At 37.4% G+C, this 123,258-nt stretch overlaps 10 protein-coding genes across 15 annotated transcripts; 4 read left to right on the top strand and 6 right to left on the bottom strand.

The window, feature by feature from the left end:
* Nucleotides 1-3,219: 3,219 nt before the first annotated feature.
* Nucleotides 3,220-5,602, top strand: b9d1 (B9 protein domain 1). The gene is made up of 7 exons (XM_059558300.1): nucleotides 3,220-3,442; nucleotides 3,548-3,616; nucleotides 3,790-3,898; nucleotides 4,270-4,366; nucleotides 4,437-4,499; nucleotides 4,967-5,034; nucleotides 5,168-5,602. Exons 1-7 carry the CDS (start codon nucleotides 3,380-3,382, stop codon nucleotides 5,302-5,304), a joined length of 606 nt encoding a protein of 201 aa, XP_059414283.1. The 5' UTR covers nucleotides 3,220-3,379; the 3' UTR covers nucleotides 5,305-5,602.
* A 2,220-nt stretch (nucleotides 5,603-7,822) lies between these two features.
* On the bottom strand, nucleotides 7,823-37,573 carry epn2 (epsin 2). The gene is made up of 9 exons (XM_059558285.1): nucleotides 37,325-37,573; nucleotides 31,268-32,032; nucleotides 17,770-17,882; nucleotides 14,794-14,895; nucleotides 11,615-11,741; nucleotides 10,118-10,285; nucleotides 9,946-10,035; nucleotides 9,673-9,861; nucleotides 7,823-8,896 (listed from the first exon to the last, which is right to left on the bottom strand). The coding sequence occupies exons 2-9, from the start codon at nucleotides 31,860-31,862 to the stop codon at nucleotides 8,544-8,546; spliced, it is 1,737 nt and encodes a 578-aa protein (XP_059414268.1). The 5' UTR covers nucleotides 31,863-32,032; nucleotides 37,325-37,573; the 3' UTR covers nucleotides 7,823-8,543.
* Nucleotides 37,574-42,964: 5,391 nt separating this feature from the next.
* grapa (GRB2 related adaptor protein a) lies at nucleotides 42,965-50,666 on the top strand. Its single transcript, XM_059558271.1, has 5 exons — nucleotides 42,965-43,293; nucleotides 43,367-43,464; nucleotides 44,751-44,870; nucleotides 49,410-49,569; nucleotides 49,998-50,666. The coding sequence occupies exons 1-5, from the start codon at nucleotides 43,216-43,218 to the stop codon at nucleotides 50,187-50,189; spliced, it is 648 nt and encodes a 215-aa protein (XP_059414254.1). The 5' UTR covers nucleotides 42,965-43,215; the 3' UTR covers nucleotides 50,190-50,666.
* A 1,256-nt stretch (nucleotides 50,667-51,922) lies between these two features.
* On the top strand, nucleotides 51,923-57,762 carry LOC132140828 (protein FAM83G-like). The gene is made up of 5 exons (XM_059549882.1): nucleotides 51,923-52,435; nucleotides 54,215-54,382; nucleotides 55,130-55,254; nucleotides 55,379-57,659; nucleotides 57,757-57,762. The coding sequence occupies exons 1-5, from the start codon at nucleotides 51,974-51,976 to the stop codon at nucleotides 57,760-57,762; spliced, it is 3,042 nt and encodes a 1,013-aa protein (XP_059405865.1). The 5' UTR covers nucleotides 51,923-51,973.
* Nucleotides 57,648-59,318, top strand: LOC132121353 (uncharacterized). Its single transcript, XM_059530698.1, has 2 exons — nucleotides 57,648-58,406; nucleotides 58,501-59,318. The coding sequence occupies exons 1-2, from the start codon at nucleotides 57,762-57,764 to the stop codon at nucleotides 58,951-58,953; spliced, it is 1,098 nt and encodes a 365-aa protein (XP_059386681.1). The 5' UTR covers nucleotides 57,648-57,761; the 3' UTR covers nucleotides 58,954-59,318.
* Nucleotides 59,319-65,938: 6,620 nt separating this feature from the next.
* Nucleotides 65,939-74,749, bottom strand: prpsap2 (phosphoribosyl pyrophosphate synthetase-associated protein 2). 5 transcript variants are annotated; one of them, XM_059558250.1, is made up of 12 exons: nucleotides 74,303-74,749; nucleotides 73,022-73,179; nucleotides 72,448-72,500; nucleotides 71,859-71,925; nucleotides 69,995-70,167; nucleotides 69,755-69,870; nucleotides 69,307-69,362; nucleotides 67,914-68,062; nucleotides 67,754-67,824; nucleotides 67,044-67,190; nucleotides 66,773-66,957; nucleotides 65,939-66,726 (listed from the first exon to the last, which is right to left on the bottom strand). In XM_059558250.1, the coding sequence occupies exons 2-11, from the start codon at nucleotides 73,102-73,104 to the stop codon at nucleotides 66,799-66,801; spliced, it is 1,074 nt and encodes a 357-aa protein (XP_059414233.1). In that variant the 5' UTR covers nucleotides 73,105-73,179; nucleotides 74,303-74,749; the 3' UTR covers nucleotides 65,939-66,726; nucleotides 66,773-66,798. The 5 variants fall into 5 exon arrangements, with proteins under 5 accessions (XP_059414233.1, XP_059414225.1, XP_059414208.1 ...); XM_059558242.1 differs by having other exon boundaries at nucleotides 73,022-73,227; nucleotides 74,303-74,748; XM_059558225.1 differs by lacking the exon at nucleotides 74,303-74,749 and adding an exon at nucleotides 73,641-73,902 and having other exon boundaries at nucleotides 73,022-73,227.
* A 191-nt stretch (nucleotides 74,750-74,940) lies between these two features.
* On the bottom strand, nucleotides 74,941-83,039 carry cln3 (CLN3 lysosomal/endosomal transmembrane protein, battenin). Its single transcript, XM_059558212.1, has 15 exons — nucleotides 82,728-83,039; nucleotides 82,606-82,639; nucleotides 82,427-82,523; nucleotides 81,908-81,982; nucleotides 81,701-81,780; nucleotides 81,332-81,417; nucleotides 81,178-81,250; nucleotides 80,312-80,455; nucleotides 80,061-80,221; nucleotides 79,700-79,752; nucleotides 78,530-78,598; nucleotides 78,356-78,411; nucleotides 75,787-75,880; nucleotides 75,330-75,470; nucleotides 74,941-75,229 (listed from the first exon to the last, which is right to left on the bottom strand). Exons 1-15 carry the CDS (start codon nucleotides 82,771-82,773, stop codon nucleotides 75,113-75,115), a joined length of 1,326 nt encoding a protein of 441 aa, XP_059414195.1. The 5' UTR covers nucleotides 82,774-83,039; the 3' UTR covers nucleotides 74,941-75,112.
* Nucleotides 83,040-86,857: 3,818 nt separating this feature from the next.
* LOC132149187 (fructose-bisphosphate aldolase A-like) lies at nucleotides 86,858-91,585 on the bottom strand. 2 transcript variants are annotated; one of them, XM_059558191.1, is made up of 7 exons: nucleotides 91,436-91,585; nucleotides 89,827-89,945; nucleotides 89,474-89,740; nucleotides 89,148-89,308; nucleotides 88,188-88,446; nucleotides 87,848-88,047; nucleotides 86,858-87,378 (listed from the first exon to the last, which is right to left on the bottom strand). In XM_059558191.1, exons 2-7 carry the CDS (start codon nucleotides 89,936-89,938, stop codon nucleotides 87,283-87,285), a joined length of 1,095 nt encoding a protein of 364 aa, XP_059414174.1. In that variant the 5' UTR covers nucleotides 89,939-89,945; nucleotides 91,436-91,585; the 3' UTR covers nucleotides 86,858-87,282. The 2 variants fall into 2 exon arrangements, with proteins under 2 accessions (XP_059414174.1, XP_059414183.1); XM_059558200.1 differs by lacking the exon at nucleotides 91,436-91,585 and adding an exon at nucleotides 90,365-90,517.
* Nucleotides 91,586-93,559: 1,974 nt separating this feature from the next.
* On the bottom strand, nucleotides 93,560-96,289 carry si:ch211-198p11.6 (uncharacterized). The gene is made up of 4 exons (XM_059530579.1): nucleotides 96,112-96,289; nucleotides 95,348-95,458; nucleotides 94,967-95,104; nucleotides 93,560-93,900 (listed from the first exon to the last, which is right to left on the bottom strand). The coding sequence occupies exons 1-4, from the start codon at nucleotides 96,112-96,114 to the stop codon at nucleotides 93,814-93,816; spliced, it is 339 nt and encodes a 112-aa protein (XP_059386562.1). The 5' UTR covers nucleotides 96,115-96,289; the 3' UTR covers nucleotides 93,560-93,813.
* A 6,643-nt stretch (nucleotides 96,290-102,932) lies between these two features.
* On the bottom strand, nucleotides 102,933-106,420 carry zgc:165423 (uncharacterized protein LOC100101646 homolog). Its single transcript, XM_059558178.1, has 10 exons — nucleotides 106,299-106,420; nucleotides 105,853-105,873; nucleotides 105,587-105,749; nucleotides 105,233-105,501; nucleotides 104,752-104,891; nucleotides 104,436-104,658; nucleotides 104,177-104,306; nucleotides 103,839-104,083; nucleotides 103,635-103,732; nucleotides 102,933-103,466 (listed from the first exon to the last, which is right to left on the bottom strand). The coding sequence occupies exons 1-10, from the start codon at nucleotides 106,351-106,353 to the stop codon at nucleotides 103,206-103,208; spliced, it is 1,605 nt and encodes a 534-aa protein (XP_059414161.1). The 5' UTR covers nucleotides 106,354-106,420; the 3' UTR covers nucleotides 102,933-103,205.
* Nucleotides 106,421-123,258: the final 16,838 nt, after the last annotated feature.

The following is a 123,258-nucleotide window of genomic DNA, read 5'->3' as shown; positions in this document are numbered from 1 at the left end:
ACACACAGGTTAGTTTCATAGTCACTCCACTTTTCTCACTGCAGACAGTTTCTACAAAGAAAACTCTCTGATTAAATAATTCAGTCAAAGTCAGTCCAACTGTGGTCCACAAAAGATTTCCAAATGATTTGTAAATTGATTGGTCGTTTTAAACAAAATAATACTTATAAAAATCTGCAAAAAATAACTGATGTTAATAATATAACTGACAGCGTGCACAAGTTTTTAATCAAAAGTAGCTAGATAACAGTAGGCTTATTAATTAAACTAGTTGAAATAGCACAAAACACTCCTTTTTTCTGTTCAAATGGTCCTCAACCTCAAATGGCTTCAAAACCACTGTCTGAAGCAAACATAGCTTACACCAGGGCTACATCTATAAACAGTAATAATGTGAAATATTATTACAATTCAAAACATCTGTTCTATTTTTAAATATTTTACAATCGTATTTATTCCTGTGATGTCAAAGCTTCATTTTCAGCATCACTGCTCCAGTCTTCAGTGTCACATGATCCTCAGAAATCATACTAATATGCTGATTTGCTGCTCAAGAAACAATTCTTATTATCAATGTTAAAACAGTTTAATATTTTTGAACTTAATGTTTTATGGAAACAAAATTTTTGGCGATTAAAATCAATTTTGATTTTGAACTTCTGATCAATTTAATGCACCTGTGTTGTATAAAACTATTAATTCAATAATAATAATAATAATAATTTATTGAGCGTCAGACAGTGTTAAGTTCACACCCTTCCTATGCTATCATTTCCTGTCCAGCTTCAGATCAATCCGGGAAAATCAGTAAACATCAGTTACGGTAATGTCCGAGACAAAACCATTTTAGAGCTCCCAAAAGAAAATTCATTCCTTTATTATTTATCAAATGGAACATTTCTAAAAGCATGGGTGGGAAAGATTTATCTTTCATGCAAACTTAAGGAGTGGTCGAATTGAAAGCCGCTGTAATTTGACACGTGTAGATCCACGGTGACCCTCTCATCTGTCTGACACAGGCCATTATACTGTCACAGAGCTGCACTCCAGCTAATGGAGAGGCAATATTAATGATTAGCCCTCATAATAAATGGCACTCTGCTTTTGACCATGATTGGAGTTTGGAGGGAAGGACATAAATCGATAACAATTTTGCATGACATACATTCAGGTTGTGTCTCAGCTTAGCTTTCCAGTGAAGTCGGGGAAACAGTGACCTGGTATTTTCAGATGCAGGTCAGGGACTGACTATTACACAGGATAGCAAGTTCAGTACATAAAAATCTAAAAGTCATTCTATTAAACAATATTATATATTTATGAGCTTTTAGGCTTTTATAAGACAGAGTCATAATGGCATTAAGTGGATGTTTCTTCCACTCCATTATGGTCAGAACCTAACGTCTTCTCTTTACATATTGAGTGAATAAACAGGAACTTTAATAAAAACAAAGTTCAAATCTATGTGTACCAGGGTTATTATAGTTAACAAAAACCAAAACCGTAAAAAGAAACATTTAAGTTGCATATATGAATTAAACGTACATGTAAAATAAAATTACATAACAATAATAGTATCGCAGTGCTACTATTTTTAAGAAAGATGTCAAATGCATTTGTAAAGGTAAAACGTTAACAAAATGTTTTACCAATATAATTAATTATTTCTTTAAAAATTTAATTTCTGGGAATCAAAAAACATAACAAACCTTGACTTGTCATTAAATTCACTTTTTTGTATTTTTATATTTCTCAACACTGGCGCACAGTCATGAGGGTCTGCAGTGTTCCTTTCTATCTTATCACTGCATAACAAAGTTAAATATAATACAGATATTAAAAACATGCTCATTGTATAGGAGATTAATTAAGTCACTGTATGTGTGAACTGCATTTTAATGTTATGGTGTTTTTTTTTTTACAAAATTAAAGAGCACCATGTCACTGACCCATAAATTGTGTCTGAATAAAGCCAAGCTATTATAAGCTCCTTTTTATCTTCAAGACTAAACAATGAAGAACACTTGTCTTTAAGAAAACACAGGATCGTCTTTCAGACCACCAACCAGACCCTCCAAACCACAGCCCAGGGCACATGACCTTTCCGTGACATTTGCCATGGTGTGGACAGTTGCTGCATGTTTTGGTGACACTGGCAAATGTCAACCAAACAGAAAAAATGTCAATCAGATGGACACAGCTATTCACAAACTGTCCAGATCAGAACTTCAGAAATAGATTAAATGGATTTCACAACTAAAGAGTTGTGCTATGAGATTAATGGAGGACAAGAACAATACAGTCAACCTAAACGCCACATGGGTTGGGTATGAAGACAAAAAAAAACATGCCCCACGGAAATGACTGAATGAGTCTTTATTTCAGGCCTAAAAAGGGAGACACAGGTCCCGTAGAGGACTTGTAAGTAGTACAGACGTCTATTGCTATAAATAGTGACTGTAAGTCAAAGACCTGGTCCCAGAGAGGGAAAATTGGCAACAGATGAGGACAGCTCAAACTGGGACATCGTTGGGCCAAAAAGTGACAGGCAGGTCTTCATCTAGGTTTAAAAAAGCTTCGATTTGAGTTTACTCAGTCCTAAATTCAATTTGTGGATTTATATATTGATTGGCTACAGCATATCATCTCTCAGGGGGGTTTACATTTTTGCTTTGTTTCATGGATATCTCACACTTTTTCTTTTCTTTTCCATTTTTCAGTTTCACGGTCTTGGTATCTGTTTCAAGGACTCACTTAGCTTCCCTCAAGGTTGTCCTTTCTGCTCAGGTGAAACAACAGGTTGTTAGTTTGTTATTTTAGCTGCTGTTGGAATTTATACTGACACCTATTGGCGTGGGTGTGGATGTTGGCCTTTTTTCATAATAACATAACATAACTTAATATTTTGAAAGAGGGGGAAAACAGCAGATAAGCAGACCGTGGCAAACCTCGTAAACAAAAGCAGCTGTACATCTGCACAGGAAATGAGGTGAAAACAAAACTCTGGACCTCATGCCATAATAATAAACATATTAAATAGTTACGTTCATCCCTGCTTTACGAACCACAAAGAGTTTATTTTAACATCCAATATGGCCATACATGTCAGATCCGTAAGTCTTCAACCACTAATCCGGAATACCAAATAAATTCCAATTTCATGTCCACGACAACCACCTAGCGGAGTAGCATTTTAAAACGCATTTTTATTTCCGACATTTTGGACCGTATTGCCTTCCGTACTGAAAGCGTCCATAGCAGCCATAGGGATGTTAACAACGAGCATGCATTAACTTAACTTCACATCGAAACTGATTTCAGTGCAGCGAGGGTGGTTTGGTGGGATTTAAATGTTTTTCAGGGTGTTAATGGTGTGGAAATGACCTCAGAAAACCCAGCTGTTTTTCTTCTCATGGTTAATGGGCAAATCGAAGCAGCCGATGTAAGCATTGATTTTTAGAAGATTCGTTTAATGTAGCAAACTGTGTGCAAAGCCTGTTATTAAAGTGAGTTAATAGAATAACTTACATGTCGTATTTGCCTAAAGTTCCCAGAATATGACGATCTTTACTGCAAGTATTGCTTCGTTTATGGACACGACTGGGCGCCCACATCAGTGAGTGACGTCAACCTGCTGCACTATATAATATATATAATATTAAAAGTATATTTAATTATGTTTAACGTTTAGTTGTCCCTGCTCTCCACTGTTAATATATAGGCTACAAACTTTAGTATTCTTATATATTCCACAGTAGTAAGTTTGTATCTTTTTCCCACAACCTGAAGGGCTTGGAAGAGGGAATTTCTCAAATAACTTCTAAAGGTAGAGGATCTCAGAGTTTGGTGTGGAACTTCCCACTGGACATCTCGTTCAAAAGCACGAACCCATTTGGCTGTAAGTGAACCACGTGTGATTGAGATTCTGTGGGTCTTAAAGGTCATTTAAGTCCTTAAAAGTGTCTTTAAAAAAAAAAAGAGCAGAAAATCTTAAATTCATGAAGTTAAGGAATTAAATAAGGCATATATATATATATATATATATATATATATATATTCCTCAGTACGTTTGTCTTGTTTACCAACATACATTTACATTCAGAGAACATTGACATACTGTGGTCCCTTTAATTTATTCCTTAAATTAATTTACCTGCAGAAACCCTGATCTGATGAATGAAAATTATTCTGAAGATTGTAATGCAGCTTAATAGTTGTGCCCACTATTTCTAGGTATCCATTTACCTTTTTATTTTATTTTTTCTTCAGGGCCCCAGATTGTGGTCAGTGTGTACGGCCCTGACACTTTTGGAAATGATGTTGTGAGAGGTTATGGAGCCATACACATCCCGTTTACACCTGGAAAGTGAGTTACTCTAAGATTGTGTTGTCATAATGCAAGCTTAAACAATTACATGTGAACGCTCTCTGTCCAGACACACCAAGACCATCCCTATGTTTGTTCCTGAGTCTACATCAAGACTTCAGAAGTTCACAAGGTTGTTAATCATTTCTCATAATTAATCCAATGTCACCTCATTCATTTGCAGTCACATGTAGACATAGAGCAGAACATTAAAGTTACCCGATTTATAATGCAGCAGCTTTGGGATATGATCTGAATATAATTTGCTGTTGCCCTTCCCTTTTGTTCTCAAGACTTAAGGTACACTGTAACTTAACATTTATTTTTTATCAGACTCTATCCCCCCGTTTCATAGACAGGGTTTAAGATAGTCCCAGACTTAAATACATGTTTGAGCCATCTCAACTGAAAGTATCTTGCTCTGAGATGTCTTCAAATATGTCAGTCATTGTTCTGTGTCAAGATGCACACCTGTAATGTTTTGTTCTAAGGCATTTTATCTCTTAAATCTCTTAATTTAACTCAAGCCTTATTCTGGCTTAAGATAAGTCCCATTCGTGAAACCGGGCCTATATCTAACATGTTATATCTTGTACTCAGCTGGCTGATGGGACGGCGTCCAGAATTCACAGATCCCAAGGTTGTTGCCCAAGGAGATGGAAGAGAAGGTAAGATTTTTTTCTAAAACCCTTGAATCAAAATGAAATATGACATTTCAGTGAATGTAGGGCCTCAGAAATTGTTCTTCTGCAGTCAAGTGTATTTATAAGCCATAACTGATGCAATGGTGTCTGTTTGCAGTGACGAGGGTGCGCTCACAAGGTTTTGTTACACTACAGTTCAACATTGTGACCAAAGACATGAAGAAACTGGGTTATGAAACAACATCAGAGCATTCAGCTGCTACAGGACTGACAAAAACATCTCAAAAGCTCTAATAACCACTTTCAGGATATTCCTGTAATCTTAATCTGCTTTCAAGTCACTTTCATAGTCACTTTATAGCTATACAAATGTGATATTGCTTTATCAGCTTTTTATGTTTTTAACTAAACTGATCTTGTGCATTTATACAAGTTTTTTTTTGCATTTTTGATTCGCATAATCTGAATTCCATCTTTGCCTATTTTAAACCTAGACACTAAATATGATAAACCTTTGCCCAGGGTATTTATATTGAATTAAAACCACAAGAACATTAAAGTTAACTGAAATAAACAAACAACTGAAATGAAATGTGAAAAAGCTTATTTTATTTCAGCTAATTGCCATAGCAACATTTTTTACTTTAACTTGATACTAAAATAAAAAGAAACATTTTACTAAAACTAACGAAAATCATGAAACCACAACAAAATTACTAAAACTATGAAGTGGGAAAACCGAATTCAAAATATCAATAAAAACTATGGCTGCAAAAATCCCATTTGAAATAAGTTAATGTTTGTTTGTGTGTGTGTGTACGGTGTATACTTACGAATATATAAATACACATGTATATAATAAGGGAAAATCTTAGGTAAAATATTTATATATAAATTATATACAAGTATAAATATGTATACACACATATATAACATGTTATTTATATACACACACAATAAATATACACAGCACACACATATATAGTATGTGAACAAACTTTTATTTTGAATGCGATTCAGGATTAATCGTTTCGCAGCCCTAATAAAAACAGTATCATAATGATGCTAAAATAACACTGGCTCTGGCGCCACAATAAGATGTGATGTCTGTGTTTACTGACAGCATGAATAGATGGATCAAAAGTGATTGATACGATTTATTTGTTTTACCGCTGCAGCTACAGGTCCTTTATCACTTGCTGCTGTTTAGATGGCAATAAAACATCTCACTCCTCCTGTGACTTTCCTACAAAACCATTACACGACAATATGTTACAATAGAACAGATGATAAATTATATTATACAGTCATAATGCCAACAAGTTGAGCACATATCCATAAAAGCAGCCTGCTCCCAGTAATATGAGACAGTTTGGTAAATACACAGACACTATAACATGGAAAAATAAAATGTCGTTATGCATGTTCACATGGTTAGTCCTCCACAATAAATGCATAATGAGTACATAATAACAAGAACAGGTGATACATGGTAACAGCCAAACAAAATGGTCGAGAGGAAATGAGTTAGATATCATATGGATTCAAAAGTAAAACTAGTCTGCATAATCAAATACAGTGATGTTCACTAGCAGGGAGTCTTGTTTAGCAGAATCAGTGCCTGCCTTAACCATCACGGCCATCAAAAACGCATTACATACATCTTAAAGCTGTCTTAGCCACCCCCACCCCCCAAAATGCCTGAGTATGCCTGCAGATTATTGACCATAACACCCAGGCTCTGCTACAAGACTGAACAATAGCAGTACTACTGAAATATTTCCAGCAGAGGTCACTAGCTCACAGATGAGAGAAACCGTATAGTCAATTTTCTAACCCTAATCAAAAAAATAGGCAGGAATAATAATGATAATAACTGGGGAAAAACTGAAGAGAGAGAGAGAGAGAGAGAGAGAGAGAGAGAGAGAGAGAGAGAGAGAGAAATGTGTAGTCAGTTAAAAAATGGCCGCAGCTCTGCATTTAAAAAGCGATGTCACTTTGGTAACTACTATTGGTGGCAAACACTGCCATCTTGTGCTTAACTGGTTGAATTAAAAAGTGTAGACACAGCAAGCCACACCAAACACCAAAGTCTAGGCGTTCTCGCTTTAAATGGACTGCTAATTGATCGACTATTCATAGTCTAGTCTAAGTCTCATTTAATGATAAAACCGTGGCCAAAATCAATTTATGTATACAGACCAATGCAAATCAACCACAGGTTTCTAGCTGTAGAAAGATGCATATGACCCCTAACATGTATACCACATATTCAACAAACAAATAAAGGACTCCTCCGACACTATAACTTGTCTTAGCATGTCCACTCATTCTTGTAACACTATAAGCCAGTTAGCCTCGAATACAGAACTGAAGATTTTGTTAACGGCAAGCTCTGATACACGCTTGGCTTTTTTCCCCCGACGTACATGAACAGATTGCATTAGGAAGCAGGGATTAGTGATACACCTGTCAGTAAGATGCATTAGGACCTGATGAAGATATACACTCATTTCCTCCTGTTTCCCTTTGCTCCTTCCATACGCGCGTAGACATATATTAAAAATAAAAACGTTACTGAAACGATCACATTTCAGATTGTTGGATACTCCGAGAGAAACGGATGAAAACTAATCATTAGTATGGATTAGCTGTCGAAAATGGCGCTGTGCAAATAGTGAGCCGTACTGAGTCGAAAGAACCCATTCACCCAATAAACATCGTCTCGGGATTTGTTAAGCTCTATTATGATATGCAAACCAACTCCCTGTCATGCATTACAAAAGAAGAGGAAGAAAGAACAACTCTCCACTTCAGTATGAAGTTCAACTTTTAATGCATCAGGTTTGAAACCATTCACACATGCAGTTCGCAGACTCCCTCCTAGTCCTCGGCTTTGCTCGCGTCTTAGTGAATGGTTTCCCATTGCTTCTCGCACTAAGGAATAACGGTAGGCCGACAGTCAAAAGCAGATAAACCAGAGCATGTGCAAAATCCCTGCTTAGAACATCAAAATCATTTCCATGTAAACTGATAGAGAGTCCTCTAAACGGTCTACTTAAGCGTACTGTAAATACACATAGTGTATATGCACTGCGTAGAACATACAGGCTGCTTCGATTAAAAGGGGTTAGTTTTATCTAGCAAGCTGCTTTCAAAGACTAGAAATGTGAAAAATTAAGAGGAACCAGTACTCCTAGTTTCAAGCCTCTGATAAGAAAAGTTAGCCATCAAAAAAAGAAAGTAAAAAACAGGAAGGTTGCTCCCGGGAAGAAAATCTCCTAGACGCTGTATCGCTTATGGGTTCTTTTTAGGAAATTTAGAAAAGAATACCAAATCGTCGTATGGTACCAATTTCTTACAGGAGAGGAAGGGAATCTCCTGCCATTTGTAAAACCTGTAAACACCACTGCTACTCCCAAAAGTCTCAAAATAGCACACAGGTTTGGCGGAACACAATAGACTACGATGTCTATGCCATAGGAACAGGGATGAGAGAGATTTGTGTGTTTCGGGGAGGCAAATGTTGTTCCTCACAATAAGAAGGGGTTGGTTGTGCTGCCGGCTTGTGTTGCTGCGCCTGTGGGCGGCAGCCCTACGCTCATGAGCGGCTGGGGCAGGGACATGGAGGCTGGGATCCCCATGTTTGGAATCTGGCCCACCGGCCCGAGAGGAGCCATACCGGCCATGGGTACGACTGAGACGGAGCCGGCTGGGGGCAATGAGGACAGAGGCAAGGGCTCGTTGCTTCTCTGGACCATGCTGAAGCTCTGTCCACTCAGGCCCATCATGGGACTGACTCTCATCTGGTTGAGGGTGGGTGGCTGTGGCTGGTTCACCTGGAAGGGGTTGACCTGAGCTGCAGGAGCTGAAGCTGCTCCTGGGACTGAAACGAGACCAAAGGGAGGTACAGGTGAGTGCCCTGCTTAATGAGAACAATCAGGCTATCTGCAGGGTTTTTCAAATCTAACTTGAGGCTTTGTAATTAAACTGATACTCTATATTCAGAAAAAACCAACAGTCTCAAAAGCTGCACATTTTAAAATGCTCTAAATATGTTTTTAATAAAAATGTAATGAAATCCGTACCAACATATCAATGCATACAAACAGGTTGAGCAACATCAGATTTTGCCGAGACAGTAATAATGTCTTTAAAGAAAGACAGAATACACTTTGAGCTGATACTAGTAAAATCTATCTACTGATTGTAGATAGTGTATATATTTACAGCATATTACAATATGAAGAACTTAAACATTGTCGTATTATTTAATACAGCACAATTACGAGCAGAGGTACTCTCGATAATGGCAGAAGATGTGATTTGAAAGAAGAATTATTGCATCAAGTCATTATTTTTGTTTTCTTTGAGCACAAAATGTATTCTCATAGCTTTGTAAAACTGCAGTTGAATCACTGATAAAGGGATGAGGGACAGAAAGCTCTGGGATTTCATCAAAAATATCTTAATTTGTGTCGATAAACAAAGGTCTTACAGGTTTGGAACGACATGAGGGTGAGTTATTAAATGACAATTTTCATTTTTGGGTGAACGATCCCTTTAAAACGATAAAAGACCTTGAATTTTATAAAATTGAATTTCGGGACCCCAGTAAATGTACAAGTGATCTCCTAGAAATATGTAATTGGTTAAGGTTACCTCCACCGAGGAAGGGGTTGGAGACTGGAGCCTGCTGGGGAGGTTTGGTGACCAGAGAGTCTAGGTTGACAAGTGCGGCATTGGGACCAAGGAAAGACTCTGGAGTTTTTCTGGTTGGTACGTCAAACAGATCAGAGCCTACAGACAAACTGGTCTGCGATGGCAAGGCGGAGCTTCCTCTACCATCACCTGTAAAATAAACATCACATTCTCATGTCATTCCCAAACAACAGACTTTCTTTTAACTAGTAAACTGTAGTAGTCAGCATTTACCCGTCACTGCTGAGGAGCGAAGACGGTCAAACTCGGAGAGGTCCTCCCTGGAAGTACCATTTGGTGTGGAGAAAAGATCAAAGCTACCCACTGAGGGATGACCTTTGGGATTAAAATGTAAAAGAACAGGCTTATTTCTCAGTGTAACAAATACATTTTAACGCGAATTTACCTGTGGCAGTGGCTTTAGGGCGGGTGGCAGGTATTGGGCTCCAGGGATCAGCAGCTGCAGGAGCCGGGGTCGACCCCCAGGGGTCACTGCTTTTCAGAGGAGCAACTGATGAAGAGGCACTGGGAAGACCCCAGGGATCCACAGGAGCAGCTGGCTTAGGGGCTGCACCTGGAAGTTACACACACCTGTGTTAAGTAACACCACAGGTAACACTACAATGAAAAACCACTGCCACTCCCCTCACTCCGACTCTTATCAATACCTGAAAAATGCCTTTTTTTAGAGCTAATCAAAAAAAAATCAAACCCCAATGAGTTGCAATATAATGGAACTAGCAGCATAATATGAAAGCAGAATGAAACAGAAAAAAAAACTTGTTTCTATCCATTGCTTTTTGACTGAATGGAAGCAGATTTGAATGAGAGCCTTAGTCTGCCATTATGACATTTTGATTTAAAATGACAAAGTTATATTAAAAAAATGCACAGATGAATCACATGATGCACTGAACTAAGCACAACACAATTAAGAGCATACTAATATAAATGAGAAGGCCGCAGAACTACTATCATCTCATCAGTAATATATCTTCACCTTTAATAATTAACTTCCTTAGAACAGAAGCCAAACGGATCAAACCTGTGCAAACTACGATATGACAGGAAGAGAAAAATAACTATTTGGAGATGCTCAAAAAGTTTAAGATCAATTACATATACCACAAAAAATCTGAAATCAATCCATTTTAAATATACTGGCAATCCTAAAATTATATTAAAAACAGTAGCAACAAGAGAAACTATTTTACAAATGAGTGTGACAGGCAAGTACAAGTAAAATAAGGGTGAAGGTTATTGAAGATACAGTGAAACTTTTGTTCGAATTGGCAGTATTTGCTGTTTCCACTTCAAGAGGACATACACTTTGTTTTTTTGGGATAAAATTTGATTCAAATCTGCCTTTAGTTGTAACAATGAAGCTAATATCTATTATGCAAATGGTCCTGGTGGGATACGTGCTCTTTTTTTTTTTTTTGTTCAAAGCCTAATGTAATCAGCACAGCAGGGAGCTGATACAAACTGTTGTCAATGTGCTTTTATTAGCCACTGCCAAATGTGATCTTGTATGTGGGTGTTTACTTCAGAAATTAGCTAGTGTCTGTGAGTGTGTCTTCCTTCAAGATAATAAAACTAAACAGTGTCTGTTTTTAGAGATATATTGCTCATCCATTTGACAGAATTTATTACACACAATATTTACGCGTTTTCTCCAAAATGGTATAAAAGGGTTATTTTTTTTTCCCCCTCTTGACGAATCATTAGATTCATTTCACTGCTGCAAAGATGTTTAAATGTAAAAATGTAAATTAACACAACACAAAGATGGACGAGTCTATCGACACACTACATAATTGCCAACCAAAGGTGCTTTATAATCATCATGATATTTATAATCTAACTGATATAGTCAAACCCAAGTTTGAGTGTGTCGGTTTACCATAGGACTGCCAGGGGTCTGAGGCGGGGCCTGCTGCTGCAGCACCTGCTCCCCAAGGGTCGGAGGTTTGATCGGCAGGTCCCTCCAGAACAGAGTCCATCAAATCCATCAGAGAAGACTGTGGAGGCTACACACACACACACACCACATATGAGATTAGCGCCCACAGATATATCTCACCATCCATAGCTATCACATCAGCTTTAATGAATAAGAACTTGGAAGCTGATCTGAACATAAATACTCACATTACGAGTAAACAAGTCTACATGCAAAGAAAGGGAAAAAGAAGTTCATTTTAAGAGATTAATGAAATGCTTTCTGGTGACATTATTTAGCTTACAGCAGTATAAACAAAAACTAGTAATATAGTTTAGGAGTACAAAGTAATTTAGGTAACTGAACGTTTTCAGGTAATTTACATTTGGAAAGTGGACATTGCGGAGTGACAGGTTATAGCCCATCTGAACTTAATTAGCTCATTAATTTAAGTACTACATGGAATATTTGAACTTAATATATTTGTCACACCATAGGACCAGCTAATAAAAACAAGATGGTGACAATTTCACAGCCTCTAAATATACACTAATGGTCAAATATATGGGGTCAGTGATACTCTTTTATAGAAGTTAATACTTTTACTCAACAAGGAAGTATTAAATTGATCAAATGTGATCTGAAGTTACAAACGTTTTATATTTCAAATAAATGCTTTTTTAAACTTTCTATTCAAGTGCATCAAAGTTAAGCAGATCATTTGTTTTCAACATTGATAATATTAAATATGACTTAAGCATTGAAACATCATACGAGAATGATTTCTGAATGAAGACTGGACTCATGGCTAATGAATATTCAGCTTTGCATCACAGGAATAAATAGCATTTTAAAATAGATTTAAATAGAAAATATTATTAATTTAATGTACATGCACATAAATTGTAATATTTCACAATATTACTGTTCTTACTGTATTTCTGATCAAATAAATTGAGCATAAGAGAAAAATGGCTAAACTTTTGGGCAGTGGTGTATTTGCATATTCAATTTTAACCTAATAAAGTCAAAATATTTACTGAAAAAACAAGTCTGCTCTACTTCTGTACAAAAGAGTTTTTCTCTCTTACGTTAGCTAGAATCATTAAATAAGCAATTTGGCTCTTGAAGACTTTCAATATGAAGCACGATATGTACAGTTCCTATACTGTACATTCACATGGCTGTGAAACTTGACAGTCGCCAATCATCCTGTGCTTTGATATTTGAAAGAGCGCAGAATTATTACAATTTATGGAAAAAAGCACCAGGCCCAGATTGTGTTACACCAGCCTGTCTGAAATCCTGTGCTGACCAGCTGGCCCCCATCTTCACAAAGATCTTCAACAGATCGCTGGAGCTGTGCGAAGTCCCTTCATGCTTCAAACGCTCCACCATCATCCCCATCCCAAAGAAACCCAAAATTACAGGACTAAATGACTACAGGCCTGTGGCTTTAACATCCGTAGTCATGAAGTCATTTGAAAAACTGGTGCTGGCTCACCTGAAGGACATCACTGGACCCTTGCTGGATCCTTTTCAGTTTGCCTACAGAGCAAACAGGTCTGTGGACGATGCAGTAAACATTGGACTACATTATGTTCTGCAACACCTAGACAGACTGGGAACCTATGTGAGGATCCGGTTTGTGGACTTCAGCTCGGCTTTTAACACGATCATGCCAAACCTCCTCCTGCCCAAGCTAACTCAGATCTCCGTGCCCACCTCCGTCTGTCAGTGGATCAACAGCTTCCTGACAGACAGGCAGCAGCTAGTGAGGCTGGGAAAATACACATCCAGCACCCGTACAATCAGCACCGGAGCTCCCCAGGGCTGCATTCTCTCCCCACTGCTCTTCTCCCTGTACACTAATGATTGCACATCTAGGGACCCCTCTGTCAAGCTCCTGAAGTTTGCAGATGACACCACACTCATCGGCCTCATTCAGGACAGTGACGAGTCTGCTTACAGGCAGGAGGTTAAAGAGCTGGCTGTCTGGTGCACTCTCAACAACCTGGAGCTTAACACGCTCAAAACAGTGGAGATGACTGTGGACTTCAGGAGAAACCCCCCTGCACTCCCCCCACTCACCATCATGAACAGCACTGTGACTGCAGTGGAGTCATTCAGGTTCCTGGGCACCACTATCTCTCAGGACCTGAAGTGGGACATTCACATTGACTCCATTGTGAAAAAGGCCCAGCAGAGGTTGTACTTCCTTCGCCAGCTGAGGAAGTTTAACCTGCCACAGGATCTGCTGAAACAGTTCTACTCCACCATCATCGAATCCATCCTCTGCACTTCAGTAACTGTCTGGTTCAGCTCAGCTTCTAAATCTGACCTCAGAAGACTACAGAGGGTAGTCCGGACTGCTGAGCGAATCCCATCTATTCAAGAACTGTACTTATCCAGAGTGAGCAAAAAGGCTGTTAAAATCACTCTGAACTCCTCACATCCAGCACACTCCCTCTTTGAACTGTTGCCATCTGGTCAACGCTACAGAGCACTGAGCACCAGAACGACCAGACACAGGAACAGTTTCTTCCCTCAGGCAATCCATCTTATGAACAGCTGATACACACTGAACACACTACACTTTATATTTATATACACATACACTTAATTTATCTAACACACATACTTAGTATACACTTAAATTTTGCACATAATATACATGTACATACATAACTGCATTTTTGGAATATACCTGCCTACAATTGTCAATTTGTATATTGTCATTTCTTATCTACTTATTTGTATTTTTTGTATTTTTATATTCTTTTATTATGTGTTTTATGTTCTGTCGCTGTCATTCTGTTGTACTGCGGAGCTTCTGTCACGAAAACAAATTCCTCGTATGTGTAAACATACCTGGCAATAAAGCTCATTCTGATTCTGATTCTGATTCATTCTGATTCTGATTCTGAATGAACATTCAGGTAAAATGTCTTTGTTCTACAGAAAAATGAATATCAAACAAGTTTGGAATGACAAAAGGATGATCAAATGATGACCATTTTCATCTCTGGGTGTACTGTCCCTTTATTAAATGAACCTGCAGGAGGTAAGGGATGTGTAAACCTTCTGCAGAGTTTTGTGTGGCCTGCTGGTGAGTTGAAGCGCTCGGAGGCTACACCTACCTCTTTCTTCTTCTTGGCTATTTTCCCTGTGCTGGAGTCTTTGCGGCTTTCTTCCAGAGCCAACTGCAGTCGTAGGTCATCTCCACGACGCATCCTCTCCTCCTGAACAACCACACACAGACACACAAAAGAATCCATGTTATATCACACACATTATGGCCTACGTGCCGTCTGCTGAATCACAGCATGAACCTCCGCCCTGCGTCCTGTGATGATACAGCCCTGTTGTTGTGATTCATGGTGATTCAGCATCAAAATTCAGTTACTGAGGCACGTAAAAATCTGCAGATTACACAATACACATTAAAGCCAAGACTCAGAATTCAGTTAGCAAACCAAGAGACACACCCGACACTTTGTTTCCTCAGCGAGTCGATTTCAAAGGGCAGAGGAGACAGGAAGGAAGCTAGAAATGTAAAATATGTCAGTGGGAAGTAACAGAGGATAGGCTGTAATTTAATCCCTATGTTAATTTGGTGGAAGTAACTTTATATTTGGTTAGCCATATGTGAATATTCATAACAATTAAAGCTTACAAGCGGAAAGGGGAGCAAGAACAGATCAACCTGCAAATCAACATTTGAGCAATTATTTTAATAAAATATTGTTTCAATAAACACTCCAAGTGATCATCTTCCAAAACCCGGAAATTATCAGCAATCAAACACGGGTTAAATGAGGCTGTAGTGCAAGCAAAGCCCCTTTAAAGAGAGCCATTTCACTTAATCAGTGATCATTTCATTTCTAATGTTGCTACATGCAGGACATTTTAGTGTAGGGCTGAAACATGACAGATTTATGCAAAAGCCAAAGAACACAGAGAAAGCAGAAAAAGCTGAGATAAGTGATCTACTTTCACCATTTCACCACAAGCCTCATTATATCAACAGTTAGAATACTACGGTTCCCATATCCTCATAATGATCCCAAATCTGGGACATCTGACGGACATCTCATACAATTGTCCATTTTTTAAATGACCCCTAGTTAAGATCAAGATCTGACAGGGAAGGAGCTCACAGAATGAATCACAATCCCTATAATAGACACCTGTCAGTTATACACTGAGAGGCAGGTCTAATAGGGCCAATAGTGATACACAGAAATGTAGTAAGTCTCTACTGTGTGCACCTCCCTATCAGACAAGCCCCTCCTCAACAGCACTAACATGCCTGCTTTTTTCATTTGTAAATTCATCCCAGATGTCCAAGCGCACACACAGTTCCTTCACATTAATTTTAGAGCACCAAGCATATTCAGAGACTTCAGGAACATTATATTTCCTACTGTATCATCTGCCCCACTTCATCACTTTTATAAGACATGTAAGATGCGGTTTTAAATCCCACTGAGACAGTTGTGTGGTTGTATGGCATCCACACTAATTTGTAAGCTTCCCAAACAATATCCTGTTGCTGGTCTGGCCCCATGTTGCAAGAAAAGGACAACCAGGTATATCGGTGTAAAATGTAAGCCAGCAGAAGGTCATATTTCCTTTTTCTTGATACCATGCCAATTTGAAATATAAGTACAGTGAGAGTGGCTTTCATGTGATGCAAATAGCCCTCAGCTTGCAATTAGAAAAGAAACATTTTCCTAGAAATGGAGTAACCGTATCACCATAGACTAAATATACAGTGACCCGGTTAGTATATGTAAAAGAGAGGCACAGTAAGGTAAACCTGTCCACATGTTCAAAGCTGTAAATAGAAATAATAGGGATGCACCAATAGGCCAATACAGAGTTTATCATTCTTAAAAATTATTTAAAAAAAGAAATAAAAAAAAGATTGGTTCACTCTAAACAGAATCACTATTTGAACATTTCTGTTCCTGCATTCCTCTGTAAAATTGGTTTGAGTAGAAAACATATCGGTAAATAACATTACTTTTAAAACTTTTTCTTTGGCAATAATAATAACAATAACAATAATAATAATAAAGTACAGTGTTTAATTTACTCAAAAAGAAAAATGTATGATCTCTCCAAGTCATAGCCAATGCATCATCTTTTCTAGATTAACCAAAGACCAAATGTATTAAAATAAAAAAATGGTCAACAATTAAAACATTAAATAATTTTTCTTCAAGATATTAAAAAATGTTTCAGAAGGATAAAAAAAGAAAAAAAGGCTACTCCTATAAGCGTTAATTTTGAAATGGGAGATTAGTAGGCTGTATGTTGCATTTTATTATTACATTCAGAAATAATAGGCTAAAATAATGGTAAATAAAAGCAAAATTACAAACACAATTATGCTATTTTAGGTCCCTTCTCTTCACAACAAATCCTCTGCAGTTGTATTTTAGTTTAATATAAGCGTCAAGCCATACCTGTCAGGTGTCTGAAGCCTACCTCTCATTTTGGAATCCAAATGTTTCCATATTCCATACAAGTATTTGGATACTAACCTATTAATTATTATGTAACATAGGTTCTGTTCTTCACTCACATTATCGACGTAAAACTTCATCCTTAATAGGATATATGAGCAGTGAGGCGCTGGTCATACTGAACAGCACAGACTGTACTACAGACTATTTAAATTGAGCAGTGTAACGGTTTCTTTACCTGCATTTTATTTGAAATGTTAATGTCAAATTAGCAAAAAATGGTTATGTGTGTGTGTGTGTGAGGCACCAATGCTCACTGCATTGTTTCCCCAACTGTTACTCTGTAATTTATGTTCATACCAAGGCTGATTTGTTATATAGACAGAAGCAAAACATATTTAAAATCTGTAAAGCTTTTGTATTAATGTTTTCATCAAAAACCTTAATTTCTTTTCGAAAGAAAAACACGAACATCTTGGAAGAAATGGGGGTGAGTAAATTATCTGGATATTTTAATTTAAATCTTTTTCATAAACGTACACCAAGCATCACAGTATTAAATCATATAATTAGCTGTAGATGCATCACATCAGGCAGCAGTTCTAGAGTGGCATTAAGTGACATGATGTACACATGATGTACCTGCTCGGCGGCCTCTCGGCTCATGGCAAGAGCCAGTTGCAACTGTAGCTCCTCTTCTCCACTCGTCTGAGGTCTGGCTTGCTCCAACTCTGAAGATGCATTGGGAGATGTGGCTAAAAACAAACAACACATTATCATTCAAGCACTGCACTGCTACTACACCCGGCTGAGTTATCTTAAGGCAGGGCACGGGTGAGCCAACAGGCACACATTAAAATTACTATTGAGTGGCTTTTATCAGTCATATCACATCTGTCACCCAATGACTAAGTTGTTGTTTAAAGAGGCCAAAGTGAATACTGAATGAACAGCCATGAGAGTGTTGCACGTGCCAGGCCAGAACGAAGGAGCCAAACTGGGTAAATCACAACAGCCTACTGATAATAAGCTTGCTGCTAAACCAGCGGACAAGAGTACATCAATACTAATTGGATTAGGCCAAGCCATGCGTTTAGAAAACACAAGTATCTCTAGCCATTTCGGAGCACATTGATCAGTCGCAGGCCATTGAGAGCCAAAATACCTTAGAAAGAACAGGTCACAAGGCCAGAATTAACACTACGCTTAAAACAACCACAACTGCTCAAATTATAAGCACGACACACGCGACAAAATAAGCTGCAAGTTTGTGTTAAGGTTTTGATGTTTTAAGTCACCATCATTAGTCTAGGCATTTTTGTTGTAAGCAGCATCAATCAATAAACTGCTTGTCTGTAATCCATAAAATCTCTTACAGCCATTAGGCCTAGTCTTGATGTATCACTTCAGTAACGATCAGAAACACTGGACGTGGAGAATCTCAGTGCCTTTTGAAACACAAGCTTCCCGGTTTCTAAACCCTGAGGGACTAGAAATTACAACCAAAGGGCTTGAGTCTGTGGGAAAAGCAGTAGAGGCGAAGAGGGGAAATGAGGTAGTGTGGGCGTGGAGTTTCAGTGAGATCTCAGATGATATCACAAGTGCTTCCAGTCCACACCATGCCACCCTTACAGGGCTAAAATGGAAATATGACTCATATGCCAACTTGCATGGTTCAAAATCAATTTCTCAGAATCATTATTTAAAAAGCAAGTTGGTTTTTCAATTCATAGTCACAGAGATATTTTTTATTATTGGCATAAAGAGTAGTCTACTTTTTTTAAGCTTATTTGGGCTGATAGTAGTGCTGGGCAGTAAACCAGTTCATACCGAAAAACCGGTGTATATTTTTGTTACAATGTTAATTTTGAATATACCGCCATACCGTTGTATTTAATAACTCAGCGTTCGGAAAAACGTTATGCTGCGCCGCGGCCGCGAGACACTGTTTCAGACGGACCCTTTACGATCTTGCACTTCTAAGCAGCAACTGCGAGGCGTGGTGAGGGTAAACACAGTAGTAGAGATCGACCGATATGGTTTTTTATATAGCCAATGACGATGTTTAGAGGTCAGGGTCAGCAGATAGCCGATATGTGCTGCCGATTTTTAGGGCCGATATCTTGAAGTTTTCCCCTTCATTTGCATGCTAAAATGAAACACTAATAATAAGTGGATGCACAACATTTCTAAACTTATCATTTATTGAGCACTGACTTGAACCATCTCTCGAATCTTAATTTTGTGCACTGCACGGTATTAAAATAAAAAATTTATCCAAAGTTAACCAAACAAAATCAATAAACTGACCAAGTATTAAATATTTAAAACAGGTAATATATATATATATATATAAAAAAAAGTCAATCATTTGCATTAAAGTTTTAGAGCATTTATCAAGTAGAATTTTTCAAGTTTGTTGGAACATAAATGTAAACTTAAATATACATTTAAATAAATACAATTTTAGAAATAAAAATCAATTAAACTAAAAAATATAAAAAAATATATATATAAAAAATAAATAACAGTAGTGCTGCAAACACACTAGCAACCAGCAACATTTGTGTTTGGTATAAATGACATGTCTAGTTTACATTAAATAAATAAAAAATATTATAGTTTAACATTCAGATACATTGCGAATATGGAAACATTTGGATATGTGCAGAACGAGACGTGAGCAATAACCTCCAAATACATCTAGTCAAACCCGCACTCGTTGTCCTCGTATGGATCGGATCATTTTTCGGATGAGCAAAAAAAAAAAAAAGGCCAAGACAAATAAACATACGTTTTGTCTTTTTTTTATTAACATTAAATTATTAAATTAAAATATATGAAATCAACTTAAAGTGCACATAATATCTTCTTTTTAACATAATAGCCCCACTTCTCATTTTCCAGTGTGCTGTGATGAAGTGAGCAGTTATCGTCACAGAGCTCTCCGTCCCCCTGGACGTCCACCCGTCTGTCGTGAGCGCAACAGAGGATGCTCGGGATAGTTCATCCACAACTGTTTTCTTCTCCTGTTCATAAAGATCTGGCACAATATTTTCACTCTAACCTCTTTCCTCATCATTATATCTGACAGGGAATACAAAATGCGCGGGCCGTTCAAGCTCCTCCGTTCCTCCGCTCGCCATTACCACTGAGTGTGGACTGAACATGCGCAACTTTTTTTTTTTTTCATAAATCAATCCGGGGGTCAAGTGTGTGCCGAACCGAAGATATTGATCAATGATGATCCGTTGCACCACTACTATAGTGTCATTTGAAAACATTGCAGTTGCGTTTTAAAATACAACAACGAGCGCATTCAGCGGTCTTCCTTGACGGGAATCAGTCAACAAACTAAAATGATCTCCAACGTATGGCGCACTCTCTTCATTTTATAAAATGATCATAATAATATCTATTCATTTTATAGTCCTGCTACTAGCATTTTATTCAGACTAAAACCCCTTTAATTCGGGTGAGAAAGCTTTTTTTCCAAGTAGCTTTTGCACATAATAATAATACCGCTGCAGACGCATTTTGCAGCATTGAGGTAATTAATTGACCATTAATTTAAACGACGATCGATCATGGAAATTATCGAATATTGACATCCCTAAATACAAATGAGTTGGATGGAAAACTGGTTATTGTCTGCATCAAACCATGCTTCTGAAAAAATGTCATTCACCGTTCAGGGAAGCTCCAGCACAGCTGTCTCTCCGAGCACGCTGCTGTCTGTGAGCGGGGCGGAGTAACGTCAGAGACAGTTTACTTTGGTAACGTCACGCTACAGTGTTTGTTAGAGCGGTCAACTTCTCCACCCCATTTACAGAGTGAAATTCTCTGACTACCTTTATCTCCCAGGACTGTTGTTGAATCTTCCAAAACTTTTGGCTTGGGGTGCTTCACATGCAGCAGCAGCACTTTCCACCGCACCAATAACACGGGGCTGCCCGCCGACGTGCCCGACTTTAAATCGGCGCTAAACACGGATATCGGCCGATGCCGATATATTAAAAAATGACATATATCGGCCCGATATATCGGTCGACCTCTACACAGTAGTGCTCTGGTGTTACGTTATAACGCCTGTTTCACACAGTCCGTCTGCTGTGCGTATTAACGGATTTCAGCTGCACGAGGTGGCGGTCAGGGTGTTCAAGGAGCGGTGCTCTGCAGCAGTGCAGTGATTGTTAAGTCTATTTTTGCTGTGCTGCAGGCGCTGAATTAAAGTGAAAGCGCATTGTTCACGGGAAAAATGAACATGGATTGACATGGAAACGCAGTCACATGGGTTTTTGGCTAGGTTTAAAACAAGAAAAAGAGCACTTTTAGATAAACAAGGAAAACAATATGTTAACTTATGGAAGCAGAAAAACAAAGTTCATCAAGACCCGTGGGATTGCTTGTGATAAAGATTTAAATGCAAAATGCACGAGACTGTTTCTGTCTGTGGTGTTTTAATTTTAGATATTTTAACAAGTAGGCTAATTACTGTTTAAATGTTTTGCCGCTTGCTTGAGCAGCTTATTATACAAACCTAGAAGTAAAATGCATGAATAATGCGTTGTTTATATTTATTGACTTTAAACTAATGTCTATATGAAAGATTGTTCTGTGATAAAAGACTTACGATGCTAAAAAAAAAAAAAAAAAAAAAAAAAAAAAAAAAAAAATTGTATTGTTTGTGGACTAAACCGACGTGGATCAGTAGCGGACTGCAAACGCGTCCTGTGTGAAAGCACAATGAGTCCGTGCTGCGGACTGCATATGCACTGCAGGCAGATTATGCATATATAATATCCATTTTATGCAAGTGCTGTCAGGCTTAAACACGAGCAATTTGCTCCAGGACCTTAGCCGCAAGCACGTCTTGGAATATCAACCAGCAGAAAATGCATTGTACACCTGATTATTCATAAAAATACAAAAACGTCATAAACCGGAAAACCGGTATAATTTTGAAAAAAAAAATTATGGTCTCAAATAGTCTCAGCAGGCACAACCAATGGACTCCTTATCCATCATTTTGGGGCTGAGACCAAGACAATTCTATTAAAAGGGGTCATATGATGCAATTTACATTTTTCCTTTCTCTTTTGAGTGTTACAAGCTCTTGGTTCATGAAGAAGATCTGTAAAGTTGCAAAAACTAAAGTCTCAAATCCAAAGAGATATTCTTCAGAGTTAAAACTCTGCCACGTCCTCCTAAAACGCCTCATTCAAACAAGCCCTCACATGTCTACGTCACTATGTGGAACTATTTGAATAATGCCACCCAAATGTCCACGCAAAGACGGCGTGGTTTCAGTAACCGCAGTTAGCATTAAAGCAACTGTGTCAGGGAGATGATGTGTGTACCTAGGTGAAGGCAAAAGCACTTTATTTGGCCTTAGATGCATTTAGGAATCTTTAAGATTACTTACAACAGAACAGCAACGCATTTTATGGACGACCGTTTCGTGAACCTAGAAGTGGAGGTAATTCTGACTTTGCTACAACAATCTGGCGCTTCTGAATCATCTACTGTATGTATGTTTTGTTATTAGTTTAAGTATTTGCTATTGAATGTTCAAATGCTGAGTTTTGCGCATAGTGTGTGTTTGTATGAGTGCTCTTGTTTTTGTGACATATCAGGACACAACTCTGTATAATGACATGGGTATGACACAGGTATTACAAGGAGAGGGTGACTTATGAGGACATAACCCATGTCCCCATTTTTCAAAACACTTATAAATCATACAGAATTAGATTTTTTGAGAAAGTAAAAATGCACAAAGTTTCCTGTGAGGGTTAGGGTTAGGTGTAGGATTGGTGTAGGGCCATAGAATATACAGTTTGTACAGTATAAAACCATTACGCCTATGGGCACTTTTCCAATAGGCGTAACTTATCCAGGGTTTTTCCTGGGTCAAAATTGGTCTTCGGTGGTGGCTGACCGACATGGTCATCCACACACAGCAATGAGTACCCTAGTACCCAAATGATCCACAAGCCCAATATTGACAATAAATGTTACATTTAAAATAAATACAAAGAAACAGTTTGTGATTTTTTTGTTATCCTATTTATTCATGAAAAAAGATCACTGTCATCCTTTCTTGCCCTCTTTGCAAAAAAAGCTGTGAAGTTTAGAAAGATAAAAATCCTTTTTTGATGGACCTGATAATTATTTTAGTATAATCATATCATTTAAAATGTAGCATTAAAAACAGTGTTAAAAGGTGTAATAGTGTAATTTTTTACCATATAAAATGTGATAAAATTTGCAGCTAGCTAGCATCAGCTTGCTTTGTGCTTTGATCTAGTTTATCACTCCAGTCTAACTTTAAACTAAATGATTTTATAGGTAATTTACTACACATTGTCATAGGCCTATACATAATTATTAATGCTAAATTTTACTAAACACTCTTGCTAAATGGGGTAAGCACACCTACTTTCTCATTTCAGATGTGTATGTTCTTCTAAGAAGTAATGATTTGTTATGCACCGATATAGACACTGACGGGCAGACCAATTGGCTCAAAGGAGTCATTAGGTTGCGAATCGGACATTAGCGGACGTGTTGTGTGGGAATCCAGGCTATAAGGACACCGCGAAAGATTTGTCAACACACACACACACACACACACACACAAAACACTTCATAACTGGATAGATTTATTTTTGCGTTTATTTAAAGTTATGTCAGCTGCATGTGCGGATTGCTTGTCAGAAGTTCTAAGAGAAGATAAGGCAACTTTTTTTTGACTGCAATTCACACCCAGCGGTGATTCAGCAAAAATATTTTCCGAATGCGCCACGTGAAACATGGATTCGGTCTTCCAACCTTTAGCATCAGTTGATTTTGATGCGAGGGAGAGAGCAAAGAGAGAACTGAAGACGGAGAGTGCATGCGCGGGGGGAAGGCGCTGTGCTTGTTCTCTCCGTCACTCCCTCAGTAGCCTGCTTCACTCACAAAACCCAATTACAGATCAAATAAGGCTTTGGCGGGACAAAAAATCGTTTTGGCAGCCTCCAAAAAATTTTCAATGTAGGAAAAACCCTGTTATCCCCACTTTTCACAAAAACAAATGTGTGTGTGTGTGCGTGTGAGAAAGAGAGAGAGGGTCACACAGTGGAGTCAGCTGTATTAACGCAAGTGGCTTGTGTATTGCAAACACATACGAGCTTCATCCCTGTGTCCGTCACGCGACTCCGTTCCCCTTTCAGCTTGAACTGATGGTAAAACTAAGGACATTATTAACTGTCTTTACATTTATTTTGAAAGATGAAGCTTGTGATTATTGAAAGGGGCGTTACATTTCTGACCAGTGCTTGTGGTGTTCAGCCAATCACAGTGCACTGGCTCCATTGGCCAATCAGAGCAGACTGCCTTTGTCGGAAGGAGGGACTTTGTAGAAAACTACACATTTGAGAGAGGATGGGCATAGAAGACCTACAATAATGTACAATATCTGAAAATGTTTTTTTTAAACATTAAAGCATGTCAACATATTCTGTTACACCAAATACACAAAAATGATCTTTAAAAAAAGCATTATATGACCCCTTTAATAAATCCGGGTTGTTTTGATTTATTTTGTGTGTTTTTTTTATTGCAAACTAGCATTTGGTAATTTTCGTTACTGTCTGAAACAAAGCAGGGTGTTTAAAGGTGGTGTATGCAGGACTGACACCGAGTGGTTGAACTAGGTATTGCAGACCAAATTCTAAATAGCGTTTTTTTTTTTCACCTAGCCCCTCCTCTTGAGGAGGTTGCCAGATTAACAACACAAACAGGAACAAGCGCACTTGATGAATTAAATGAGCTGTGTTTTCCACCAACTGGCAACCCGGGGTGCTGAAATACAATTGGGTAAACTGGCAGGGGGCGGGTTATACAAACCAAAACAAAGACCGACATTCCGCCCCGAAACTCACATTTTCAAAGGAGAATAACTGACTGTTGCATTAATGCGTTAACTTAGCATGTTTCTTAAATAGCGGCAAACATATTATGGTATTTTGATGCTTTGGTAGAGCCAAAAACTTACATAAAGCCCCTTTAACTAATAGTCAAGTGTTTAACTACATAGTCCAATAGTTATATCGGTTATATCTGAAATTTATATTCAGTTGTATTTGAAATGTTTCAAAATGTGGCCAAAATTATTTTCAAAGAAAATAACTGGTGTCACATTGTTTGTCAAATTCATTTAACAAATTGTAACCATGGTTTAAGCATAAACAAAAGTATTAAAAAAAAGCACCAATGTTTTTGCAGTTTGGAGACATGAGCAAAGTTTGGCTGCATTATGTTGGTTGACAAAGGCATCCAGAATCTATTAAAACCTGTTAACCGTCACCCGTCCCCTCTGTGGGACTCTAAATCTAATCTTGACAAACTATATATTGTTGGAAAGGTCTAAGACTCCCAAATATATATTTTACCAATATTTTTTGTTAAAAATTATGTAGGAAAAGTAATCGATTAATTTACGACAAGAGTGCACCCACAAAAATCTAAATTATAACTGGAGTTTTGACCTTTGTTTAAAAAAAAAGACTTTGTTGCCTTTTTCTCTATCACATCTTAGAAATCATCAGAAATTATATATCGACTGAAAACTTAATCTCAAAATTCATCCTTTAAAACCCATTTTAAAATCAGACATTGCATTTCCATGTTAATGGTACATCAATATGTTACAAAATATTTTCATTCATGAATTATAAAACTTTGGTTTGGATCGTGCACTACAAAGTCAACGTTCAAAAATGTGAGTGACAGTTATGGGGTTAAACAAGGTCAAGATCTTTCCTGAGCTATTGGTTTATTGTGTTGTCCTTTGGCCAAGAGGGTGCCATCCACTGCTCTGAAAACAAAACCTAGGATCTAAGAAAAATGGTAAACAGCTTGACATTTCACAGTTATGCAGCTTTAAATACCCTGTCTTGGATATGTGCACCTGTGAATGTCTTACACACAGTTTACCAACACAATGAGCTTTTTAATGTACATGAAACTGATAATGGGGGAGTCTTCAGTGTAAGCAAAAGCTTAAAACGACAAAAGGTGTGCACAAGGGGAAAAATGCTTGTTTTGACATCTGATGATGACTTCATATGAAGCAGTTTCTAATTAAGAAACTAAAAAGGTTTCAGAGGTTTTCCGTCAGCAGTTTTATAAGCAGTACATTCACATGACTACAGAACTAATACACAGCATTAGGGCTGGGAAAATAAATCGGTGCATCACGAATAAAGGAATTATTCAACACCGATTTTGAGATTTTCTGAATGCATCGCGATTCTTTCATAGAAAAGGGTCTATAATTTTTAGCATATATTTTTAGGATTTGGCTGGACAGCCAAAATTTTTAAGCTAATGTTTATTTGACAAGATCTATGCATGCGTGTTGGTTTATACACAAAAGCATACATTTGATCTGCTCATATAAAGTGACAATCTCTTCAGAAGACTTGGTTTAAACTGCTCGATTCATATGGATTACTTTTACAACGTCCTTTTAGTGCTTTAAGCTTGAAAATAGTGATTACATAGACAAACAAATTAATTAACAAAAATGACAGGTAATAGTGTCTTCATTTGTGCCCGGAGGCCAAATATAGGTTTGGAACTACATCAGTGTATGTAAATAATTATAATTACAATTTTTGGATGAACTATTGCTTTAACTTACATGATCAGTGAAAGACAGACCAAAGAATGATCGGTGGTTCTAGATCAAGAAAACTATATGCCAGAATATCATTATAAATAAAAAGTTTCTATCATATAACACTGAATTAATTTTATAAACCAACAAAATCACATCTTAAGGTTTTGCACTCATATCCTAATTTTCCTCAGTCTGATGAAGTGTGAATTACATGTGACTGGCAGCCCATTTACACTTTCTGGAGAAACAATACCAGGAAACTAGCAGAGGAATGCAAATTGTTCCTTTTTGTTACTGACTCAGCCGTTTACACCCTCTTTCATGGAATAAAGCTCGCCATACACTTTTTCCATCTTCTCCTTAATCCAACACATTAATGCATTTGATTACACTAGGAGAAGGTCACAAATGACACTTTACTTTCAACGGCTTGAAAATTTTTTGAGCTTGAAATTTTGGATTATGATTAAATAATTGGCTGACTTCGAGCATATTATCAAATTCTTTTTTTAACACTGTATAAAAGATGCAGGGGGTAATAGCAAAAAAGGAGAGAGAAATATTGAACTTCCTCCGTGAAGCACAGGGCAGAGCAAAATACCTCTGGGAGTTCAGGAATTCTGTCTTCCTGTAAGGAGCTGAGGGAATGGGGAGCAGCTGAGGGAATGTCCAGGGCAGACGTACAGCCACGGAGTGCTGCAGGGAGGCACAAGAGAGGATGTGTCTCATGCAGGGTAACAGCAGACAATCAGTTTCCTGGTCTGCAGCGTAAAGAATCTGCACCATGCAGTTTGAGCTCCAGGTGTGCAGCGTTTCTCAAAATGAATACGACAAAGTTGACTCTTTTACAACCACACCAGCCCAGATTTAGTTGTTGGCATTAACAACAACATTTCAGAGATAATAGGAAAAGATCAGCAGGCTACCAACCTTTTATTGTCGGTAAAGGGCTTAATGTGGTCCTCAAGAATTACAATAGCCTGTAACATTAAAAAAAGCTTCAGTCCAAGAGCTACAGCGAATGACCCTGCTAACCTACCACACAAAACAAAAAAACTGACCCTTAAACTAGTCTTAATGGTATAGTTCACCCAAAAATTTTATTCTGTCATCATGTGATGCACAGGAGCCGGCGTTCTGATTAGGGCTGCATGATATTTAATTTCAGCATCGATATCGTGTCGCAATGTGCGCATACTGACCGTTTTCTTTGCTCACACATAGACACAGTGTCACAGGACGAGACATCTGCCGTGGTGCGCCGCAGCTGAAGTCTGTCTACACTGGAGTCGACAAAGCAACCATTAAAATCATATGAACTTTGTGTCAGTACGTCATAAATAGAACACGGTATCAGTTTAATGTCGTGTCACGCCCCATCCAGTGTAGACAGCATTAATGATATTAATGGGTAGGCCATTTCCTTTCATCGCACTGCACCACTCACATCCAGTGCTAGACACACAGTGAGAGCCAAGCAGATGCATGTGAACTCTGAATTCAGTTCACTTTCGCTTCTATTAATGACACATATGCGCAAAATTGTCAAAATGCATGTCTCTGCCAGTATCCTTGTAAACACAGTTACTTGTGGGTTATCTGAAGGTAAACAATTGAGAAAGATAATGGATGTGAGAATTTTTTAACTTTAACAGATTTATTAGGTTTAATTTATACAGTGAAGGCTTTGCAGTGTTATTTTACATTCGATTTTTCAATTTCTGTACCTGAATACTGTTAGACTTGCCTAATAAATGTAAAGCACTGTTCATTTCGTATCTTTGTTCTTTATCTATGCTTGTAATTTGTTTATTTTCTATACTCATTTACTCACCTACAAAATCACCCCATCATTTATTTTTTTCCCCAAATAGAACCATTCAAGTCATCTGGTGATTTTCTTTTTCATATCACAATATATAAAATCACAGAAAAACAAAATATCGCAATGTGTGTTTTTTTTCCAATATCATGCAGCCCTAATTCTGATGTATAACCCGAAGGCGCTGCACCTTGTTCGCAAGCAAAGGAACGCACATACAAGTCATGGTACTGTCATGAATGTGCATCAAAGACTGACAAGCGATACAGGAACTTGTTAAATAATTGCTGCACACAAAAGTATTCTCATAGCTTCAAAACATTACGGTCGAACCACTGATGTCACACTGACTATTTTGATGAAGTCCTCACTACCTTTCCGGGCCTTGAACATGGTAGCTGCTTTGCGGTCTATTCAGTTTCAAAAAGCTCTCAGATTTCATCAAAACCATCTTAATTTGTGTTCCGAAGATGAACAAACATCTTAAGTCTGAAATACACTACACAACTTTTAAAATCTGAACAGATTTTTAAAACGCTAGGCATCATACACTTACCGACTGAGGGTCACACAACAGCAGACTTTGAATTCATTCCAATCATAAACTCACGAAGAAAAATGTGCCTTGTTACTAGGAGACACATTACAAATTAAAACAATGTGTTGTAAAATCAGCTGAAAATATCAAACATGTTTGATATACTCCTACTGGATGGAATCAAAACCTGAAACTAAAAAAAAAAAATCTGTAAGTCAGCGGACAATTGGTGCAAAAAAGACTCCTAATTTGGCACTAGATACATGGTGTGTTCAAGTCCTCCAGGGAAAGTTAGTATTTAAAAGTTTAGAAGTCAAAACTTCAGGTCCATTCAAGTCACAATAGTCAGAGTGCAAAAATTCAGCAAGATTTATTAACTCTTATAGAAAATTATGTATAATGAAAGTGCATTAGGTGTGTTTTTGCTTGTTTTATATTTGCATTTAATTTATTAAATGCATTGTAAATGGAATAGTTACATATTATTAGGGGTGCACCGAAATTTCGGCCGCCGAAAATTTTCGGCCGAAATGGCATTATCGGTTTCGGGCCGAAATAAAAAAAACAGCCGAAAACGTAAACCGAAAATGAATGTCACCCGCCCCTCCCATCCGTGAGCAAGCGCTTAGGTTTCACTCACGGTAGAGCTGTTATCACGCGTCTGCCTATCAAAGATTAAGCATGTCAAAGGGCTGTCACAATCAAAAAAAGCTTGTCACAAAAGCTGCACAATCGATCGGACCAACCAACACAAGTTTCGAAAACGAAAACAGGGAATCGATTTTAACGGCCTTCTCTCGGAGCGTGTCCAGCTCGTCACTATACACTCGCAGCGAACGCGCGTCACACAGCAACTGCAGGTTCTGACACACACACACACGCACACACAGAGCCTATTAGTGCATAATATCAATGTAGCCTTCAGTAATGTTTTTCATTGATGTTATGGCAGTCCACATTGCTGACTTGTGCGCGTCTCAAACGCCCTCTTTACGTTCGCCCTAATGCCTGTTTAGTTGTCGGTGGATTTGCCTATATTTGGCGTTGAAAAATGGATCAACGCCAAATATAGGCAATTTACTAACGATTCAATGAACACTTTGCCTATGTCTCAAAAATCGAACAGGATTTTTTTTTCACAAAAGTGACAGCCCTATACGAGAGGACACCAAAGTTGCAATATGTAACATTTGTTCTGCAAAAATCTCCAAAATTGTGGATTTTTTTGCACAATTTTTAAAAAAACTATTTTATTTGATGGAACATAAAACTTGAAGAATAACTATTATATATATTTATTGTAAAAAATATTTTATGTTTTGTTATGTAACTGTTAATAAAAGTTTGATTATTATACTGTGATTTTTCAATTCAGATCCATTAAATCCAAGCAATATATATATACGTTTTTAAAAGAAGCCATTTTCGGCTTCAGTTTCGGTTTTCGGCCAAGTGCATCCTAAATTTTCGGTTTCGGCGCAGAATTTTCATTTCGGTGCATCACTACATATTATGTCATGTTTGTACAATACCAGCTACTGGAAACTGGGGGTTTAAATAAAGTTAAGAGCTTTCCACGCATAATGATGACTGCGTTCAACATGTAAATATGATCTTTCCAACATGACTTCATCGCACCAAAAGTACCCATCAGCCGATGGCAAATTTTTGTGGGTGTTATAGGGATCCTACAGTGACAAGATGACACTAACCTCTTGCATGTTTGTTCATTAAATGTGCCCCGTACCACAAAACCAGTCATAATGGTCCATTTTTTTAAATTAGGATTTATACAACATCTGAAAGCTAAATAAATAAGATTTCTATTAATGTATGGTTTGTTAAGACAGGACAATATTTGGCTGAGATGCACCAATTTGAAAATCTGGAATCTGAGAAATAAGAGAAAAATCGCCTTTATCGCTGTCCAAATTAAGTTCTTAGCAATGCATATTACTCATCAAAAATTAAGATGATATATTTACAGTAGGCAATTTACATAATATCTTCATAGAACATGATCTTTACATCCTAATGATCTTTGGCATAAAAGAAAAATTGATCAGCTAATCTAACTTGGCTAGCAAGTTAACAAGCTAAAGAAACTTACATCCATGATATGATGCAGGTGAGCCCTCAGACTTGCCATACTCCTCTGAGTAGCTGGTGGACAGGTTGGGCTGGCTGGAGCCACGGCCGAAGCTGATCTGATTGTTGCTGCCCACACTGGTGGCCACCTGCGCCATGCGCTCCTTAGTCTTCAGGGCCTGAGAGCGTTCACCCTTCAGACGGTCATCATCCTTCAGTAGCACAACCAGCTGCTTCGACTTCTCCCTGACGTTGATGCCCTGGTCTTTGCCGTCCCGATCGATATATTGGAAATCTTTGAGCGTCTGTATGGCAAAGATGTTCTCTTTGCACTGCAGGGCCACTCGCTCGGAGCCCGTTTTGATCAGGTAGTCCAGCAGTGTCAGGGCCTTGTACACATGCCGCCAGTTCTTTCCGTGGTCATTCAGCCTCTTCCAAATCATGCTCATTATCTCTGAAAATGCCACCACATTGTAAGTGAGGTCAGCGATCTCTGACATCAGAGAACTGGAAGGGCCCCATGGGTCATTGGAAGTCGCTTCCCTGACCTTCTTCTCTGGCTCTGAATAGTTATTTACCACATTTTTCATCTGTCTCCGAATAGTTGAGCTTGGCATGGTGGCGTGTAGTGTTCAAATCCTTGAGAGTTAAAAAAAAAAAAAAAAAAAGAAGTCTTGTGTAATAGTTAGAACACAATCTCGGTTTCAACGGTTTCTCTGTTACTCTGTGCCTGTTAAAACCATTTCCACAGACTGAAGGAAGCCAGCTCGATGAATTCCTCCATTACCTGAAACACAAAACCAAAATGTCATACAGAAACGGAAAAGGTTCAAACCAGAAGCTAGTAACAGATGCAAAACAATTAGACTGTATACAATCTAGTGCACATGAAAAACAGTAAAAGCAATTATCCTGTTCGTTTTTCTTTCCACAAACATTACACAAAAAGAAAGTGATGTGCTGATAACCATGATGAATTACACAAGGTGCATACAGAAGTTTAATGGTCCATTACCAAACTACACTTGCAGCTCCTTCAGTTAATACCACAATTCAGATATAGATAAATTTATCTCGGCTGTTCACAACACATCATTACCACCCAGGTACACGTGGAGTAAAACATTACTGTGTACACACAGAGGGGCGGCTTAGTGTGTGAAGCGCTTCCTATTACTCATCTTTTACGGTAACACAGCACTCATGTGGGAAGACATCTTATTTCACAAAAGTAATTGCACCATACCATACTCTCCATTACAATATGGCATGTAAAGTCAGTCTATGCTTGAACTCAGCACAAATGAAGCATCAAAGTCATACTAAATATAAGTTTCCTGTCCTGAGAACACCATGACACTTCAATCGCCAAGAAACCATCTCAACCCATCCCAGAAATTCATTAAAAGCTACTGATATGTGACTCCTGCTCTCCTGCGGAGGGGCCAATAGATCGCTCGCTGCCTTACGAGCAACCCCCACTGCCGCTCCCCCAAGCCTGCATTCACATGAATACAGCCATGGCCTAATGAAACATCTGCTGCTTTAATGACCAGTTCAAGCCCAGCACATCAGAGGAAGAGAGGGGCAACTGTATCACTACCGGAACAAAGCTCCAGTAGCTCTCACTGTGACGGGGGCCCAGGAAGCCAGCACACAGGCCCGGGTCTGTGTAATGATGGCCTCCTCTACACTAAAAGAACAGGTCTGGCAATGTCCTGCCAATATCAAGGAGTCTCAGTGATCGGTCTTGAAGCAGCACCAGAGACTGAGCATAGCAAGTCTTATGAGCAGCACTGGCTCTCTTTTTTCTACTTCAAGAAGACATGAAACCGGTCCAGGAAATCAGCTGAAGTAATACTAGGACACTTTAAAAGATGTAAATGCTTCAAAAGGACCCGATCTGCTTCTATAAAATAGTTTTGATAACACTACTCTTGCACTACATGGAAATGCTGCTATAAAATGTATTTTTGGGAACAGGCAGTGTTTTATCAACACCAGATCACTACAGAACTTCCTTATTCTGAGAACTGTTGATTACCTCCTCGAAATCTCCTTCAGTATTTGGTTAACAATATGTTGCTACTTAGCAGCAACACACTTTTTATCACTAAAAATAAAACCAATGCCATTCTTTATACTTATTTACAATTGTGTTTAAAGTTTTTCTACAAGTAATATAATTATGAAAAACAGTAAGTTTAAAACTTAAACAAGTTTAACCCAAATTTAATTTGTCTTAATGAAATTTAAACATTTTATTTTTTGGTAAATATGGAGATTTGATTCGATTAATTTATGTTAACTTTGACAAAATCCGTGACCATATTAAAATGTAAGTTTCATTTTCATGACTGGATTTTGAGATTCCGTCCACATTTTCTGCTTCGCAGAAATCATAGCGCTGTATTCGTCAAGAACCAAGTACTCGGTACCACCGGTACATGGCTGGCAGCCATATCACCCTGGAGCCCAAGACCGGTTTCCCACTGAAGCTAAGCAGGGCTGAGCCTGGTCAGTACCTGGATGGGAGACCTCCTGAGAAAACTAGGTTGCTGCTGGAAGAGGTGCTAGAGAGGCCAGCAGGTGGCGCTCACCCTGTGGTCTGTGTGGGTCCTAGTGCCCCAGTGTAGTGATGGGGACACTATACTGTCAACAAGCACCGTCCTTCGGATGAGACGTTAAACCGAGGTCCTGACTCTCTGTGGTCAGTAAAAATCCCAGGATGTCTTTCGAAAAGAGTAGAGGTGTGACCTCGGCATCCTGGCTAAATCTGCCCATTGGCCTCTGACCATCATGGCCTCCTAACAATCCCCATATCTGCTGATTGGCTTCATCACTCTGTCTCCTCTCCACCAGTAAGCTGGTGTGTGGTGGGCGTTCTGGCGCACTATGGCTGCCGTCGCATCATCCAGGTGGATGCTGCACACTGGTGGTGGATGAGGAGATACCCCCTGTCTATGTAAGCGCTTTGAGTGTCTAGAAAAAGCGCTATATAAATGTAATGAATTATTATTATTATTATTATAAAGAAACCTGGTACCGTGACATTTTCATTTTTTTAGTACCGACTTGGTACAGAAGTATTAGGTCTTTTGACAACACACACACACACACACATATATATATATATATATATATATATAGTAAGTTTAGTTTGAATAATTAGCAGCAACACACACAATGCATACTCACATTGTAAAATAAATATGCGTTGATTGGAAATAGTGTAAGGTCTTGCAATGTGTTTAAAAAAAATACTACTATTACCAATAATAATTCTGATAACTTATCTGAATGTCCCTTTTTTAATGTTTCATGTGCAAGGTTCTAACATGAGAAAACTATTAAAAAGTTGAATAAAGGTGTTCTATATGTCCATTTATTTAGACTGTGTAAATATAGTGCACTCAAAAATAAAATTACTTATTTGGAGACTTCTTAATATCATCAGCAAAAAAGTTAATTTATTAATATAGTGAAAGTGGTGACATTTGCCAAGTATGGTAACCCATACTCGGAATTGGTGCTCTGCATTTAACCCATCCAAGTGCACAGACTGCAGTGAGAAGTGAACACACACCCGGAGCAGTGGGCAGCTATGCACCCTGTGGTTCAGTGCCTTGCTCAAGGGAAACTTCAGCCATGGGTATTGAGTGTGGAAGAGAGCGCCGTTTATTCACTCCCTCTCACCTACAACTCCTGCCAGCACTGAGACTCGAAACTGCAACCTTCTAGTAACTAGTCCAAGTCTCTAACCATCAGTTGGGGTTTTGGTGCCTTGCTCAAGGGCACCTCAGTCGTGGTATTGCCGGCCCGAGACTCGAACCCACAACCCTAGGGTTAGGAGTCAAACTCTCTAACCACTAGGCCACAACTTCCCCACAAAATAAAAATAAATACAAAATCCGAAGACCCCATTAGATGGTTTGACTGACAGTTGTCTTTTCTGTGTTGATGCATTTTGTATTGAAACATGTGGTTTGGGTACAACGTACTCTATTTTTTTAATTATGACACATCTTTGAGTATTCATTCACTATTTGGCTACTCAAATACAGGGGGAGGGGAATTCTCATTCTAGACCACATCTGATTGGAAAACAATATGAGCAGCACAGAAAAGGTCTTCAATATTTTTGTCTCATTTTCCCAGAAGAGAAAGAGAACAAAAAACAACCCTAATGCAAAGTGCACACAGGCACCAAAACGAAAATTAGCCCACACAACATAGGCCATACAATAATTGCAAAAAAAAAAAAAAAAAAACAATCACGGTGACCTTGCTGCACACAGCAACTGCTTTGACCTATTCCTCCCAACATTTGCCATGCGCATGACACCCATGCAATGAATACTAATCCGGCATTAGAATCACCAACAACAAGTTCTGCAGAGCTGTGAAGGGACAGGTAACCCTGATAAGACTAAATCCAAACAAAAGACGAGCATGGCAAGTGCCAGCATGTCTCATGTTTTTAAGGATCAATTGTGGAAGCACCAAGGAAGGGTGTGAGGTGACAGAGCGAATCCAGCAGCGAAGAAAAAGCAGGCGTTAAGATTCTGCATGCTTAAACACTACAAGAATTAAGAGGGAGAATTAGGGGGTAAATGCACACATCTCTTGAATTACTCCATAGAAATCAGCCCTGCAGGGCGAACTGAAAAAGGTGGATGTTATATAAGCCAGCACTTGTGAGAATGGGCTTCTCCTCACAGGTAAACCAGCCAGTTCTGTCACTTCCTATACATAATGCTACAGAAAGCTCTCGACATCTAATGTATCGAATATTCTAGCAATAAATCAGAAAGAAAAGACGTGACCAAAGGTAAACTCCACTTTGGTGGCTAAATAAAGGCAGATGATCGGCTCTTGTTGTGCTGTCCTCCAGAGACACAGTTTGTCTAATTACAGGAAGCAAAACATTAAAAGATGAAGATGCATATGCAGCAGAAATTGAAAACTGAAAAACTGTAGAAATCACAGACACGGCTCCCCTCAATCACGGGTGTGTCCAGCAAGAGATCAGAGGAGGAACTGTGAGAAATCTCCGTGTTATGGGGACAAAACCGCTTTGGTCACACTGTCCACAATCTTTGTAGTGTTGACAAAACAAACGCGTCAAACCACAAATCCATCTTTACCAAAATTTAAGCAGCGGGTTTTTGAATAGACCGTAATCTCACAGAGAAACTGTCGACAAACTAATCTGAGAACACCATAAATGTAAACAGAGCAGAAAGTGTTTGGTGAACATCTCAGGAACGGATTGAATAAACCAAAGTTAAGTCGTGGTGAAATATTTATTTAAGACACTATAGCTAGACGAAATAGACTTACAGTTTATGCACCGAATGGAGCAAGATTACGGAAAGGAATAGAAAATCTTGAGTTTACAAAAACATAACCGTTACACAAACACAAATAGTATTGTTTTTGTTAACAGCAGTTTAACCAAACAAGGCCGGTTACAAATGTACTGAAGTAACTTATCGAGCCAACTTTAGCACAACCAAACTAATAAAAATGTACAGCTAGGGACCAAAATACAAAACAAACCTGGGTTTAACGGTCCTTGTATATTTTTAAATGTATAAAGTAACATTAACGACTTTAGAACGTTTCCGTTTAATTGCTAACTACGTTAGCAAGCTACAGAAACCACGACGAAAGTTTTCGTTAACTATGATAACTTTTTAAAAACTAAACTAATTTATGTCATTAATATAATGTTGCCGAATATGCTGTAAGCCTCAGCGCATCCAGACTGTGGTGGATTGGCGTTTTATTTTTAATATCACCGACTCTTTAAACGCTATAAAGTGAGTTTAAATATTAACGATAGCCGTTTAGGCTAGCTAACTGTGGCTATGCGCCGACTAACTTGCTAATTTAATTAAATATCACTCGTATTCCTTTCAGACCGTGAAGGAAATCGAGCTTTATCATAGCATTTCACTTTAAATAAAGTGTTTAATGCAGAATTACTTAAAGCTCAAGCCGAAATGTGTGCAGTGCTCGGCGGAGATATCGCCACACTGAGAGATAAGACTAGAAAACAAAACCAGTAACTTACCAAACCTCCTGTGCCGATGATGACCGGAGGTAACACCCGGCATAAGTACACACTACTCGTGTGAGAGAGATAGAAACTTTATTTTCTGAGACACGGTGTAGTCGAGGTGTGTGTTGATGTGACGGTAGTGTTAAGAGTGCTGGGCTTGTGTGTGTTCAACATGGCGCTCTGGCTGCACATTCATCCTCCTCCGAGGCCGAGGGGCGAGACAAATCAAAGGGTGTGACCAAACTCACTGGGCTTCATTCGGAAAACTCGTTATTTCCCAAATATCCCCAATGCGAGCCTCTTTAACGCCACGGAAGTCGAGCAAGACACCTATAAAGCGATGTTCTTCTGAAATGAGTGTACACTTACCGTCATCGTAAGATAAGCGTGCTCTTGAGTTACCGAAACCGATAAACTCTGCGGAATGTGGCCCCCAAGTGGGCTTATATTAGAAACATCTGACTGTGATCCTGAGGAGGGGGGAATGTTTCTAGGAAAAAAGAAACTTCACGTTCTCATCGTGTTTAAAATAGCTATGTCTCAGAGGAAGATGTACAGCGTGGACGACTCATAACAGTACAACAATACTCAATAACGTTTCCCTCGGTTGTGCAAAAAATGTAAAATAGACTAATTTCCACCAAAACACCACGGTTATGGTTGATCAGGTAAAGCAAAAAAAAAAAAAAAACCCCACTAAAATAAGCATTAACAGAATTTAAACAGACTTAGGATACCAGAATTTTAGGATTACCAGAATTTTATTTTATTACATTACATTACAGTAATGGCAACTACCATGCTACCACAGTTTAAATTTAGTAACTGTTTAACTGTTAGTAAAAAGTGGTATTTTAGAGAAAACTAAAATAGATATGGTTACTATGTTTTTCAGATTAAAAAAACAGACAGATGATGTGGAAGTTATCATTAATATTTATGTAGGTAATATATTTGAAACTGTTATTTTGGTGAAAGAAATAACAGTAAGTAAGCCAGTGAATGAGTAAATAAATGATAATAATATTTATTATTAAATATAATTAATATCAAATGGTTTAAAAAGTGAAAGTGACGTGACATACAGCCAAGTATAGTGACCCATACTCAGAATTTGTGCTCTGCATTTAACACATCCAAAATGCACACACACACACCCAGAGCAGTGGGCAACCATTTATGCTGCGGCGCCCGGGGAGCAGTTGGGGATTTGGTGCCTTGCTCAAGGGCACCTCAGTCGTGTGATTGCTGGCCCGAGACTCAAACCCACAACCTTTGGGTAAGGAGTCATACTCTCTAACCACTAGGCCATAACTTCCCAAAATTAATACAAAATACAATAAATTAATACAATTTAGATTATTCTTTGACTAGACAGACTTTAAACATATAGAATCTGTTTTCCGTCAAACCAGATGATTACCAAATACAGACAAAAGACACTTAAGGTTTATGAACTTACTTGGACCCAGATGTAACATTAGAAACATTAGAATGAACGTAATTTGATGCTTTTAGTAACTATGATACCATTTTACTACTTCCAAACATAATATATGTGTTACAGTGTGAATCTTTTATTTGAAAATAATAAAACATTGGACACAGTTCAACTCATCAAAGAAAAATTCTTAGTGAAATGTGACGCATACCTTGACGTATTATGGTCGGTTAGACTAGATTGAGTATTAACATGAGTTCACCAGTAAGGGGCAGCATGGTGTAGGTTTTCCTTCTCATGGTACTGAACTAGACGTGTTCAGTGATGAATCCTCTTTGGGGAAAGTGAAGTGAAACGACTTCTTAATCGTACAATAATTCAAACTTTTACTCCAGTTTATTACATCTCAGTTTTTATCATCTCACTAATTACAATATGTGGTAAACAATAACATTGTTTTCCTCTAAAAGTGTTCAAATCCTGTCTTTGACCTTAAAAGAGCAGTGTGGTGAAGCATTGTGGTCCCTTTCATGATGCATGCATTTATTTCTGCATACAATCTGCAAGTGACATCCTACAGTGAGGTAAAACAGAAGTTTCCATTTAGCAATGTTGAAATGTTTCCCAATCTGCATAGTTTCCTTCGCATGACTTCTTGACAATGTATGGCGTTCATCTTGTTTCTTTTGTCGAGTAAGTGTGATTTTCATTATCTAATGGTACTATGCACAAGGTCTGAATAATAATGAGCAATGAAACTCGGATTTACAGTCGAACATGAATATTTGTATTATCATAGCCTATAAATGTGGACCATAATACAACCCGAATTCCGGAAAAGTTGGGACGTTTTTTAAATTTTAACAAAATGAAAACTAAAGGAATTTCAAATAACATGAGCCAATATTTTATTCACAATAGAACATAGATAACGTAGCAAATGTTTAAACTGAGAAATGTTACACTTTTATCCATTTAATTAGCTCATTTAAAATTTAATGCCTGCTACAGGTCTCAAAAAAGTTGGCACGGGGGCAACAAATGGCTAAAAAAGCAAGCAGTTTTGAAAAGATTCAGCTGGGAGAACATCTAGTGATTAATTAAGTTAATTGATATCAGGTCTGTAACATGATTAGCTATAAAAGCTTTGTCTTAGAGAAGCAGAGTCTCTCAGAAGTAAAGATGGGCAGAGGCTCTCCAATCTGTGAAAGACTGCGTAAAAAAATTGTGGAAAACTTTAAAAACAATGTTCCTCAACATCAAATTGCAAAGGCTTTGCAAATCTCATCATCTACAGTGCATAACATCATCAAAAGATTCAGAGAAACTGGAGAAATCTCTGTGCGTAAGGGACAAGGCCGGAGACCTTTATTGGATGCCCGTGGTCTTCGGGCTCTCAGACGACACTGCATCACTCATCGGCATGATTGTGTCAATGACATTACTAAATGGGCCCAGGAATACTTTCAGAAACCACTGTCGGTAAACACAATCCGCCGTGCCATCAGCAGATGCCAACTAAAGCTCTATCATGCAAAAAGGAAGCCATATGTGAACATGGTCCAGAAGCGCCGTCGTGTCCTGTGGGCCAAGGCTCATTTAAAATGGATGTTTTATGTTTTATGGTCAGACGAGTCCAAATTTGACATTCTTGTTGGAAATCACGGACGCCGTGTCCTCCGGGCTAAAGAGGAGGGAGACCTTCCAGCATGTTATCAGCGTTCAGTTCAAAAGCCAGCATCTCTGATGGTATGGGGGTGCATAAGTGCATACGGTATGGGCAGCTTGCATGTTTTGGAAGGCTCTGTGAATGCTGAAAGGTATATAAAGGTTTTAGAGCAACATATGCTTCCCTCCAAACAACGTCTATTTCAGGGAAGGCCTTGTTTATTTCAGCAGGACAATGCAAAACCACATACTGCAGCTATAACAACAGCATGGCTTCGTCGTAGAAGAGTCTGGGTGCTAACCTGGCCTGCCTGCAGTCCAGATCTTTCACCTATAGAGAACATTTGGCGTATCATTAAACGAAAAATACGTCAAAGACGACCACGAACTCTTCAGCAGCTGGAAATCTATATAAGGCAAGAATGGGATCAAATTCCAACAGCAAAACTCCAGCAACTCATAGCCTCAATGCCCAGACGTCTTCAAACTGTTTTGAAAAGAAAAGGAGATTCTACACCATGGTAAACATGCCCCGTCCCAACTATTTTGAGACCTGTAGCAGAAATCAAAATTGAAATGAGCTCATTTTGTGCATAAAATTGTAAACTTTCTCAGTTTAAACATTTGCTATGTTATCTATGTTCTATTGTGAATAAAATATTGGCTCATGTGATTTGAAAGTCTTTTAGTTTTCATTTTATTAAAATTTAAATACCGTCCCAACTTTTCCGGAATTCGGGTTGTATATGCTAACTGTAAGAAATGACTCATTATGTATGGGAGGCAATGGCTACAAATTATTTATTCATCCTTAAATGACGATTCACATAAAAAAGGGAAAATTCTTTCATCATTTACTCCCACTCATGTTGCTCTGAACCTGTATGATTATTGTGAAGAATGTTAATAACCAAACAGTTTTGGTTATATTATAAACATCTGAATTTATTTTCCACAGAAAGCAAACAAACATGTAATGCAGGTTTGAAACAACAAGGCAAAATAAATGATGACAGAATTTTTTATGTTTGTTTATACTTTTTATTTTATCCTAAAGTATCTGTTTAGGAGAAAGGTTCACCCCAGTCTTTTTATTTTTTGGTGAAGAATAGCGTGCATAACTTCTTTGTAAATGAGAATGTAAATGGTGTGGTTATTAATCATAGGCCACAGGGTCATATGAGCAATAATAGCAAGGTATGAGATGGGTGCAGTGCATCTATATTTTTCAACCTCTGTCACCTAGACACCCCTCTGTTTGTGGTTTCCTTGTTTCATGCTCAGGAAGCTCTTTTTCTGCACCCCCATATAATGTTTATATTGTTGCATGTGTTTCTCCGGATATACATATATATATAATGTAATTACATTAACTAAGATTCATAAAACACACACCAACTCAAATATATTTTCCTCTAAGTAGTGGAATTAATGCTACAATGAGCATTCTACAATAAAATGTTTCTTTTTATATAAGCATCTTGACTTTCTGTCAGCGGATTCACACCACCAGCAGTTTCTTATGTGCAATCCTACATCTGGGTGCAAGTCACATTCACAGGTTGTCTTTTGTGGTGCAAAATGTTTCCAAGTCGAAGTAACAATTAAAGTCACGGAAAATATTGTGTTGAGTGCTGCTGACATCCTAACTAGACCTTTATGCCTGTACACATACAGGTGCTTCAAGTCTTTGGTACTTTTATGTGATGATTTTGGCTCACATTTAACAAAAACCAGTCTAATCTCAACAAATTAGAATACTTCATAAAACCAATAAATAAATAAATAAAAATCATCACAATTAAGAGAACTAAAGACTTAGACTACTTCAGTCTGTGTGCATTGAATTTATTTAATATACGAGTTTCACAATTTGAGTTGAATTACTGAAATTAATGAACTTTTCCTCGACATTCTTATTTATTGAGATGCACCTGTACAGTAGGTTTATCACATTTAAGTGATAATTCATGAAGTAACTTTCTTTCTTTACAGCTAAACTTCAAATGTTCTGAAAGGGATTTTGTAAACAGCAACTCTCTGCCTTGGGGAGTGTTCATAACATCAGCTCAAACAACTGTCTGTGTGTACATTCTTACATACAAAATACATTCTTTTCACTGAGGAATATCAAAAGAAAAGAGCATTTCTTGTGAAATATCTAGCCAAAAATGGGGCGTTGATGTGCATTTCAGGGCTAAACAGAAGCACCAATAGAGAAACATTCATTGTGAGGTGTTCAGTGAGTCACACGGCTCTGGGGACATTGGCTCATTTTGTGTTCTTTGAATCATGAATTCTTTCAGATGAACTCCTCAGCGGATTTGATTCAGTTCCAGCTATTTCCAGACAAAGAAATGCTAGTAACATCTGAGGAAAAGTTTAAACTAAGACTTGCTCTGTGACAGATCTGCTCATAAAACAGCAGTCAGGCAAACACATGCGTTATTCTTTACAAGTAATACGCAAGAGGCTATTCTTTTCGTCATCCTCCCATTATTTTTTCAACTTTCCTGTTACTCACACAGCTGTATTTCCTTCTGTTAGAGCACACTGAGACAGGAACCGCCACCCCTGCCTCCCTCCCACGTGCTTCTCTCTCTCTCTGTTAGACCCACACACATTCTCATGCTTGTTCTCTCGGTTCATTTATCTCGGTGCAGTGTTTGACAGTGAGCTGTTTCAGTGTGTATGCTCTCTGGGCTCACCCTTTCCTCTCTTCTGTGTTCTGTTGCTGTGTTGGGACGTCTACACACATTGATCTTCTGGGATCTGGCTTCACCTCCAGCTCAGGATGGAAGCAGTAGCCCTTTACAACTTTTTTGCCACGGAAAGTGATGAGCTCAGTTTCCAGAAGGGAGATGTACTCAAGGTAAGAGCAGTTTTGTGTTTGTTTATTTGCTTGCTGGATGAAATGATTTGCTTATGGTCTTTTCATCTACTAGATCACTAATATGGAAGATGATCCTAACTGGTACACGGCAGAGTTGGTGAACAGGAAGGGCTATGTACCTAAAAACTATATCATTGTAAGGCCGCACACGTAAGTACAATTTTATTATCTGTAAACCTTGTAAAGTATTGATTTCACTTTGGTGAGTCTAGTCTTGATTCACACACACTAGATCAGAATGGTCACAGGAAAAAGAGCACACGTGAGAATTGTCTCATTGAGATTAAACAGTCTCCTGCTTCTCGGATGGTTCTTCTGAGAAAAATACTCTCAAAGCGCTGCCATTATACCAAAGCGTGTTATCATATATGTCAGTATAAACTCAAATAATTGTCAAAGAAAAATCTACCAGGAACAAAATATTTGAGCCGTTATATTTTGTTTGAATTTTTTTACATTCATTTCTAGCTATGTGGTGTCAGTATACGCAGTATGCAATGTAAACATACACACTCATAAAAAAAAAACATTTTTAAAAAATCTTATAATTTTAAAATTGACATTTTTGTGGAAACCAGCATACACAACCATTCAAAACTTTGGAGTAAGATTGATTGACTGATTAAGATATAAATATTTTTATTCAGCAAGGAAACTGGTCTTAAATTGATCAAAAGTGACATTAACTACATTTATAATGTTACAAAAGATTTATATTTCAAATGCGTGCTGTTTGAACTTTTTCAAGAATAAATGAACATCATTTTTTTATATCCCTTTCTGTCACCGATGGAGTTTTGGTTCCTTGTCACTGTTGCCTTTGACTTGCTTAGTTGGTGAAGCTTGACTGATTGCACAGACACTATTAGAAGTGATGACATCACTCTTTGTTATTGTCCTCTTGCATTAATGTTTTCCTGTTTGACACTGTTAAAGCTGCTTTGACTAAATCTGTATTGTATAAAGCGTTAAAAAAAGTGAGAAAAAAAAACGATCTGCATATCAGAATGATTTCTGGTGGATGTTCAGAATGTGACACTGAAGACTGTAGTAATGATGCTGAAAATACAGCGTTGTCATCATCACAGGAATTTTTTACATTTCAAATAATCAAATAAAACAGTTGTTTTAAAATGAATAATATTACACAATATTACTGTTTTTACTTTATTTTGTTACCAATAAATGCAGCCTTGGTGAGGATAAGAGACTTCTTTCAAATCATCATCATCATCAAAAAAAAAAAATGTAATTATTTTACAACTTATTTGTTTATAAAGATTTTTAGCAGAAACACCACTGAGCTATGAAAGAGAAACCTTTGTTAAACAGAAATTTCCTCTAGTTTGCCAGTAGTTTTCCACATAGTATTAATTGTATGAAAACATACACACAATGTCTAATAGCGCTGCTGTGCCCCTCTATCTCGCCCACAGATGGTTCTCGGGCCGTATCTCCAGACAAATGGCTGAGACTCGTCTGCGCCAGCAGGAGTGTGGAAGCTTCTTAGTAAGAGAGAGTGAGAGTGCACCTGGAGAATTCTCCATGTCGGTGAGGTAAGACACATCCCAGTCTTCCGTCTGCTGTAAGCGCCGCTGTTGGAGTCATTGTAATTTGTTGTTTGCTGCATGCCTCTTAAAAGCAGAACTAGAAATTGAATAATGAGGAAAACTGTAGGGTCCATCAAAACCCATCTGACCTACTTAGCAAAGGACGCCAATATCCTCTGCTGCTTAAGAAAATGTACCATGAAGTTGTCTGAAAATGAGAGCATCAGAAAGCTATTACGTCGGAGCAGAGATTTCATTTAAAATTCATCAAGTGCGCTGGCGCTGGAATCACATTATTATTCTGACTGGCTCGTTACCATCCACTTCTTGATGGCTGAGCTGGGTTTGGATGGTAGAGCACAAGTCTGTCTGGGATCCCGCTAACGAGCTGGCTGGGGTAATCAGCGGTGCTGTCTTGAGTGAGGGCTGGCCTCAGGTGTGGAAGCACCGGCTTGGGTTATTGTGAAATTAAATGACTGCACAGTACACTATGAAGAGTAGAATTGGCAGCTGGTCTGCAGGTCCAGGGCTCATGTGTGACGCAGCTCTGCATGCCTTCCTTGAGAGAGTGGTGTCTCTGGATACCCATTTCTAATCAGACTGACACAGGTGTGATCGATGAAATCTAGTTTGATGACCAGAAAATCTGGGAAATGTCAAATCAAGCTCACAGTGCAAAATAAGCAATGTGAATGCCTCTGATTTAGTAAATATTTGATGACTTTGGCCATTAATATCCAATGGCATCCAGATTTGAACTGGGTTAATGGGAAGAGACCCTAAGAAACCTCAGATGCTCTGATAATTTTGTTTTTCTTTGAGACCGTAAGCCACCATTTTAAAGAAGATATCCTGGGATTTTCAGATATCTTAAATGTCTGGCCATGACAGCTTCCTCTTTTAGGGTTTCAGCATATTCATTAACATGCTCTAAATACCCCAAGTGTTTTTTTTTATTATTATATTATTATTATTTTTGCTGAGTGCTGGTTGGCAACTCAAGTGTGGAGCCTGCATTGATTTCAATATAAATTCAGAAAGCAGTTTTTATAGTATTTTTTTATAGTAAATTCTTAAAATCCTGGGAAAATGTACATTGATATATACACAAATCATTCTGTAATATCTTTCATAACTAGAAACTAGCAATTATACACAGTTTGGGTGATTTTTTGAGAAATTAATACTTATATTGGGTATAAGGATGCATTAAATTGCTCTTAAGTGACAGTAAAATATACTTATAATGCTACAAAATGTATATTCAATTATCATGCGAGTCTGACGCCTGGAGTAATAGATGCTAAAAATTCAGTTTTGCCATCACAGAAATAAATCACTGCCTTGGAACTATAAGGATATATCTGCATTCTGAGCAGTTTAAAAATGTTTGCGTTCCATAGACATCTGTAGATAGAAGCCTTTTTGTTTTCTAAAAAAAGGCCCAAAATGTACACAGCTTACAAACGAAACATCACATGTCTGACACAGAATAACAATATATGAACTCAATAAAAAAAAATGTAAGATAGAATTTTATAATTCCAAGGTGGTGAGATTACATTTTAAAATATATTAAAATAGAAACGTTTTGATTTGTAATAATATTTCACAATATTACAGTTTTTACCTTATTTTTTACCCTATATAAATGTAGCCTCATAGTGAGCATAAGATAATCATTTTGAAAACATTAAATTTTACCCACTTCATACTTTTTAATAGTAGTGTATTTTTAGTGTAAGTTGTTTGTGCAGGAAACTACTCGTTTAAAAAAATGCTGGATTGTTTCAAATATGGACAAACCCAACTATTGGGATAAAAAAATAATACAAAAAATAATTAACAGTTGGGTTTGTCTATATTTGACCCGAATTTGGGTTGAAACAACCCAGCATTCTTTAGTGTACATTAAACACACATTAAATGCATGCAAATGTAACTTAAAAACAAATCTTTTATAAACATTGTTTTCAATGTTTGTATGATTTCAGCTTTAAAGTTTGTCACGGGGGGTCATACCATTTGAAAACGTACTAAATAATGTGAACTTTAAAGTACAAATAATGGGTACCATTTAGGGGTTAATAAAGTACAAAAATGTACCTTTTAGATTTCAGACCTGCAGGGTACCACCGCAGTGACAGCTTTGTACCTTTTTTCTGAGAGTACAAAGGAGGTGCAGTCTATCTCATCTGGCTCAGTGCCACAGGTCTAGGCACTCTGATGGCTGAATGAAGATCGGTGAAGAAGATAACTCAGCTGTGACATATCATCTGCTCCGTCTTAAAGTGGGACACTGACTGACTTGCCAACAACACCAAGTTTAGTTTGAATGGCATGACCACTGCAATGAAATTCTTCTATGCATATTAAAGTATATACATTAGTTCACAACTGCAAAAGCAAACATTCCTAATCCTGAGTATTAAACGCTTCACTCTAAGTGAAACTTGTCTTTCACTATTTGTAATACATACATGCATGCTTAAAAAAAGTGGGTCTTGTTGAAAAGTTTCAAAGTGCTAATTTATTTCTAAGTGATTGGACTGTTTTACCTGGCTAGCAGCCACTTAGCAACACGTTAAAACTACTTAGGACACTTCAGCAGTCACAAGACTTGCTAGTTTAAGAAACCACCTAGCAACACCCTGGTAACCATCCAGAACAACCTATGTCTTTTTAATTTTTTTTTCTCACCGAGTGGTTTCATATGTTGCTAATGATGACAAAAGATCATTAGCATCAGCCTATCAATCATCTTCAGTGAAAGGCGAGAATGCCAGCAAGCAGGTAATCATGCATTGGAGAGAAAAAGCTTGTCTGGATCTGTTCACTAGATAAAATGATTAAACTGTCAATCACTGCAATTCAAAAGAAATAGCTTTATAATAACAGCTAGCTGTAGACAATGCAAAATACCACAGCCATTTGCTGTTACCTCAACACAAGATGCAATATGTACCTGCCTTGCTACAAACCACAACGGCTTTGAAGGTTTAAGCACTTAATGTAGGTCAGCTGTTAATGGCACTGACGGCTATGAGAAATGACAGCTTTTGCTGACGAACCACCAAATCATTCAAATCAATATTTAATTACAGCTTCTGTCCTCACCCATGGCCTAAACCTCACCACCAGCATATCATGCTAGACTTTATTTCTGTTCTGGCTGGACTTGTGACTCAATTGTTCTTGTGACTATAATCAGCTCATAAATAGCACTGAAGCAACTACCGACTTTCAGGAAGCTTTGGGGGAAGTACAATATTTCACACTGACAGTCACAAGCTTTTAGGTTCATTAAAAAGCAAGTTCTCAAACATTACGCTTTTTCACTTTCTTAGAATGAGCAAGTCTTGGCACTTGCTTTTCAGGTAAACTGAGTGGTAAATTTTATCATAGCTGTGCTGCAGAAAGCAGAGAGATGGGTATCATTGTGAATGCACAAAAAATTATGGGATGACTCACGCTCGTACTTTTGATCTACTTCACTCTGGAATATCAAGATATCTTATTAATATTCATAAAGCACAATTCATTTTTAGACATGCCTTCGTCATACAGTTGAAAGAAAGTTTGCTGTTTCAAAACACTGAATTATTTAAATGTTATCACGGCTTTGAAGAGAATATTTGCAGAATTTCTTAAAGATGTCTAGGAGCTTTCTACGCTAACGCAACCAAAGAAACATCAAAACTTTATTTAGAAGACATGCTGACTAAATGTTTGGCCTGCACTGAGTACAGCTGTTTACAGATCCTAAAATGTAAAAATAAGACAGCGCAGAGAGGATGTTTTGAACCTTACTGTTTTATACCTGTCATGATTTGAAGTGTTTTGGTTTAATAGTGTGTGTGTGTGTGTGCCCCCCTATTTTTTTAAGAACTGACATTTTGTTCGATATTTCCGTGCAGGGATATTTATGCATTTTTTAAGTAATTTTGTTTTTTGGCCCAAAACAGAACTGAAATCAACTAATCATAGCAGAATCTTTGTTCTGCTGACATACATAGTTGGTATCTACAATCTAGACACAAGCATGGCAGATCAGGAACGATGTTTGGAACAGTGTTGTTATTATTAACTAAAACTGAAATGTTTTCATTAATTAAAATAAGGCTGAAATAAAATAAAACTCTTGAAACTAAATTTAATAAATGTTGCATTGGCAACTAACTACAATAAGTTTAGGTTAAGCACTAAAATTATTTAACATGAACAAAAATAAAGCTATTATAAAAAATAATATAATATAATATTAAAATGACAAAAGCATGGAACCTGAAACTGTAAAAGTAAAAGCTAATTCAAAATAATTATAAATACTACAATAGTTCAAATATATGATACTAAAATAACACTGGTTTGGAAAACCTGTTTGAAAACAGTCATTATTGCAGTTCTGTTTGGAGCCACTGGTGACACACTGCACCTTTAAGAGTGACTTAAGTGACCTGATTTTTTGGGTCACTTTATTAAATCCTAAAGGGCTTATTCAGTAAATGCTCTGATATTCTGTAGTGTTGTGTCTCCTCTGAACAGCTACGGGGATCATGTACAGCATTTCAAGGTGTTAAAGGACAGAAATGGCTACTACTTCGTTTGGGAGGAGATCTTCCCTTCCTTAAATCAGCTTGTGGACTTCTACAAGACCAACAGCATAGCAAAGGAAAGGACTGTGTTTCTGAGGGAGACGCCAAAGGTAATTAACACTTACTTAGCTGTACATTTTTGACAACAGCAATTAAAATTACATATTTAAATGCTTTTTAAATGTCTGCTGAATTGTAAATAGCTTCTTTTTTTTTTTACCAAACAGCAAAAGAAAAAAAATATTCTTATTAAGATTCGTGTACTCAGGGCTGTCAGAAATGCATACTTTGAGTACACCATGTTCAGAAACCTTGTCAGGCTTTTCAAGCACAATTTCCATATAAATTACCAGATTGCCAATTTTCCAAATGAAATGTAATCCACGTCAGGAAAAACAAACTTAAACTACAAAAAATATCTCAGGTGTGATTGTAATGATGAGGCATGTAAAATACTACGTCAAAATGGACCTAAATGTGGAAAATGTAAAGGCAGGCACAACAATAATGACCTTTGTCTGTTATCATTTCCCATCAGAGGCCCCATGAAGCACAAGCCCTGTTTGACTTCAACCCGGAGCACAGCTCCCAGCTGCACTTCCAGCGGGGTGATGTCATAGACCTGCTGGACTGCTCCAATTCTCAGCGCTGGAAAGGTCGCTGCCGTGGCCGTGTGGGCTTTTTCCCCCCTGAGTACGTCCAGCCCACCTATCGCTCTGAAGGACAATAACAACACTGTGTGTACACACCAGTATACGATTGTTAGAATCTTTTATTGGTTTAATACAACGGGAATGATCAAGCTGAGTAAGTTTGAACATGAGTTTGCAAACAGACAGTAATGAACTTACTCTGCGACAGTTACTAAAGCAAAACCATGCTGTTGACACTAAGATGACACCTGTCAGCTTTTTTTCTGAAAACTATTAAGCACCATTAAAAAATTCAAATAAATATATAAATAAAAAGTCTCTGAGCATACTCTGGTGCATTAAAATGCAAAAGGAGATTTTGAATTGTATTAACTCAATATCTTCACTGCACTTTGCTTACAAATTTGGATATTAACTCAAAAAAGTCTTTAATCAATTGCTATATTTATTGCACTTTTTTTCTGTGTACTGTATATATTGTTTATAACTGTTGATGTCTTATTTTCTTTTGATGATGTAAATGTTACCACCATGATGATTAAAATATATGAATATTAAAACAATAGTGTGTACATGTCAGTCATCTTCAGTTAGGGCATGGTTGGGTCAAGCCAGCAAATGACTGAAGTTGATACAAAATGATCAAGCTCATTGCAGATTATTTCATACCTCCATTATCTGACATTCTGACGTGTTGCAAAGTAAAATTGATTCCTAAAACTGAAGGGAGATTTTTCATCCATGGGTTTTATCTGGATTTTAGAATATTGCTTATGTATTTATTTATGAGTAAATCTGTGGTTACATGAATATTTTTTACAGCATAAATTACACACAGTCATACCTCAATTGTGAAAACTATTTTTTGGTTGTTCTTTTAAAAATGTATGTTAGTTGCTACATATGGACTACAATGTTGTCCAGTTTGCCTGTGGGGCCCTTTTTTTTAGAAACTTTTAAGAGTTTATTTTTTTTACCCATCACAAATAACGTGTTCAAAACTGCAGGTTTAAGAACAGTGAAGCTCTGAAAAAAGCTTTATTTCTGAAACAATAATTCCAGGTCATTTATGGCCAAAAGAAAACAAAATCCTTGCTAACTAGCTAATCTGAGGTCATTTGTAAATAGAAAGATTTTTTTTATTTAACCAACTAGTTAGAAATCATTTGATGGGAAAACAACGGATTTGCTGATCAGAACATAACTACAGAAATTAAGTCATGTCCAATGAAGGCATTTTAACCAACCCTATCCCCATTTATAGGCCTACTGTTCTCATACCACATATAACTGATTTTCTATAACACAATAAGCTTTAAAACTTTTTTTTCTTACTTCTGAAAATTAGATAATTTACTATGAAATTAGTTTTCTCTCAGATACATCGTCAGTGTGAGCTTCATGGTGAACACTTCTACATCACTCATGTCAAGGAAGTCCATATAGTTACAATAAAAAATGTATCTTTCCTTTTTTATGGGAAAAACTATAATACACGTCTAGCACGACATATCCTCTCATTTCGTCCTTCAAACTGGGGTAAAATCGTTCCTAAACGACGACTAGTAGACAACTCAGGTTGAATAACACCATGAAGTGTAAGTTTCTCTTACCATTGGTTGACAGTGAGTCACGTGACTAAGGTGTGCACGTTTACCTGCTCTTGCATCTGTGCGTGAACACACTCCTGACAGGATCAACTGATGAGCAGAGGCGAGTGAACCGGATCTTACACTGTATGCGTGTGCCTTTAAAATAATAATAATAACAATAATAATAAAAAATAGATAAAGTAGCCTAAATGGTCAATTATACGCAAATACATTTTAAATGCTGTTAAAAATACTTCCGAGTTCAAGAAATGGCACTGTCACAGGTTCATTGTCTCGATGATAATCACATCAACTTGCGCACTAACGAGTCCAAGCCGGAGTTCTTCTACAGCGAGCAGCAGAGACTCGCGCTGGAGACACTCATACATGAGGGACGGGACGCTTATGAGGACTACATCAAAACACACAACATCCGCTGCTTTCTCTCGGACCTCGAACTTGAGAGGATCCTCAGCACCGTGGAGGTGTACAGCCCGGGCTCCCCTGATGATAGCGCTGAGCTGCTGCTGGGGGACAGTGATGGGGAGGACATGTCCCTTCAGTACTGGCCTGAACGCTCGGACCGCTCCATCCCGCTGCTGGACATCGGCTGGCCGGACCGAGCGTCCTACCGCGGAGTCACTCGAGCTCAAGTGTACACTCAGCCCCCTTATGAGGGGCAGTCACATATTAAAGAGGTCGTTAGAAAAATGATCTCCCAAGCACAAAAGGTAAGGGGATGAATGTGCAGTGTTGGGAAGTTAATTTAGAAGTGTAGTAGCTTACAGATTACAAGTTTCCGTTTTAAAAACTAATAAGTAGTGTAACTATTTAAATTAGCCTACTTCATTAAACAATGTAACTGATAACATTTTATTACTTTTCTAAAAATCTAAGGAATGTTTTCAACTATTAATCATTTTCAAACCTTTAAAGCAGGCAGGGTTAACACTGAGTACTGTCAGACTTTCAGAATCCTTCAACTTCAATTATGATTCATAATTTAATTTCAAAGCACTTTTTACTTTACAGAGTTAAAAGCGAAACAAGAAATAGTATTAATACAATAAAAATTCAGATGTAACCTTTGTAATCATTCATTTTTATAAGTGACTAATTTAATTACACATTTTTTTTCTTAGTTACTGTAATGATTTACTGTTACATTTATTTTGTAATCAAATAACGTAACCCTGTTACATGTAACTAGTTACTCTCCAAAGCTGTCAATGTGATGTATTATTATGATTTTATTATTTTTGTTGTGACTCACCTCCAGTGAATAAGACACTGACTGTCTTAATAACAAAAATAAATCAAGCAATTTTAAAACTTTTAAAATGATTAAAACATTTACTTAAAATGAATTTAAAAACAGTTAGAAAATGATTTTACATAAAGTGAAAATATAGTGCAATCAGTTCGGACATTGCACAGTGCTCATTCAATAAATTCACAGCTAAACAGATGGGTTTTGAGTCTAGATTTAAATGTGACTGTTTTAGCACATCTGATCTCTTCTGGAAGTTGATTCCAACTGCGAGCGGCATAATAACTAAAGGCAGACTCCCCTTGTTTTGTGTGAACCCTTGGTATTTCTGACTCGATCCTAATGATCTGAGTGCTCTGTTAGGTTTCTATTCAGTGAATATATCTTTAATATATTTCGGTCATAGGTCATTGAGTGATATATAAACGAGTACAAGTACTTTAAAATCAATCCTAAATGTAACTGGAAGCCAGTGTAAGGACCTGAGGACTGGTGTGATATGCTCAGATTTTCTGGTTCTAGTCAGAATCCTGGCAGCAGCGTTCTGGATGAGCTGCAGCTGTCTAATGGTCTTTTTGGGAAGGCCGGTGAGGAGCCCATTACAATAGTCCAGATCTTTATTTTAGTACTTTTTGAAAAGGTACCACCCACGTGACAGCTTTTATATTTATTTTTTTTTCTTTCTTTTTCTGAGTGTAGGGCTGGGCACTGCTGGCACTTTGGACTTTTAGAATTAGTAAAAGTAACAAGTAAAATTGTAAAACGATTAATATAGGCCCTATATATAATTTCGAGATTATTCATATAATTTAAATAAACTGACATTCTAATGAAAGTTTTCAGATCTTGAAAAATTTAAATTTAATGTCATGAGAAATTACCTTGTGGACTTTACACAAACTTCATACAGCTTGAATACTGGTGCATTAAAGCAAAATGCACTTTCAAATTCCATTAATTGTTTGATTCATTTAAATTATTATGATGATCATATAATTTATAAATGAAGATATTTTCTTTATTGAATAGTCCCAGAGTATTTTTTTGAATAGCCCTCAGATTCCAATGCACTTTTCCAGATCTGTTGGCTCTAGTTACTTGGAATTATTTATTTATTTATTTTTATCTGTGCACAGTTTTATTTACATGCATTATCATTATCAGTATGCTTTTGACAGATATGACACAGTGTTGTTTGTACCAAGTTCTTGTGTTTTCATTAATACCTGTCCCTTTGCAGGTTATTGCAATTGTCATGGACTTGTTCACAGACACTGACATCTTCAAAGATCTTCTGGATGCAAGCTACAAACGGAAAGTTTCTGTTTACATTATGTTGGAGACCACCGGAGTGAAGCACTTCCTGAGAATGTGTGAGAAAGCAGGCATGCACACAGGACACCTCAAGGCATGTCACAAATACTTTACACACATTAATACTTTAAACAGTTGCAATTTAAGATTATTTATTAACGAGTTATTAGCAGAAAAGACACATCAGATTATTAAAAGCCTGCAGTTTAATGAGCAGGAGCAACTTACTGAGAGATAGCGTTTGAGACGTTCAGTACTCAGAATCAGAAAGTCTAATTTTCCAAACAGCCTGAGGCAACTGTGAGCACTTGTGTTTAGAGACAGAAACAGATTTCTGAAGATGATAGGTAGTTTTGCAACACATTTTTGAAATAACAGAGAATCTATAACTCTTTATGTGATAGTTAGGGAATTGTTAGAAATAAATTAAATGTATTTAGTGTTTATATACAACAGAAGTCTTTTTTTTTACCAAATGTACATTTACTATAATCTATTTAGATGTTCTGTTTTAGAAGCTTTTATGTAAATCACTTGACCTGAATAGAGATAATAATGTCTGTCTATGATCTAAAGGCACTACAAATACTTGGTGGATAGTTAACAGTTCTGTTCACTCACAGAATGAAAATACAGTACTGATGTGTGAAAAGTGATGAAAACCGATGACCACAACAATAAAACCCTCTTAATAAATTGACAAATTTCATTGGTCTCTCATTCCTCCAGGTAGTAAAGATATATATATATATATATATATATATATATATATATATATATATATATATTTTTTTTTTTTTTCCATCCACACAACCAAACATGCTGAACTTTTTTCCATTAGAACTTGAGAGTGCGCAGCATTAGAGGGGCAGAATTTTTCAGTCGATTCTCAAAGAGAGTGTGTGGAAGCCAAAGCCAGAAGTTCATGTTTATTGACGGAGACAAAGCAGTCTCAGGGTCATATAGGTAAGTCTGGGCAACCCAGTTTATCATGATTAGATCCATCCTAATTTATGGTTCTAGTACATACATCAATAAATACATCAATTAAAGTAGTTATTCAAAATAAAATTATTTTCTTTACTTTCAGTTTCACATGGTCTGCCTCTAGACTGGACAGAAACCTCATCACAGTTCTCACAGGCCAAGCAGTCGACACATTTGACTTATTGTTTCAGGACATGTACGTGATGTCTAATGGAGTGTGTCTGAGCAAGATTAATCTGAGCAGTGAGCCTGAACCTGAGTTCCTCCCTAAAGTGGTACCCATTCTATTCCCCTCAGCCACCACAGCACTCAAGCTCATTAATCCAAAGTACACTCTTGTCTCCAACTGTGTATTCACTACCAACGGAACTGCATCAAACCAGACAAGTGCCAAGAACAGCACTTCCAAGAATCAGACGGAAGTCATCAAACAAATTAAAGAGACACCAGTGGTGCCACCGGTTCACCCGGGACTGCTCAACCTGGAAAAGGCGAACATGATCAATTATGTGCCGACCTGGCCGGATCCTGACCCGCCGAGTGATGTCATTGGTTTCATTAACATAAGAGACTCCAACAAGCCATTACAAGCTCACCTAATGCGTTCAGAACTCTTTGAAGTGTCTCAGGCCATCCGATTCAAGGATCCTTTTCTTGAGGCAAAGGAATCTTTATATCTGAGGGCTTGTCCTGGACCCATATCCCAAACTCCCTCTTTTCCTGAAGCTCCAGCTCAGAAACAAACATCAGGTGAAGCACAGAAGAGTTTTGATCCAAATCAACATCAAAGAAGCAGCCGGAATGAGACTCTTATCTCGCCTTTTGAGAAGCTGGAAAGAGTGCATGTGCTTGCCTGTAAGAAAGTAAATAAAGAGGAACTATGTGTGATGGAAAAAGAGGTGGACTTTATATCTTTGCAGAGCAAAAGCACTAATAAAGAAAAAGACATTCCCAATACAATTTCATCTTCGGCTCAAGACGATACAGATACAAAGCAAGCTCTGGACAATCTACAACCTCCAAAATGTCCTGCCCAAATCTCAGAGGATCTTGACTTGAAATCATCATCATCAGCGATGTCCAACAAAAGTCATCATGACACATTTGCCCTCATAGACACTCCTTCTGTTAAGCAAAGCCAAGATGACCAAGTCATAAATGATGTTGCTACTCAAGACCACAGCGATACAAATCCAGATACAAACCAAAATGGCTGGAAAGGTACACAGACGTCTAACTTTGGCTCCAGCAACTCTTCATTGTCTGATGAATACTATGAGTGTTTTAGCCCTGTGGCTGACTTTAAGTCTGTAGGAGATGTCTTTTTGCCTGAAGTTAAACCAGAATATTTGCACAATTCGATCCAAAACGGTAACAGACAGCAGGAAGTTCCTTGTTCAAATTCATCCCAAGCTCAAGACGGTGCAGATTTGGCTAACAAACAGAACTTGTTTATTCCCAAACTTTTAAAAACATCTTGCAGTATTGTTTTCAGTTACTTATCTGCAGGCATCAAAACAACAGCTGCAACTTCCAAAACCACCTTTGCCCAAAAAAGAGACCAAGGTACCATAATTAATGATAGTAAGCTACTAGACAGTGAAACCTGCCATTTCTCACAGATCGCTAATGGTCACTTCAAATTCTCTTCGACTTCAGAGGAATACTTTGAGTGCAGTGGTTCAGTGGGTTTGAAGTCAGAAAATGACTGTATTGATCATAAAGTGAAACCAAGCTCATTGGGGACATTAAGCTCGAATGAACAACTACAGGTACTGAAGCATGTCCTGGAAACTGAGAATCTATCTGAGCTGAGCAGCCAGAACACAAAAGAAAACAATAAACCTAAAATGCATTTTGTACAGGAGCAGCCCGAATTTCAACAAATACTAGATAAGGCAGCAGACCTGGCAGTTTTTAAGTCTGGAGATAATGCCCAAACTCAACTGGATGAGAAAGTTCACAGACAAGTACAAGAGACTGAAGTTACGTCAGAGCCAGTGGTAGAAAGCAAATTGATGAGTAACATTTCTCAAGAAAATGAGATAAGTGAATCTCTGAGGGTTTTAGAGATACAGTCAAAGGAGGAGTCTGTAGAGTTAGCTGAGAACGTTCAAAAAGTGCCAATGCAAGACTTAAAACTTGAGGTAAGTCCAGAGTTAGCCTGTGAGCAACCTGAAAAAGAGCCACTACAGGACATACAACTTAATGAAGATCTGGATTTATTATGTGAGGAAAAGTTTGTACTGTTAGCTGAGAAAGATTCAAATCCACACCCGCAGGACATCGAGTCTCAAGTAAGCCAAGATGTAAAGTGTGAGGAACAATCTGTAAAAATAGCTGAGAAAACTGCAAAACCACCACTGCAGGGCTTTCAACCTGAGGTAAGTCTAGATTTGATATGTAAGGGACAGTGTGTCCAGTTATCTGAGACTACTACTAAACCACCACTACATGACTCTCAGTCTGGGGAAAGTCCAGATTTAATGCTCAAACCTTCAAAAGTGAATGCTACCCCACAGGTGTTAACAGACAATCAATTTAGGAGCTCAACACTGCAAGATAAAGCAGATGTAACTCCTGTAATTCCAGAGAAGACCAAGGTAACAAAGTTCATTGAGTTCCCTAAGAGTGAAGAACTGCAAAACCCATCAACTGATTTAGATTCTGGATCAAATCATCCACTCAACCTAAAATCCGAAGAGCATGTGAATGAGCATTTAAAACTGCAGAGTGATCAAGTCAGTCCAGCCGTGTTAAAGAGGAAATCCGAGGACCACAATCTTCAAGAGAAAGTACCAGAACAGTTTGAAACCATTGAGCTGTTGATATTAGAGGATTCAGACTCTCAGGAGACAGAGCTGAACAATTCTGAACCTATAGGACCAAGAGCTGCACTGAGAAATCAAACAAAAATGAGCAAAACTGAGCCTATAGAACCAAAGACTATAAATTGTAGAAAATCTACGGAGAATAAGCTTGGTCATGATGTTTACAGTAGGCATAGAAAGAAAACGTGTCACCCGACAGCTCTGATTGATGAGAAACAAGAAGGGGAACATATTTGTTCAAATCAGATGAACAAGAACCTGCCAGAGGCCAAACCCAAGCTGGAGTGTCTGGTTAGGAAGGTAAAAGTTTCTTACTGTACTACCAAGAACACAAAAATTGGAAAAATTGGATTAAGAAAAATATCATTAACTAATGATCTGTTCTTCATCCTAGCAACCACATCGACCAACATCCAGAATTCCTATTCAAGCAAGGGGAGGGTTAACTAAGTTACCCATCAGCAAAGCTGACACTAGCAATCGTTCATTTGGGCTTCAAGCTCCTAAAGCTGGCATGCATAGACACCCATTTGGAAAACTACTGGGGCAGAATAAGCCTAGCATTACATCATCTCCATCTCCTGAAAAATTGTCCCCAGGAGGAGTTGCTCCAGTTAGGTCAACACAAAGACCCCCTTGCACAGTCCCTGCACCAAATGGTTCCTCTTCTCCCTCAAAACTGCCACAGGTCCAGCTGATTGCACCTAAGATCGGGCAGTCAGACCAGCCAAATGTTTCCAGGAAACGCTCTGCATCCTTAACAAAGTATAGTTGCTCTTCTCCTGGAATTTCCTGTCCAGCACAAGTAAGGAAGCAGGTGACTAAAGGGTCTACACCAAACAAGTAGAATAAGGCACCAAATTCGTTGCATACTAGTTTCATGAATGTAATAATGTGCAATAAAAAAAATGCTTAAAGGCCACTGGGTTATTTTAGTATTTTTATGGAACTTTTATTGAACCATGTGAGTTGAACTCATATAAAACTGCTTTATTTATGCTATTTAGTCAGCAGAAAGTTAAAACAGGATTAACATAGGATTTTTCCAATACAAATAAGTTTTTCTAATTGATGAATGTGTTATGTAAATTTCAGGCACAGACTTTTAGATAAAGCTTTATGATTGTCCTTAAAGCTATTAATATGTAAATCATTTATTTATTTCTATTCAGCTCGATGTAAATGATCAAATACTGCTCTTATTAAATCATCACAGTTCACTTAATTTTCACTTTTTTATTATTATATAAAGATGTTTTACCATTGTTGCTACTTGTTGGAGCAGTTTCAAACAGAATTTAACTTTATCACATACCATAACTTCTTATATTATTAAGTTTTTTATTATTATAAAAAACTTATATTATTATATTATTATATCTTATATTATTAAGTTTTTTTCTTATATTAAGTTATTTTTAAAGGGATCATATGATCTTGCTAAAAGGAACATTCTTTTGTGTATTTGGTGTAATGCATTGTGTTTATGCGGTTTAAGGTTTAAAAAACAAACAAATGATTTTCCACATACTGTACATTATTGTTTCTCCTTGAGACTTTAGTCTTTTGCAACTTTACAGATCTTCTTTGTGCACCAAGAGCTTGTAACACCAAAGAGAAAGGAAAACTTGAAATCGCATCATATGACCCCTTTAAGTGGCTTGAGACTATGTGCAATCTTGTGGTGTCATCAGCCAATCATATTTGTCATGATGTCGTAATGTGATTCCAGATTTAATCATTTGCAGTCAAGGGAAAATCACTTGTGTCCAGTACTGAATGTCCATTTGTATAGATGGCAGTATTCCAGTCGCATACTATAAATGTAATGAATTATTATTATTATTACCTATTTCCGATGGTGTTCTAGATCGCATAAACTTAGACAATGTCTTAAGAACTAGTGCGACCGGCTGTTTGCCAAGGGGTAATTTGTTTAATTTTTCTGAGTCCATGTAAAACCAATTGAAGTTTTATGTAAACAACTAGATTATTATAAAAAATTGATGACTAACCTGTAGGACTAGTCTAAACATTTTATCTAACTATAGCCTCTGAACTAAACAAGCAACTACTATTGAAATGAATGCTTTCTCCAGGTAATATAGACCTTATTGTAAACAAATTAACCATCAGCAATAGGGAATAATAGATTAGACTGACATTGACTAATTTGGACAGTCTTAAACTTTTCTCAGTAATTTGCTTTTGTTGACAGGTCGAGAGAAAGAGGCAACAAAGTTTTAAAGCCATAGATCTAGGAACCTGTGCTGGGTGATTTACATGGAAGTTAGATCAGTGATGTAAATGTCCTTTCCAGTAATGTCTACAGAAGTTTTATGCTTGCAGAGCAGGCAAATAAGAGTCATATCAGCAGCAGAAGCAACAAGCAAATTCACATAGTTAATGCGACAATGAGCCCATTTGAAATGTTGTTTCAAAAAGAAGAGCATCATCATGACTCACACCCAAACTAAGAACGCTTTTAATTGTCTATGATCATAATGTGTTCCAGCCAGTTTAATGTGTGCTTACGCACAATGACGGGCAGTTACATTCTGTTTTTATAACCATAAAGTTTTAATTCACAAAGTGATAGTGATAGTTCACCCACAATCATGTTCATATCAACACTGGATTCACAGATATTTTCCTATATCTATATATTTTGTGTTCCACAGAAAATATAAAGTCATACAGCTTTGTACAAACATGAATTTCCTAACTATCATTGTTAGGTTTGAGTGGACAACACTGGACTGGTCATGTAGCCGACTGAATACATATTGAAAGCAATCGTTTGCTATACCGCCTTAGATAAAAATGTCTTTATGAGAAGTATTTGCAGGAAAAGAAGAAATAGCAGATGGTTTTTACTTCCCTGTGAAACTATAGCAGCAAGATTACGTGGGTCATACATCTTAATCTTTCCATCGCAGAACGTTTCGCTGAAGCTCCATGTCAGAAGTATTTTCTGCCCTCAGGGTTCAAGAATCATTATGGAAACAGAAACAATCTTTATCTTATAACTCACTGCAGCTTATCTGTGCCATTAAATGAAATGAATAGAACTGTAGGGAATATCTTTTAATAAACCATAAAAACTCAAGACTCTTTTATTTTCCTTTACTCTGACGAAACCGCATGAGAACAGTATGCAAATCGAAGTTAATACCAGATAAGAGAACCGCCAATCAATTTCCCCAGCATAATTTATGCATTTGGGAGAGGATGTTCTCCAAGTGTTTAAAATCATCTCGGTTACGTATGTAACCTTGGTTCCCTGAATAGGGAACGAGATGCTGCGGTGACGTCACCACGTATGGGAACACCTTCGGTGTGACGAATGTCTGAAGCCCTATACCATCCCGCCAATCTTATTGGCCAAATAGCGCGTGGCACCGCCCAGCATGCGTAAGCATATATATACCTGGTGCCGCGCGCCATTTACCTCAGATTTCATGACGAAGAAGAAAGCTATCAAGGTACGGCACGGCCAGAACCGCAGCATCTCGTTCCCTATTCAGGGAACCAAGGTTACATACGTAACCGAGATGTTCCCTTTCATAGGTCACTTCGATGCTGCGGTGACGTCACCACGTATGGGAACGCTATACCATCACGCCTGACGTACCTGATAGCTTGGATCCAAGGAAGCATTTGGTCAAGCGGAGAGAACCCGGGAGCCAGAAGCCATCCTCACATCCAGACTGTAAGACCTGATAAAAGTGCTCGGTGAGGGCCAGCCTGCCGCAGCACAGATATCATCCATAGAAGATCCACTGAGAAAGGCTTGAGAAGAAGCCACTGCTCTCGTGGAATGACCTTTTACTCCTAAGGGCGAAGCGAGCCCGCGCGCCTCATAGGCCAAGGAAATAGCCTGCACCAGCCAATGGGACATGCGCTGTTTCGTAACTGCATGGCCTTATTCTTATGTCCAAAACAGACAAACAGCTGGTCAGACTCACGCCATGGGGCAGTACGATCCACATAAGTCTTTAACGCTCTCACAGGGCAAAGACTTAGATCCCCAGACTCCGCCGCAGCAGGAGAAAAAGCCTCCAGGACCACCTGCTGAAAGCGAAAGGGATAGATGCGACCTAGGGACATAATTAGGCCTTGGTCGCAACAACACTTCCACAGAGTCTGTGCTATAAAAGTCAGGATTTATCCGGAACAATTCCAAGGGCTCAAACAGATGCCCTGATAAACCATGCAACACAATGGAAAAACCCATGAAGGGACCCGCACGGGGCGGAAAGGCCTCAGCCGTCGCGCACCCTGTATGAAGGAGAAACAGTGGATGACGGCCCACTGAGGCACCATTTATATATTCGTGGTAAGCTGAATGGCTGCCACGTAAACCTTAGGGTAGCTGGTGTCACTCCATCCAAAAAACGTTCCTGAAGGAACTCCAGTACTGACGCCACTGGGCAGTAAACTGGATCCATATTATGAGTTTCACACCAGGCCGTAAACAGTCTCAACTTGAAAGCATATAAGCGTCTCGTAGAAGCTGCTCTAGAATTCAGTATAGTCTCGGTAGTTTCAGCAGAAAGACCGGGACATATGAACTCACTCTGCTCAGAGGCCACGCCCGCAGATTCCATAGATCTGGCCTCGGGTGCCAAATCAGTCCCTGTGCTTGTGATAATAAATCCTGTCTGAGGGGAATCTCCCATGGAGAGCCCGCTAACAGATTGATCAGATCCACAAACCACGGCTGTGTGTGTGCCACCGCGGAGCCACCAGCAGCAGCTGTTCCACCCTGTCCACCCGTATTCTGCGTAATATCGCCGAAATCAGACAGATTGGGGGAAAACGCATACAAACTGGTCCTGGGCCAGTTGTGGGCTAATGCATCCAAGCCCAGGGGTGCTGGAGGGCATAGGGAGAACCAAAGCGGGTAATGCGCAGTCGTGTTTGACGCAAACAATTCCACTTCGCTTCCCCGAAAATCTGCCATAGGAGACTCACCGATTGGGGGTGCAATCCCCACTCCGCTTGCTCCAGAGTCTGCCTGGATAGCAAATTCGCTCCAAAGTCCAACGTCCGGGGACATGAACAGCTCGGATCGATAGAATTTAGTTCTGAAAACAAAGAACATGTTTCGCCAGCCTGCACAGGGGGCGAGAGAATAATCCTCTCTGATGATTCGGGTATGACACAACCGCTGTGTTGTCTGATCTGAGCAGCACATGACGGCCGATCAGCAGATTCGAGAAATACTGGAGAGCCAGAAAAACAGCCCCAACCGGACTCCGGTCAGGAGAATTCAGTCAGGAGAATTCGGTTGACATACATATTTTTAAGCGACATCACACATCGGCGTGTCACCGGAATCGTCCGATGCGGAGACAACGGGGTGAAACATTCCATACGTAAGCCCAGGCTGTTAAATGATTCAGCACAAGATCCCCATGAGAGTGTGCTTGAGTCTGCGATTGCGCTAAACACCAGCTAATCGCCTAAAATAGTTCAAACACGAACGCCCTGGTGCCGCAACGGGGCCAGAGATCCATCCATGCATTTTGAGAAATACTGATACGCTTTGCTCTCTAAAGCGAATCTGAGGAACTTCCTGAGTGCAAGATTCAGATGGTGTAAACCCAGAATGGGTCGTAATCCGTCAGTGTTTTTTTTTTTTTTTTTTACCACAAAATGACGGCTGTAAAAAACCCCGCCTCCATCTGAGAGGGGTGTACTTCCTCTATAGCCCCTTTGCTCAGCAGAGTTGACATCTCCTGTCGCAGCACCGCTATTTCCATCGGCTTCGCCACCGTGGAAAGAATTCTGCGGAAAGGAGGCGGGCCTTATTGAAACTGAATGGTGTATCCATGACAAATCGTGCGTAACACCCATAGAGAAATGTCGGGCAAGCGTTCACACACGGCCGAGACCATACTAGCGGTCTCAAAATTTCCGCTTCCTGCAACGCTGTCATACATGTTAAAATATCCGGGCACGAAAAGCTCGTGGCGTTCGTGCACAGGGGAAGTGTATGTATAAGAGCCGTTGCGTCTCGTTGTGTATAATCCTGAAACGTGTCCACGGCAGGAATTAGGCCAACAGATTGAACATCGGGCTTTGCCGCTAGCGAAAAACGGCGGCTGTGCGAGCCGTCATAAATGGGTCGTCTGTGCAGGACCCTTGAATCGCCCCTCGAATTCTGAAAGCTGGATTGCGCAGAGTGTCTGAGGGAACGTTTGGCATTACAGCTCAATCCAATGCTGCTCGAAGCACCGTTTGCTGCGAGGCAAACAATGTAGAATGTGGGGACTGCAGTGAGAGGGTTAGATGTGCATAGCAATCCAACAGCACTCTCTGTTGGAGGGCACAGTCCCTGGCAAGCATTAAGGAAAACGCATGCGTCAAACTCGCTGCGTTTCGTTGTGTATAATCCTGAAGCGTATCCACGGCAGGATTTAATCCAACAAGATAAACATTGGGCCACGCTGCTAGCGAGAACGCGGCAGCTGTGTGAACCGTCATACACTGGCCATCTTTGCCAGCCTCCGCGCCGTCCCTCAAACTCTGAAGACTGGATTGTGCAGAGTGTCTGAGGGGGCGCGCGAATGATAGCTCAGTTCAATGACGCTCGAGGTGCCCTTGCTGCGAGACAGTCAAAGTTAGAGTATGGGGACTGCAGTGAGAGGGTAGATGTGCATTAGCAGTCTAACAGCGCTCTCAGTGAAGGGCATAGTCCCTGGCATATTAACATGAAGAAAAGCATGTGCGTCAAACTCGCTGCGTTTCGTTGTATATAATCCTGAAGCGTATCCACGGCAGGATTCAATCCAACAAGATAACATCGGGCCAAGCCGCTAGCGAAAACGCGGCGGCTGTGTGAGCCGTAATCCACCATTTGAAGAGCAAAACTGTTGATTAACGCGCTCGAGTGGGGGAGAGCGAGCACATGGAACTCCAGTGCATCACTGTATTCAGATTCAAGCCGCACATATCGCCCCTAACCAACACCTCGTGCGGGGCCTCGGCGACCGCAGAAGCGAAACGGTGGGGGTTAGACGCGAGGCGACTTAAGAAATACACTCCAGAGCGCGGATACTTCCTAATGGCGTTAGTGCACAGGGGAAGTGTATGCATATTTTACTGTAGCCATAGGCTATCAAGGAGAGAACCTGTAGAGAGGCTGCAACGAACCTCTCATAAGTGCCTCCTCGTGATAACCCATCATACGGCTCCTACCTTTCGTTGACTCATCGCGTCCGCGGAGAGGAGTATACTGCTCGTAGATGATCGCTGAGAACGCGAGATAATAGGGCACAGAAGATTCGCTTCGTACTGAAGGAATGAAATCTGAGGTAAATGGCGCGCGGCACCAGGTATATATATGCTTACGCATGCTGGGCGGTGCCACGCGCTATTTGGCCAATAAGATTGGCGGGATGGTATAGGGCTTCAGACATTCGTCACACCGAAGGTGTTCCCATACGTGGTGACGTCACCGCAGCATCGAAGTGACCTATGAAAGGGAAACTTTAAAGTTATGATATATAGATATAGTTTTGTGTGCTCCCTGAAATCGAAACTGTGACCTTGATGTTGCTAGCATACTGTAGAGGTATTTAGACGGGGTTCAGTGAAGTGTTGGCTGCCCTCTGTTGGCTAATTGTTTGGTGAACTTTGAAGTAAACATAGCTCGACCAACATTACAAAGATCTCAAAACCGGTGAACGGCATGTGCTCGAAATCTAAAATGGACTAGCATGGTACAACAAACTGGAAAATCCAGTTCTAACAACCTGGTTGTCGATCTAACCTTAGCTGGCCTGAGAATAGGGCAGAGCAATTAATTTAACAATGCACACATATGACATCAGATAGTCTTTGTTTATTCGTTGTCATCAAGTGCTGTGAATAAATACAAAAGCCTGAAATATTAGTCACGTAACAAAAACCCTGCATTTCATTTGAAAAAGTTCTCAGAGTCAAGATATTTAAATACTCTGGCCACATTTATGAGGCAAATATGCTTCCATAGTCCCGTTATATTGGCAAAAACAAATTAAAATTAAATTAAAGCTCTCACGCTGGAGTGTTAGTAGAAGAATCTAGCAGGAAACACATTCAATCAAGCACATTAAGCTTTTGATCTTAAGCGTTATATTGAAGTTTAAGAATGTATCTTGCATCTAATTTGCCTTGAATGAAATTATTATTGTTTTTAACATCAGCATTGCCACACAAACACACAGAAACAACTAGTGGCACAATAATTACACAAAGTCATGACGCACCAACATGATAGATTTATGGTAACATTTTGTAATTGTTGGCCACACAGTGGAGTTGTTCATTCTTTAAAAAAAAATTAAAAATAGAGCAGAGCTACGACTAAAAGAACTGAAGACAATTTTAACATCAAGTGGTCAATCTTTTTATATACAGTTCTTCAAATCTTAAATAAAAGTGCCAGTATTTCTGATCAAGAGGTGGAGTATCCCTGCACTTCAATCCTCTAAACATTTTTACATCAGCATTTTAGGACACTGAACTCATGTACCATTACAGAACATCCAGGTTCTTGAGCACACAACTTTTTTAAATTCTTACACGTACAACGAGAAGAAGTTATAATGAGAGACAAAAAGAAAAACTGCTAATGATACAGGCAATTGGGACAGAAAAAGTCTAACTCTGTGCACATTATGACTGACTGTACATGAGCCTGTTAGTCATCCATGCCAATATTACGGAACAGGTAAGACATGGATTCTCCGTTGTGGATGCGGCGAATAGCTTCGGACAGGATCATGCTGATATCCACCGTCTTGATCTTGGGACACTGGAGTTTTTGGATCTCGTGTGGAATGGTGTTGGTGACCACGACCTGTACAGAAAGACACCACAAAAATCAGCACTCATCACAACACACTCGTCATTCTGAACCTCAAATTAAAACGATGCTATGATGACCTCATCTATGGCGGACTCCTCTATTAGCCGAGGGGCATCCGAGGAGAGGATTCCATGAGTGGCCATGACGAAGATCTTATAAGCGCCTCTTTCTTTCAGAGTTTCGGCTGCTGCTAGAAAACTGTCAACATCGTCAATGATGTCATCCTTTAAAAAAAAAAAAAAAAAAAGAACAAAAAAGACCATTTAAAAAAGCATCTATAGCAAGGTCTTTGCACACCGAGTCCGAAGTTTTCACAGGTGTTTTTCCATTTTTCCATATCAAAATGCATGCTATGGATGCAAAAAAAAAAAAAACAGAAAAACAAACCCTGATCCAAATTTTTTTTTTTTTGACGGAAGAACGTTTCGGAGCCAGTGTGTGAACATGATTGACACAGTTTGAGGTTGTATTTATTTTTCAATGTGCGAAAATTTCGAATTTCAGTGTGCAAAGACTTTATTCTATGCTTAAATTAGAAACATGAACATTATTTGAAATAAATTGAATTGAAAATTAAAATACAAATATTTTATTGCAACTGTTTGCCAACATCTCATTTCTTTTTATTTTATGCTGAAGTACTAAAAAAAAAAAGTTAAAAACTAAATTACAAACAAAAAAATACAACATTAAATAAAGTCTGATTATGAATATTAACAAAAACTATAATAGTACGTCAGCGATACTAAAACAATATTGTCCTCAATTAGTTTCATTTTGAACTCACCACTATGATGGCAATTCGTCCACCTACATCTCCAACCACAGTTATTGGGGGTTTTTCTTTGGGAATTAGCACTGTGCAAGAAGAAGAGAAAGAGATGATAGGGAATAGGATGGAAAACAATAAAATGGTCTGAGTGAGTTTTCCGGGGTGAGATTCTCACATGGTATCTCTAGGCTTGGATGAATGGCGCCGATGTTTTTGACAGTGGGAGGGGAATGACGTCCATCCACCAGGTCTGAATCAGCATCCTGGGCTTCACCATGGATCACAGCGATGCCCAGCCGTAACCTTTCAGCGAAGGACTGGGCCCTATGAAAGCAGATAAAGAGATTTGCAATGTTTTTTGACACAAACCAAGGCCATCCACAACTCCTAATAAATCAGATGCCAGTTGCATTAACACAGACACTGTGGTAAGACTGTGTCTTAGGAACTAGTTTGTCTAGATTAAAACAAATTAGATGGATAACCTTCTAAGACTAGTCTAAGCAGTTTATGCAACCAGCCCCTGAGTGCAGAATCAAAATTGTAGAACAAACACTAAATAGATCATTTGAGCAACTGACAAAGTTCATTTCAGATACTGTGTATCTGTATACTTCTGCATTCTGCTGAAAACATTACTCTAAATCCTGTCAGTCAGACAGGAAAGAGCCGTTTCCAAATAATCAGTGGTTCTCAACTATTTCAAGGCCCACCTCTGCCCAAGACATATTGAAAAGCCTTTATGTGTAATCTGAGACGGATCTCTGGCACTTCTTTTGAAAGAAAGGAAGGAAGACAGACAGATAAAAAAATATGATGTCCCATTAATGCTGTACATTTTTTTATTTTGGATAACATTTTACAATAATATCCATTTGTTAACATTAGTTAACCACATTAGTTAACAAAAACTAACAATGAACAATACTTCTGAAGCATTTCTTAATCTTAAAGCTGATTGACTTCTACATTATTAAAATCAAGTGTTGTATCTGTTAATGTTATTTGATGGACCTGAGCTAACACTGACTAAGAAAGGCTACTGCTGTTTTATAGTGTCATAGTCTTGTTTAAAACAAGTCGTATGTATTGAACACATACTCTGCTGGTACAAGGACACAACGATAACCATCTGATAAGAGCAATTCTCATGAAGTTTTATCATTTACTTTCAAACTTAAAGCAGAATTTTATCCTGCGGGATGCATGACTGAAAATGAACCAAATATACCAGTAAGAACTGAACTACTGACACAGTTGGAAGCATTTGAAAGCCCATATCTCTCACCAACTAAACATCATGTTTGTACACTGGCGCCACCCAATGCATACAGTTATACCAACGAGACTTCAGTCAGGGATTTGGTGGAATTGTGGAAAATATATTAATATATTCTTCCCTTCTTTTAGTGAGCTAGTATATTCTCCTTAAAAAGAGTGGATACTTGACAAGTTCCAATCATTCCTGCAAGTATCTATTCCTTTAGTCTGTGGTTCTTCCCCTATTATTGTTTTAGTCAATATAGCTAAACTACTGAAATGACATGTGAACAAAGATATGACTTCACCTTTTGGCTGATGCTGGGGATTTGGCCACAATTACAGCATTTCTGTAGTCAGGAATCTGTAAGCAAAACAATTTAAATGATTAATCAATCAAAAAAAACATTCACACACACTTTAAAGATGATGTAAGTATATATAACACACCCATATGTTCCATTACTGACTAATGCAGATGACCTTTCATCAGAGCAGGAGAGAAAATGATTATGAATAAAAAAATGAATGCATAATCTTGAGTGGAGGAACTTATGCAGGGAAATATCAACATCAGTTAAATCCAGCTTCGGTCCTGCTTTCTATTTTTAAGCAAACGTAACTGGTGACCTTCATAAAGTGAAACATGGACTGGCTTATAATTCAGACTGAAGGCTTTGAGAAGACAAACAGGAAGAACAACTCTCCACAGGAAATCCAGATCTTATGCAAATGAGATCCACACGAAGGACCTACTTCTTCCTGGATGTACTGCAGCAGGAACGGTGAGGCCCGCAGATTGTCCACTGGAATGTTGAAGAAACCCTGGATTTCCTTTTGATGCAAATCCATTGTAATGAGATGAGTCAGACCTGCTCAAAGCCACAGTGAACAGAAGCAACAGACAAAGCAAATCAGTTGGAGGACTAAAACGGGCCAGTATCGCCTCTAAACCAAAAATGAAGGGACGATTAGATCTCGGATGGACTCCTTCACCTGCTTTACACATCATTGAAGCAAGTAATTTAGAGACGATGGAGCCTCTCTTCCTCATTTTGCACTGCTTGCTGTAGGGGAAATAGGGAACCACGCCGATGATGTTTCGAGCACAGGACGTCCTGCAGGCATACACCATAATGAGCAGCTCCATGATGGTGGTGTTAACATCTCTGCAGATGAGAAGGGAAGAATGGTTTTAAAGACTGGGATTTAGGGAGCCTAATTTGCATATGTGGAGATTTGCGTATTTAACATCAGTATTAAAGTCAAACTGAGGGTTCTTTTCCACAATTTGCATAATTCAGCATATTTGCTGTGAGGGGTTTGAGCAGTCAAAGTAAAGCAGGTCTCTAGAAGCAAAAAATATATCATTTAAATAAAAAAACAAATGCTGATTATGGTTCCAATGTCACTTTTAAGTTAACTTTAACCTTAAAACAAGACTTCATGTTAAACCTTTCTGTACCTGAATGTTTTTTAGAATGCCATTATTTACTAATTCCAGAATAACGTTATTACAAACAACTAAATTCTGATATGAATATATTTTAGAAGAATAATCCATCTCTATGAGCCCATATAATGCCAGTCTATGGGACGGCCAAAGCTGATGCTGAAAAAAAAAGACCAGGCAGAACAAACACAGGTAATTCATGCGCCTCAGTCGATGAATCAATGTCTTGTGAAGCGAAATGACAGGTGTACGTAAGAAAAAAAAAAATATTTTTTAACTTTTAACTGTAAGTAGTTGCTTTTGGCTGTCATATGAGTTCATGACTGGATGTATGGTTTAGCTCTGTGTTTTCTGTGTATTTTTTAACCGTTAAAGGGGTCATATGATGCGATTGCACGTTTTCCTTTGTCTTTTGAGTGTTACAAGCCGTTTGTGCCTATAGAAGTTCCATAAAGTCGCAAAGACCAAAGTCTCAAACCCAAAGAGATATATTCTTTATAAAAGTTAAGACTTGTCCACGCCCTCCTATAACTCCTTGTTTAAACACGCCCCCATGTCTACGTCACTGTGAGGGAAGATTTGAATAACGCCACCCAAATGTTTACACAAAGAAAAAAGACGTAACTTTTATTCTCGCTGTAGTATATTGACAGAGCATGATTAGGCCACGCCCACACTGGGGTGGGGAAGGGTCAATCCAGCACTTTCCATTGACTTTGTATTGTGGGAAGCTGCCTCCTTGTCACATGTCTAAAAGCTGCTGTGTGACAAGGTGTACAGCAATCAAGCTTAAAAACCCCAAAACTATTTTTTTATAAGCTGTTGACCTCCCCAAAATAAACTAGCATTTAAGGACACAAATAGTAGTAGATGTCGGTGTATTTCACGTTAGGCCATTCAGTTGGATTAATTCTCAAACAAAAGGAAGGTTAGGAAAAGGGGCACTGACATAGACCAATAAAATTGAGTTTCTTAATATATCTCCTCCTCTCAGATTCACATTGGGTGGTGAAATAATCTTTTGCCATGTTAAAAGCGAAGAATGTTTCCTGTCGCCGCTTACGTTTCCCTCTAGTGGGTGTAGTTCTCACAGTAACATGACATGTTGTTCTCTTTCTTTAGTGTCCTTAAATGTTCGTTTTTTGGGTCGACAGCTTATAAAAACCTAGTTCTGGCTTTTCTTTAGCTTGTTTGCTGTACACCTTGTCACACAGAAGCTTTTAGGCATTGTTCTGTTTTTTGCAACGTCATATGACCCATTTAACTTTTGGTGGACCCATACACTTGCATTATATGGACTTATTCTTCTAAAGAAAGTCAGTCATATATATCTGGGTTGGCAGGAGGGTGAGTAAACAATAAAACAATTATCCTCTTTAGATAGAGTATCTCTTTAAGGCTTCTCACTTGGAAATGGTTTGGATGATGAAAACATCTTTTCCGCGCACAGACTCTTCGATTCGGACCCGTGTTTCTGTGGGAAAAGAAATTTTATTTTCATTTTCAGTCTGATCCACAGTAAACATGGAACTTTACAGAACACACTGGCTATTTAAAAGTTTGCACAAGGACAGTTCAACTTCAGTTGCTGGTTCCCATTGACTTACATAGCTATGAGTAAAAAAACATTATGCAAGTCAATGGAGACCAGCAACAGAAGTTAAACTGTCCCTTTAATGTAAAAACTTTTAAATAATGAAATGATAAAAAAATATGAACAATCCCTTAAACGGTGCAATGGAATGCTGGGAGAATTCCACCACAGTGTCTGCATGAAGGAATGCAAGCGGATCTCCAATTCAGAATACACGAGCATGGCCCAAAACAAAGACTGTCAGTTTCATTAGTCAACACCAGCTCAGATCGCTGATCTGTTTTGTCTGCTCCAGAATGGCATGCAAAGAATGAACTACAGCAGTGACCACAGCCATCGCTAGTGAAGATTAAAAGATATGCAGATATTTAACAGAAAGTTGAGACAAAAACAGGCCTTCACCTCTGTTAGCTTCTTGATAGACCTGCACCTTTCCAAGCTCCACACCCAACCGCCTGCACAAGAACAGAAGTTCAAGGGAATATGATGCAATATAACAGCATAAACACACAACGGAAATCTTTATCATTTGACAAACATATTACAAGACGTAAATATCAGTTGTCCCAAATCATTTATCACCACAGAGTCAAAATAAAACCAAAATGTAATTTACATAAAGGAAACAAAGCCTAGTTATGATAAAAAAAATATTTAAATTAATGTGTTACCATTGGGCTTTTTCTTAATTAATAAGAATCTTAATTTAAAATAATTTTTTTTGTCATGTCAGCCTTATAAACACAGCGATTTACATGACAAGAAAGTCTGTTTAAAAATCATAATTTGAAATGGTAGTGTGCATAATTTGAATGGTAGTGTACTTGCACTTACTTGATTTGTTGTTAACTAGCACTCAAAAGAATACAGTTGTTCTAGCTCAGATTTGCTCAGTTGGACAATGAATGTCTTTCTACTCTTTCCGAACTATCCAATATAACTGGCCTGTTATACTGGAGCTCCAGGTGACACTTACTCGGCTATCCTCTTCCCCAGCTCTCTGCTGGAGGGGTGGGAGTTGGCCGTGAAGATGACCAGGCCTCCTTTGGTGGCACTCATGTCCTGTGGTTTGGTGTCTACCTTTAGGGACTCAGGCAGTGGCTCCCTGGGCACCCAGGCACTGCTGAGCCCTTCCTATCAACAGGACCACAGGCACACTGTTAGTTTAACACCAGACACTTCCTGCAAGAACAAAGGGAAGATGACATGTTAACACACACACACGAACCAACCAAGACTATATGAGAAAAGTGCAGACAGACATGATGACACACAACTGCAACAGCATTAAAGTGACTTCTCGTGAATCACGATTCATGACTGGAGCACTCAACCAGTCTGTCATGACAAACACAGTATGAATTAATAACTCCAGATCCACAGCACGCGGAGAAATCACAGAGGGTCACGTGAATGGCCAAATGTAAGCAAAAACACACTCTATGTTAAAAATTCACCCATTGCATTTGTATTGCTGCTAAGCTAACTAGACTTGTATGCCATTAAAATGGAAACGATAGATACATTCTTATCGGCGTAACATAATTTTTTTTGTGGGGTTGATTCCGTACACTTAAAATATTGGCAAACCTCACCAGTTTGATATTTTAAACGATCCCTTCGCAGGGGTTTACTGTATCACTTGCATCAATGTGAACATTGCTACACGCGAGAAAGAGCCAGGATGGCTGTCAGACGCACAGCTTTTCAAAATAAAAGTCCAGGCTTTGCGAAAGAGAAGTACACTTCAGCATACTTAACATAAATTATATATTTTCAAATAATTTAGGTAAGTGAGAACCGAATGCAATGTTTCCAGTCACTTAACTACACGTTAATTGCAATTTTATAAAAAGTATTTGGGTTTAAATAAAAAAATTCAGTTCTTTCGAGTGCGTTTTTTACTCAAGTTTTGTGCAATCATAATTATTTATTGCCTTTGAAATCTGGTTAAAATTGCAGCATGAACTTTCTCATATTTTAATTACACATTTTTAATAAAGATAGTGTAAATTTAGTACATATGAATGTATTATCGAATAACGCATTACAGTTAAAATTGCAATCGTGTTCAGTTTAAATGTACTTTGGTATGTTAGTCAGCACATCAAAATAAGCCTACTAGCGCGACAAAACATAATTAAAAATGTACTTTAGAGTAAAACTTTAGATTAGGCAATATTATAAAGTGCACTTTTTAAAAGTAGACTTAGGCGTGTTAGGAAGCATAGTCACTTGCGTCGAATTATTTACTTACTTTTGTATTTCCTTTATATTATTCCCAGTGAGAAAATGAAGCCATTCTACAAATGCAATGAATCAAAGCTGAGGATATATGCCACATGATTCGAATGAGTGAACTACCGTTTATCTCCCGTACTCCTGCTTCTTAAATACAACTCTGTACTACCATCTACTGCCAGATTATAATACACTTCCATTTTTCAACTGTTCACGAAGTTGAATTTAAACAGTTTGCAGAAGGTCCCTCTATATCCGGAGAATATAAATAACTGTTGCTTAAGGTATACTCATACAAAACCTGCAGGGAATGGGAAATGAAAGCTATGAATCTCAAGAAAGCAACAAACTGTCCGTTTGCTAAATGAGATCAATTGCCAAACCAAGGGTTGCAGCTGTCACCATTAGCCACAAAAACATAACTGAAACTGCTTTATAGATGGAAGCAGAAACATTTCAGGATTAGTTAGTGATTTTTCAATAGGGCTCATAAGAAGCCACACACAAGAAATTAAGAAAAACATTTTAATACTGAACAAGAATGATTTCAGAAAGCATTAAACACTTGATTCCAGGATTCTGAGTTACAAGGATGATAAAACTGACAAACTAAAGCATGATTTATCCAAAGTTTGTTTTTGTTTGTTTTGTTTTGGGTTAATACACATTTTGTTAGAGCAGGGTGTCAGTAGGTCGAATGTCAGTCAGATCAATCAAACCATTCTTCATTTAAATAAGAACATATTAGTCCAAATGGAATGTATAACAAAAAAAAAACAACAACACAAAAACTCTCTATCTTGCACAAACACACATTCTCATTTGCTCATAAAGAGCAGAAATAATGGTGAACGGGGAAGGCGGCAGCTGCAGAAAGAGCGATTCCCAGACTGTCGCCTACGCTTGCCGCAGCCATGGCAAACTCTCTCTCACGCTTAGCGGTCTGTCAAAAAACACAGCAGAAGACAATGCATTAGAAACCACTGACTGATCCATGCTTATCTAAATCAAATGAACTAATGGCTGGAATGAGGTTCACGTACCTCCTCGCGGATGAAAAAGAAGGTATTTACGTAGGCTGCTCCTCCCAACAGACCCTCATAGAGGATAATAATAAAAACCACCCATGGGTTTGGTAAGAACTGGTAGTACACAGCCAAACCCAACAGAACAGCATTCAAACACTGAGAGAGAAAGAGTAAACCACGTCATGATGAAGAGATCTTTACTAGTGTCTGATATTTAGAGTTTCATTCGCTACTCTGTTCTTTTTGTAGTCTATGTTATTATTATTCTTTTTATTTATTACATAATTAAAAAAAAAAGATTTCTTTGTTTACTGTGTTATGCTAACTGTGACTTGTTATAGCACTTGCATATCCTTGCTCTTTTGTTGATTTTTGTTGAAAGTCGCTTTGGATAAAAGTTTCTGCTATATGACTAAATGCAAATGCATGTATTAGTTTGTGTACGGTCTTGTGGTTCAGTCTAAGATCTCACCTGTAAGAGAGACAGAAGGAAAATTTTCCTGATCTTAAAACAGACGAGAGACGTGCGGGAAGCAAACACACCGATCTGGTAAAGTGTCTGATACCTGCAGAGGAGAAATAATGAAGCACAACTGATATCGTTGATGTGAAGAATCCCAAGACTGCAACTTCTACCAAGGTGATTTGGGATGTTCACCCCGAAATAAAAAAAAAAGTATGTCATCATTTGCTCAACCTCATCAGATTTCAAACCTAAAAGACATTATAAAACCTAAAAGATTTGAATAAATGTCTCAGGTGTTTGTTTTTTCTTGACCATACAATGAAAGCCTTTTGTCACTGAAAGGGTTTGGTTTCCAACATTCTTCAAAATGTATTCTTCAATGTTCCACAGAAGACAATGTCATAAAGGTTTGAAATGCTATGAGGATGAGAAAATGATGATTAAAAAAAGGTGATTATCCAGGCTTGGGGTCTGTTTAAGAAATATGTTAAAAACATGTTTTATTACCCAACCTAGACTAAACATTTTCTCCTGCATTATCAAACTTGTTTTTTTTTCCCCTCAAAGTTTATGTATAATGCCTATATTCCTAATCCATGACTGCAGAATTGTACCTTGTTTTATCATTTTAATAACTGTTTATTTAGTTAAACAATCTGTATGTATCTATATTTTGCGATTTCTTTTGTGTAGTTGTGGATGATTTACTTTCCTTTTAGTGTCTCTGTAAAACTAAAAAGGGTTTAAAAATTAATAAATAAAAAGTGAGTTCTTAAACTTCCTTCTATCTTCAGATGGACTTTTGATTGAGTAGGAACCTCTCCAAAATATACAGTTGTGGGCAAAAATATCAGCCCCCTTGGTAAATATGATCAAATGCGGCTGTGAAAATTCATCTGCATTGTTAATCCTTTTGATCTTTTATTTAAAAAATTCACAAAAATGTATCCTTTCATTGGATAATAAGAATTTAAAACGGGGGGGGGGGGGGGAATTTAAAAGGTTTTTCTCAAATACTCGTTGGACACAATTATTGGCACCCCTAGATATTCTTATGAGTAAAATATCTCTGAAGTATATTCCCATTCATATTCACAATTTTGAGCACTCCAGCGTGATTATAAACATGAAATTATCCAGCCATGGCTACATGTTTCACAGAAATATAAAGAGGAGGGAAAACAAAGCCCAAATGCCCTTATCATCCATCAAAATGAGAAAAACCAAAGAATGTATTTCTGATGTGCAGCAAAAGATAATTGAGCGTCACAAATTGGTGAAGTGGCTTTAAGAAAAGAGCTAGAACAGTGAAAAATCCCCCATTTCCACCATCAGGGCAATAATTAAGAATTTCCAATCAACATAAAATGTTACGAAACTGCCTGGAAGAGGACGTGTCTATATCGTTCTAATGTGTGGTGGGAAGGAGAGTTTGAGTAGCTAGAGACTCTCCAAGGATCACAGCTGGAGAATTGCAGAAAATAGTTGAGTTTCAGGTTCAGAAAACCTTAAAAAAAAAAAGGTCAAACAGCACCTACATCACCACATGTTGTTTTTGGAGGGTTACAATAAAAATTCTCCTAGCTCATCCAAAAAAAAAAAAAAAAAAAAAAAAACTCCAGCATATTCACTTATCAGACACGACTGGAACTTCAAATGGGACTGGCTTTCTTTGGTCAGAAGAAACTTAAAATTAGATTTTTAGCAGCAAACACTCAAGATGGCTTTGGTGCACACAGGGATAAAAACTACCCCATGTGTACAATGAAATATACTGCTGTATTTTTGATGTCGGGAGCCTATATTTCTGCTGGAGGGCCTGGACATCTTGTTTAGACACATGGCATCTTTGATTCTATCAAATACCAACAGATAAAAAATCAGTAAGTGACTGACTCTTTTAAAAATCTTATAATGGGTCATGTTTGGATCTTCCAAACCATACAATAACCCAAATCACAAACCTCTAAAACAACACAGAAATGGGTCACTGAGCTCAAAACCAAGCTTCTGCTATGGTCATTCCAGTCCTCTGAACTGAACCCATATAGAAAATGAGAGGAGTGAACAGAAGAGGAGAAGCACCAGCATGGAGCTGGGAGTCTAAAGGGTCTGGAGTTATTCTGGATGAAGGAATGGTCTCTGATCTCTTGTCAGGTGTTCGCAAACCTCATCAGGCATTATAGGAGAAAATTTAGACCTGTTAAACTGTTAAATGAAGGTTTAAAAAAGAATTCAATAAATGGGGGACATTCATTGTGGCCAATGTGTATTAGAGAAAAACATTTATTTCATAATGATATTTTCCCCCATTTTAAATTCTTATTATCCAATGAAAGGATACATTTTTGTGAAATTTTTTAATAAAAGATCAAAAGGATTAACAATGCAGATCAATTTTCACAGCCTTCTTTGATCATATTTACCAAGGGGGCTGATATTTTTGGCCACGACTGTACACTGCCTATCAAACGTTTCGGTGAGCATAAAAGACTTAAGAATCTTAACTGAACACAACACTTTTAAAGGTTGTGTGTCATTCAAAAACACCAAGTCAGGAAGTGATGTGTCTTACCAGCGATACTGTTCTGCGTGTGAGAGACGGGAGTCAGGGAAGTAGAGCAGCTCCAACTGATTTTGGAGAGATGGATGGATAGATAGTGACATTCAGTCTCAGTGATCACAGATTGTTCTATTACGGTCTCGCTCTCAGTGACTTTTCACTAAGACTGTGACAGAAAACACTCACCAGTCCCTGGTTAATAAAATACTCAGCAAAGTAAACCACGCCAAGAGGAATAATAAACTTCAGCAGACCCTGAAAGAGATCACATGGGCAGGAACACACTGAAAGACCACAGACTCAAAGAGGAAGTGCATTTTCTGACTGCAGGTGAAACAGGTGCAAACAAACAATTTAAACACACATAACATGACACACACAAGCCATGCTCACAATTTAAATGCATATATATATATATATATATATATATATATATATATATATATATATATATATATATATATATATATATATAAATAAATATATATATATATCTATATATAAATATAAATGTAACACTGGAAGAAGTGAACAGCATTTTTCTGGTGTTCAGCGGCCTAGAAAACAAGTATTTTAGGAAACTATTATCACATGACTAACTGAGAATAACACATATTATCATGGTAACTCTATACATTTACGCTACTATTACAGTATTTTAAAAAAAGAATAATAATAATCATGTGACAAATATACATTGTGATGACTAAAATAGCATCGGTAATGAAAACAATGCACTGTATTCATACTGATAGGTGTACAAGGTCTGTGAACTAATAAATAATATCTCAAGCAATAATGATAATCTAGCAAAAATTGCTTAGTGCACCTTTAGATTCAATTAAATGTGAACCTCGACCAAAGAAAGCAGTCTTATAAAGTGTCATTTTTTAAGTTTAAAATTTTCAGATTTTTAGATTTATACACCTACATCAAATAACTTTCCTTTGATGTATGGTTTATTAGGATCAGACAATATTTGGCCGAGATACAACTATTTGAAAATCTGGAATCTGAGGATGCAAAAAATGGCCTTTGAAGTTGTCCAAATGAATTCTTAGCAATATATATTACTCATCAAAAATTAAGTTTTGATATATTAACAGTAGTAATTTTACAAAATATCTAAATAGGACATGATCTTTACTTAACATCCTAATGATCTTTGGCATAATATAAAAACCTATAATATTGACTCACCCAATGTTTTATTTGCTATTGCTAAAAATATACCCCAGTGACTTAATATTGGTTTTGTGCTTCAGGGTCACATATATTGAACGCAGACTCAATGTAATTTAAGCAGACAAGAAACACCAAACTAAGGACAATATACAGGTACAAAGTAGGTCTAACCTTAATGATATATATTTGGTCCGTGAAGGACAGGGGTCTGATGTGATTGTCCTCTGTCAGAAGGAAGAAAACATGGTTTATGGATTATCATACACAACATTATGAGCATGAAAAGTTGGTAACACTTTATTTTGATAGTCCACTTTAGACATTCTGCTAAGAGCAAGTCAATTTGCAGCTACATGTCAACTAGCAGTCGTTAGAGTATTAGTATTCAAACTGTCTGCTTAATATCTTAACACTTTATTTTGATGGGTCGACATGTAGTTGCACAGTTACTCATTAGTTAGTAGAATGTCTAAAGTGGACTTTCGAAATAAAGCTGCAACAATGCAAGCAACGAGTTCCTAACTGTACACACCTTGCTCTTCCTGAGTTGTCTCGGCATCCTCATCAGTATCGGTCTCTTCCTCAATTAAAGGACGCCTCTCCTGGGAGTTTACCACTCTGGAAGTACTGTGAGCATCCTGGTGCCGCCTCCACTGTGGAAATGAGGATGGGAACACCAGGAGAAAGAAATAGCTGAAAGAAATCATAAGAGGAAAAGATACATCGAGGCAGTGAATCTTCATTACAGGTGCAACACCAGAAAGCTGAGGAAGTTCTGCTGACCTGACAGCCAGAATAACAGGCACAACCAGCATGATCCATAACGTAACCCGAGGGGTCAGACCAGCCTGTGTGAATGCAGAGTAGAGGAGAGCTCCAGCTACCCCTGCTGCCCCCGTGCCAGACCCCCAGCCACTTAACACATCCCTTAAAGAGACAGAAACACATGCAAGGTACTGATAAACAACAGAGATCAGCGGCTAGAGAGCTTTTTAAATGTCTTTGAAATAAGTCTTTTTAAAGGCTGCATTTATTTGATCAAAATATATAGTAAAAAATTGTACGATCTTATTATCACCATTACATTTGTTACAAATTATTAACAAATGTAATTTGTTATTTCTTGGGGGGATTTTTAACATAATGTTAGCTTGGGATATATTCAATCACTCATTTAGAAATGTTCCGTAAAATTATTATTGTCTTTACTGCCACTTTTGATCAATTTAATGCATACTTGCAAAGTAAAAATATTAATTAAAGAATCTCACAGACCAGTAGTGCATTCTGTGCATAGTGTGTAAATGTTCTGAATGCATAAAATGCCTAGATTTCAGAAAACGTGAGTATTCAACAAAGAAAACTAGAAAACCATTGCACGTGATGCAAGGCACTAAATTAAACCTTCTATTTCCAGCATAACTAAAACTTTATTACTTCTCATTATTTAGTCAGACTAAAGTTTGTTTTTAAAAAAAACTAACGAAAGCAAAATAACTGCTGGAATTACCGCCGATAACAGCTGAACATGCGCTTAATGATGTCTTTCACTTTCACATAATGTTTTCAAAATCAGTGCATCCTGTGCAGGTACAATAGTGTCCTTATCTAAACACATCTTAAATAAATGGGTTTCTAGGAGGCTTTACCTGCTGAAAAACACAGAGAGGGAGAGAAAGGACAGCTCCCCCAATCCTGAACTAATACTGGCAAAGACGACACCTGAGGAGAAATCCAAAGATTCATTACAGCATTCATCAAATCTTAGCTCAGAAGAGGAATGCACACACACACGCTCATTACCAAATATGCTCATCAGTATAGTTGAAGAGAACGACACCATCAGGAAGCTGACTACCGCCGTGAAGAAACACACCAAAACACGAAATCTGTTCATTATAAAAGTAAAAAGAATACATAATTATTATTACATAAAACATTATTAATAATAATAAAAAGGGAATAGCTCTTCTGTTGTGTTCCACACTGTAAAGGCCAACAAACTTAATTAGACTTCGCCCTTTTGACCTTGATTTCTCAAACTATTCAGAGTTGACAACTCATTTCTTCTCACAGTATTACATCTTTTATCTAAACAACTAAACCAGTTTCAAGATGCTGATGGATGTTTGCAATTAGATCTCAGTAAAGACATGCTTGTGTCAACTTTACCCATAAGGCACTTTGTGTATATAGAAGGGTGCTGTGAATTTGATTAGGAGGGTGGGTAAGATATCAGCCAACAGCACGGCCTAGAAACAGAACAAACAAAAAAAAACAAGGTGTCACTCCCTGAACAAATATTCCATCTTGCACTTAAATGTGGGATAATTCTGTACAGGTGAAACAAAAAAATGAAAGAGAAAAAGAAAGACGTACTGCAGTGGACACAGGACTGCAGTCATAGCGGCTGCTGTCGCTGATCCCGATGTTAGTCTCATTCGGAGCAGGAGTCTAGTGAAAGAACAAAACCAAAAACAAGAAACACTGACTAGTCCATTTTGGCAAAAAAAAATTGGAAGTAGACTTTAGCATACTCTTAAAAAGAGTACAAGTGGAAATAATACACTTAAAAACATATACTTACGAGTGTAATGTTTTCAGAACTGAACTAAATGAAATTGCACTGTAGTTTACACAATTACATGACATGCAAGAAGCTAAACCCAGAGAGTTTTTTTTAAACATTAATTGGACTTCTCTTTATATGCAATTTCTTTATTACTTCTACTGTCTTTGAAATATGGTTTAAAAAGTGTACTGACAAGCATTTAAAAGGTTTAATAAACAGCCATGAAAGTGTACTTTAAGTATACACAAGGGATTTTAATTACATTTAACCAATATTATATATTTTTCTAGTATACTTGATAACACTAATCATATTAAATGTCTTACAGGGGTCGTTGTGTTTTGAGATTCCTGTTTTTGTAAGATGTCATGCGCTGCACTCAGCATCACCACATATGCGAAGTTATTGCAAAGCCCCAATAACCTAGAAAGAGATGATAAAGATCACTGTACATATTTTGTATCACTTATTTGAAGAAAAGTTAACAGCGGATTGATTCACTTACCAAAATCCAATCCAATTCCTCCAGCGTTGACGACCTAGAGAGACACAGATAAACACATCTCAAGATAAGACTTATTTATCATAAAATTCTGTCAAACAGCAAAATGTCAACAGCCATGTTACCAGTGTCGGCTGTATCGACCGGGTCGGAGTTTACTGCTCGATCCATCGCGACCTTTCACAGCGAAAAACTGTCATATAACAGTAACAGTTAAACTTCTCTCTCGCTGTTAGACGATAACGGCAGACAACCATAAACATTACAGATTCGTTAAAAAACGGCCTGTCTGTATGACCATAGCTCATCCGGTAGCGATGTTACGTCAGATAAACAGATAAACAGAACAACGAATCCTCTGCCTTCCACTTTTCATTTTGACAAGCGCCAGCAATAATCACAGCAGCAGTAGCGGGTGCTACACACAAATACATCCGACCGAGCGCCGCCACGCGTAAATAGTTCCCACTCACACTACTGTTCTCAATGTACTATAGATGAAGAGCTCGTTTGCAAAAAAAAAACAAGAAACAACAACAACAACAACAACACAAAAAAACAAAAACAAACAAACAACTACAAAAAAGAAAGGAAAAGATAACTCCGTTTTTAAATATAATATATTATATATATTAAATATAATATAAATATAAAATATAATGTTTTTAATTCCAATTAATCTCAATCAAACTGCAGTTGTGTTTTTTTGTAATAATAATTAATCAAAATAAGTTTGGGTTATTTTGATTAGGTTAAAAGTTACTATAAAATACAGATAACGAACACAATAAAAACATGACATCGTAATAAAAAACGTGATTTTTGAACATTTAAAATCTGTTTTTGCTAATAAACTCTTCAGATGTACATACAGGTATTTTGCATAGCTTTAAATCATACTATGTTATGTACATATATTGGGTAATTCTAGTTATAAGAAAACGTGTGTCTTGTAAGTCTTGTAAATGTGTCAATTAAATTCATAATCACATCTAGTACATTTATGCCAAGAAGGTCTATAAATAACTGAAGAGAGCGATCAATATAGCATTTATCTCAGTTTCAGGTTAAAGGTATATGATTAGAAATTTGTCAGATTTGCTTATGTTATCAGATGTTTATTTAACCTGATCTGTAAAAGTTGTGGAGAATGATGTCACGTATAATGTTTATGTCTGGTAGCACCACAAAATATGCCACAGTCACAAGGCCTACACCATCCTGAGCTGTGACATCAGTGCAGGAAAAAAAATACAAATAAAAAGTCATTTTCATTTAATATATTTAAAACAACAAAATCAAAACAACAACAAAAAAGCAACAGAAGCAGCAAAAAAAAAAAAAAAAAAATATTGATAATGAAAAAAAAGTTGGTAGGCTCCAAAAATAATAATAATAAAAAAAACCTTCTCAAATATTTATATGAATAAAATTTCGACTGCAAAAAGTTTAATATTCTGACAGAATACACAGCTATTTTAATTGTGAACTATGAAATAACAACTGACTGATACTTGCAGACAGATGATGTTTGACAAACACCTACCAGCCAGGCCTAAGCATGCCATTCTAGACCCTGACTTCCTGTTTTCTACAGGAAATATGTCAGCTATCATTGAAACAGAGAAAACATCAGCACAAAAAAGTCACAGGAGTAACCCACAGTTTTTAGCAAGGGTGTTTCTAATACAAAATCTGAGAGAGTGACAGTAAAGTCCTTTGGAAAATTGTGGAAAGCTATCATGAATGTTTTTGTTTTGCTGTTGGAGCAAATGGGAGTTCAAAAATCATTTTTGCTGTAAACTCCCATTCACCACCATAGATGTTTACCCTACTATTCATAATGCCAAATAACATTCATATAGAATATATTATAGTAATAAGAATATTCATAGTAATAAGAATATTTGCACCATGTGGACATTTTTTAGCAGTGTAATTGTTAAGCCCATTAGTGAACACACAAGACACCTAACAAAACACTTCTGCCAATTTCTATCATCAACATCATTGTCTCCATCTGCTGGCCAGTATTCAGAAATGCTAAATGCAAACTATTAAGATTAATAGAAAAATATTCGTATCAAAGTTTTCTGTCCATCTGACAGTAAAATTTAAATGTGCATTTTTAATAAACCTAGGCTAGCTGAAGTTCAGGTAAATATATTAATGCCCTTCTGACTAGTAAAATTGTCTAGTCTGAGTCTGCAAATCCATTAAAATAATATACAACAACTGCAAACAACTAATCAATTGTGATTTTAACATGTTAACATTTTTAATTGATGCATAAGTCTCAAATTTTACAAATAAAATGTAATATACACATATTACAGATGTGCAACGATAATAATGTGCATAGTTCTGATCTATTGTCTTAACATAATATATACATTTTAGTGACGTATTTTTATGCTAACTACAGTTTCTTTAGTTAGGGCACATCTGTTGGCGTTATGAAATTGACTACAAGCTGGGACAAGGAGGATTTGTGCATGCTGGGACTCGCTGCAAAGACGGATTTAAGGTTTCTTTGTAACTTAGCCTTCTTTTAGCTTCCCAAACTTTGCATATTTGTTCAGGATTCATAGCTGGAGTGATATAAGTTCTATGCACATGATAATTGTTATTTCTTTGCTTTTTTAATTAGGTGGCTGTGAAATATGCTGAGAAGATGCAACACATGCCATAGGCCTACACCACATTATTGCATTTTTTGTTTCTCAGTAACTGTTTTCAATTTATAAAATCTTATATTCATGTTAATCACAGACTACAAATCATCTAATAATCTTTTTACAGAAGTCAGATTTGCTCTAAATGTAATGCATTTTATTGAATAACACTGAATTATGTTTTCGTTTCAGTTCATGCAATCACATTTTCTTACACATTTTCTTACATTTAAGAGACTAATTTAAGGAGAAGACTTCTTTAAGAAACAGCTTTTAAATATGTGTTCTGATTATGTTCTTGAACATGATATCTTATATAATCCTGATAAGAGTGTGGTTATGATTTGCAGAACTGAGGAGGATAAAAGTATATATATAATTTCCAGTCTTCAAGTTGTCTAATAAGAGTCTTACTGTGTCTGTGATGTACAATGCCTTATGATGTATATGCAGGCGAATATACTTTTACGTAAGTTTAGTTTCTGTTAAGATGAGGTGAAGGTGTCACTTTTTAAAGCATATTGTACAACACTTTATACTGCTTATCTGTGGTTCAACTATAGAACATCTAGCTTACAGAAGCTGCAGGAAGATTATAATGATGCAATGAGAATTTTACTTAAGAGACCTAGATGGTATAATGCAAGTGCAATGTTTGTGAGTGCTAGAGTAATCACTTTTAAAACACTGTTATGAAATCTTATGTATAGATCTATCTTCCGGATAAATGATTCGAAAAATGAAATTGAAGATCTATCAAATATAAGGGTTCTACACGGTATCAGTCAAAGCTGTGGATACATTGGTATGGTTGCATTTTTGTACTTTTTATTGTGTGTGGTAGATGCTGTGGGTTGTATTTGCTGTCCTATTGTCTTGTTTTTTGTTTATGTTTGTTTTTTTAATTTGGACCTGCAGTCTGTAATAAAAGATTGTTCGATTGATCGATTCTACACTCGTGAAGCTTTGAATTTTTTCATGAAATGTTCTTCATGAGGCTTCATTTGCCCATCACGAACGCATTACACTGACATAAAGGCTTCTGCAAGTAATGCATCACTTCTGAAACCACTATGAGCCTCTCGTCATGAACTCGGACCATACATCTACTGCCAGCTGCCAATAAAATGAGCCAAAAAACATTACAAAAATACTAGATGTAGAATGTCAGTCTACAGGGTGTTGAGAAAGTGTGAAAGGTTTAAACCTGTGTAATGTAATGTGTAATGTCTCATTGGCTGAAATCTCGCTTTGGCCAGTTTAATATTAGCCCTGAACCATTGTTTATTTGAAACAATATGTATAGATATTTCAATATTTCAGAAAGCAGAGTTTATAAAGCATCCTTGTCACAATCACAAAACAGCTTACTGATAATAACCTTGCAATTGAAATGGCAAAGCAGCAGATTCTTCTTAGGATGATAATCATCCTATAAGTTGAAATTCTTGCATCCGAGTTTGTTCACAAGGTTCATAAGATGAACAGACAAATATTCAGAGAAATGTTCTAACAGACACAGACACAAAACCTCACAATGATGTGATGTCTGGATAACAGCATGAAAGAAACAAATCCGGTTAGCAATGAAAGATACTTTAATGTTTAGTTTTTTTTCAGCGTGTATCATATTAAACAGTAACAACAATAATAATATACCACTGAAAGGTATATGTGCTTTGTGCAAGTCAAATACAGTCATTATAAGTACTGCAAGTACAAGAGCAACGTTTCCCTACAGAGGTAAACATTACAATACATCGGAGTGCTATTAAAAGAAGAAAGAGGGAGGAGATTAGGGCAAAAACATTGTTATTATATTACCATTACTCTTTTTAAGTATGACATCTTAGTTTCATAGTTTTGGTTTCACACAAGAAAAGTAACAAGTACTAGAAAGAAAAAGGGAATGGGTCAAATGATGAGTTCAGAGTATAGATGCGTCGGGGTTCATTGATTCTTCAGGAATATGAGGAGGATTGAAATGGAAAAGGCTTCCTGGTGATTAGTAGGCATGGTTGGCCACAAAGAGAGACTCTCCAGCAGCAGCACCCTTATCTCCTGCGGACACGTACTTCCCAACACAGGCCTTGCTGTTGTTCTGAGACAGAAACACAACAACAGTTGGTTTAAAACTTTCACATATGAAATGCTAATCCTGTTGAACAAATTACTTAATGTCGTACAATCAAGAATCTCATGTAATAAGCAAAAAGCAAAAAAAAAAAAAAAAAAAGAAAAACTACGTTTACATGAGATAATAAAAAATACTGTATAATATACACGGACATGGCAAATTAAAAATACATATTTATACATACACCATTTATAATAAATAATGAAAAGAACATTAATTATAATTCTAAAATTAATTATACACAAGTCAATAGAAAAAAAAGCAATAAAAAAAAAAATAAAAAAAAATAAGCTGCCATTTTATTTCCAAAAAGAAAAATAAAATTTTTCTTTTTGGAAACAAAATGGCAGTTTTTTTTTTTTGTTTTTTTTTTACAAAATTGCATATAACCAGATCAGTCTCCAATAGATGATCTCAAGGTAATAAAACTTACGAGAGCTCTCTTTATGAACTCCTCCTGGCAGGCCTTGCCGTTCTCCTTCTTGCCACCCCAGGCTTTGAGGGCGGAGGCCTGCAGGGCACGACCGTAGGAGAAGGTCAGGGCCCAGGGCTTCTGCAGGGGACACTGGTTGATGGCGTTCAGGTTGAGTGAGGCCTCCTCCTCACTCTGGCCTCCAGACAGGAAGGTGATACCTACATCAGGGAAAGGGGTGTGGTGTGAGGTTAGGATACTGCACCATGATGATTATATGCTTAAGAATTTACAAAGCAGGACTGTGATAAGATAACGCTTCGGTCATGAACGAGTGAGTAACTGTGGTAGCTTTACTAACCAGGCACAGCGGGAGGAACAGTGCGGCGAAGAGCTGAGACTGTAGCCATTGCGACCTCCTGAGGGGTGTACTTCTGGGAACACGAATGCCCGGCGGTCACCATGTTGGGTTTGAGCAGAGTACCCTCCAAGTAGACATGGTGGTCTGACAGGGCCTTGTACACAGCAGCCAGAACCTTCTCAGTCACATACTGGCACCTCTTCAGGTCATGGTCACCATCAGGAAGAATCTCAGGCTCCACGATGGGCACAATGCCATGCTGAGGAGAACAGTGACGATGAAATGATCTGAACTTATTTTTATTACAAATTCATATAATAATCATGAATTATTTTAATATTTGATACAATTGAAAGTTGTGGGGTGGGAACTATTTTTTTTATGTTTTTGACAGAAGTCTCATGTTTATCATGCAGTCTTCAGTGTCACATGATCCTTCGGAAATTATTCTAATATGCGGTAACACTTTATTTTAATGGCCAATTCTCACTATTACCTAGTTGCTTATTAGCATGTGTATTATTAACATATAGGTTGTTTATTAGTACTAATAAATCACTTATTCTGCATGACCATATTATACATTCCTAGTCCTACCCCAAACCTAAACTTATCAACTACTTTACTAACTGCAAAATCATAGTTAATGGTTTGTTAATAGTGAGAATTGGACCATAAAATAAAGTGTGACCTAATATGCTGCTGCTCAAGAAACATTTCTTATTATCAGTGTTGAAAGCAGTTGTGATGACTAATATCTTTATGGAAACGGTCCTTTTTTTCAGAAATTTCAAAAGAACAGTAATTTATAAAAAAAAAAAAAAAAAAGAAATAGCCATATTATAAATATCTTTATCCCCACTTTTGATCAATTGAATGCCTCTATGCAGAATAAAAACATTAATAAATGTTTTTAAATAAAAACACCACATGGATATACAGTAGCTGTAAGTGTCTCACCATCTGGCAGATGCTAGCGTAACGGGCGAGCACATTGGCGTTCTCAATGATGGCCAGTCTTGAGGGGGTTGTGGGGGTGATCTTCAGCACACACCTCCATTTAGCAAAGTCTGCCCCGTCTTTCTTGTACTGAGCGCAGCGCTCGTACAGCCCATCCAGACCTGCGAATTAGCATTTAATGAGTCATAAGAGAGTGACTGTGACCATTCAGTTCTGGACAAAGTCCATCTAATTCCAGCATTTAAGTGGATATGAAAGGTTATAAAATACCATGTGCAATTATACTAGCTGATAATCTATTTTAAAGACAGTGATGGGATTCTCACCTTGTGTGGTGGTCTCTCCATTGGTGCCAGCCAGGGGAACCACACCCTTGTCCACTTTGATGCCAACCACCATGCCCCTCTCCTTCAGGAGCTGGGAGAAGAGTTTGCCATCATCGGTCTTCTGGTAGAGGGTCTCGTGGAAGAGGATGACGCCGCCGATGCAGGGCTTGACGCGGTCGTCTGCGGTGAACAGAAGCTGGCGGTACAGTCTCCTGTTCTCCTCTGTGTTCTCAGCATTGATGCTCTGGAACCGCTTGGCCACGCTACCTGCACAAGAACAAAGAGACGAGACGAAAGATTAGAAGAGCAAATGAGTGGGTTACTAACAAGCACAAACGGAATGGTTTAATTACCTGTAGACTCATCCGCAGCCAGAATGCCTTTGCCAGGAGAAACAATCCTCTGAGCAATGTCGCTCAGCTCCTTCTTCTGCTCTGTGGAGAGGAATGGGTAAGCGTGAGGCATCTTGACTCTGTGGAGGAAGGTGTGGGACACAAATACACATTAATATGACCTCTGAGATTAAATCGTTCAGAGCACCAGTACAAACACATTACAAAAACATACGCCTAAGACCAAGTAATGAATCAGGTGACTGTTAAATCAACACCAACGAGTCTGAGCAAGAGTTCAGATATGGGTGTGTACTTAAATCGTAAAGCTTACTAAAAGCATTGATTTTTCTTTCTTCTAACCACTTTTTGTTAGCTTCTTCTCGACGGGTTTTGATGCAACGTGTCCTTGAGATACAAACACGCATGACCTTGTGCGGCTCACGTAACTGTTAACTTTGCATGACAACAGAAAAAGAGACTAGCGAGGAACTAGCATCGTTCAGATATGTTTGATTTTACTTGGATGTCGGCGTTTTATATGAAGAAAAAAACTCACCTACTAAGTGGACGTTAAGGGTGCGACTGTTTCCGAATCACACTTTCCGCATAAACCACGTTCTTCTGAGTTAGAACGCAATATAGGAAGGAAATTATCAAGACATTTGACAGGAGGATAGCTGGACCAATCAGCACGCGAGTCTTGTTTTGATTGACAAGGCGAAGAGACGGTGATTGGCTGCTGTGCAGGTTTTATTACAATCAGAGGCGGGGTAAATGTTCTTGATACGTGACAGATTTCACATGCAGGAAATAAAGCTGGCTGTGACGTTTTGATGTGCTCCACTGAAGCGAATACATTATGACCTTGTCGTACGTGTGCTATTATTTCAGAGAGTTTAGGAGTATATCTAACAGGCTATAAACTAACACTAATGATTGTTTTCCTTTAATAAAATTAAATCTGATGTTATATTATATTGCTTCTCTGTCTACTGGACAGTGAAGAACACCTCAACAAGAGGCTCTTAACATTCCAGTAACAAATCTCTAACACCCTCCGCTCAACCAAAGGCCAAATTAAATATAGACAGTTTGATGGATGAAAGCCAGTGGTCCAGCTGAACATTATACAGCAGGTTGTGTGTTGTGAAAAGGGTCCTAAAAAGGCTCTTTTGGATGTTGAATGCCAAACAAAGTCAGTAAAGCTGGTTAAACATAATTCACGATAAATAAATAAATAAATACATTGTTGAATGGTATTTTGTATTATAAGCTTAAGTACATTATTTAGAGAATTAATAATGTTTTACTGATGAAATACTTTAATCACTGGCTAAATTATGAATGCATTTTTTTAAACAACTAATTATTATTGTATATTCTTATTAAAACAATTATATTTATTAGTAGTAGTGGTGGTGGTATAAATAATAATATTGATTTTGATATTGATATTTGAAATAAAAACAAAATCGTGGAACAGTAGAAAATAACTTGCAAATGGCTTTAAAAAAAAGAGGTAAAGCCTACAAAATAAAATAATCTTATAATATAGTACACAGGTACTGTATTTCTGCAATTTACATTTTGTAATACAGAATAAAGAAAAGAGCATGCACATTTTTACCGTGTTTTTGGATGAAGTGATCAAGAGATACTCCCCAAATGAAGGCAGAGGAGGTCTGGATAGTCTGTGACATCCGTCTATTTCCAGATGACCTGTATTTATTCAGACGAAATGACCTTTGACATTACGTGGGTTTGGCTAATCTTAGTAGCAGGCAAACCCACGATGCAACCGGAGAAGGGCGATGTGACATTCATGCACACTGGCATGCAGCAAAGAAAGGTTAAAGAGAAAGGCTGAGAGTGGCACACACATGGTATATGATGCATGAATTACAGCATGCATTAATGCAATCCCTGTTAAATGATGCAAAGCGGGGCTGGGGGTCTTCAGATGACTATAATAATCTGAATGAAACTTCTGCATGGTGTTCTATGATGTTACCTCCTCTATCTATGAGAATACTGTCTTCAGAAAAGAGCTCTACTGTCATGAGATCTTCTGTCATGACCTTTCATCTCTCAAAAATCTTCTCTACTTAATCGCTGTAATCAGCAAGAGCTACACTGTAAAAAATAAAATACCCGCACCTATGGTTCCCAGAACCTCGCCATGAAAAAATTGTAGCAACATTTTAGGTTTTACAGACTTAACTTAAATTCACAATAAAATACCGGATTTCATTAACTGATGCAATGTTAATAAACCAAGATATTGAAGTGTTAATATCTGTTTTGAAACATTGTAATGCACGGATAACCACCAAAAACTGAAGGGGATTAGAAAGTCACATGATGAACTAAAACTCATCACAAACAGCTTTTCTATGAGCTGAGAAGGGCAATACATATATATAGAAGGTCACAGTGTCATTCACATAAACACTAAACCCCATCACGGTGACACATGATACTGAAACAATGCAATAAACACTTATTTAACAACATTAGATGTCAAATTAAACCCTAATGTACACAACTGATAAGAAAAAAAAAACTAAGAAGAATGTTATTTAAAAAAAAAGTTTTTTGTTCATTTATGGTTTGTCACTGTAAATTACACAATTACTTTTTCTTTTTCACTTCCAAAAACCGTATTTGTAATAGTATTTTACTGTAAAATTAAATTAAAAGTAATTACATTTATTCACTGAATATAGTATGGAAACATACAGTTAACAGGTTTTTACTGTAGGATTTTTTTTTGTTTTTACTCTTTACTCTTAATATCACAATCATTTTTACAGTGTACATGAAAATAGAAAGCCTGTAGAGCAGAAACTTCCAACAAATAAATTGAAATAATTTTTTTAATCGCATGTTTCATAAAGAAAGCAGAAAACCCAGGACAATGCAACAAAGAATGTAGAGTGAATGTTTTAATAACTCACTACCAATGCTTGATATATATTAATTCTACTGTATACAAAGCCTCATAAAAAAGCAGGTCACAGCAGGTTTACTTTGTAAGCCATAGTGTATTTGCAGCAAGCATTCTAAATATGGTCACATACATGACTGTATCACATTTCACATAATACAATACACACACACTTAGTTAGATCATATATCTTATGTAACAAATAAGATGGTGCCCTGTAAACAATTAGATCAGTAAAAATAGGAATTACCTTTTGTTACAGTTTTTTACTGTATTATAGTATATCACAAAAGAAATCTAACCAAAACTTTCATATAAAATTGGTCAGTCAGAACTTTATGTCATCTCATAAAAATATAGGTGAGCATATAGTCCAGACATTTCAAAGACATCTGTGTCAAAATGAGATACACTGAACAGCACATATGGTTTATAGATTCTTAACTTCCCTTTGTATGAAGCACAAATGTCCATCAAACACAATGATGCCAAAGAGAAACACACTGGCTAGTACATAAATGTAAAAAGTCGCAATAAGTTAATAGGACTTTTTGTGCTTAAAATGTAAACGGCTAAACGTAATGTTTTAATAGTTCTTGGCACTTCTTAAAGACATATGCTACAAATTCATAAAAATAAAACCTTTACTTTCCCCTCAGTCTTCTGTTATTCTGTAATGCTTGTGTACTTCAGGAATTACAGATGTTTGGAAACCTGGTATGAATGATCTCATTCATCCTGATACGAACGAAACTTGTCCGACAACCATTTCACTACAATAGTATGTATTGTGCTTTAATAATATAAGCATAAGAAAAATAGTCATAAATGATTCAATTAAACAATGCACTGTATATTCCCAATAGATGCATATCTTAATCTTCATTTTAGTTAAATCAATGATTATCAATAGGAAGGATGCGGTAATGTTTCAGAAATTATGCAAACTTTACAGAACAGCCGAAGACTGAATCACCATTTCTCTCGAGCTTAAGACATACGGAAGTGTCACTTGGAGCTTCTAAGGCATCTTTTAAAATGAGGAGGATCTTTGTCATCTACTTAAACTTGATTTCAAAGCAGAAGCAGTTGATGGAGTCACACTCTGGAGGCTGACAGGTACAGGCACAGTCCCACATCGCACACTACATTAAACAAGATCAAGAAAAACAAGTTACACCAGTTCTAGTCACATTTATAGGCAGGAACTGTTGATTATTTAGAATAAACAAAAACACTTAATTAAAAAAATAACACTTAAACACTTAACACTTAATTCTTTTATACTGAAGTTATTTGATAATACCATCATAATGTTAAGATTAGTTACAAAGGGAGTCTTGGGGGTAACACATAACAAGTAACACATTTTATGTAATCAGATGACCTTTTAAGTAACTAGTAAAGTAATGCATTACTTTTAAATTTACAACAAAATACCAATATGAGTTGCTTTTTAAAATAAGTAACACAAGTTACTTTGTTTTCCCATTTATTCACTGACATTTATTCTCCTGTCCCTGTGTTGAGAGAAATCACAGACCAGAGGCATTTCCTTTAGCCTGAGGGTTATTCATTTCATTTTGGGTGTAAAAAGGCCCTTACAGTTGCCAAAAACATAATTTTGAGGTTTCTGTTTTATATACAAATTTATATAAAAACAAAAGCTTATAAGCAAGTCCAACCCATGTGGCAAAAAGTAACGCAATAGTAATGTAATGCATTACTTTCCATAAAACATAACTAACACAATAAGATACTTTTATGGAGTAACATAATATTGTAATGCATTACTTTTAAAAGTAACTTTTCTCAACATTGGGCAATGGTGACATGAATGGTTAACATGAACTAAACACTTCTACAGCATTTATTCATTTCAGTTAATGTTAATGTTATTATATAAATCAGCACTTTTATCTATTTACATAAATGCACTGATGTGAACTTGATCTCAAGTGGGTGTATTTTTGTACAGAGTGTATTTTTATTAACTTACATTAACAAAGGTAAAAAAAAAAATATAATAATATTATTCTCATTGTTCATGTTAACTTATGTATTAACTGATGTTAACAAACAAAATCTTATTGTAGAGTATATCACACTAAGGGATCAAAAACTTAAGTCTTACGTTGCAAAATTGTGGCAAAAAGCGTACAGAGTATATTCTAAAATAAAATAGGAAGAGACAATCAACGTGTGACTTACATTAGGGGAAGGGCAGGAATAGTCCAGACAGGATCGCAAAGATGGTGCACGGCAGTCACATGACTGGGCACACACTAAACAGTACTCGCAAGGAGAGAAACCTGCGCAGCAGTCTGAACACTGAGGATCACACTTGGCCTGCAAAGTCAGAGAGCTGTTACACAATGCAAAAATGACCCAAAAGTGAGAAGTGAGATTTAAACTGCCTTTCAGAACAAGGAAGCTGTGAAAAATCAGGCTACATCTGAGACAGCTACTGAGACAGACAGGCTTCTGGATAGCAACTATAGATATTGATTCTAGGAGAATGTTCAGCAATTCGGCTCACAGACCAGTTTTCTAAAATTTCCTCAGAAGGAGGAAGTGATGATGCTGAAGTACCTTGAGACAGTGATGAAACCACAGCACCACCGCAAGGAAAATCATGTAGAGCCCCACAGAGATCATGATGATGGCAGGCAGCGGGAGGGAAAGAGGCCACACAGGAACAGCCTGACAGGGACATGAAACAGCACTATAGCTCACTAACTTATTAGTACAGCTTATGGAACAAAAGAGCATTGGTTCATATTTTTAATTAGTAAGTATTTTTTTTTTAGTAAGTTATTTTTCATAAATAAACGTTCTAGTAGTTTTTTTTTCACATCTCGGTAGGTTTTTAAGCCCAATGAAATATGAAATGTTCTTATGAAATATATACTCTCATTATTAACTTTACTTCACATCACAAATGGGCCCTAAACACATTGTTATATATAATATTAGGCATGTACAGCAGCGTATTAAGGCTGGGACAGGGAATACCCATCTGAAATCACAGAGTAAATCATAAAATAAATACTACACGAACAAATCACACTCTGATCACAATTTAGTAACAGAGCTGAGAAAGTCTAGCTCAAGTAATGTACGTTTAGTGAAAGATGAGATTTATGCCATAACTTAGATTCTGACAGAAGACCTATTTTAATGTGTGTGCATTTAGTATCAGCTAGTATTAGTGTTGCACAAACTTAGGTTGTAATGAAAACGCTGGTAACATTAGTTTGTTTAGACACGCACAGATGCAGTTACAGACGGCGTCTGGTGTCCAAAAATCTAAATTTCAATAACATAGCAAACGAACACAAAACAATCTTACATACCATTGCATCGTCTCTGCATTCCCAATTTTAATGACCAGGGTTTTCAGTTATCGGGAGGTTTATTTAATTTAATGAAACCATATATTTACTTCGGAGAGCACATTGTTCTAGCGAAGCTGACCGATGTTGTCCTAGCAACAGAGATACGACTTCCTTCGCGTGTACGGAGACTTGGAGGGACCAAACTTGATCAAAGTCCTTTAGTCTGACTTGATCATACAGTCTATGGTCTTGATCCACATTGAAAACTCCTTCGAATTTAAAAATTACTCTAATTTATGTTGATAAAATCGATGTTAAACAATTAGCGACATAAATTATTTTTGTGTTATGTGAGGAACTGCACTGCGACAGTGGAATGAGATTAATAACATCGAATATGTACGAACTAAATGCAGCGAAATGACATAATTGCAATATAACGTACATTACTTAACATGAACCATTTTGGCGTTTACATAAAACAGTTGAAATTGATTTGATTTATTTGAATTTTATATATATATATATATATATATATATATATATATATATATATATATATATATATATATATATCAAGTTAGAAGCAATGGAAATAGATTCTTCTTATTCTTCTTAGGCTAATGATACATGGGGCAACTTTCAACTTTCTGAGCAATTTTGCCGGGCAATTTATTTTGAGCGATGTTTCTTGGGCACTTTCCCATTAAGAAAGGGTAACAAATTTATATATGGATACTTTAGATCAGTCGTCAGCCCTGGGTCTTACCGGTTTGCCCTTTGACGGCAACATTGCTCAAAAAGTTGCCCTGTGTATCATCAGCCTTAGTGTCTTTGTGTAATTTAGGCTATATGTGGCTATATCTATACCAGCTATCTTTATTTTTGTATCTGTTTGTTTACAGACGTTTTCACGTACAGCATGTAATGTTTAGTTTCAATGCCCTCTAGTGTTCAATGTTGGATCGATATGCCCGGGGAAATGAGAGACGAAAAGCCTGACCAAGTGCTTTTTGTTCTTTAAGATTGTTTGGAGATTACTTGTGGATTATTTTTATATTTATAATAATCATTTTAAGACCCACTCCTAATTATTTGATTTACTTTATACAGTTAGTACAATTAGTATTTTATTAACTTTATTAAATTAAAATTTTAATTTAATAAAAAGGTCAGTATACATTAATTTATTAATTCATTTATCAAACTCGAAATAACTACGTTTCTAAAGCCAGAGCAAATTGCTTAAATAATGTGCTCTTGAAAAATCAGCAATCCATTCATTGCCTGAATACATTCGTCAGTTTTATTGAGTGACAAAATGACAGAAGACAGCTTAAGGCAAGAATGAAGGGTGAGAATGACACCGGCCCAGCCAGAATAGATAAAACATTGTTTAAGCAATGTGAGTCATGAAAGATGTGAAGGGACAGCTTTTGATGAAGACTTTGTGATTGAAGAACGTGGGTTGAAGCCATGAAAGATGTGATCCGATGACAAAAGACCGAATGGCAAAGGACTGCCATTTTCCTGCTTTCATTAGTGTGTCATGTAACCCTCAACCCACATGAAAGAACCACACGTGGACTGTGTTGTTAAATTACTTCTAATAATAACTTAAAATCTTTGAGGGTTCTTCAAGTTAATAGTTTAGGATTCACCGGACAAAACAGTTTGAGAGCCCATGCTTTAGACAGCTTTGTATGTCCACACAGTGTTGCTAGCAAGAAGTGAGAAAGACAGTGAAGGTGTGTGAGAAGCTCATACTTTAGATCAATTAGAATTACTTCTCAATCAGTGCAGCTTTGTTCCTCCAGCTGAGAAATAAGAGAATCTTCTGACAGAAATGTTGACAATTCATCATTAACCAAACAGAAAATGAAGAGAGTTGACAGAGCCGTGCTTTCATGTGTCCAACACCCGAATCCAGACCAAACCTTGAGTGTAAACAGAAGCTTCGATGAAACAGTGAGAAGAGTCTTCAGTCAGGTAAAGTTGAAATTAAATTTGCTTTGTCATTGTAATGTTAAAAAACATACATGAGTAGGACAGTTCACATTCTCATGAACAGGATAAATGGAGTTAAAATGATTAAACCAGTCCTATTCATTTAGATATGCCGAAAAATTTAACCCTGTTGCTGAATAACTCACCAGGCACACCATGGGGCCTGTACCATGAAGCCGGATTAGCTGGGTATAGCCAGGTACATTTCAGTTTAGTTTGCACTAATTCTTGTTTTTCAGGTACCAATGAAAGTGGTTTGGCTTTTAGCGGCTATTCATTGCCATAGTAATTTATACTCCACAGATTACCTGCTTCAAGGCAGGTTATGGTCTCGGTAAGAGATCTCTAACTAAAATTGGACCAATTAGATTTGATCAGTGACAAATGTCTAATGCAAAAAAGCCACTACCTCAGTTTCTTTTCCTCCAAACAAAAGCTCATAGAACCAAAAATAAAAAATTAATTTATTACAACAAAATGGTCGGGCTTTAGTGATAATTACTTAGAAAGACTTTATATAAGATTAATACAATTATTCTATGATTTATATTAGCCTATTATTAATCCATTATAGACAAGCTATTTTAGTTGAACAAGTTGCTGTAAAGCTTTTAAATGTATATTTATACGGATCCTATGTAATAAACGAATATGCTGTATAATCAATAGATAATGCTTTAAAAATGACTACATGTGACCTCACATGTTCTACTCAGTAAATCATCTATACAAACTAACTTCACAAGTTTCATCTGTGACTGTGACTGTACTGATAGAGAGTTGTCCTCTTTTATGGAGGAGTCCTTTCTTCTGTGTAAATGTGTTTAAATTCCTCATCTTCTTCAATTCCCTAACCTTTAGCAAAAGAGTTTTGGATTCTGCTGGCACGAGACGTGATTCACACTTGCTCTGTTTCGAGGCATGTGATTAGTTGTTCACCACTGATGTCACAGGTTCATGTTCACGTGCTCCACTAACTCAGGATCAAAGCCTGAGTTGACAAAAAAAGCTGATCAGCATAACGGGACCAACAAAGCTGGATTGCAGTGGTTTGGTTTTGTCGACTTGAAACTAATCCTGTAACCCTGAGTTTGTTCAGCCACCATCATGGTACAGGCCTCAGTATAATCAGGCAGGGCACAAGCATTTAACCAAAACCCATAACATCAGCCTGGATCCAAACAGAGCCTAGTTTGATGACCATTGGACCTCCACACGGACATCCTGGCACACGTGTCTGTTACTGATTATCTATTACATGGGCTATATATTGATTTCAGAAACACTTATTATCAACACTAATGGCAGATTAGTGAACTGCCTCGGATGTGGTATTCTATAGTCTTTGAGATTATCTGGTAATGTGAGGCGTTCACCGATCAAATCTTGCACCTCCCGTCTGTTCACACACAAATCGGGGCAGCCCTGATTAATATCAAACATGGAACAATTTTTGAACAGGGGTGCATCAGGTACTCACGAGCGATGCTATGGGTGCTCCAGAGAGGGAACAAAATGTCAAAAACATTTTTGAGATTTAGGATTTAAAAAAAACGTAAACGTATCACAACCTTAAGGAGAAAGAGAAGTGCTGGGAGCTGCTAGCACGCTAGCGAACATCATGTAAACATCACTGAAATTAAATATCAACAACGATCTGCTGTGTGAGATCACGTGAGGTGCTCTCTATGACTAGATAATCTTAATAATATCTTGTGGTGTGTGATGCACCACGATTTTCAAAGCTAAGCTGGTTGGCTGGTTTTAGTTGGTCAAAGCTGCTTGCAGCCAATGAGGGGCGCTGATCCTCACTTGTGATGTACACAGGGATGTTGAGGCAAAGTTCCCAGACTTTCTGCTGTCAGTCTGATTCTGGGAAACAGAGAAAGGGGTGTGGTCAATTAATTATCATGGAGGCATACAGGGTTAACATTGGGAACAAATAAGGCAAGCAGGGACAGCAAAACGATATAAGACGTGAACAGAGAAACAGAAGCACAAAGTACTAAACAAGAACCCTAAATCAAAAACAGGGTAACAAACATTTTTTAGCCTAATTTTATATAGAAAGGGTACATCTCCATCTTGCTCTGACCAAAGTGACTTGAACGCAATTAAAGTCATATGTAAATGTACCATCCTTTTTATTTTCCTGCGGATTTTCCTAAAAATCTGTCTACAGCCTTTCACAGATAATGAAGCCAGAGAAGGTATCGTTTTTTTTTTTTTTTACGTTTCATTACAAGCTGTTGAAATATTGAAAACTATTTTTTTTGGATTTCAACAATGTAGTTATTGTCCTTATTGTATATTTTCCTTTACACTCACTGTTTCCAGCTATGGGCACGTTTATCTCATGAAGGTTTAGAGCAGAAAAAGGGATCGAATTTGCTAGATTCCACATCTGTGATGAGTCAACACTATGCAAAATCCAGTCTTCTCAATGCTCTTATTCATCTTCATGCTTTGGAAATATTAGAAAAATGCAATGTTTTTATATAGTTATTGCTACTGGGCACACCTCAGCAGAAGTATTTCAGTAATGAAATAACAGGTTTGACTTCATTGGCCTCAAGTTCAGCAATTCAAGTTCTCACCATTTGTCTCCTCAACAGTTTGGCTTGTGTTTCTGTTTGCTCGCAGATCATATGTGGCTTACTGTATGCATTAAAGTTAATGGTTGAGGAGAGATGCACAATTCATTTATTTTGCTAATTGCATGCTAAGTCTGTTATTATTATGGCTAAGAAAAGAATACTTTAATACAGTTAACATTACATGACCACAGTGGTGGAAACGGCACTCGCATGTGTGCATGGTGATCACCAACACCGGGTCCCCATCAGCAGGACAGCTTTTAAGCAGAGCATAAGAAGAGGTAGATGAGCTTCGACTCCAGAGCAAGACTTACGGTGTGTTCTGGCTCTCTTTCAGATTCAGGTGTCTGACGATCACACGGACACTTTGCTGCACCACCTGGACTCCTGCACCAGAGCACGCCACACTGCACTGCACAGTATTTGCTCATTCACTGTTCAGTAACCTACCCCTTCGGGGACTTGATGCATTACTGATATCCGTGTGAAATAAACAATGAGAACATTTGTCAACGGGTAATTACGTGTAGGTCTACTATCCAAGTGACAAACTGTCAACCTAAATGTAAAATTTTTGCATTTTTCCCGTCAGTGTGCTAAATAAAGTGAAGTGAAAGTGACATACAGCCAAGTATGGTGACCCATACTCAGAATTTGTGCTCTGCTTTTAAGTGCACACACAGCAGTGAACACACACCCGGAGCAGTGGGCAGCCATTTATGCTGCGGCACCTGGGGAGCAGTTGGGGGTTCAGTGCCTTGCTCAAGGTGGTATTGGAGGTGGTTAGAGCACTGTACATTCACTCCCCCACCTACAATGCCAGCCAGCCCAAGACTTGAACTTGCAACCCTTGGATTACAAATCCAACACTCTAACCGTTAGGCCACGACTGCCCCTAAAATAAGCTTGTCTTATGACTCTCTACAAGACTTGCCAGCATATGAATTTTCAATAAGGCACTATATATAACTATATACAACCAGACATATGAAATAATAGTCATATACTTCAAGACAATATAGAGTTAAAAGTTTTAATATGTTTTTTGTTGTTGTTGAGTGTCATTTATACTTATATGGATCATAGAGTGAGAATATGGAGCTCATACTAGAGGGAGAACAAAGCACAAAACACAAAGTTTTAATAAGAGGCCCAAACTGAGAAAAACAAATATGTGAATTGGTGCAGTTGCTTTTATTTATATGGTCAAAAAATAAAATGAGTGAGTGAGTGAAGTGACATTCAGCCAAGTATGGTGACCCATACTCAGAATTTGGGCTCTGCATTTAACCCATCCGAAATGCACACACACAGAGCAGTGAACACACACACACACACTGTGAGCACACACCCAGAGCAGTGGGCAGTCATTTATGCTGCGGCGCCCGGGGAGCAGTTGGGGGTTCAATGCCTTGCTCAAGGGCACCTAAGTCGTGGTATTGAAGGTGGAGAGGGCACTGTACATGCACTCTCCCCACCCACAATTCCTGCCGGCCCGAGACTCGAACTCACAACCTTTCAATTGGGAGTCCGACTCTCTAACCATTAGGCCACGACTTCCCCTTGAAATTCTGAGAACTTGCAGTGTAGATCATTGCAGACTATAGCAGGGTACTTACATTAAATGCATATAAATATCAGTTGTCACTCACCATCTCTCAATAATATGTCTTAGTAAGTTGATATGAAAATGCTTAATTTTCTGATCAATGCTCAGTAGGATATGCGATACAATGAGGACTGAGAGATGAACAGATAAACATTCCTCTAAAGCCTTTTTCAAATTTGATAATCAGATGATATCTAAAAAATAATATACATGGATAATCAGGTACATAATGTTGCTTCAGTACGGGGAATAAAGGATCTTGAAATATTACTAACAATATAAAAGTTATTCTTATGTTTAATTTAAAAAAAGCATTAAAGATTTTACAGCAGGTTCATTTGTGTTCTAGCTATAACTAGAAGCTTTATTTTTAATGCTTATGATTTATTATGAATAATAATAATAAAAATGTAGTTGATTGCTCTCAGTGTCCTTAATTAAAAACTGCACTGATTTTTTTTGCAGTAATATTGGAAAATATCTTATTTGGATTTACTAATATTCATGAGAGCCAAATATAAAAGTGTTAACAAATATACTGTGAATTAATAATAAAATAACAATGAATCATTTCTTAACAAAATCATTTCACTACAAACTTCACTACACTGATTCACTGATTTTTTTTTCTTAACAAATTTATTTAAATAGTTATTTCAAGAGTAATGGAGTTCATTTACTAGAGAGTGTGAGTTATAGAAATTGAGAAACAAAACTTTTTTTTATGTACTTTGTTTTATTTGGAATATGCAAAGTGTTAAGATTCCACCTTCATTATTTCATTCAAATGAAAGATTTATGTAGCTTTATTTCTAATGTAAGAGCAAATTCCCTTTAATGCCCCATATAATGTACTGCATACGTTAGTTTATTCAGTGATGAAGTGACAGATGGCCACTTCAGAAAAAGGCCTGGAGGACTGCTGGGAGAGAGAGCAGAAGGATGTAAGTGAGAGAGAGGGGCGAGAAGGACTCTGCCCCATCCAGAATAGATGGGAAGTTGTAGACAGTGTTAGTCAGGAAGTGGGTGAAGGGAGAGGTCTGGATGAAGACTGTGCTGTTGGAGAATGGGTTGTTCTCACTGCCAGGGGGAATGGACAGAATCCCAGCCTGAACCCACATGTCGTAGGCTTTACACAGCAGAGGACTGCCATCATTCTCCTGAATGAGAGTGAGCCAGAAAGACTGTTACAAACATCATACAGTGCTAGATTTCTAAAATTATTATAATTGTATGCAGTAACAGTAGCTGTAGCAGTAAATCTGTTTCAGTATGAAAACTCAAACAACAAGACTAAAAGGACTGAAAAAAAAGGACTCTGAAAATACCTGCTGAAGGTTCATCTGCTCGGTGCAGATGTTGATCTGTGTGGTGTGTGAAGGATCACAGTCTACAATGGTGGTCTGCAATTCATGAAAAGGTAGATCTGCAAAAGAAGAAAGAAAAGTAGATCAGAAAAAAACAAAAGAAAGTTGTGATGTCATTGAATGTATTGTCATAGAAAGTCTGGATAAATGATTATGTGAACTCACATGTACCAGCACTTGAGTCCCAACCAATTACTGAACATTGAGTACCAGGGCCAAAGTTTAGATCATACACGTTAACCGGTAAATTGGGAACTTGAGAAAATGGATGAGACAATTGCAGGAGTGCTACACCGTTTCCTAAAATATCGTCAAAAAAGACATTTGCCACATCAGTGGCAGTTGGCATGCTGGAGCAGTCTGGTTGGACGACATTGAGGACGACTTCCCATCCATCCGTACCCATGAATCTGAAAAATAATATATGTTGAATGTGAGTGCGCAAGTCATCAGTTTTTAGGCAACAGATTTCATATGAAATGAAGTTTTCCTGAAATAATTACCTGGCAAAGCAGCTAGCAGAGGTCAAGACAAATTGCTCAGAGATCAAAGTTCCTACACACATTGGACTATTGCGATAAGTTACACTAGCCATCCATGGCCATGAACCCGCAGTACCTCCACACACTGGCACTGGAGGGAAAAGTGAGAGAGAAGGAGAGGTAAATGTAAATAGCAGCTAAAGGGGAAGTGTAAGCAAGCTGTAAAACCATTGATGGATCCTTTCATTTTGCTTTGTCATGGTGATGTTAAGAAACATACTTGCTGTAGAACAGGTCTCATCCAGAGCAGGCGCAGTGGAGGTAAAAGGGATGAAGCCCGCATTATTCATTCCCACATGCTGAGTGATCCAGTTCTGGTAATTGGACACTCTGGCATACACACCAGGAAGATTAGGCAGAGCACAACCTTGACCGAAACTCACAACACCAGCCTGGATCCATTTAGGGCCATCTCTGATGACCATTGGACCTCCAGAGTCACCCTGTGCACCCACAGAGTAAATTAAACATTTACATATTAATACACTGACAAAATATTATTGCATTAAATGGTACAAGCAATGTATTATTAATACCTGACAGGAATCTTTTCCACCTTCCAATGGTCCAGCACACATCATGTTGTCTGTTATTCCTCCATTAAGGCAGTTACACTTGGTGTTTCCAACCATGGGCACATCCACCTCCTGAAGGATTTGAGGTGAAGGAAGGGGAACTGCGTAACAATGAATGAGGAAAAACTTATTATCAATGCTCAGATAACAGGCAGCGATCATTTTGCATAATATTCTGATCTTTAGAAGCAGAATCATTTACATTAACATGCTTTTTTTTAAATATATATTTTATCAGTTAAAGTAAGAGCAGTATAATACTACGATATTCTGAATTCAAGCTTTATGCAAAAAAGAGGTGAAAAACTTTGGGTATTCAATTAATGAAACTGTCAAAACTGGTATGTATGGATGTATCAAAAGCCCAAATTCACTATTCACTGAAAAGCATCAGACCTCAAGCGTTTTCTGACATGCATGAAAAACTGATCTTGCCTCTTACCTCCTGAATTAATGGTTCCCCATCCTGTGACCCACATCATGTCACTGTTGAATGTGCTTCCCTCAGCTGCCAGACAGACTGGTTGGATGAAATCGGTGAAGGTCACAGGTGAGGAGAGATGCATCAGAGCCATGTCATTGTCATAGGGGAGGTTGTTGTATTCTGGATGAAGTATGACTTGAGAGACGGTCCTGGACACCTCGTTTGGGTTGGATAGTTCTTGACTCTGTCGACCCAGGTACACAGTATAGACCGAAGGGTCCGGGGAACTAATGCGAGGACACCACCAAGTATTTACAATCACATGAATTATCAAGAAGGAATCATGTTATTAAAGATGTTTGCGTGGGTTACCTTGGAAAGCAGTGAGCTGCAGTCAGAATCCATTCATTGTTAATGAGTGATCCACCGCAGAAATGACTCCCATCCTGGTGAAGGCTGGCCTGCCACGGCCAAGCGCCAGCAGACGCATCCTGTCCCCCAACGATCTTAGTGTTGAGGGGCGCACTGCCACACGCTTCAAACAAGACAGGGAAAAGACCATCACACTGACACTCCAAGAAAGAGGTGAATATGTTATTTTGTTACTTGTATTATTATGTGAGGAAAAAAATATTTACCAAAAGATTGGCAGTCACACCCTGGAGGAGATGATACAAGATTAAATGTTAAAAAAAGACAACTGCTCTTCACTGAGTAGCCAGTAGTAGTAACTACACGTGAGATTTGTTTTATCTGCTTAATAAGTCATCTTTGTAATCCCAGATATAAATTGGAAGATAACATATTGTAATTGTCCATAAAATTAAAAACAATCTATTCAAGCTAATTATTTAGAAACTGGCTCTATTAATTTAAGTATTTTCAAACACAAATTGAGTAATCATAATTTGAGTGTTTGTGTGTATCTCAACTTACATATAAAAAAATAGCATATGTTACAGCATCAATAAATATAAATAATACTACTTGAAAAAAAAAAACTTATAAAAAAAACCTTCGTTTTTAATTAATTTTGCCATAACAGATGATATAAAGAACATGATATGAAGATGAAGGCATTTACCTTTGGTTAGGAGAGTGATCACAAAAACCAAACTCAGTGTCGAGAACATCTTCATCTTTCTGATTTCGCTGCTGATTCTGAACTTATATATATATGTCCCCTAGATCCTGACGTCTACACACTTCTTCTGATTTTCCTTTTGAAACCGGAGTTGCCTTGGTCACACCTACACCTACACCGACACAATAGAGATGACAAAAAATAAATAAAATATTCAGACAAAAATGCTGTCATATTAAATTGACAAACTTGATTTTCAGCATGAAATACCAGTAGAAGAACTATACATATAAGATACATTTCGAAAAGTATGTTTTGCTGTGTACATGTATGGATGTTTTATGTATTTTCTTCAGAACTTAATAACTAAACAAAATTAACATGCACTCTTTGACTTGATCATACTTTGAGGTTTTCTCTTAAATCAGTATATTAAATCCGAATATAGTTTGTTGCCCTCAGTTTCTGTGAGCTTTCCAAATACAACAATGATATAAATGTAAAATACTAAAGTTCATTAATATATCAAGTGCAAAAACACATTATTAAAATGTCTTTGCTTTAAAATATTTCTTATGAATATGAACAAATCTTCATGTTCACATACTTGTTTGACAATGAAACTGGTTTTGCAGGTTTTCAAGCACTAATCTATGCACTATCATAATAGAAGATGACAAGGTGTGTTCTTTTCTCTTTTTTCCAGTGTTATTTTAAACTGTTTTTAAAAAGACTGTAAAGTTTGATCTTTGTACGTTATGTGTACAAAAGTGCAATGTTGAAAAAGACAAATAACAATGAAATGACTCTTTCATGCCATCGAAAAAGTCTGTTATGTAACAATGATATCTGCACGAATACAATTTCAGCTATAAATAAACTTTAACTGAATTGTATTATATTATTCATATATTGTGCATATTCATCTTCTTTTAAACTCACAACATAATATTTTATTTCTTACTTTAGGAAAGGCCTCTTTAGTTTTCTAAGTGTTGGTTTATACTTTCAGTCATTTTTTTAGTGAGTTTCAAGTTCTTACTCTAGGGAAGGCTTTAGCTTTCTAGTTTTTTTACTTTCAGGTATGTTTTAGTAAGTTTCAAGTTCTCACTCTAGGGAAGGTTTCTTTAGTTTCCTAGGTTTTGGTTCAGTCACTGTGTTTTAAGCATTTACTATTTATTACACTTTTAATAGCATTTCTCAACCAGTGTTTTTTTTTTTTTTTTTTTTGAAAATAACAACAAGGTTCAAGGATAATTCTTAATAAAACTGACTACATGAAGAGTATATATTAATTTTGACCCTGGAACACAAAACCAGTCTTAAGTAGCTAGGCTAGGCTATATTTGTAGCAATAGCCAAAAATATATTGTATGATCAATTTTTTCTTTTATGCCAAAAATCATTAGGATATTAATTAAAGATCATGTTCCATTGGACAACTTTAAAGGCGATTTTCTTAATATTTTGATTTTTTTTGCACCCTCAGATTCCAGATTTGCAAATAGTTATATCTCGGCCAAATATGATCAGATCTTAATAAACCATGCATCAATGGAAAGCTTATTTATTCAGCTTCCAGATGATTAATAAATCCCAATTTAGAAAAATGGACCCCATATGACCTTATGTCACTTTTTTTGCACATATTTTTTAAGGTAATCTGTGCTTTGATCCCTCAAAGAGCTTCCTAACCCATCCACATTCACTCCAGCAAACTGAGTACTTTAGGAATACATCAGGAAGCAGTGTATACATGGACAATGCTAAATGGCAATTCATTTTAACACAGTGAATACAAACACCAGCAAATCTGTGTATTTTCACCAGACATCAGTTTAAGGCTGAATTAAGACTCTTAAACAGCCATATTTATTACATATCACTCCATAATTGTATTTTAAAACAAAACATTTACTTTTGTCTACATGACAAAATGGAATTCTTTAGCTGTTGTCCCTTATGCACGTTTAAGCACAAGTGACTTAAAGCACGATACATTCTGAAGCCCTCGTCTTTGTTCCTGTGGAACTGCACCTGACACAAAAATATGAAGACACACGTCTTGATTTGTTTCTCATGTTTGTTTTGGTTTCATAACTTGAGGATTATCAAATGTCATGGTTCTGGAACTAAAAAAACTTTCAGGCATGCTAGATGAACACGTTACAAATTTTCTAAAGAAATGACATTGTTAGAGAAGAGAATGTTGTTTGCTGGTTTTACAGCTGCAAAGAAGACAAAAATACAAAACTGGTTTACTCCACACATATGTGCAAAAACATTCTGGATCCACAGCCTCCTTAAAATATTGACTTGTGAAGGTACAGCAGCACGAATGAACAGGGCTCGGCCTAGTACCATCAATCCATGGCGCTGTTTTCCTTCCAGGATTCTGGACTATATAGAGGAATGAACATAAAAGTTTTTTTTTCAGATTGTAAAATTATTGATGTGTCTGTTGCTCCTCCTTCCCTGATTGGTTTGTTTGAATGGATGTTGTTTTGCTACGAATAAAAAGCAAATAAAAAAAGTTGATCACAAAAAAAGAAAAAAAGAAATGACGTTTTTAGAAGAACTCAACACATTAACTTACCCTGTCTTTGACTTGAACATGTCTTCGTTTTGCATGTCTTTCATTTTTGAATTCAGGCCAACAGACAATTATTTATTTAAAATGTTATTATGATACATATTTAATCTATTAAATAAATAAACAATTAGATAACATTATTATTTTTTTTAATGTAATTGTTTTTATGTCACTAAAGAATATTAAGGAATATCAATCAAGCTTTTTTGGCCATGCTCCTTACACTGAGCTTATTGTTTTATCCTTCTAAATCTAAATCTAAATCTAAGTCTAAATCTAAGTCTAAATCAAACTGCCCGAAGAAATGTCTGCACTTTGAGATGTTCACTGAGACCCTGAAAATTCACTGAAAACTTTATTCAGGGTAGCACGGTATAATAACTTTCATCAATAAATCATTAACAAAGATTAATGCTTAATGGATCATTAGTTAATGTTTACAAATTTCATTAAACTTTCAATGCATTTAAAAAAAAAAAAAAATGATTTGAACAGACATTCTACTATGATTACACGTTTATTTGTTAATGCACTTTTGGGTTTTTACGAATGCCATTAAAATTCAGTTCACATATTAGCTAATGCTTATTTTTACATTTACAAATGTTATGAAAATATAGCTTAATTAGTCATTTTCAGCACTTTTACAAATGATTCATGTTAATATATCCATTAACTCAAAATCACAGTCTGTAAAGGTTTGTTCTATACTACTATTTTGCACATCTTAAATCATTTATTATATATATATGTTCGAGTTTGTGCAGTACCCAATCTAAAGTGAAAACTATTCCTCAGTTGTAAATGATTATAAATCTTTACTAATCATTAGTACCTTTATGAGCATTCATTTTGATGGCAAAAAGTGTCCCGAATGTTTTTTTATATCTTTACAAATAATTTATTAAAAATATATTCATGTTTTTGCAGTACCCAATCTAAAGTTGAGACTATTCATCATTTGTAAATGTTTATGAATACTTAATTTATTATGTATCAAAACAATGCAATATAAACAGATTGAATCAGTGTTCCCTTACAGTAATCAAGTTAACCCCTTAAACCCATACACCAAACCTGTCCCTGACCTTACCCCATCACACCTCAATAGCAGCAAGTGTTGTGCATTAACACAATCTTTTAATCATTGTGTAATATGTGTTAAAACCATTTGTAGATTTTCAAGATGTGCATGATCATATGAATTAGAACTTTAATGACATTTGCAAGCATTTTAAATGTAATGTTTAAAAAGTTTATTAGCAAACATTTCACATTTATAGATTGAATATATATTATATACTGAATATATATTAACTAATGACCCATTAAGCATTAAATTATGTTTGTTAATGATTATTGAAAGATATTATAAAGTGTTACCGATGCTTCTATGTGAAATAAGTTTTAATACAGTAAATGGTACAGTGTACATGTCACCTATTGGCTTGTTACTCGAAAGTTAGATGATAGAAATGGGTGAGGTGTAACAATAGAAAGTTATGCTTTTCATGCTTGATTCACCCACGCTGAACATGCGATGACTGCGTGGCATGATACTGGGTTAAAGTTATGGATTCAAGGATGGGCAGCAGTTGTGTTTTACCCTGAAAATACCACAGCACCTGAGCAAACAGAGCTGGGTACAGTACATTACTTACAAAGTGTTGTCCATTACTGATTCCAAATTGCATGGCAAAATTTTTTGTTATTAACTTAATCCTTTACTTTAGGTAATATAATCAGATTATTTTTGACTACTTTAAGATTACTTTTGACTTAACTTATTTATTCCATTGATTCAAACAGGATAATCTTGTACCATATTGATATAAAAATGCAAAGAAAAAGAAAATACATTCCATTCATTGTTATTGACAAAATGAAATGCATTATAATTAATTATAATTACATTATCATGGTTTCAATTAAATTATAAGATTCAAAATTAAACTAAATCATTTAAAAAAATTTAATACTTAATTTGCTTACCTGCATGTCATGTGACCATTAGACAACATCAGAAAACTGTGTACAAGTAAATGTGACAGTTATTCAAATAAAATGTTTAAATCTCAAGGTTACTTAAATATCGTAGGTGAAAGAGGTTCAGCTGAAAAATGTTTGGGAATCCTTGCATTACACTCTTAAATATAAAAGTGCTTAAAAGGTTCTTCACAGCGATTTTTGGTTCCACAAAGAGTCATCCAGTCAAATGTTCTTTAAAGAACCATCTCTTTCTTACCTTTTTATAACATGAAGAACCTTCTTTTGTCACAAACAGAAAGGCTCTTTAGATTTTTAAGGTTCTTTGTGGAACTATTTAAACAAAAAAGGTTCTTCCATGGCATCGTGAAGCACCTTTATTTTTAAGAGTGTACATGTAAATACAATGTAATTTTTTTGCATTTGAATGTGTTTGAAAGACAAAAACCTTCCAAAGCATATAATAATATATGATTTAATAACACACTGAGGGATCATTCAAATAAAAATGAGTATGTTCATCAGTATTAATGTAATGTTGATTTGATGCTAGATTTTTTTTAAATCCAGTGGTCAGTTGCTGTGTGACTTTTCAATTTGCTAGTGACTGGTGACTACTAGTGACTACTAGGAGAGTTCGAAACAGGCTCCTAAGGGCAGGGCAAAGCTAGAATTCCTTCATCTATGAGAAGCAAAGAAGAACCAGGTTGAGGTTTGCTAAAGACCATAAGGATTGGACCTTCTCTGATGATTTGGACAGAGACCTTGTGAGGCCTACAAGCCACAGTGTCTCACACTCACTGTGAAATTTGGTGAAAGGACTGGTAATGATCTGGTGTGCTTAAGCAAGGCTGGAATTGGGCACATGTCTGGAATCAAGCCACTTACAAGGCTGTCCTGAAAGAAAAATAGCTTTCTTCCCACACAGCTAGATCAGTCAAGGTGCGGATGGAGGACCACCACATCAAGATCTCCAGACCTGAGCCCCATTGAAAACCCCTGGAATGTGATCAAGATGGTCACAAACCATCAAACAAAACTGAGCTGCTTGAATTTTTGTGCCTGCATTGAGTGACATAATCTGAAAGACTGGTGGAGAGCATGCCAAGACACATGAAAGCTGTGATTGAAAAGCAGGGTTATTCCACCAAATATTGAATCAATATGAACTTGTTTTCTTTGCATTATTTGCAGTCTGAAAACACTGCATCTTTTCTATTCAATTCAATTCAAGTTTATTTGTATAGCGCTTTTTACAATACAAATCGTTACAAAGCAACTTTACAGAAAATTATGTTTCTACAATATTTAGTAGTAGCTAGTAGTTTGTGCACGTTTGACAGGATTTTAGAAAAATAAAAATAATAATAATAATACAAGACGTAGTCAGCTAGATGATGAACTATCAATATTATTAATTAATAGTAATTATATGATGCAGTCACACATGTAGCAATATTTGTTAGTTCTGTTTGTTGATTCAAGGTTAGCATCATCTGGGGTCCTCTGAGGGTCAGCATCATCTCTTCTCAGGTGTTCTGGATCTAGACTGGAGCTTGTGTAAATCCTAGTTACCACGGGATGTAAATCCCGTGGCAAAACATAGAAACAAAATAGAGACATCATTAGCATAGCTGCTGATCCAACAAAGTAAAATTAGTTTAACCCAAGCTAAAGAATAAAAATGCAGATGCAACTACACTCACAATTTAAGAGATACATTATTCGAATGCTTGGCGAAAGAGATGCGTTTTTAATCTAGATTTAAACAGAGAGAGTGTGTCTGAACCCCGAACATTATCAGGAAGGCTATTCCAGAGTTTGGGAGCCAAATGTGAAAAAGCTCTACCTCCTTTAGTGGACTTTGCTATCCTAGGAACTACCAAAAGTCCAGCGTTTTGTGACCTTAGGGTGCGTGTTGGGTTGTAGCGTGGTAGAAGGCTAGTTAGGTACGCAGGAGCTAAACCATTTAGGGCCTTATAGGTAAGTAATGATAATTTGTAACAGATACGGAACTTAATAGGTAGCCAGTGCAGAGACTGTAAAATTGGGGTAATATGATCATATTTTCTTGACCTGGTAAGGACTCTAGCTGCTGCATTTTGGACTACCTGTAGCTTGTTTATTGACGAAGCAGGACAACCACCTAGAAGTGCATTACAATAGTCCAGTCTAGAGGTCATGAATGCATGAACTAGCTTTTCTGCATCAGAAACAGATAACATGTTTCGTAGCTTGGCAATGTTTCTAAGATGGAAGAATGCAGTTTTTGTAACATTGGAAATATGATTTTCAAAAGACAAATTGCTGTCTAATATAACACCCAGATTTCTGACTGTAGAGGAAGTAACAGTACATCCGTCTAGTTGCAGATTGTAATCTACAAGATTCTGTGTGGTGTTTTTTGGTCCAATAATTAATATCTCTGTCTTATCCGAATTTAATTGGAGAAAATTATTTGTCATCCAATCTTTTACATTTTTAACACACTCTGTTAGCTTAGATAATTGGGAAGTTTCATCTGGTCTCGTTGAAATATATAGCTGAGTATCATCAGCATAACAGTGGAAGCTTATTCCGTATTTTCTAATAATATTACCAAGGGGCAACATGTATATTGAAAATAGAAGGGGACCTAGGACGGATCCTTGTGGCACTCCATATTTTACTGATGATAAATGAGATGACACCCCATTTAAGTAAACAAAATGGTAGCGATCGGACAGGTAGGATCTAAACCATCTTAGAGCCTGCCCTTGAATACCTGTATAGTTTTGTAATCGATCTATGAGTATGTCATGATCTATGGTGTCGAACGCAGCACTAAGATCAAGTAAGACTAGAAATGAGATGCAGCCTTGATCTGACGCAAGAAGCAGGTCATTTGTAATTTTAACAAGTGCAGTTTCTGTGCTATGGTGGGGCCTAAAACCTGACTGAAATTCTTCATACAGATCATTTTTATGCAGGAAGGTGCTCAATTGAGCAGACACAACTTTTTCTAAAATTTTAGACATAAATGGAAGATTTGAAATAGGCCTATAATTTGCCAGTACACTAGGATCTAGTTTTGGTTTCTTAATAAGAGGCTTGATAACCGCCAGCTTGAATGGTTTTGGGACGTGACCTAAAGATAACGACGAGTTAATGATATTGATAAGCGGTTCTTTGGCTACAGGTAACAGCTCTTTTAGTAATTTAGTGGGTACAGGATCTAATAAACATGTTGTTGGTTTAGATACAGTGATAAGTTTATTTAGCTCTGCCTGTCCTATATTTGTAAAGCACTGCAGTTTATCTTTGGGTGCGATGGATGAAACTGAAGTGTTAGACGCTGTAGAATCTACATTCGCTATTGTATTTCTAATGTTATCTATTTTATCAGTGAAGAAATTCATAAAGTCATTACTATTTAACGTTGGTGGAATATTTGAATCAGGTGGCGTCTGGTAATTTGTTAATTTAGCCACTGTGCTAAATAAAAACCTTGGATTGTTTTGGTTATTTTCAATGAGTTTGTGTATATGCTCTGCCCTAGCAGTTTTTAGAGCCTGTCTATAGCTGGACATACTGTTTTTCCATGCAATTTTAAAAACTTCCAAGTTAGTTTTTCTCCATTTGCGTTCAAGACTACGAGTTACTTTCTTGAGAGAGTGAGTATTACTGTTATACCATGGCACAGTACGTTTTTCTCTAACCTTTTTCAATTTGATGGGGGCAACAGCTTCTAATGTATTAGAGAAAATAGTGCCCATGTTGTCAGTAATTTCGTCTAATTCATGTGTATTTTTGGGTACAAATAGCAGTTGAGATAGATCAGGCAGGTTATTTGCGAATCTGTCTTTGGTGGCTGGAACAATAGTTCTGCCCAGACGGTAACGCTGAGACATATAGTTAATATCAGTTATACGCAGCATGCACGATACAAGGAAATGGTCTGTAATATCATCACATTGGGGTACAATATCTATAGCAGTAAGATCGATTCCATGCGATATAATTAGATCTAGTGTAAACGATGATTAAAACGATGAGTGGGCCCGGTGACATTTTGCTTGACTCCAAAGGAGTTTATTAGGTCAGTAAACGCAAGTCCTAATGTATCATTTGCATTATCAACGTGAATATTAAAATCTCCCATGATTAGCGCCTTATCAACTGTAACTAGAAGGTCTGAGAGGAAATCTGCAAATTCTTTTAGGAATTCTGTATACGGCCCTGGTGGTCTATACACAGTAGCCAGAGCAAGAGATACATTAGATTTCTTTTGCATGTCTGACAGTGTAACATTTAGCAGAAGTATTTCAAAAGAGTTAAACCTGTATCCTGTTTTCTGGGTAACATTGAGAATATCACTATATATTGTTGCAACACCTCCTCCACGACCAGTCTGACGGGGCTCATGCTTATAAGAGTAGTTTGGTGGAGTAGACTCATTTAGACCATGTAGACTCATTCTATGAATAAATGCTTTAAATTACATTATCTTTATTTGGAATTTGAGACAAAAATGTTAATTTTACTCGAACACACACATAACTATTAAAACCAGAGAAAGTGATCATTTTGCAGGGGTGGCTTAATTTTTTCCAGAGCGTTATAAAAAAAAGGACTCACAATTAAATTCATTTTAATATTTGCGTTTACTGTAGCAGGATTTTGTCACTGTTTGCATATATCAATCTTTAATAAGATTGACTTTAATTAAATGATCAAAATGATTAAATTATCAAAGTAATTGGTAGATACGAGCTAATGCATTTTTGGATCCGAAGGATCCGAAATGTCTGGCCCTATATATAGCAGTACAATTTCAGTACAATATAGGTGGCATATTATTATTTTTTTAATGTTTTGATTATGTGCTAGGCATTTTCTTTATTTCTTTTTTTCAGCAAATACTTAAATTCTGGTAATTAAATGTGACCATTTCAGTTGAGAGGGAAAAGTTTTTTCCTAATTTATTTATAATTAATAATTAATTCATAAAGAAACTTTGACATCCAAAGAACCTTTCTGTTTCAGCTAAAAAGGTTCTTGGTGGTGAAAGAAGGTTCTTCAGATACACCCAACACAATTCAGTCAGTGTTTCAACATCTACAACACAGATGTTGATGTTAAGTCATTTCTGCACTGACAGTGATATTACCTGTGGCACCACCTATTTTTGAAGCCACTGCAGATCTGCTCACATTAGGCTGAAATCTCGGTCTCTTTATAGCGAACATGTTGTGCTGATTATTAAGGCACTACTTCCCTCTGCTGGTATAACTCTAGCAATGCAAGGAGCTAGACTACTACTTCAGAGACTTCTACATAATATGGGTGTTATTTGCCTCTTAAAACTAGAGGCAAACATATTACTGCGATGAGTAAATATATCAAACCCCCAAAAACCAGAGAGATACTGTTTATACCCAAGACAAATTGCAAACAGAGCTAAATCAACAAATATTAACTCAGTTAAAAAAATATGAACTCTGAACTAACAGTGGAAGTAGCAGCATAAATTAACTATTTTAAAAATAGTTACCACAAAATGATCATATAATTATTGCAATATAAATGCTACCATGTATGCTGGGAACTTGTAAAACATTGTTCAACATAAAAATTGTTCATATGATTCAATTTGGAAAGTCAGGGCAACATTTCGACAGGTTTTGAACAAATACCTGAGTATCTAAGGTTTAAAACATTTTGTTGTTAACATGTTTAGAGTATTCTCATTCAAAATAATAACGTGACACCTCCTATTAATTATTATTTTTAATAATAAAATTTTTTAATTCAAGCTACTTTTTTTTGTAAAAAGGATAACTTTTTAAACAGTGTACCATCTCATAAAGAACACAATTCAGATACTTTTCTTCCTCAAAGGATCTTCCTTTTTGGCAGTGTAAGATTCTGATTATGTGTAAACACAGACATCTTAACGAAAAAGAACATTTATTGTTACAAAATTACAATCTTACTTGATCTGCCCATTCAGATGTCTAAGCTACACTTTAAAGGGGTCATATGATGCTTTTTTAAAGATCTTTATTTTGTGTATTTGGTGTTACAGAATATGTGACATGCTTTAATGTTCAAAAAACATTTTTTTTTTCAAATACTGTACATTATTGTAGGTCCTCTCAAATTCATTGTTTTCTACAAAGTTCCTCCAGCCCAGCGCCACTGCACAAGATGGCAGCCACAGTCAACCTTCGAGAGTCGAGTCAGGTCCCCAGTGACTTTCCAGAGTCAAGTCAAGTCACCATTAACACTCATGAGTCAAGTAAAACCACAGTTAAACCTCATGAGTCAAGTCAAGTCACCGTTGATCTCCGTGAACAGGGTCAAGTCACAGTTGGTCTTTATGAGCCCAGTCAGATCACTACCGTTCTTCCAGAACTTCCAGTAGATCTTCCAGAGCTCCGTCATATCTCATATCATAACAGATCATCCAGAGCCTGGTCACGTCTCAGCTGAACATCCAGAGCCTCATCACATCCTGTCTGTTGCACCCAGCAATGCTCTCTCAGCGTGTTTTATTGCTGTCAAGGAGACTGTTACGGCGGTGGAACCTCCAGAGGTGGCGGCAACTGCTGCAGAAGCTTCGGAGGCCATCTACCATCTCATCATGGCCACGGAGGCCACCATTAACCTGTTCATGTTCTCTGTTTCAGACCTACCTGACCAGACTTGCTCTCCTGTGCCATCGACTCCACTGTGGTGGTCGTCTGCTCCACCCTTGTGGGTTTCTGTCTCGTCTGCTCGGCTGTGGTGGTCCTCTGCTCCGCCCCGGTGGGCTTCTGTCTCGTCTGCTCGGTGGTGGTCCTCTGCTCCGCCCTGGTGGGCTTCTGTCCCGTCTGCTCGGCTGTGGTGGGCTCCAGTTCCTCCTGCGCTGCCCCAGTGGGCTTCAGTTCCACCTGCTCCACCCTGGATTCCTGCTCTGTCAGCACTGCCCTGGGCCCCAGAACTTTCTGATCCGCCCTGGCCACTTGAACTGTCTGATCCACCCTGGCTACCTGCTAAGCCATCACTTCCTGTCCCTGTTCTCCTCTGTGGACCTGGCCCTCCGTCCCTCCCCCTGATCCTCCACCATTCCACCTTCCTCCTGGTCTCCTTGTTTTGTTTAGTTGTTTTTTCACTTCCTGTCCCTGTTCCCCTCCATGGACCTGGCCCACCATCCCTCACCCTGATCATCCACCATTCCACCTCCCTCCTGGTCTCTTTGGTTTGTTTTTTGTGTTTTCAGATGAGCATCTGGAAGCTGCTCCTTTTAAGGAGGGGGGGGGGGGTGTATTGTCACAGTGTCTGGTCTGGATTTCCCTGGGTGTCCACTAGAGGTCTCACTTCCCCACTTCAAGTACTGCACAGCCTTTGTCTGAACTCATCACTGTTCATTTCACACAGCTGTTCCCACTTACAATGTTTGCACCTGCCCATATATACCCTGGTTGTTTCTGTCATTGTCTTGGAGTCCTGTTTAATGTCACCCTGTATTTCATGTTTCCTTGACTTTGTTTATGTCTCTTGTTTTTTGGACTGCTTACCAGGTTTTCGACCTTTGCCTGATTTACGATTCTGGATAACCCAATAAACACTGCTACTGGATCTCCCTCTTTGTGTGTGCGTTTCGTGACAGTTATAATTTAAGTTTTGTATAATTATGTATTAATGTGAGAAAATATACACTATAAAACTAAAGTGTATATTGTACTTTATATAGGCTATGTATTTATTACCAGTTGTTTTTAAGTTCAGTCAGTTGTCTGTGACTGATATCACACAGTTCAGCAGGATCAATGAAATGTGGACTAACAATTGTCCCTTTATGATGGAGTTTTGTAATACACTCAGGGCTACTAATCACATCTGATGAATACAAGTGACAGCCCAGGTGCGCTGGTTAAAAACAACAACCTGTAAATACATTCCTTTTTAAAAACTACACTTTGTAGTAGAAATAATAAAGGGATGTATGAGGAGGACTCAATGCACAGTTTGCATTGAGCTAATCTTTTCAGCTACATTTTTTTTTTTTGAAGATTTTTACTGTGATTATGTCAAGTAAGCCTATAATATCTTGAGAAAGCTATTGGAGGGCCCTTGACTGGCTGATAACATGACAAGAACACACAATATCAAACATTTCAGCAGTGAGTTGACAAGCTGCTGTAAGGTAAAATGAGAAAATGAGTAAATAAATATGATAATTAAAATGGCTACATTTGCATGGGCCTTAAAAAAAAAAGCTATTTGTAAAAAGAATAGAAAAAAAGGAATTCTAAATTCTCAAACATTCAATGACTATTGCCTTTGCTTATAATGTCGTGTCTCTCTGTCCTTTTATTTCTGTTGCAAATTTGTTTATATTCATGTATGTAACTCAATTATCTGTCTATCTCATATGGGATTATAGGGCACCAATTGATAAAAAAAAAGCACGAAAATATTGTTCTTTGTTATCAACATCATAAAGTGCATTAAACATTACATCCTGCTTATAGGGTTTCTCAAACTGGGCTTCCTGAAAGAACTGCCGGGGGTCGCGATGCGAGTCGAATAAAAGCTAATACTTAAATAATAAAAATGACAAATTAAAATTACTTTTAATAAAAATAAAACACCTGAACAGTAAAAATTAAAATTTTGTTTACCTGCATGTGACCATTAACATAAAAAAAACTGTGAACGTGCACATGGGTTGATAAATCATTTAACTATAAATTACAAATCTCAGTGGGCTTCAAGCAAATATTTAATGTCCAATGTAGTTGAGGTACTTAATCTTTGGAATCTGATTATATATGTCTGATTACATGTAATCAGTGCAAGTTCCTAATTTACTAGAGATACAGGTGCATTGTGCTTTTGTTGATTATCACATGATTGATTGTCATATAAAATAATAGAGTTATGTAATAAGGAGTTACTGTTAGAGCATGTTTCTGTTGGATGGCATTTTTGTCATATCATGTGCACCAGATCATATGAGTGATCATCAGGCAGAACAAATTAAAGTATGTGTGACTATCTGTGCTTGTTCCTTGTTCCTTGTTCCTTGTTCAAAAGCTAGTCTCTAATAGTCAACCAAATGTCATTATTAAAGTGATAGATTTCTCAGACCAGTTGTTTATAATGTGTATAATAACTATATAATGTCCTTTAATTTTATCATGTTTTATTATGTTGTTGATAATTTTGTTGATGTTAGTGCACCAATATGTGCAGATTAATGGCAAAAGGGTTCCTGTAAAGATTAGAAGTATAGCTTTGATTATATGAGGAATGACAAATGGCCAATTTCACAATAAGTCATTATGTAGGGGTTGGGGTTGCACCGACTAAACGATTAGTCGACTAGTCAACTTCAATGGTCTGCCATGACGCTTTAAGCTTGACTTTGACTAGTCTCCGGTCCTATAGGGGGCGCAACAGGATAAATCTTTGAAGGACCACATTTACGCTCCATTTCCAAACAGTTAAAATAACAAATACATACATACTATGAAAGCACTGGACGCTCGAAATTGAACTGGAGAACGCACATTCTAAACAGCTTATTGTACAGGTAAGTTAATTGCTGTTCTAATCTAATGCGCTACTGCCAAAGAACGTATAAAAACAGGCTGCTGCACTGTATCGCACACACGTTTGTGGCAATACACAGTTGTGAACACCTTAGTGACGTCCATAAGCAGCAGAAAGAACTTGCGCTCAGAGAGAACAAGGAAGTGAAGTTGAAAAGGGAGGATGGTATGTCAACTCTAGATGTGGATTTTACAATGTCAGAGCTCAACATAGCTCTGCTAGGCACTGGGTATACAGTACCTGGGCAAGATCAATTATGTTATGCCATATTCCGACAGTTACCAGTAGAATCATTAAAGTTAGTATTAAGACTCTTTAATAAAATCTGGAGGGATGGAATAGTACCGCATAGTTGGAAAAGTGCAGTAATATTACCATTTAACAAGCCTGGTAAGGATCCAGCTAATCCTGATAACTATAGGCCATAGCTTTGACATCTCACTTATGCAAATGGATGGAGAGGATAATAGTTCCCAGATTATCACATATATTGGAACTGAATACTGACCAACATACAAAGTGGATTTCGAAAAGGATGCTCCACAACTGATGCTCTAGTTAGAGTAAGTAATGATGTGGAAAAGGCACTAATGGACTAATGACAATAGTATATTTTGATATAGAAAAGGCATATGATACCATGTGGAGGGAAGGACTTCTTATTAAAACTAAGTAGTATGGGTATATAATTGGATCATGGATTTCTTAACAGGTAGGAAAATTCTAGTTAAGGTTGGATCAGAGGTGTCTATAAAATTTGATGTTGACAATGGTATTCTCCAGGGGAGTGTAATTAGCCATTTGGATGAGAGGAAGGAATGTGTCATATGTATTTGGTAATCCAAGGAAAGCAATTAGGGAAGTAGAAATTAGAGTTGTTCCGATTCCGATACTAGTATCGGAAATATCTCCGATACCACAACAAATTCTGGCATCGGCATCGGCGAGTACATGAACCCATATACCGATCCGATACCATTTTCAAGACCTAGTTATGAACGCTAGCTTTGCCTAACCGCTGCACGGTTCTTCTTCGCTGCTCAGAATGCATTGCAAACACAGGACGATGTGCTGTAATGCCACAAGCAACCCCTGTTTAGAGCAGCGAAGAAGAAATGAAAACGCGTTAGCAGCACTGATCTATATATGACTGGATCGCTCATCGCGTTCTAAACTGCCAACAGACAGTGAAGCCGCTTCTATATTACAGATCAGTGGTTAGCAGTATGTCCGCTGTTTAGCAGTATTTCAGACTGGACCAACCAGACAGTAAAACGGCGACTAGGGATGCCACAAGTACTGGCACTTCACTACCAAGACGGTGCTGAAAATTTTAAAATGTGATGATACCAGCGTCTCTGTAGAACCGGTAGTAAGTTTGAGTATATTCGTTACCCGCAGCTGCGTTCAGTCGCTTCCGTGTTAGTCTAAGCGCAGGGCTCCAGACTGTAGCCGAATATATATACTAGTGTCTGTGAATATTAAACTGCAAAATACTATTTAAATATTACTCCTGCAAAGTCTACATCTCTGTGGGAGACGGGCGCAGATGCACGGGAGCTCGCTGTTTTGTGGCTTCTGCCGTGTGTCACTATATGAGGACATGAACGCATAAACCGTCACTTCATGAGAATTTAACGTTTCATTTGAGAAAACTGTCATATCATAAACACAGACACTCAAAGATCTTCATGGCGAGTAAATTGACAATATATTAAGCTACTGTTGTAGCCTACAGTAGATTTAGCTACGTCTCTATGTAGTAATAATACGTCTCTATTAATAATAATAATTATGCCTAGACGGTTGCTTGTTTTTTACTTGTTTTGTTGTAAAGAGATTATCTGATTAATATAGAATTTTTTATATTCCTAGACTTATTTGTTGCAGTTTTTTATACACTAATATTGTAAAACTAAAATACTAAAATACCTTTTTTAGTTTGCGGTGTTAGATTTTTGGCTGCATTTGAAGTTCTTTTTCGCTTAAGAAATTAAATAATATTACTGTCAAATTCATGTCAGATAATAAAAATACTGTAATAAATACAGTAGTTAACCATGTATTTGTTCATGTTTTATCAAGGGATAAGTCTGGAGCACACCATAAATTAATTCTAGAAATTTACACAGGGCTAGTAGTATATACAGCTGTATATACAGATACACACCCAGGTATCGGATCAGTACTCGGTATCGGCCGATACCCTGAGCCCAGGTATCGGAATCGGTATCGGGAAGAGAAAAAGGGTATTGGAACATCTCTAGTAGAAATGTGGTCATATAAGTGGGGATTCAATATGGGCAGTGCTGTGTCATATGCCCTAGCTGTGCACAAGGGGTTCCTCTTCAGGAACTCGAGCTGCGTCGAGAACGTTTGGGGAATGCGTCCAGCATGACGTCTCTGAATAATGTGTATAATCAGTCCAAAGGAAGGGCGAGACATCATAGGCAGGTGACGTCAGAGACCAGGAAGCATAAAGCATGAGTGGCGAAGCCGGAAATCAGCCTTGTGTCTTCAGCAAGCGCTCTGTGTGTGTGTGTCAGTCACTATCTGTTTGTGAGTCTTATTCAGTGTCGTTTGTCCACTGATAAACTCCATTGTCAAAGCTTCAATCAAGAGAAGTTTTGTGCGAGAGCAGGCAGCGTTCAGACTGTGTTTTCCCTGCCAAAAAAAAAAAAAAGGTAGGGACACACGCAGCTCGTGTGTTGTCTGCTTGAGAGTGAAGCGCGGAGTGTCAGCTCTCGAGGGAGTTGACGGCTGCGATGCGAGCCTTTGCTTCACTCTCAGAAGGCTCTC

This window comes from Carassius carassius, chromosome 1 (genome assembly GCF_963082965.1).
Source record: "Carassius carassius chromosome 1, fCarCar2.1, whole genome shotgun sequence".
NCBI classification, from domain to species: Eukaryota; Metazoa; Chordata; class Actinopteri; order Cypriniformes; family Cyprinidae; genus Carassius; species Carassius carassius.
The sequence above is the reverse complement of the archived record's forward strand: the minus strand, read 5'-3'. Positions and strand labels throughout refer to the sequence as shown.

What these genes read in the sequence shown, in the direction of transcription:
- b9d1 (XM_059558300.1), top strand. Translation starts at nt 3,380, where the DNA reads ATGACCTCAGAAAACCCAGCTGTTTTTCTTCTCATGGTTAATGGGCAA. An exon ending in ACGACTGGGCGCCCACATCA is followed by an intron (nt 3,617 to 3,789) that starts GTGAGTGACGTC and finishes CACAACCTGAAG; the next exon opens with GGCTTGGAAGAGGGAATTTC. An exon ending in AAGCACGAACCCATTTGGCT is followed by an intron (nt 3,899 to 4,269) that starts GTAAGTGAACCA and finishes TTTTTTCTTCAG; the next exon opens with GGCCCCAGATTGTGGTCAGT.
- epn2 (XM_059558285.1), bottom strand. Translation starts at nt 31,862, where the DNA reads ATGCCAAGCTCAACTATTCGGAGACAGATGAAAAATGTGGTAAATAAC. An exon ending in TAGCCAAGAAGAAGAAAGAG is followed by an intron (nt 11,742 to 14,793) that starts GTAGGTGTAGCC and finishes GTGTGTGTGTAG; the next exon opens with CCTCCACAGTCTTCTCTGAT. An exon ending in TCGCTCCTCAGCAGTGACGG is followed by an intron (nt 9,862 to 9,945) that starts GTAAATGCTGAC and finishes TTTATTTTACAG; the next exon opens with GTGATGGTAGAGGAAGCTCC.
- grapa (XM_059558271.1), top strand. Translation starts at nt 43,216, where the DNA reads ATGGAAGCAGTAGCCCTTTACAACTTTTTTGCCACGGAAAGTGATGAG. An exon ending in AGAAGGGAGATGTACTCAAG is followed by an intron (nt 43,294 to 43,366) that starts GTAAGAGCAGTT and finishes TTCATCTACTAG; the next exon opens with ATCACTAATATGGAAGATGA. An exon ending in ATCATTGTAAGGCCGCACAC is followed by an intron (nt 43,465 to 44,750) that starts GTAAGTACAATT and finishes TCTCGCCCACAG; the next exon opens with ATGGTTCTCGGGCCGTATCT.
- LOC132140828 (XM_059549882.1), top strand. Translation starts at nt 51,974, where the DNA reads ATGGCACTGTCACAGGTTCATTGTCTCGATGATAATCACATCAACTTG. An exon ending in TGATCTCCCAAGCACAAAAG is followed by an intron (nt 52,436 to 54,214) that starts GTAAGGGGATGA and finishes GTCCCTTTGCAG; the next exon opens with GTTATTGCAATTGTCATGGA. An exon ending in GCAGTCTCAGGGTCATATAG is followed by an intron (nt 55,255 to 55,378) that starts GTAAGTCTGGGC and finishes CTTTACTTTCAG; the next exon opens with TTTCACATGGTCTGCCTCTA.
- LOC132121353 (XM_059530698.1), top strand. Translation starts at nt 57,762, where the DNA reads ATGCTCAAACCTTCAAAAGTGAATGCTACCCCACAGGTGTTAACAGAC. An exon ending in TGGAGTGTCTGGTTAGGAAG is followed by an intron (nt 58,407 to 58,500) that starts GTAAAAGTTTCT and finishes TCTTCATCCTAG; the next exon opens with CAACCACATCGACCAACATC.
- prpsap2 (XM_059558250.1), bottom strand. Translation starts at nt 73,104, where the DNA reads ATGAGTGCCACCAAAGGAGGCCTGGTCATCTTCACGGCCAACTCCCAC. An exon ending in CTATCAAGAAGCTAACAGAG is followed by an intron (nt 71,926 to 72,447) that starts GTGAAGGCCTGT and finishes CTTTTCCCACAG; the next exon opens with AAACACGGGTCCGAATCGAA. An exon ending in ATCATCCAAACCATTTCCAA is followed by an intron (nt 70,168 to 71,858) that starts GTGAGAAGCCTT and finishes TCTCATCTGCAG; the next exon opens with AGATGTTAACACCACCATCA.
- cln3 (XM_059558212.1), bottom strand. Translation starts at nt 82,773, where the DNA reads ATGGATCGAGCAGTAAACTCCGACCCGGTCGATACAGCCGACACTG. An exon ending in GACAACTCAGGAAGAGCAAG is followed by an intron (nt 79,753 to 80,060) that starts GTGTGTACAGTT and finishes TCCTTCTGACAG; the next exon opens with AGGACAATCACATCAGACCC. An exon ending in TCTTTTTCATCCGCGAGGAG is followed by an intron (nt 75,230 to 75,329) that starts GTACGTGAACCT and finishes GTTTTTTGACAG; the next exon opens with ACCGCTAAGCGTGAGAGAGA.
- LOC132149187 (XM_059558191.1), bottom strand. Translation starts at nt 89,938, where the DNA reads ATGCCTCACGCTTACCCATTCCTCTCCACAGAGCAGAAGAAGGAGCTG. An exon ending in GGCTGCGGATGAGTCTACAG is followed by an intron (nt 89,741 to 89,826) that starts GTAATTAAACCA and finishes GTTCTTGTGCAG; the next exon opens with GTAGCGTGGCCAAGCGGTTC. An exon ending in TGTTCCTCCCGCTGTGCCTG is followed by an intron (nt 88,048 to 88,187) that starts GTTAGTAAAGCT and finishes TCCCTGATGTAG; the next exon opens with GTATCACCTTCCTGTCTGGA.
- si:ch211-198p11.6 (XM_059530579.1), bottom strand. An exon ending in GGTTTCATCACTGTCTCAAG is followed by an intron (nt 95,105 to 95,347) that starts GTACTTCAGCAT and finishes CTGACTTTGCAG; the next exon opens with GCCAAGTGTGATCCTCAGTG. An exon ending in ATTCCTGCCCTTCCCCTAAT is followed by an intron (nt 93,901 to 94,966) that starts GTAAGTCACACG and finishes TGTTTAATGTAG; the next exon opens with TGTGCGATGTGGGACTGTGC.
- zgc:165423 (XM_059558178.1), bottom strand. Translation starts at nt 106,353, where the DNA reads ATGAAGATGTTCTCGACACTGAGTTTGGTTTTTGTGATCACTCTCCTA. An exon ending in GATCACTCTCCTAACCAAAG is followed by an intron (nt 105,874 to 106,298) that starts GTAAATGCCTTC and finishes CATCTCCTCCAG; the next exon opens with GGTGTGACTGCCAATCTTTT. An exon ending in TCTGCTAGCTGCTTTGCCAG is followed by an intron (nt 104,084 to 104,176) that starts GTAATTATTTCA and finishes ATTATTTTTCAG; the next exon opens with ATTCATGGGTACGGATGGAT.